The sequence below is a fragment of the Canis lupus genome, chromosome 13 (genome assembly GCF_003254725.2).
Source record: "Canis lupus dingo isolate Sandy chromosome 13, ASM325472v2, whole genome shotgun sequence".
NCBI classification, from domain to species: domain Eukaryota; kingdom Metazoa; phylum Chordata; class Mammalia; order Carnivora; family Canidae; genus Canis; species Canis lupus.
Genome location: NC_064255.1, coordinates 7,013,972 through 7,133,268, shown reverse-complemented (window position 1 = coordinate 7,133,268; position 119,297 = coordinate 7,013,972). Strand labels below are relative to the sequence as shown.

Below are 119,297 nucleotides of genomic sequence, written 5' to 3'. Positions count from 1 at the left end.
GCGGGAAAACAGAGAGGGTGACAAAACATGAGAGACTCCTAACTCTTAGAAATGAACAAAGGGTAGTGGAAGGGGAAGTGGGCAGGGGGATGGGGTGACTGGGTGACAGGCACTGGGGGGGCACTTGACTGGATGAGAACTGGGTGCTATGCTATATTTTGGCAAATCAAACTCCAATAAAAATATACACACAAAAAAAGAAAGTAGTGACTTGTATGATTGCTAATAGTAAGGAACAAATACAGAATAGTCCAACTGTTCTTTTATTATAATTTATCTAATGTATAGCTAAATGTGCAAATTATTTGATCTTAATATGGTCTAATTTTTATGGATTAATGCTATTTTTCACTTAAATTCACAAAACAGAAGCAAAAATAGCTCTGATTTACCTGCCAAATTAATACCCAATCAACCAAAGTGATAGATACAAAGCAATGTGTGATAGCTTTAGTTTGATAAGCTGTTGTTTCTAGCATGTGACAATTGAGAAAAATGTAAAATTATCATTTTTATTAATTAGTTATTTTAATTCTCTGGTTTATGAATCTTGATTTTAATCAGGAAAGAAAAAAGAAGGCATTGGTTTGGATGAAGGGAATCACATGAGCTTATACTGTGAGCTCTTTTATGTGTTGCTTTGGGAGACTATATATATGGCAAGGAACCTGGGTAATGAGAGATTGGATTAAAATAATTGCTAGTTTTTTTCTGAGGCTGTGAGCACCCAAACAGGATACATGGTAAAAAGAAAAACAAAAAACAAATAACTGAGTATTATTTTTTAAAAAGATATTTTAAAAAATTATTTATTTGAGAGAGAGCATGAGCAGGGAGGAGGAGTAGAGGAAAAGCAAGGAGTCTGATGTGGGACTGGATCCTAGGACTCTGGGATCATGGCCTGAGCCAAAGGCAGATGCTTAACCAACTGGCAACCCAGGTGCCCACAAGTAAGTAATTATCATCTGCAAAGACTGAATTGTGAAAAACAAATTTAAAAAACTGAACCCTGAAACTCTGAGGTTTCTTTACTAGAAACTCTTTGCTAAGATATTAAATTCTTTCCCAAACAGTGCTTATCACTTAACTAATGTAGTCAAACTGAAGAATCTGATGCTGTTATTTCAGTCACAGAAGATATTTTGTCTTAAACCAAGCATTCTGAACTATTCTACAAATTGGCTTAGCGAATACATAAACCTCCTAAAATTATTTATGCAACGGAATTTGGTGTTAATTTCCCTAGTGGCTTTGTTTGGGTTAAGAGCTCATTCTTTTTCATTAGTTTCCCATAGAAGAAGCTGACCCAAATGTATTAGGTGCCACAATTTTAATGGTCCAAAAGTCATCATCCCGATTTACTAGACTCTAGATTACTATTTAAATTTAAGTCCTCTAGGGCAGAATTTGTCTACATCTTTTATCTCATTTCCAAATTTAATAATATTTTAAATTAATGTAACAAACATACTATCGATAAACAAAATAAAAATAATAAATGTTGGAGCTAGTCCTTTCTTTGGCTCAATTTTGGTAGAGAAATGCTGAGGGTCAGTACATATTTACTCTGATAGGAGAGTGATTAACAAGTTCTGAGAACCTCCTTTTGTGGCTTTCTTCAAAAGGAAGATACAGCTGCAGATGTGACGTACTAGGAAAAGGAGGGAAAATATCCATGGGCCACTAAAGACAAGAAATAAGAAGGGTGTTAGAGACAGGAAGATGAAAACCCAAAAATATGGGTGATAAATCCCCAAGCCATCCATTTCCGTTCTTTTGACTTGCTGTTTTTAATCCTTTTTGTTGGTTACAGCTGTGTTCTTTCCACAGATGAGCAATTGCGTAGTGTTGTTAATTTTAATTTAACCTGTGAATCATGGTGATTAAGAGATCTATAATTCAGGCATGTTAATTAAGTGTCCTTTGTATGAGTTCTAGGAGTGGAGAAAGCCTTAGATATCTACCCATTAGCCAAGTTTTGTGAGCCTTTGGCCTCATCCAGCAATGATGACATTTCATTGGGTTTTACCTTTTAGGTTCAGTTTTACACCATGTCTCAGTCTATTGTAAGGCTTTTCAGAAACATCGACAATCGGAGAAAAATAGCTTATTTGCCCAACAAATAAGAGTGCCTGCAATACACAAGCCCACGCCCATTTATTTAAAGAGTTATCATTAATCCTGGTCAGAGACTCTAAGGACCAGAGAGCATTCCTGTCACTGTCTCATGCTCCTTGTGAGTATTTCCAAATGTTTAGAAGACTAGTCACAGTGAAACCTAGTGCAAGAGTAGGAAATATTTTTAATTTTCTAAAATTGTGGAGTTTTTTTGGTTTGCAAAGGAAATTTCTGTAAAGAGTTGAGCTATATAGATCATGAATTATGCTTAGAGACTTAGAGGTTTCTGATGTTTTAAAGTTTTTATTCTTTTTTTATATTCATGCCTCCTCCATCCCCCACACAGAGCAACTTGTGCAGAACTTATTCAAGGAGTAATTCACACTTGTTATTGACATGCTAGCTTTTTATTTAATTTTAATTTTTTGATTATTATAATTTTTTTCTTGTGATAAGAACATTAAAGATCTACTTTCTTAACAACGTTCAAATATACATTACAATGCTAGAATTTGGGGGATGCCTGGGTGGCTCAGTGGTTGAGCGTCTGCCATCAGCTCAGGGTGTGATCATGAGGTCCCGGGATAAAGCCCCACATCTGGCTCCCACAGGGAGACTAGACTGCTTCTCCCTCTGCCTAATGTTTCTGCCTCTCTCTCTCTCTGTGTCTCTCATGAATAAATAAATCCTTAAAAAATGCTAGAATTTGGGTTATTTTTTAAAGATTTATTTATTTTAGTGAGACAGAGTGAGAGAGAGTGAGTGGGGGAGTGGCAGAGAGAAAAAAATCTTCAAGCAGACCCCCTGCTGAGTACAGTCAGAAGCTAGGCTTTATCCTATGACCCATGAGATCATGACTTGAGCCAAAACTAAGAGTTGGACGGATGTTTAACCAATTGAGCCATTCAGGTGCCCCCAACAATGCAGGTATTTGAATCAACAAAATATACATCCATGTGCAAACACTACAAGGATATGACCCACAAATCACCAATTGGCATTGAATTATTGGTCAGAGGTTTTTCATAACCTCTGTTATGAAACAATAACCCCTGTTATGGCAACAGGGGTTGACAAACTAGAATCATTCTTTGAAGTTTTATTCCATATTCTTGGATATTTCTTATCTTTTTTTCAAATTTTCTTTTGAATCTTGTTTTAGTGATATTATTTTAAATGTTCAAGAGCTTTTAAAAAAAACTTCTCTTTTTCTTAGTATATTGTTCTTTATGGTGCAAAAATCTTTTTGAATCTCTGAGAATACACATTTTATTTCTTAAAGGTTATATATTTTCCCCTGGTTAAGGAAAAAATATATTTTTGTTTTACCTACATTTCTCTTTGTTTTGAAGGCTCTCTTGAAATATTTGGTGAAGACTGATAATTTATTTAACTTTAGGAAAGGAGATGAAGATGCTTATTGGACTCTTTGCATATGTGTGTAATACATCATCTGTCAATTTTGCTTTAGCGTTGGCAGGCAAGATCCAGACGTTATGGGGTAAGCCTTCTAAGTACCAGAAAGTCTGACTGGAACTGACTCTGGCATGTGAATAGCACAATAGTTTCCCTCATCCTCCCAGACAATTTTTCTACTTCACTAAAAAAATAAAATAAAATAAACATAAAATGATACCTATGCAGGCAAGATCCAGACGTTATGGGGTAAGCCTTCTAAGTACCAGAAAGTCTGACTGGAACTGACTCTGGCATGTGAATAGCACAATAGTTTCCCTCATCCTCCCAGACAATTTTTCTACTTCACTAAAAAAATAAAATAAAATAAACATAAAATGATACCTATAGTTTACTTGGCAGAGGGAGATAATCTAGGCCCACTAGGATTTACATTATAAATTATCTGAAATTTCAACAAAGCCAAAGAGTATACTCCAAGGATTTATATTTTATTGTCGGTGTTATTTTTATAATTCTTGGAACAGAGGTTATTTTTAAGTTTTTGTTTAGTACAGATGCAAATGATTTCTGTGAAGTAGAAAAGATAATCCTAGAGATTGTAGTTTACATCCTGGCTGGACATTAATTAGCTCTGTATCTAACTTAGCACTCCTACTCTGCTATATTTTTTTTATTACATTACCTCCCTATAACTTTATTGGTTCCTTCCTTAATTGAGTTAAAGATCTTTGATGGGTGTTCATTTTATATTTATATGGGAGTCATGGTTTTACTTCTTTGAATATTATACTTTAACAGCTATTAAAGTCTAATCAGCTACAGATGATCAAGAACAAGTCTATGGTCTGATAAAATAAGATTTGTTAATTCTTAACAAGGGAGTGCACTCCAGAGGAATTCTGCTGGACAAGAAGGAAGAGGAAAGTATCCTTTGTAAGGTTTGCTTTTTCACTGAAGGACTCTGAAGAGGACTAAGGGAGGCTACGCAGTTCTGGATTGGTTGCTCTTTCTGAGGCAGGATTGGAAGAAGTAGGATTAACCAGGCCAGGTAATGTTAAAGTGAAGGAGATTTAGCAAATCAGTAGCCCCAGTAATAAATGAAAATTGCAAAGTGGGTCAGGAGCATCATTGGTAAGAAAGCAGTGCTCAGTTAGAGAGAGAGAGAGAGTTGTTACATCATTTTACAATTGCTGTAATTTCTTGAAGAAAACAAAGTTTTCTATTAGCTTTGTAGCTGGCTTTATCTGTTTTGTTTTTAGGGCCTGAATAATGCCCAAGTGCTCTTTGCTTTTCCTGTTTGAACTGATTTTCACTTTCTCAGTCCTGGATAGATTTTTAGTCTTTCATGACATAAGAAGGGTGAGAGATGGAAAATGAGGTAGACATTTAACCCTCCACTACTTCCACCTAATCTTACTTTTAAATCTCAATTCTCAATCCGGTTCTGAATGCAAAATTCCATTCTTGAGTCTAGAGAAGGGGTCAGCAAACTTTTTCTGTAAAAGACCAGATAGGAAATATTTTGAAGGCCAAATGATCTTGGTCATAAGTACTTACCTGTGCCATCATAACATGAAAATACAAAAAAAAAAAATAGATGTAGATAAAACTTCATTTACAGAAATAGATGGTGGACTAGATCTGGCCCATGGGCTGTAGTTGCCAGTTCTGATCACAAGTTACTCTGTGTTTCTATCCAAGCGATCAGCTCCTTATTCTACCACAGTGTCCACAATATCTTTCTTAAGCTGTGACTTCCTTTACTGAGTCATCCTGCAACAGTCCTGTTTGATTTTGATGTTCTGGGAACTTGTTGAAATCTATCACTTACTCCTTTTTTCCACATAAAGTTTTTTATTACAACAAATGGCTCCTTTTTATTTCACCTCATTGTTACACTTTTTCAATTTCCTTTATCATCTCCTTAGTGAGGTCTCTTGTGGGATGAGAGAGAAATTCTTGTGCTCAATTTGTCATCTTGAACTGCAGACAGTACAAAAACTTTTAATAAAAATGAATAAAAATAAAGTTACTTGCATTGCCCAGTAGGTTATGCCTAGAATGACTATTTTATCATCTGTCAGCATTTCTTAAGGTTCCAAATTTGCATATCACTCTACTATTGAATAATGCAGGCATAGTTTCTCATCTAAAAGACCTTTGTACCCCCAAAAGCTGGAGCAATCTGCAGACCCGTATAATAGACTAAATATGTCAAACCATAACATTAATGAGTAACTATGTATTTAATCAATACCTGCAAAGTTAAAATGAGGTGATACCACCCAAGAGACTTGATTCTGAAAAACTAACTAGTTTATTATATATATAGAAAAAAATTAAAATAAAATATTTCTGTTTTGCTCTCAATTATCACTCTTTCTTTTCTTTAGGTTATTTCACAAAGGTATATATAGATACAAGATGCCAAATGGAGATCAATGTATGGATTTTGTAAATAGCAATCCATTAATTTTCTAAAGTATAGAGCTTTTTGAAAAACTCAGATTGAAAAGCATGTCTGGAATCTGAGGTCAAGGTGGAGACCTGCTACGACTTATTACAAATCTATTTTTGACATCTATATATGGGAAGAGCTGAGTTTTCAAATTAGACTACAAATATATTTACCTAGCTGGGTACATGGATTGTTTGTGAGCTTCCTCAGAAACCCAGTCACTATCAGAATAAGGTATATAAGAGAACATATTTGTGATGCTCTCGGCTTGCCTCCAGGAGGAGAAATGGAGAGGAAGCCTTGGCTTGTCATAACAATGCATAAGACAGGCAGTGCAAGAAACTGGTAAGTTCTTACTTTTAAAACACAACAATGTTACCTACTGCTGAAAGAATCTAATAGATACTAAGCCATTACCAGTTAGATTAGTTCTTCCAACATTTTGGTAAACAAGGGATGGAAAGAAAAACAAGAATTCTCTTCTATACGCTCCCTATCATGGAGAGAAATGGAGATCTCTTTGCTTATGGTAAAAGAAGGTGGAGCTCAAAAGAGAAGGGCTCCTCCATCCCCCCAAAATCATTTAAGTAAATCAGCTTATACTACTGAATGTGTAGCTTAATCTATAATATTGGTAAAATCATGTCAAAATATTTTTCACCTTAAGATATGTGAGGGATTTCACAAAGCAAATGAAATTTGAGGATTATAAGGAAGTCACTAATGTCCAGTGTAGTGAAATCAATCATCAACTAGTTAATGATGTGCATATCTTAATGCGATGAGGTCATAGAGCTCATCATTTTAGAACTAGAAAATGGCAGTCTCAAGTCACATATGCAGAACCTTCAAGATATCTTCTTCAATAGCACTTCAACACTAATTAGGTTCGGACTCCAGCAGCCTGCAGCTGAGGCTGTGTCAGATGGTGAAGGATGCTTACGCACCACAGCATGACTCACATAAGGTAAAAAGTAAAGTGAATCATCTTGGCTCCTTATTTTGAAAAAGAAAAAAATAGGAACAAGCTTCCACTTGAGGTAAAATTGAAAGGGAAGCACCCAAAGTCCTGTGATAAAATCAGCATCTTAAAGACTTTTAGCTTTGTGACTGAGGCCAAGATCTAATCCAAAATTACACAGACTTTATCAAGAGCCAATCAACCACTTAATTGCACTTTTCTTCACTGAATCAGCTCTGCATCATACAGCAACTCTGATATACATACAACGCATTACATTCCTCCAAGATATTCTTCTGAGTATACAAGTAAGCAAAGTGCAAAATAATTGAACTCTCTTTATTTGAACTGTAATTACTGAGGTAAAGTAAAAACCAAGTATGCCATTGCTTGGTGCAAACCATTTGATTCATCCTTCCTAGGATAGCAAGTCAACACTGAGTTGTTATCCAACATCCACAGCTCCCCTCCCTCACCATCACTGTTGTGTCAATTTAGATATGATCAAGAGGAAATAATTCAATGGATTAAAAAATAAGGTGTGCTATAAGAGAACTTTTTAAATTAACAGTAAAATCATGACTCATACAAATACAAAATGACTATGTTTCTGAGATTTTATTTAACTTGTTAATGAATGAGGGAATCAGCAAAGTATTGAAAACTGTTTCAAGGACAAGAGGAAGAGGTGACACATATAGGCAATGAAGCAATTCTGAAAGGATTTGTTAACAAAAACAAAACTGGCTTCTTCTTCAGTGGTTGGAAGAATTAATACATCTCCAGGGGAAAAAAATCATTTGCATATCTATGGACAGAAATGATTAATATGAGTTTTCTACAACTTACAGAATTCTAAAATAATTAATAAAATATTAAGATGATAATGAAATGTACAAACCACTTTAGATTCAGATAATCTGGAAAGGTGTGATAGATGGCACCTAGTTCCATAGAGCATGTAATCCTTTTTATTTCTTTTTATTCCCTAGTGGCACAAAACTAAATTTGGATTTCTGTCCAACAAAACCACTAAATGGAATATTGTGTATATATTTAACAGAATCAGACACATTTTATCTTATTCTACTTTGTGTGTGCAGAAGATACACCCAAAGTTAGCCAAGATAGTTTGCTTTGTAAATACCGAGGAAGGTGAAGTCTCCTTATCATTGAACTTCTTACTATTTCATGACTTCTTCTAAAACATTTAGTCATCCAGATCTGCTCCTATTGATTGATCTTTTCCAGTTCTCTTACACTTTACTATAATTTTTCATTCCCATTGCTACACCTTAGTCCAACCATTTAGGGAATAATTCACTATACTATTGGATTAGTGTACCAATGGGTCTCTCTTTTTGGAATCTCTTTTTGCTTTGGTGGGTACAATACTGCTAAATTGGCAAGACCATTTTCACATGACTATCCAATCCAAAACCTTTTAATGTCTCCAGACTTCTTACTTTTACATTCAAGGGTAATTGGTTATTGAACAAGCAACCTAAAGATGGAAAAGCCACTTTGAGTTCCTTTTTAAACAAACCAGTGGATAACTAAAGTAAGAGCAATAAAATCTGATTTATGATTAGTAACATGCAGATAGATAAGCTGGTTTATAAAACCACAATTCTTTTCCAAGAGAGCTTTAGAGGCTACTAGATCTAACTTTCCTTTTTCCTTTTTAAGAGAAAGGAGTGACTTTTGAAAGAGATTTCAAGATTCACTGATGTGCCAAAGTTCTTTGTCTTTGTCTTTACTGTGACAGGATGGTAGAACTTCAGAGTGACTTTCCTTGGACCTTCGATACATTTCTTATTAGCTGTGAGACTCTAATCAAAGTATTTAGCTATTTTGAGCTGCATTTCTTCTTTTGTAAGATGGAGATACATGAAAAAAAATCATCTACTTTATAGGCTTATTGTAATGATAGCTGCAGATTGTACATATCAGAATAATTAATAAAATATTATTCAAAAACTAATAGTACTAAGTGCAATAGTGCTGAATTTTTTCATCCCTCTTCCACATAATTTAGTTTTCACTGCACAGATTTTGCAATTACCAGTGATGGAAACTGGTAATAACAAGCCAGAAAGTACACAATTTAAATCCTTTCTGACATTTTCTTTCAAGAATGAACATAAAATTGTCTCCTCCTCCCAAAGGATAAAAATTACGTCAGTGAAAAGCCTGTGGTTCCGGTACAGGGTGTACCAGAGATAAAAAGTTGTTAATGTTTTCATCAGTTTCTTAAAATTCTACTAAAAGTTACGCTAGGTTTTGCATTCTTGAATTCATTTATAAAGATATTCCAACAGAAAGCACTTGGCAATAGTTGAAAGAAAATTATATGGGATGTAACAAGAGAAATTTTTTAAAAATTCATAAATTTAGGTCCATTAATTTATGGTCACAGCAATGAATATTCAAAAAGCAATATTTCAATTCAACTATATATCTTATTTAATCCAAGTGAATAAAGTGGTACCAAAAAGTGAACGAAGGCAATTAACATTTTGTTAAATATCTACTATGGGTCAGGCACAGTCTTGAATTTCCCTGTGTTGGTTAAACCTTGTGGAGATGCTTTACTAGGTTAATAAGAATTAGTATGAATGAGTACATTATTAATTGTCTTTATCTGGAGGTCTCACAAAGCACATTCTGACACAGAATTTGTGGGCAAGTATTTTGGAAACGAATCCAGCAAGCGCTCTGAGTGAGTAGATGTGAGACAAGAAAGGGAAGACAGGCAGTAAAGAGTGCCTAGTGAGCAGGTTTCTTTTGTGGGTAGCATAGGAAAAATTCCATTTGCAACCCTCTGAGAGATTGTATAAAACATGCTTTAGAATTTTTCCACTGAGAGATAAGCAGGAAAGGTAAGAGGAAGAAGGAGTATTTGTCCACTAACTTCTATCCCTCATTGGCTAAGGATTTCTACTGAGGTATTAACCCTTCAGAACTTCCAATCTGTCCTGCAGAAATGCTAAGCATGCTTGATGCCAGAGAACATCCTTAGGCAGAAAGTCACTGTCCTGTAAGGGAACCATCTGCAGAAGTAGATCATGGGGACATGGGTGGGACATTTTTGTATCTACTACATTAAATCAACAAAACATGTCATTATGCTGATCAGTGAGGGGACACTAAAGAAAAAGAAAGATTAATGCAATTTTTATGAGTTGAATCTATTTGTCACGTACAGACCTGGGTTCTAAGAGTACAATCATAAAATACAACCTGTTCCCATGAAGAATTTATATCAGCATTGGAAATATATCATTGCATTCTAATATAAAAGATGTAGAATGAAAGAGTTATAGGAATTTAGAGTAGATGGAGTCTTGAATGAGAGCCTCTTTAAAAAGGAAACATAAGTTGAAGTTAGCATCAAAGTATTTAATAATATTCAGATTAGAAGAAGGATTAAAAAAAGATAATTTGGGCAAATAATCTAAGCAGAGATATTAAAGTGAGGTTTTAAAGATGACTTTGTTGCAGGATTGAAGAGAAAAGACAGGAGACATGAGAACTGTTGTGTGTTGTTCAATCATCTGTTACTGATGTGTTGAAAGCCTGGATTAAGGTGGTAGTAATGGACTGAAGCCAAGGAGGTGTGCCACTTACTACCCAATAATTCACTTTCCACTTATTCAGTCCTCTGCCAGCATGACTTTCAAAAACAAAGGGGCCAGATACCTTAAAATCAAATTTAAGACTCTCTTCCAGTTAGAGTGCCAGATGTGATCTGGGTAGTTAATAAGGAGCATCCAAATATGGCTGATATTAAAGCTTACCTCCCCAGGAAATTATTCTTGGATTAATATCCACACTTATCCCATCATGCCTATAAGTTTTCGGGCCCTTTAGCTGGATTTACTTAACCCTTGGCTTCCTTCTCAGTAGGATGAATTTGGGAGTTCTAGACTAAGATCTTTGCTCCACATCTCTGGATATTAGTCATACTCTTTGGTTGTGGCCTATCTCTTGAAAAAAAAAAAATTATGACCAAGTCTCCACCTTATACTGCAATTCAAGTCCCTGTTCAGAGTTCACTTCTTAAGGGAATAAAGTAATGATTTGTTACAAAAGTTTTCCATGGGACATAATTTTAGTTCCTAAGTTGTATAATTGAATCTCTGTTGTCATGTTTCCTGTCTACCTTCCTGTACAACATTTTGGTGGGTGTCCACATTGATCCCCCTTGATAATATTGTACTGCCTACTGATTTAACTGGTTTTTGCATGATGCCAATACACCATGATCTCCAGCTGTTGTAGAGTGCTCTTGTCATTACAGCAGATAATGTTGGTATCTCACTCTGATTAACAAATAACAGAACACCCAATAAATTGGATTTTATACTCAATTTCCATCAACTATCTTTGTATCATATCCAACAGGTAAAAGGGGCTTTAAAACACCTTTTTTAGTTCACAGGCAGGAATACATATTCATATAGGTGTGCACTTATTCATTTAATTTACTCCTTTAAGCAGTTTTTGAGTGGTTTTTACAACCAAGGCACTGTGCACTGAAGTTCAGATGGTAGGCAACACCAGAAATCATCCCTCCTTACATGACATTACATTATAGCCCATGACAAAGGTAAAATGAGATGACACATCAGAAACACCAGCTTATACCTGGCCCTCAAGAAATGTCAGTTTCCTTTCTAATCTTCATCTTTCTCCACTCCTGCTCCATTTTGGGAGTTTCATTGCTGATCCCCCGGCTGCCAATGTCTTAGACTCTCCTCTTAGCATCCATCAGGATGATTCTCAGTTCTGACCCTTTGTTCCCCATTGAAGTCTTTGTAACTATCTCTGATGCAGAGACCTCATATTATTAATCTATTTTCTTCACAATTTCTTGCACCCTGCCTTGAAATACCTTTTTTTTTTTTTTTTTTAACACATCAGCATCTGTGGTGAGGGAATCTTTCACTAAGTCACTGAATTTATAGCTTTGGGAAAGTAATAATTTGTTCCATTTTGGAAAGATTGAGATTGATACTGCTCTCCTAAAATGCACTTCAAGCCTGATTGTACAGAGGTTATTAATATATGTCCAATTTTCAGAGGTTGTTTTTTCCTTCCTTTGTCGCTATTATAATTTTTCTACAGAAAAAAACACTAGCAAAATTAATTTTATTTAAATGAGGTAGGGAGAGGATGGAGCAAGATCTATAGCAAACGTAGATGTGCTAATTTTTCATTTGAGTTTTGGCTCGATTTAAGTCCTAATACTAGACTTCTATACCAATAAATATGCCAACAGGACAAAGGGAACCTGAAAAAGAATGTTATATATTTATAGAAAAAATATAGGACCAAACCATCCCTTTCTGCTTAAGGAAATTGAAGCCAGAGACTACTCATTTTAGGCCTCCAAAATATATGTATGGTATAGTGTATATATACAGTGTGTGTGTGTGTGTGTGTGTGTGTGTGTGTGGTATACTATTATATATATCATACATGCATTTTATATATACACTATTGTATATTGTATATATGTATATTGCATAGACATTGTATATGTATATATGTAGTATGTAATATATATATATATATTACAAAAAAATGTTAGAAATATATTCTAGATTCACCATAGTAAGTCCATCTTTCTAGGAGATAATTGTGTCTTTTTCTATAGAAATGATATGTTTTGAAACTTGAATAATATCCCACTGGGAGGCAAGGTGAGCAGAAATGAAAAAAGTACTGGGTAGTGCGTTAGAAGATAGTCTTTTAAATGTCCTAAGGAAAAAAAAATAAAAATAAATAAATAAATAAATAAATAAATAAATAAATAAATATCCTAAGGAGCAAAAAACAGCTAGAAGAGATATCTTAGCCAGGGAAGCACAAGTGAAGGGTGACACAAGCTTCAGCAACTATCACAAAGACATCAAAAATCATAATAATACTTGCCAATATTAAGTGATAATAAGGTCTTATAAGTGTGATTTAAAACTTCATAGTACAGTGGTTTTCTGCTCCAGGCTGCATCCTGGTCATTCCGATTCCAGCAACCTGAGAAAAGAACAGGGTACCAGTACTTTAGAAAGTCTCTTCACAACTCTAATATGTTACCATGTTTGGGAAATGTTGACATAATAGGCCCTGGTATGAGTGGGGTGAATAAATTTTAAAAGATTTAGAAAGGAGAACCTGCCATTTGCTACAACGACCATCATTCCATGTCTTGCCAGAGTGGACACTTTGTGTTTGTTAACCAGTTTTAAGTGTAAAGTTATAAGTGCAAAAAAGTGAGAGTTTCATTTGAGGCTTACACAGTGTCAGGAAATGTGCGTCTTTTCACTGTCCCTGAAAAAGAGTATGTATGTAATAGCTCTTTCTATGTAGCCTATTTTAAGCAATTAAATGTATATGTGTGTATGTGCATATATATATATATATATATATATATATGAACATTGTACTTTGAGAAGTTTGAGATCTGTTTTGATAGATCAATTTTAGTTTAAGGACATACATGTAAGACACCTCTGATCTGAAAATATGCTGATTTTTTCTTTTTTTTTTTTTACTTTTATTTAGTCACAAGTCAAACAGTGGAAAAGAACAGGCAATGCTTTGAGCATCCTGCTGAATTGCAGACTCTACTTTTTTATCCACTAGTTCTCACATTTGATGAAACGGTCTGCCAAATCATGCACAAGTATTTCAAGTGGTCACAGATTTGCAAAGGTGGCCAATGGAAAACCAGGGGTCTGGTACAGGAATTTCATTTGTTCTTTTTTTCTTGTCTCTAGTTCCTCTGTAAACAACACATTTTTATGTACTGATGTCAATCTAATTAATCATGTATATTTCCCTGAAGGTGACTTCATGTGCCCCAGGGGGATTATGGAGAATCTTTCTCAAGAATTAGGTCAAATTCTGCATGTGTCAGGGCAAGAAGTGAAGAAGAAGCTGGGAAGCTGATATAAGTCACAGCAAAATTTATATATTTTTATTTGTTTTGCTTTATTGATATTCTTTTTGGAGAAATGCATTGCATTTTTCCTCTGACTCTTCATTAGCTTTAGAGCAGAATACATATTATTTCTAATAACTATGTTCTGTTTGGGGCCATCTTTTTAATTAGTATGAACTGTATTTGATTATAATTTGCTTCAGGTTATTATTGGACCATCTTATTTTAGAACTCTGTTGTCTCTTTATTTTCTGTTTGTATCAAAGTCAGAACCATTCTTTCCTGAAAACACCTAAATCAAATTTGTTTGCTCCACTTGAGAAAGTTTAATTTCTGATGTTCTAGAACATTTCCCTTGTTAATTTTTTTAAAAGATTTTATTTATGTATTCATGAGAGAGACAGAGAGAGGCAGAGACACAGGCAGAGGGAAAAGCAGGCTCCCTGCAGGGAGCCTGACGTGGGAATAGATCCCTGTCTCCAGGATCACACCCTGGGCTGAAGGCGGCACTAAACCGTTGAGCCACTCGGGCTGCCCTGTTCAATTTTCCCAAAATATAAATTTATGGGTCACCATAATAGGAAATCTCAAATGCCCACCGTTTTTTGTCTCCATGAGAAAGCTTATCATAAAATGCTAATGTTTCTCTCCAGTACACCTTATTGCTATTTAGCACATATTAAGGTTTCTTCAGACAATTGTAATTCTGTGCAATCCACTCACTTAAAATTTTACTGATTCACCTAAGATACACCACTGTGATACTTTGTGAAAAATTATAGTAATTTTTGAAACTGACTACTGGGTTTAACTTTGCATACTTACATGATAGTTTCTATATTATTCTTTAGTAATTTTTTTTAATTCTCAGAATTTTGACTGCAGTATTCCTCATTTCCTTAAATAATTTCTATTCTTCTCAGTTCATTTTTTTTCCATCTGGATTTCAGGTTAGATCTTGCAAAGAAAGCACAAATATATTTAATATTTAGAGTACTTCTAACAGGAATAAACTTAATAGGCTTTACTTTGATCAACTGGGTAGTTTACCTCATAAATAATAGTGAGAAATCATCATGTATTTCTACTTTAGAGTCCATGTCCTCTCATAAAAGCCCGGAATGCAATACTCTGGGGATACCATTATCATTCTGCATAGTGAGCTTTGCTTCTGGGAATCTTTAAAGATAGCAACTTAGCATTTTAGAAATGGTATATGGTCAGGTTTAAAATACCAAAATACCAGGTTCCAAGCCCCAATATTTTCTCTCTGTGATCCTGATCTACAGATCAGTTGGATCTCTATTTTTGTACCCATACAATAGGGGAAACAGTGCCTACCTTGCAGATATGTTCTGTGGATTAAAATAGTGTCTGGCTTATAAAATTAACTCAAGTAATGATAGCCAATGCAGCGTGAGCTTCTTGATTCTGGAAATTTTACCTTCTTTTCCAGAATCAAGCATTAGGTTTTCCAGCATTAGGTTCTATTATGCTTGATCCATTCTTTTGGCTTGTTATAAAGAAAAATTTCCAACACTTACTCCTCAAAAAATTTTATGATATTTTCATAAATATTTTCTAAGGAAATTATTTTATCCAAGTTACTTTATGACTTTGAGGTATTTTCCTTGAATGTTGATGTATTTCAAATGAAGCAATTACTTGGTTTGTGAGCCTTTGGAATAAAATATTATTACCGAACCATGATATGGTAGGCCATTTTAAAAGCCCAGTATAGTTCTGGAGGTAATAGAATATGTTTAATTTTTCTTGCCATCTGGATTGTGAATGATGCCCTGAAATTATAAGGATAGTGGCTTCCAAGTATATAGGTTCAAGTGACCCTGCACCATCTGCATATGATGTTAAATTAGATGTAAATTTTATTCACTGTAATATCCATCTGTTTACTATAACAATTAGCCTAGCATATTACATGTGGTAAGTATATGGCAAATAGTTGCTGACTGACCTCTCTATTTATATATAAATTATCGAAGGAGTGAGCAAGTTAGCCATAGTTTTGCGCTATGAGTGTAACCTAAATCATTTTCATAGTGCTTCAATTATATGTTCACATGAGCCACTTCCAGCTCTGAAAAAAATATTATGAAATATAACAAAACAACACAGGAGAAATTTAGCCAAAGATAATTACATGTGGCATGAGATGAGTTTCTCCGATGCTCATGCTGGTCTCTGAGTGGTAACCTTCATTATGGTTCCATTTACAAATGGTCCCAGAGCACCAGGACAATGAAAAACTCACAGAAAAGAAATAGGCAAAAGCCAAGTCTGTGTACAAACTACAAGAGGGCAATGTATCCCTGTTTGAGAGGTAATTAAGACTGTACTTTCCAAGTGTTCAAGTCATTGTTATATGTACCGTGAAACAATGCTTAAAGCATTTGTATCTCAAAAAAAAAAAAAAAAAAAAAAAAGCATTTGTATCTCTAATGGACACCTGTTTGGGTTAACATTACCAGGTTTTAGTTGAAATGTTTTAGTTGAAAAACACATTTGTATATCAAAAAATTTAGAGAAGCATCTTTACCCTTGGATAGGTTACATGCTTAGTAAATTAAGCTGAAAGCTGATTTTTTCCCAAGTAACATTATTTACATAGATTTTTTTAGCAGAGTATTTTTGTCATAAAATCAGAACTGTATTTGAACAAATTGCTTTCTCAATATTGGTTCCATGTATAAGAAGTACATAATTACATAAACATTCAAGTTGAATCAGGAAAACAGTTTTCCAATTAACCTTGTGCTGAATGTAATTACAAGGTGAATATTCAAAACTAACTGAGATGGTCATTTACAAATTATAATTGCTTTTATCGTGAGACTAAAGAAGTTAAGTTTATACTATTTAATGTTATAGTAGCTTCCCAATGCTTTGAGGTTTAATCATAATGCTAAGAGTGAGCTTTAATTAAGTAGTAGTTTCACTTTCAACCATTTTCTTGTTAAGCACTTTTGATGAGATTTGAGAGTCTGGCCTTTCTCATATAAACTCTGCTATTGTCCATACTTTGATCAAAATTAGACTGATCAGAACCTGAATCTGTTGTTATAAAGCTCATTATGTTATGTATGATGATCTTACATATATGGTATTCTTTTCTGATCTTCTTGCAGATTCATACAGTTAATGCAAAACTATAATGCCTGCTATATTACATTCACAAATATAGAAATAATATTTTTCTGTAAATTATACTCAATACTTCTGGAGAAACAGTAAAGTGGAAGTTGTTTTTAGATCTTTTTTACAATTAGGAGATCATCTCAGAGAGGTAAAATGACCCAGGTAGAAAGTGGCAAAGCTGAAACTAAGAATTTCCTGAGTAAGGAACACTGAGAAGAGAGTGTTTCAAAGAGAGTAACCTAATGTATTAAAAGCATGGACGTGTTGGATAAGATAAGGCCAAGAAAGGCTTATTGGAACTGGTACAATGGAGGTGTGAGAACAGTTTCAGAAGGTTGACAAAAACTGGATTAAAATGAGTTGAAGAGAAAACAAAATCAAGTGCAAAAACATTTCAACAAATGTGACTAGCAAGTGTATGGTTCCTGAAATAAAGAACATCCAAAGGGAGCAACAGAGAAACCGTTTATTTGCAGTCTTCTGACAGTTAGCAAAAGTGTTGATATGTTCCAGGCATTTGGGTTGGTCCAAAATATGAAAGTATTAGGACAGGAGAATGTGATGTGTGGCAAAGTAAATATTCCTGTTTTCACTTCTCAGAAGTAGATGGCCTAAGGATAAGCGTCTATAAAAGTACATTCTGAGGGTCGGAGGTTAGCAAGGACAATGAACAATTTGGCCATCAGAGAGAGTACACTCTTACATTTCAGGTCAGTAATAAAAACCAAGGCTAGAGTCTTGCAGTCCTTAGTATTGGGGGGCACAAAAATATAAATGAAGCTATAGCTGAGGGACTTTTAAAGATGAGAACTATTAGAGCTAAAAGATATCCCAGAGAGAAAAAAATACACTGATGATACAGAGGGACCAGGGCTAAATAAGATGCAGAGAGGCACCTGGGTGGCTCAATGGTTGAGCGTCTACCTTTGGCTCTGGTCATGATCCCGGGGTCCTAGGATCAGGTCCTGTATCAGGCTCCCCACGGGGAAGCCTATTTTTCCCTCTGCCTTTCTCTGTGTCTCTCATGAATAAATAAATAAAATCTTTAAAAATAAATAAATAAATAAGGAGCAGAGACTCAGAGGTGTGAAGAGATGAAATTCAAACATTATGGGACAGCCCGGATGGCTCTGCAGTTTAGCGCCACCTTTGGTCCAGGGCCTGATCTTGGAGACTCAGGATTCAGTCCCAGGTCAGGCTTCCTGCATTGGAGCCTGCTTCTCCCTCTGCCTATGTCTCTGCCTTTCTCTCTCTGTGTCTCTCATGAATGAATAAATAAAATCTTTAAAAACAAACAAACAAAAAACCCAAAAACATTGTTCAGGGGCTAGCTTTGGCAGGAGGAGGCTCATGTTTTATATACATTAGGTATAAGACACAGGATAAGACAAAGGACCTATCAGGAACTAAAGTGGTTGTTGTTTTTTCTTTTTAATCTATAAGATCCAGAATTTGTTTTGTTTTGTTTTGTTTTTAATATTTAACTTATATATTCATGAGAGACAGAGAAAGAGAGAGAGAGAGGCAGAGATACAGGCAGAGGGAGAAGCAGGCTCCATTCAGGGAGCCTAATGTGGGACTCGATCCAGAGACTATGGGATCACGCCCTGAGCCAAAGGCAGACACTCAACCGCTGAGCCACCCAGGCATCCCAAGATCCAGAATTTGAATTCTTTTTTCTCAAGCCTCTTCAAGCTCCTATGGCTTATGATTCTATGCTAACAAATTGTCTTCTCAGAAATTGTTGTAAAACTTAACAGTCTTCTTTTATATGTTCTTAGCTATTTTTCAAGCCATACTTAAAAGCTCATGAAGTCTTTCTGAGTTCATAGTTGAAGGCTAATCTCAATCACTTCCTTTATAGCCTTCAGCAAATAAATATGCTCCAGTTTCCCTGTTAGTAGAACAAACACACCTCACAGGGTTGTTGTGATAGATCATTTTAAGATAATCTGCCTGCATGTGATCATGCCCAGCAGATAGTAAGTAAAATAAATGTTAGAGATGATTGCTATTTTTATTCCAACGTAAAGCCACATTAACCTAGGTAGGTTTCATATTGCTGACGGTGCACCTAGAACATTCCTTTGCCATGTGACAAATTGTTACTTTCCCAAAGTTATCAATTTAGTGATTTAGTGAAAGATCCCCTCGCCACAGATGCTGATGTATTTTTTAAAAAAGTATTTCAAGGCAGGCTGTGAGAAATGGTGGAGAAAGATTAATAAGACTAGGTCTCTGCATCAGAGATAGTTACAAAGACTTCAATGGGGAACAAAGGGTCAGAACTGAGAATCATCCTGATGGATACTAAGAGGAGAGTCTAAGACATTGGCAGCCGGTGGATCAGCAATGGAACTCCCAAAATGGAGCAGGAGTGGAGAAAGATGAAGATTAGAAAGGAAACTGACATTTCTTGAGGGCCAGGTATAAGCTGGTGTTTCTGATGTGTCATCTCATTTTACCTTTGTCATGGGCTATAATGTAATGTCATGTAAGGAGGGATGATTTCTGGTGTTGCCTACCATCTGAATTTCAGTGCACAGTGCCTTGGTTGTAACAACCACTCAAAAACTGCTTAAAGGAGTAAATTAAATGAATAAGTGCACACCTGTATGAATATATATTCCTGCCTGTGAACTAAAAAAGGTGTTTTAAAGCTCTTTTAACCTATTGGATATGTAAAAGATAGTTGATGGAATTGAATGTATTCATATATAAAACTGTGAGGTTTATGATTAAAAATAAATATAATTTGTATATATTTTGATGTCATTAAAACCATCTTATCACAGTATAAGTCAAAGGAAGTAAAACGTCAATTTCCTCATTTGTCAACTCTAATTTTAACAATTCCAACATCTTAGTATTTATTCTCAACTTTAGAGTTATCTCTAGAAACTTCTTCTCTTGTGATGAAGAATTGTATACAGGAAGTTAAACGTCCTTCAGTTTTACATCAGCTCTTTCTCTATTAACTTCATTAAGAGTTACATTTTTAAATGTATTTAAAATTGCATCTAACGTTGATCCCATTTTAAAGAAGTTAATTTTTCCTTATTTATTCTTTTATTTGTATGTGTATATAAATCCATTTCAGAAATACAATGGGGCACCGAGTGGCTCAGCCAGTTAAGCGTCTGCCATCTGCTTGGGTCGTGATCCTGGGGTTTTGGGAGAGCCCTGCATAGGGCTCTCTGCTCAGTGGGGAGCCTGCTTCTCCCTCTCTTTCTTCTGGCCACTCTTCCTGCTTGTGCCCTCTCTCTGTCAAATAAATCAATAAATAAAATCTTTAAAAAGAAATATATATGATTAATATAAAAATACATATGCATATGTATAAGACTATGTATATAAATACATGTTCTTTTTAATATACATGTTCACCTATATATAAAAAAGTTTTATGAATGGTGTACATGACATGTTTAAAATAGTTGTGGGGTTTTTTGTATGGTGTTATTTTAATTATTTCTTTGGACTTAGCTGTGTATTTTGGATTTTTAATAATGTAATTTCATGGACTCCTAACCTACCTAAAAGCATACTTTATATGAAATCTTTCATACAGTAAAGTGTCCAGAAGATATCTGTTCTTCCTTGAATACCATTCCCAGATTTAACTAATTCATCTTAATACAGAGTGAGCAACTAATAGGTCTAGTAGTACCTTTCCTGCTTAGAAATGTCAATAACTTTAACGTGGCCTAAACTTAATATGTGTCTAATGTTTGCTTTCATTTGAGAATTACAATGAAGAATAAAACTGAATCCCACTGAATCTTCAAAATCAAGCTGAAAGAAATTTTCATAAGCCAGCCTCTGGGAGAAAATCAGAAATTACAAATTTATTTTTTAACAAAGTGAAGAAAAGTATAACATAAGAATGTTTATACACCAGGACTTTAAATGACCTTTCAAAAGTCAATAAATTCAATAAGAGCTTTATTTGTTTTGTATGAGTGAGTTTTTAAAAAAAATTCCATGTAGCTCTGGACTTCTCTTGAGACACTTTTAGAATTATGTACTTGATATAATTCTCTGCAAACACCCAGTAGATTACATTAATCCTAAAATCAAGATATGTGTCATTCACTTCTGTGTTCTCACAATCATTGGGATACTACAAGTAAAATATGACTCTGTGTGTATGTGTGTGTATGCATATGAGAGAGAGAGAAAGAGAACTAGTTATGGTTAGTTCATTTGGTTTTGTTTAATACATGGATGGTTGGCTGAATGAGTAAAGTAATTTTATGTTGTCCCTCATTTTTGTCAAGACAATGAATTATGTGTGCTCCATTCTGATATTAATCATGTAGTATGACATTTTGTCTCCAAGTTTTTAGCTTCTTTGAGAGATAATTGAAAAATATAATTGTATACACTTTAAAGTGCACAATGTGCTGATTTGATATACATATACATTGTAGAATGTTTGCCGAGATTAAGGTAATTAACACATCCCCCACCTCATGTAATTAACATAATTAACTCTTTAGTGTGAGTGTAGTAAGAATGCCAAAGATCTACTCTCTGTAGCTTTCATGTATACAGCACAGTATTACTAACTACAGTCACCATGTTGTACATTAGGAATATATATTCATATATATTGATCTTATCCTCAGAATTTACTCTTCTTGGGCAGCCCAGGTGGCTCAGCGGTTTAACACCACATTTGGCCTGGAGCATGATCCTGGAGACCCCAGGTCAGGCTCCTTGCATGGAGGCTGCTTCTCCCTCTGCCTGTGTCTCTGCCTCTCTCTCTCTCTCTCTCCACCCATATCTCTCACGAATGAATAAATAAAATCTTAAAAAAAAAAACAATTTACTCTTCTTATAACTGAATTTTTCTACCCTTTGACCTACATCACCCCATATCTCCCTTCCCTCAGCCACTGGCAATCACTGTTATCTTCTGTTTCTATATAATCAGCTTTTGAAAAAAATTTTATATATAAGTAATACATACAGTACTTTTCTTTCTTTGTCTGGTTTATTTCACTTAGTATAATGACCTCCAGATTCATCCATGTTGTTGCAAATGGCAAGATTTTCTTCTTTTTTTTATGGATACTATTCCTATATATATATATATATATATATATATATATATATATATATATATATACATACATACACCCATTTTTTTATCCATTTATCTGTTGAAAGACATGTAAGTTGTTTCCATATCTTGGCTATTGTGAATAACGTTGCAATAAACATGTGTGTGCAGACATCTCTTTGAGATATTGATTTCAATTCCTCCAAATATATATTAAAGAATGGAATCTCTGGACTTGAATAAACATTGTCAAGCAATCAATGATTTCTGTTTTTAATGTTAGCATCCCTGGATGCTCAATGTCTATGACCATTAATTCATTAAGGGTAGCAAAATTGTGATATGCTAATTCTATCACTTTATTTTACTTGTTAGATAACAAATAATTGAATAAAGAATTGTTCCCTCTCATCTACTATTTGTTTACCCAATGGGATAGTTCATAATGTAAAAGTCAAAATAAATGTTGGTAATTTCCTTATAACTACTGTTTTAATCTAATCAATTGGTTTTAACTTCATCCTCAGAATGGAAACAATTAGATTTCCTTTTTTAATGAAAAAGTATTATTACAAACTCAAGAATGTAGAAATATTCCATAGGTTTATATCTACTGCAATTCTTACCAATTCTTGAACTTCATTAGAAGTTCAAATTATGTTATATTTGGTCAGTTGAAGCTTCTTCAAATTCTTTTGTCATATTCTAGTAACAGTCTTTCATAGCTATCTTGCTATTGGTATATTAAGATGTTCCAAATTCCTCTTGTACAGTTCAGTTCCAGACCTGGAATCAGCCAAAGAAGACCTGTTAATGGGAATGGTATTTTAGAAACAACTGGGCATTAGGGATGGGCATTGCTACCAAGTTGGTCATTACTTCACTACTGTTTTCCATTATTTCCTTGATTTTCTTTTTCAAGGAATCCTAAATCTATATGATAATTGCACTTCCTGTATTTGTTAATTTCTCTTCAATGGTTCTGTCTTTATTTCTTCAGATTTTTAAATCTTTCCTTTTAACCTTCTATTTAGTTTAGGGCTCTGACCTTTCAGACATTGGTCCTCCACCACCAGAGTGGGCCAAAGCCCTTCTTGTTCAGTTCCTGTGCTCAGATTGGCACTCCATGAAGTTTGCTACTCAGGAGCTCTCTTGTTCTCTGATCTTTTAGGCACTCTGTTGCTTTCCTCTGTTCTCACACACATTGATGGCCTTGGTCTTCTGGCTACTGGTGTTCCTTCCCCATCTTTTTATATTTTGGAGTGTGTGGCATACCTTGTCATTTTGTTTTGTTTTCCATGCTATCCATGTGATTTAGTTTCACTGTGGGGTTTTGCTCTCTGTTTTTATTTGGGATTTTTGAAAATCCAGACTCCATGCTAGCATTGCCACTGCCATTTTTTTAGATTCCCCCTTTGTAAGGGCACTTTTGTTTAAGGAACAGTACACATTTTCCTCAGTGTGGCTTCAAGTAACCTATTCTTCACTTACAGAGGAAGAACTCTTCCCCTTTGTTCATATTTAGATTAAGAAAAATACTTCTACTCACTAAGCTACAGAAATTTATTTTGGTTACTGTTATCATTTATGGTGCCAAGGATTTAAAATTAGTGTTATAATAATTGTTTGGGAAAAGATTCAAGCGAGAAGCTATTACTAGTCCTATATCTCCTCCAGATTGAACCAGCAAGTTGTCACTTCCTTTTTACAGTCTCTTCATGCTCCATATGTTATGCTATGTGAAACTGACAAGTGCTAATATGTCACAAGGTGCCTTGTTGCTATGAAAATAAATGACCCATGAACTAGAGCTCTCAAATAATTTTTTTTTCATTCTCAGAGAGGAAAATAAGGCAAATGACAAAAAAAAAAAAAAAAAAACAAGTGAATATTACTATTTAATCTCAGTTTCTCTGGGGAAATGTTTTAGGTTTAAGTTCCTTTGGGAAAATGTTCATTTTTAATTTCATTTATTTTTCATTCATTCCAGGTTTGGACTTTAAAAATATGTAATAAAAATTAATGATCTACGTATCAATTGGTTTGATCAATCCTTGATGATCAGAACATCAGTTTTTAAATCAGCAAAATGAGCTTATCCTATACTTTAGAAGCAATTTTAACAACAAAAGTTGAAATAGATTCAATCATTCAAATGATGATTACTCTTATTTCCTGCAACTAAGGATAATGATGAAGAGTTGGACACTCCCTGCTTTCACATTGTTCATGTCCAGTGATATAGAAATGGGCTTTTCTGTAAATCTAGTCTGTTGATTAACTGTGTGACTCTCAATGAGTCTTTGGCTCTTACTTTTTTAATCTGTCAAATGAGGATAAGGTTTATAATTGTCTGCATAGAAGCATGCTAGAGAGAGCAGTCTGAAAAGATAATGAATGTGCAAATGCTTAGCATATAAACTATAGTGCAGGGCTTCTCTTACTTGTTAAGCCTCTTCTTGTGGACTCAAGAAGTGGCTGAAACCTCTTGGAGTTTCCACGTGCAGAGTTACCTAATGAAGGAAAAAAAAAAGTGCCTAGATTCAGTAAAATAGAGATTTGAGGATCACCAGCACAGAGAAGCTGTTGGAAGCAATAGGATGAAATGAGATCAATTTGTCCAAGAGAAGAGACAGATAAAACAAAATGACTGGGCTATGGGATGCAACATTTAGATGTCAGATGGAGAAAAGTCAGGAAAGATGACAAAAGGAGAGAGGGGGAGAAACACAAGAATATGATGTCACCTAAGAGAAAAATATCTCAAGGAGGAGCGAGTGGTAAACCGTGTTGAAAGGAGCTAAGAGGTCTACTAAAATGAGATTAAAAAATTTTTAATTTTTACCCACTCTAATGGATTTGAAGTAATATCTCACTCTGGTTCTAATGTTCACTTTTCTAATGATTGATAATAGTATGTATGGGTCTTTTTGTATGTTTATTTGCTAACCTATATCTTCTTTGGTCAGTTGTCTATTCAAATTTTTGACCCATTTTTAAAAATAGATTGTTTCTTTTCTTATTACAGAGTTTAAGAATTCAATACTAATTTAGATACTAAATCTTTTCGCTGGTAGAGTTGCCATAACAAAATGCCACAGACTGGGTGACTTAAACAATAGAAATTTATTTTTTCACAGTTCTGGAGGCTGGAAGCCCAAGTTCAAGGAGGTGACAGGGTTAGTTTCTCCTGAGGCTTTCTTTTTGGCTTGCAGATGGCCATCTTCTTATTGTGTTCAAAGGTCTGTTCTTAGTGCACGCACATCCCTGATGTCTCTCCTTCTTATAAGGACACCTGTCATACTGGATTAGGGCTCCACACCTATGACCTCATTTAACCTCATTTAACCTTCATATGAATTTTGGGGAGACATAAGTCAGTCTATAATACTAGGCCTTTGTCAGATACTTTTTTCGGTGTGTGATTTTCTTAGTATTTGCTTGGGATTTCATTTACTCTATACATCAATTTAGAAAGAATTGGCATTTTAAGAACCTTGGGTCTTTTTCTATGTGAACCCTGAATTTTTTTATTTATTTAGGTCTTCTTAATTTCTCTTAACAATATTTTCTAGTTTTCAGTGTACAGGTCTTAAACATTTATATCATACTTACCTTAAGATATTTCATATTTTGATGCCATTGAAAATTATTAATTATTATTATTATTATTAATTATTTAACCTCAATTCCTTGTTCATTGCATTTGTTTTGTATATTGACTTTGTATCCTTAAATATGCTAAAACACTTAACAGCTCTAGCAAGTTATTGTAGATTCTTTTGGATTTTCTATATAAATGACCAGGCTGTCTTTGAATACTGGATAAATTAGTCCATTTTATCCAAGGAGTACATTTTCCTTTTCAACGAGATGTCTTTCATTTCTTTTTTTTAACTATTGCACTTGCTAGAATCTCCAAAACTGAATACAAGAGGTGGGAGTAGACATCTTGTCTCATTCCTGATCTTAAAGGGAGAGCATTCAGTCTTTCCTCATTAAATCTAATATTAGCTGTAGATATTCATAGGTTCCCTTTATAAAGTTAAGAAAATTCCTTTCTGTTCCTACCTTGCTAAGATTTTTTATCATGAATGGACGTTGAGTTTTGTCAAATGCTCTTTTCCTGCATCCATTGAGACAATTATATGGTTTTCTTTTTTACTTGGTCAACATAATTAATTTATTGATTGCTTTTCAAATGTTAAACCAACCAAGCACTTGGGATAAATACTTCTTCGGAATGATATGTATACTTTTAATATGTCTGGTTTTGATACAATAAAATTTTGTTTGAATATGTGCATCTATGTTCATATGGGTAATCAATCTATATTTGTTATTGTTTTTTCTTGTAATGTCCCTCTATAATATTGGTATAAGGGTAATCCTGGCCTCATGGAGTGCATTGAGTCAATCTACTCTGCTTTAATGTTTTAGATGAGCTTGTGTAGACTTGATATTATATTTTCTTTTAATTTTTGGTAGAATTTATCAGTGTAGCTATCTGGGCATAGCATCTTTGCTGAGGAGAAGTTTTCAACCACAAAATCCATTCTTTCAATAAATATAGGGCTATTCAGTTAGCCTATTGCTTCTTGAGTTAGCTTTGTAGTTTGTGCCTTTCAATGAATTTATCCATTTCACTGAGTTGTTAGATTTGTAGTTGTAAAGTTTTCATGATATTCCCTTATTATCCTGATAATATCTTTAGAATCTGTAATGATTCCTCCTATCATCTTTGATATTGCTAATCTACATTCTCTCTCTGAATAAAGCTTTATCAATTTCATTGATCTTCTCAAAGTATCAGTTTTAAGCATCATTTATTTGCTCTATTGATTTTCTGTTTCTATTTCATCGATTTCCACTGTGATCTTTATGCTACTTTGGAGTTCCTTTGGTCTTCTTTTCTTACTTTATTAAAGAAGAAGCTGACATTAAGATCTTTTCTTAAAGATCTCCCTTTTCAAAATGGGCATCTAGTGCCCCAATTCTCCTTCTAAGTATTGCCTTAGCAGCATCTCACACTTTTGATATGTTGTGTTTTCATTTTCATTCAGTTCAAAATACTTTCTATTTTCCTTTTATTTTTTTTCTTTGATCCTTTAGTAGGAATGGACCATTATTCTTGGTCCTACCTGAGCATCAGACCCTGTTAGTTTTAACCCATCAGATGGTTCTTTTCCCAAACTTGGGTGGTTTCCTTGCAGGCATGAACCAGTCAGTGCTCTACTGAATACTAAAAATGGACCTTCTGCAGATTTCTGGAGTTCTCTCTCTATGCAATTATCTTCTCTCTGTTACTACTGATTTCATTCCCTCACGTAAGGGAGTCTGTCTAGCTCCCCTGGGGCTCCCTTTTAGTGTCATGGACTGGAAACTCAAGACAGTAAGCTAGGAAACAGTAGAGCTTATCTCATTTGTTATTTCTCAAGGTTATTGTCGTCTATCGGCTGATGTCCTGTGTCTTAAAAACAACAATTGTTTCTAATATCTTCTTTTTCTTCTTTTTTTTGTTTAATCCAGTAAGAGGCTAGATCTGGTCATCACATTTTGTTATTCCATCTAGTCTCAATACATAATTTTGATCCTGGATTTATTTCCTAATCCATGTATCTTAAGAAGTAAGCTACTTTTCTAGATTACACTAAATCCAGCTGAAGCATCATTCAGCCCACTTGTCTACATTATGTTAAAATATTTCTGCCTACCACCTGACTCACCAAATATTTGTCAGTGAAATTCTATCACCTATGCAAGGAGGAAATATCTTCCATTTTTCTCAAATTCACTTACTTTTATTGATAACTTATGAGATATTTTTGCCTATCCTTATCCTTCTAAGAAGATAAAATTATAAAAGAATACTTATACAAATGGAACATATACAAAGAAAGAAAAAGATGACAATGTCTTTGAATTGATGTTTGTAGTACTGTATATGACAATAATTATAACTATAAAAAGTCAGAATTCAAATACTCTTTCTTTATGCACACTATTCATCAAAAATTCAAACTATAGAATGTTGAAAACTCCATATCTTAGGAAATAGTGCATTTATCCTCAGAAGACTGATTTCTTTGTGTGTGCTTATGCCTTCCCTTAAATCTGGGGTAGTAGGGGGGATTTCATTGTTCATTAACCACTTCTATGGTCAGTTTCAAAGTCACAGTGTCTATCATAAATTTTAGAAATATAAATCTCAAATGTTAAGAACTTCAATGAATATATTAGACTTTGTTTATAACACCTTCATATTGAATATTGAGAATCTGTCCTTGGCGGCCATCTTAAAATTGGTTTTCTTTCAGAAATTTCAGTCAGAAACAGAGAAGACTATATATAAATCAACACACTAACACAAAGTCTGGAATATTATATATGCCATATTGCTTCTGAGACTAATGTTGAGGGGGAGCCCAAGATAAACCTGTAATTTTTCTTCTGGAGTGTCACTATTATGAACATTGCAAGTGGTAAAAAAAAAAAAAAAAAAGGGCAGTGGAATTGTTTAGCATAGCATCTTGAGGACATCTGCCTCTAACACTTTATCACATCAGAAAAAGATGTACTAAAAATGTTCTATGTTGTGAAATGATAAATGCTTTATAAGAAGGCTCAGGAATGACCTTCCTTTTTCTATTTCTTTCCTGAAGCCTTCTCCTGTCAGTAATTACCCTAACAATGCTGTCCACATGCAGTAATTAACTCCTTCTTTTTTCTCCATGACACAATGCTCATTTCCTACTCCCAGCTTTCAAGGCTTAACCCATTTACAATTCATTCTATATATAACTTTAAAAGAGAGTACAACAGCAGCTATGTTAGATAGCTCGATTTGCAAAGTTCAACTGAATATTTAAAAAAATAATAAAAAGATGATCCTAGATGAACTAAGAGGCAATAAGGCCCCACCAGGGGAATTCTATTCCCAAATGATATTTTATACATAAGTTGTAAATTTTTCTTTTTCCAATGTTTGGTTCAAATGACAAAATAAATGACAGGGAAAATGGAAACCTAGATTTTAAATTAGAGATTGACTCGAGAGAACTATAACGCTAAAACTCTTTAAAAAAAAAAAGATTTTATTTATTTATTCATGAGAGACAACAGAAAGAGGCAGAGACACAGGCAGAGGGAAGAAGCAGCCTCCTCACAAGGAGCCTGATGTGGGGCTTGATCCCCAGACTGGGGTCATGCCCTGAGCCAAAGGCAGACACTCAACTGCTGAGCCACCCAGGTGTCTCAAATGCTAAAACTCTTATGCTTAAAATCCAGATTTGGCACACAAATCAGTCACCATTCACCATATACTCAAGAAGAGCCCAACTGAAATAACCAATATACCAAATTCTGTGATTGAATCTGTCTGATCATAGGGGATTCCCTATGAAAGACTGGAACAAATAGACATATTCTCCAAACACCTGCAAAGTTGGGAAACCTAGATTTACAGTAGCAGTTAGGATATAGAAAGATACAAAATACCTTTTCTTCCCACTGAAACAGTAAGAAATTACTGCATTAACAAGTTTCTATATTCTGAAAGAATATAGAATATATATTCTACATATGAATATTTATTCATATAAAGCTGAAACATTGTCTGAGTGGTGGTGGTGAGCATTGCCAATGTTATGTTTATTGCAGTTAAAAAAAACTAAAAGTATTTGAAAATGTGGATAGTCCATACTCCTAAATTTGTATGGGTGTATTAGGAGAAGTGACTTAGGGTCTTGTGAAAGAGGCTTTATGGGATGGGGTCTCATGGGCTTCTCCCAGTTTTCTTGCTAGCTGATTGGATATCTCCAATGGAAGTTTCTGTTTCTGCTTGGCAAAGTTTCATTGATTCATTCTGTTTTAGTGCATATTTCCTTATAAATTCAAACATTTCACTAAAAAAATACATATTTTCATTAAAGAGATGTGGACACAGAAATCTAAAACCTAAAATCAGATGAACTCAGAAAGATGAGCCCTTCTATAGTAACAAGGGAACAGAGGAAAGAAACTTTGTAACTTTTTATTTTTAGTATTTTATTTATTTATTCATGAGAGACACACACACACACAGAGAGAGAGAGAGGGAGAGGGAGAGACAGAGACACAGGCAGAGGAAGAAGCAGGCTCCATGCAGGGAGCCCGATGTGGGACTCAATCCCAGGACTTCAGAATCACTCTGGGCTGAAGGCAGGCACTAAATCACTGAGCCACCCAGGGATCCGGAAACTTTAATCCCTGAGACCCATGGTTGAAGTTGTGGTGAGGGTAGAGGACAGACTGATAACAAGCATCTATAAAATGAAATGTTTGACTTGCATTAAGGAGAAACTGACAAACTTCTGACCAACCTGCAAACCAGTGTGTCAGTATTTAATCTGGAAAAAGCCCAAACTCAAGGATAATGTTCTTTTGCTAAATAATACATTTATACAGAAGTTTTGTGGAGTTATCAGAGGTTAGGAATGATTAAAAAGCCAAAAAATCTCTCTGGTTTCAAAGAATCCCAAATCTGATGTCCAGATGTCTCTTGTTTATCATCTCACTGTCATGAGCCTTACAGAACCCAGCTCCAGAGTCTGTTGTCTTGCCATCACAGTGTCAAGACTTCATAGCATATGGCCTTGAAAATCCCATAGTTTGTGGTACAGAAATCTCATGGTTTGCAAAAACTTGCTCTAAGGATCTCTAGATCTCCCAAGTCATACAGATTTAAGGTCTATCTAGCAGGTTCAAGGTCATGCAGTTTTGAGGTCTAGCAATATTATAACGTTTAGTTCCAGTGACCTCCTGGAAGGATAGCCTGAATTTCCTTTCAAAATGTTTTAGAATTTGTTGTAACCAAATTTACAACAAATTTACAACCAAATTTATATTTGATTATAATATAATCAAAACAATCAGTCCCCTTGGTGGCATAGTGAAATGGGGATTGGGCTGAAAACCAGAAAGTCTTATACACCTGGTACTTACATTCCAAGAATATTTGACACAAGAGTAGGAAGACCAATGAACTTGAATGTAAGTCAATAGAATTCAAAATCATAGCATAGAAAGAGAAAAGACTGAAATAATGAACTTGGGGTAGGCAAAGATTTCTTAAACAGGACACAAAAAGCACTCATCATAAAAAATAGGTAAATTAGACTTGTTTAAAATTAAATAATTGTGCTTTTCAAAATACACTGTTAAAAAATAAGAAGTCAAGCCACAAAATGAGAGAAAACATTTGCAAACATTTATCTAACAAGAGACTCAAATTCAAATACACATGGCAACTCATATAAAGAAAAACAACTCAATAATAATGGCTAAAAGTTTCAAAAAACTTTATAAAAGGTATATATTTAAGTAGCCAATAAGTACACTGTAAGATACTCAACATTAGCCATCAACAAAATCAATAATGTGATATCACTTCATACCTATTTTTAAAAACTGACAAGACCAAATGCTGATAAAAATTTAAAGCAAATGGGCCATACCAACTTCTTGCTAGACATGTCTCCAGAGGCATGGAAACCAAAGCAAAAATGAACTATTGGGATTTCATCAGGATAAAATGCTTTTGCACAAGAAAGGAAACCAATCAACAAAATTAAAAGGCAACCTACAGAGTAGGAGAAGATATTTGCAACTGATATATCAGGTAAAGGTCTAGTAGCCAAAATCTATAAAGAACTCCTCAAACTTAACACCCAAAAAACAAGAAATCCAGTCAAGAAATGGGAGAAGACATGAACAGATATTTCTCCAAAGAAGACATACAAATGGCTAACAGACACAAGACAAAATGCTCAACGTCACTCATCACCAAGGAAATACAAATCAAAACCACAATAAGATACCACCTGACACCAGTCAGAATGGCTAATATTAACAACATAGGAAACAACAGGTGTTAGCCAGGATGCGGTGAAAGGGGAAACTTCTTCTATGATTGGTGGAAATGGAAACTGGTATAGCTACTCTGGAAAACAGTATGCAGGTTCCTCAAAAACTTAAAAATAGATCAACCCTATAACCCAGCAATTGAGCTACTAGGTATTTATCCTAAGAATACAAAAATAGTGATTCAAAGGGGCACATGCACCCCAATGTTTATAGCAGCAATGTCCGCAATAGCCAAAATATGGAGAGAGCCCAGATGTCCACTGACAGAAAAATGGATTAAAAAGATGTGGTATACACACACACACACACACACACACACACACACACACACAATGGAATATTACTCAGACATCAAAAAGAATGAAATCTTGCCATTTGCAACAACATGGATGGAACTAGGGGGTATTATGCTAAGCATAATAGAGAAAGAGAAATACCGTATGATTTCACTCATACATGGAATTTAAGAAACAAAACAGATGAACATAGGGGAAGGGAAGGAAAAATCCAATAGAATAAAAACAGAGAAGAAGGCAAACCTTGAGAAACTCTTTAACGATAGGGAACAAACTAAGGGTTGCTGGAGGGGAAGTGGGTGGAGAGATGGGGTATAATTGGGTGATAGGCATTTAAAAAAGAACATGCACACAGATATTTATTCCAGCTTTGTTCCTTTTTTAAAAAGGATTTATTTATTTATTCATTAGAGATACAGACCTAGAGAGAGAGGCAGAGACACAGGCAGAGGGAGAAGCAGGCTCCTCGCAGGGAGCCGGATGCAGGACTCGATCCCGGATGCGGGGATCACGACCTGAGCCTAAGGCAGGCGCCCAACCACTGAGCCACCCAGGCATCCCATGGGTGATGGGCATTAAGTAGGGAACTTGATATAATGAGCACTGAGTATTACATGTAACTGATGGAACACTAAATTCTACCCTGAAATTAATAGTACACATATGTAAACTAAATTGAATTTAAATAAAACTAAAAAAAAAAAAAAAGCAAATGGAACCATCATACATTGATGACAGTAATTAAATGATCCAATCATTTTGGAAAGCAGGCAATTTTTCATAAACTTAAAGATATTCCTACCCTATGGCCCAGCATTTCCACTCTTATTTACCCAAGAGAAGTGAAAACATGTGTCTATGGGATTTGTTTATCAATGTTCATGTTAGCGTTATTCGTTTTCCAAACAAGAAATCACCCAAACATTCATTAACATGGGAATATGTAAACAAACTGTGGAATATTCAGATAATAAGGGTTCCCCTGCAATAAAACTGAATAGACTACTGGCACACACAACATAAGTAAATCTCTAAATATTATACCAAGGGAAATAAGTCGATACAAAATGCAAATACAATACTCTCTCAATTATTTGAAATTCTGAAACTTCAAGTGGTGATAAGACTAGAATCAGTGGTTTGGAGATGGAGGATTGGCTGAAAAGGAGTGTGAAGAAACTTTCTCTGGTGATGGAAATTGTTTGTATCTATATGGGAGCCGTGGGAACCTGGTATGTATATTTGTCAAAGCTTATTGAACTGTTTACTTAAAATATGTATATTGTATGTGCATTAAGTAAATTCAACAAAGATGATTGAAAAACAAAAAGAAAAGAGAAACCACTTTAAACAGAGCAAGTGTGAAAATATTCTGAAGATATTTATATTCTTAGTGAAAGATTGATTATAACTGCCATTTATCAAATATTCACTACTGGGGGACCGAGATAAACATTTTCTACACACAATCTCATTCAAAACATCACAGTAAAACTAAAAGTTTCCATTAGCTCTAAATACCTAAATGCAATAATTTTTAGTCAATCAGGTGAAAAATATCATAAGATACATATAGAGAATTTTCCTCTGCAAAACACACTACTCAGATAATAGCATTTTTTGTCTGCCTCATGGATACTGCCCTTAACATATACTGCCAAGTCATCCTTACGTTAACTAATTTATGTCCTGAAACATACATTTCACCAACTCGGCGGCTGTCAGCAAAAACGCTCCTACCATACTATATTTTGCATTTTGTTTGATATCACATCACCTCAGCTTCCACAGCTGAGTGGGTCAGCATTCCTGTGTGACTGTATTGCCAAGGTATCTTCTAACAGGGTGATAAAGATAAATCAATGGATACCAGCTGTGAGGAAATCAACTATCAGCACAAGATTAAATCTTGTTTTGTCTTCTATCATTTTATAGCAAAGTGACTAAGAATAGTGTTGGATCAGTTTGTTTCCTTTGTTCTCATTCTTCATTCCAGTCTTCTGGAAAGCAGAGAGGACTTCTGGAAAGTCCTTCAGTCCTACAAAGTTCTAAAAAGTCTCAATTTGTCCTTAAACCAACATACCTTTAAACAGTTGATTTTAGATCACATATGTAGCCTTGAAATGTTATCAAATGTCACAATTCCTCTTCTAGATTTTAAGTACTATATTCTGTGTTGATGTTTTAATATTTAAAGCTATAAGCCTGAATACCAATACTCTGAAAGGAACTATTACAAGGCTACATCTGTATGCCTATTTCATCTCTCTGAGAAATGTAATTGATTGGTATGATGTTTTTATTCCCACAATCTCTTCCACATAGCATTAAAAATTCAATGTTATCTCTCAGAGGAGATCTCAAATCCTATTACACTACTATCTCCAAAATAAGAAAAACCTATTTAAAATGTGTAAGTCCTGCTTTTCCATCAAAACAATGTATGATGCATGATGATTCAAAGATACGCAACATCCTTCTTTTTTATATTGGGAATTAAGAATGGAATCTGTAACTTCATTTACATCCCCATTCTTGTGTTTTTAATAGCTTATAAAGGCCAAAACTCTTCATTGCTTATGTTATTTCCAAAGGTAGGCAGTAAATAATCCTCAGGTTTAGTGTTCTGTTTTTACATGATATCCTCCTAGCTAGGATTTCTGCAATAATATCCCCATCATTTTCACCATGAATTTCTTGTGTTCCAAATAACAAAATATACAGCGAGTATATAGGAGCAATTCATGCCAGGTAATGAAGGTATCCACCTAATAGCCACTTAACTTCTGTTTTTCACTAACATAACAAATTGTGTTCAGGATAGCAATGTACTTAGAGATAACAATTTAATATCTCAGCCTCAATTGCAGTTAAGAATAGTCATGTGTTATATTTCTCGATGATGGGATGTTAGAGATGGCTTTTTCTTATGAACAAAAAAAGAAGTCTTTCTGCCAGGAATATAAAATAATGGGCAAGAAGCTAGTGAACATGAGGAGAAAAGATTCATGTTAAGAACAGAAGTTATGGAAATTGGAAGGCCATTGAGTTTTTGATGGCATACCGGAGCAGATGCACCCAACCTAGACTACATAGTTTTCCAATTTCATGTTAAGCAAGAAAAACTAAGCCACATTTGGTTAGCTCCACTTTTTGTTCTTTAGTTATCTGTGCCAGACACAATTGTGACATGTTCCATTTAACTAGTTAAGGAATTGTAACTCTTCACTAAAATTTGCCAGCCCCTACCTTTTTAATCACTTCACCAATGTCCTTATCTTGACACTCAGCCTTTGCATGATTTCTGAGCCAAAAGCAAATAAAACCCGTAAGGATACTAGGCCATCATCTAGAAGGCCCTGCAATAAATCTTGCTGCTAAGAGACCAGGACTTAGCACCTGGGCATTCCTAGAGCCTGCAATACCAGATTAGTTTTATGAACTTGCCTTCTCTCCCTAGCACGGTAGCTTCTTCCAGGACTGAACTCTTCCTTAAAGTCTCAGTCTTTATGTATAAGAACCTGATATTCTGCATGGTCTTTGCTAGTGTCCTAGAGGAATAGATTCTTCTAGCTAATGAAGGTATGAGGGCATTTTCCAACCAATGACTGGAGTTACGCTGTGAATGAACAAATCACATTTTCTAATACTATCATTAATCTGTCTGGCTCCAAGAACCTCTATTTTCCTAGAGCTTCTTGTTGACTGCCTACTGGAGTAATCTCACTATTCTCACACATCTCGAAAAATTTACAGTTGTTGGGCCAGAGCTAAGCTTGCTCTACCGGTCAAATATTTTGTACTATGTTTTGGACTGGGCAAATGTCTTATTTGGGGTCAAATTTTATAGCTATTCATTTGTTCTAACATAAGGCCATCTGAATCACTAAGGTCCCCTTGAGCTTTAGGCCTGAAATCTCTCCCATTGTAACTGATCTGAGAAACTGGTACGACCTGTGACTTTATTATGCAATTTGAAATCAGAATTTCTTTAAAAATAAAAGTTTGATCTGGACATGGTTGGAAATTGCAAAGTCCATCAGAATTAATAGTTATTTTCAGCTTGACATTAAAATAATAGAAAGTGACTTCCCCTTGTTTTTGGACTTTAAAAATCTTGAAACTTTGGAGAAGACATTGAACTTTAGAGGTTCACCTGGGTGAACCCATCTAAAAGGTTTTTATTTGGGGCCAAAAAGATTCCTCAATGATTCAGAAGGCCTCCACCATTCAGTAGAGTTCAGTAAGCTCTCTGCCTACCATTGTCAACTGGGAAAGACTAGTCGTATTTCAGTTGTTAAGATTTCAACAAAAGTGAATTGCTGCTTTGAACATTTTGGTGAAAGCAATATGAATGCAAATGGTGTGTGTGTGTGTGTGTGTATGTGTTGATTGAATATATATAGAAATTGAACCTATGTATGTGTGTACATGTATATATATATATATATATATATATACTTACATGTATGTATTCAATTCTGTAAGAGCCATGGAATAATTAATATAATATTTATATTTTAAAATTCAATGCTGTGATTCTAGTGAGAATAAGGACAATCTACTTAAATACCATTTTGAAGAAGTATATGGAATATCTGTGCTATGATATTCAACATATCTGTGTTTCTTCAACAAAATAAATTAACAGAAGCTCCCAAAAAGGAAAGATCCTCCAACTATATGTGTAAAGCATGTAAACTTTATAGACTTCACCTAATTTATTTTGAATAAGGAAGTGTGATTGTATATACCAGTTCTTCTTTATTCATGTGTTGAGTTTCATAATACCTATTTACCTGTATGTAAGAAACTAACTGACAAATCTATTTCGAACATTGTAGTCAAATCATTCTACCTTTTAAAAGGGTTAATAGAGATACATACATACATTTATCAGGTAATATAAATGTTACTGCTCTTTTTATTACCCTATTTTTGAGCATGAGTGTTGAAAACCATAGAACTAAAGTCAATGCTTAGTTATGGCAACTATAAGATCCTTTTTTCTTTTCTTTTTTTTTTAATTAATTAATTTAGGGATCCCTGGGTGGCGCAGCGGTTTAGCGTCTGCCTTTGGCCCAGGGCGCGATCCTGGAGACCCGGGATCGAATCCCACATCGGGCTCCCGGTGCATGGAGCCTGCTTCTCCCTCTGCCTGTGTCTCTGTGCCTCTCTTTTTTTAATTAAAAAAATTAAAAATAATTTTAATTTTGGGATCCCTGCGCCACCCAGGGATCCCAAGATCCTTTTTTCTAAATACATTTATCTCCCTTCATTGTGGCCAAAGTCTATGTAGCTTTTGATTTATCTTCCTAATCTTAAAGCTTGTTATAAGTGGTATGTTTTTAAAATTTTAAGCCATGGGAAGTCTGGGTGGTTCAGTGGCTGAGTGTCTGTCTTTGGCTCAGGTCGTAATCTTGGGGTCCTGGGATCAAGTTCCACAACAGGCTCCCTCAAGGAGCCTACTTCTCTCTCTGCCAGTCTCTACCTCCCTCTTTGTGAATCTCATAAATAAATAAATCTTTAAAAAAATTAATAAGGGATCCCTGGGTGGCGCAGCGGTTTGGCGCCTGCCTTTGGCCTAGGGCGCGATCCTGGAGACCCGGGATCGATTCCCACGTCGGGCTCCCGGTGCATGGAGCCTGCTTCTCCTCTGCCTGTGTCTCTGCCTCTCTTTCTCTCTCTGTGACTATCATAAATAAATAAAAATTAAAAAAATATATATATTAAAAAAATTAATAAAATTTCAAGCCATTTTAATTTGTGAAGGATATAAGGGGCAAATCAAATAATACTTGCACTGATATAGTCAAAATAATCAGATGAAATATGAATATTTAAATAATCTGAATCTTAGTATAAATCTTGAAATAATAATAGCTAGATTATGTCATATAACTAGTTTGACAACTACCTAAAGTGGGTTGATTATTTATTCTTAAATTATTTACAAACAGGCTGAAGACATGGCTCCTCCAAGTTAATTAGCCAGTTAAGTAACATTGTTTGAACTGTCTCAGGGACAGTGAGAAATTATAGGGGAAGCATACAGCATAATTCTTTCTCTATGACTGACCCAGTAGCATTTGCAATTAATTTTGAAAATACAAGTGGTGTAACAAAATGAAATGGCTGAGTTACAGCAATCAATATATATGTATGAGAAATAATTGCTTGCCACAGTGGTACAGAAAAAAAATGTATAATTATTTTACATCATAGAAACAGGGTTCATGCAGAAGAGGTTTAGATTTTGGAAACTGGCATTACTACTATTGACATCATTTCATTTGGGTATAATGAAAAAGGAATATAAGATGACTGAAAAGTTTTTTGAAGGTGACATCCAAGAAAGTTTTTAACTTTCATGTTTGTGTTTCAGTCTGTCAAGCTGGCGGTCTCGAAGTCATTGCACGATGAGCTATTAATAAGTGCCAAAACATGACCATCTAAATACTATATGAATTTCCTTACTCTTATACTAAGTATTTCCCATTATTGCCTCTTCCCCTTAATGAAGTAACTTCAAATTCTTTAATTTCAGCATATTTCATATGTCTAACTAAAAAATTATATATTTACATAATACGTATATGTAAAATAGGTATACATCCACACACAATACCCAACAATACTTATGCGAATATTAGAGAAAAGTAGATTCTTTACAATATATTTTTTTAAAGGTTTTATTTATTTATTCATGAAAGACACAGAGAGAGAGAGGCAGAGACATAGGCAGACGGAGAAGCAGGCTCCCTGCAGGGAGCCGGAGCCAAGGCAGGCGCTAAACCGCTGAGCCACCCAGGGATTCCCTACAATACATTTTTAAATGCTAGGAAAAAGAGGCAGAGGCAATACAAGTAGCAGAGAAATATCCATTCAGTTTAAACAAAGGCAGAAAACAGACTACATATTTCATTGAATCTAAAAATAATTAGTTTAAGATTAACAATGATTTTTTGCACCACCGTGAGACATACAAACTGCTTTCAATTGCACTATGACACATCATTGATCTGAAGATTTATTTTGATTTTGGCAATAGTAGAATGTGAAAAAAGTTCGTCTTAGAATCAATGAAATGTATATATACGGTTTTCATCTTTCTTCTGCTTTGAGTGGTTTTAAAATACTCATTCTTAAGATTCATATTTTAGATTAACATTAAAGGTAAGTTTTACCTTCAAAGTTACTGAAATGGTAAATTAAAATGTTAATATGCTGCAAAACTTTCCTCTTCCCATGAGCTATCTTTGGAGTCTAAACTGTGTTTAGTGCCCATTCATAAAGAAAAGATCTCCCCTACAAATAAACAAGTTATAGATTTAACACAAATTAGTGTTCATTATTCGTGTCTGGAACATCATGGGCCTTGCCATCTGAGTTTATAATTAATGCAGATTTGGGAACATGCCTATTTTTTATTTCTTCTAGACTAATGTTTGAAGTGTAAATCTCCATTATTAGACTAATTCCCCTTTTTTAATTTAGAACTCTTCAACTAACTTGTTATTCAGTCTTCAAAACAAATGCATTTACCTTGCCCAAATTAATAGGACCCTTAGGCAGTTGAATATTCCTTCCAAATTCTTGTGGGTTTTTTCATTATCTATTACATAACAAAATAGTGCATCTGGCATCTCACTCTGGTACAGATAAATTTTAGGCCTTACTTATTCCTTTTCTAATCAATGATAAATATTAACCCTTTAAGAGATAAAATGGCCAAAGCCAATATAAGGCTCACTCTAATTTCATTAATAGCATGACAGCTTTGAATTTATTGATAGCTTTTAGTTTTACACCTAATTTTAAATTATAGAACAGATCTCGGTTATTAATACTTCTTTTAAACTATATGTAATAGATTTCTAGCAGAGTAGGAGTGGGTTCAAAAAGGTGAAAACCGAATTTTAGCTAGTGTAAAGCTAGAATAAGTCCTATGCATGTTGCTTCTTTACAATTTATATTTTATTTATTTTTTTTACAATTTATATTTCAGAACATGAAATAGCTATCTCATAAATCTGATCTATGTTGTCTGCTATATAGAGTTAACAGTAAGGCAAGCTCCCTCCTCCGAGCTAATGACATGGTATTATCCTGATGCTGATAGCTTGATTGAGACAGCTGCTATTTGAGGTACACTGTGTAAAGGGCATATAACCAGTAGCTATTCTGACCTTGACATCTTACCTGTTGGATGTTATGTGGCAAGAGAACAATGCATGTGAGCTGCATTATAACACATTATGATGTGTTAGTGGCTGCCATGGAAACCATTTACCTGAATTAAGATGTAATAATTTATTCAGGGATCTTATAGTAGAATAATTAAAAGACTTTCACCTAAAAATTAATTTTTACTTATTTATTTTTATATTTTTTAAAGATTTTATTTATTTATTCATGATAGTCACAGAGAGAGAGAGAGGCAGAGACACAGGCAGAGGGAGAAGCAGGCTCCATGCACCGGGAGCCCGATGTGGGATTCGATCCCGGGTCTCCAGGATCGCGCCCTGGGCCAAAGGCAGGCGCCAAACCGCTGCGCCACCCAGAGATCCCTAAAAATTAATTTTTAATTTAAAAAATCAGCAATCGATATTACTATGTGCTGTTTTACTCAATGCCACATCTGATCTCTATGCCTCGATTTCCTCATCCAAAGGGATGATAATGTATCAACCTAGTCCACTTCTGGTTCTTATAGCAAATGAAATTAGGTATTGGAAAGTACCTTACATTTCTGCCATAAAGCAATATGTAGGATACACATGATTAAACTGCATTAAAAAAAGAGTTGCATTTTTTTCAAGGTTAAGGAACTGACTGGGGTAAACTCAGCTCTCCTTCAAGAAATCACATTTCAATCAGTCCGTTTCCTGTTTATGATTTAGTGCCACCTCGTGGCAGTTCTTTTAGGTTAAATACCCATGGGAGCAATTCTGGGTTCCATGGTTGTTTGGAGACTCTTAAGACTACAGAAGGGATCCCAGAAATCTTCTGGTTGCTGAAGTGTGCTCCATATTGAGGCTATTGGGAACAGATAATAGTGGGAATAAGAGACTCAACTTACACTTTCTCCTTTACTACTGCTCTTTTACTATCCCATCCTATTCTTTCCCTTCTTCCCAACTCCCCTCCAGAAGATAAGATTATTTAACACAATCCCTCTTGGAGGACATATGGAAAGGAAGTAGACGACAGGTGCAACTGCAATGTCAACAATTAGATGTAAATCAGAATCATTAGAGAGGGTTTTTTTCCTTTTGATGTTTTTTAAGCTAACGAATAACACAGATAAAGTATTCTATCACTATCCAACAGTATCTAGACATTTCTACAATAATACATAATAACAACAAAGATGTGTGGAATTCTTATAACATACTAGAATTTTTAAATGTGCCTTAGCTGTCCAAAGCTGTGATATGTTTATTTATTCTGATAATTAAAAAAAATAAAGTTGAAATGAGGCATCATACAAAAATAAAAAGCTAAAACTGTTTTTTTTTTTTCAGTAAAAGCTTCTTTTGGCTCCTGTTAAAATACTTGCCACTTCATAAGAGTTTCATAACACAAAATCCTAAATTATGTCTCCTTGTCATTCTTACCACATGTAATACTTTTAAAAATGTAATACTCCATCTCATGCAAATACACTTTGAATTTTGTTAGTTCTCTGTTAAACAGAATTTTTGTTTATTCTCCCATTTCTCCTTATTCAATCTATAAGCCATTGTGTTTTGATCATTTAGTCAATCCATGACAGGATTTATCATGTATCCCACCCCCACACTGTGAACGTGTTGAAGACTTATTATACCACTGTCCTGCAAAGTAAGGCACATTGGCAGGCCAGGGTAAATACGGAGAATATCTTACTTGAATTGTTGCTCTTAAAGGCATAGCAATAGACTGGAGAAACTTGCCATTGCTTCAACTGAGTCATTGGTATAGTTTAGAACCAAACATGGAAAAGAAAAAATGGGCAGCTGCGTCAAGCAAAGAGCCTTCAAATCCCTCCTTGTTAACACATTATGATGGAGGACACAGAGTTAAAGTATCCTGACTGTGGCTGCTCAGAGTGTCACCCCACCTTCTCTCTCCAAATGATGGATGTGACACGAATACCAATATCCATGCCGCAAATTGTAACAGGAGAATTCAAATAGACCCCAAGGAAATAAGGCAGCTTGAGTATGTCCATTCTCAACATTTAAGAACAAAAAAGAGACCCAGGTAGATATAGTTACACTTGAAAATGGACAAAAGAAAAATAAGGTTTATATGCAATCAGTATGAAAAGGAAAGAAAGAATAAGCAAGCATAAAATAGTACGCTATGTTGATTGATAAAAAGTATATGTTCAAAGAAGATTTTTTTTCCCGGATAACAAAAGAGAGATTGAATAACGTCACCTTCTTAAAGGAAATTAAAATACCAACTCTATGAAATGAAAAAAAATAATAAAAAGATAAAGAAATAGGCTGGAACAAAGGGAAGTTAGCATGAAATAAATTAAGAGAGAAAATGACATTGATGATCTTAGAACTGAATTGGAAGCAGGGAAGAAAACTAACAATGTAAGAGCCTCTGAATGGAAGACAGATTCAAGAATATCACAGTTCAAAGAATGTGATTTAACAGATGGTAATTCAAATTGTACATAATAATGGAAATTTATCTTTGAGATAAGAATGGTTTTGTTTGAATACGGAACAAGAATATGTGCCACAGACAAAAAGTCAAAAATACAGTAAGGTAAACCACTGAATGAGGACCTGAAACTATAGATTAATAGGATTTATTACATGAAGAAAAATGTGTTAAATAACACTCAGAAGCATCTTAATGAATTTACTGATCTCTAAGAATAAGGAAAGAATTCTTCAAATATCTAGACCAGGAAGAGGTCACCTATAAGTTAAAAAGTTAATCTATCTTTAAATCATTAGCAATAATAACTGTTAGATAAAAGGGGAACAATTTGTACAGAATGTGCATATACTAGGGATCTATACAGTCTTATTGATGCAAAGAGAGAATGTCAATTATGTCAATATTCAGGAATATATAATCTATATATATTCTGACAAATCTACTTGAATATATAATTTAGTGCAATGAAAATAAAAATGTACACTTCATGAAAGTTCGGCTCTGTATATATTTGAACACAGAATTAAAGCTAAATAGTTATGATTATAAATTGTGTATATATGCATATATACACACACCTATATACATATGTATATATATAAACATGTATATAATACCTATCTCTCTATAAAACTTGTTTTATATATATATGTATGTATATATACATAAAGTACCTGTCTCTCTATGAAACTTCTTAAGAAGAAAACCTGCATTTGATAACAATACTAAAGAGAATAAAATCCTATAGTATAGGGTGACAAATCCCCCAGAAGGAAGTAGCTAAAAAGTGGTAAGATTAATATTCTACTTTCCTCATACCCCATTAGAGAGGTGATTCATTAGATATTGTGCAATTTAGAAAGAGTATAAATTTAAAATATTATTTAAAGTTATAATTATATACTTTCTAAATTACAAAGCAGAAAATTAAAAAAAATAATACAAAAAGTCATTTAATAATAACTTTTCTAGTAAAAGACTCCAATGATTAATATAAAAAGATGTCAAATTAGGGTACCTGAGTGGCTCAGGGGTGGAGCATCTGCCTTAGGCTCAGGGCGTGATTCCAGGTGCAGGGTTGGAGTCCTGCATTGGGCTTCCCCAGGGAGCCTGCTTCTCCCTCTGCCTATGTCTCTGCCTCTCTCATGAATAAATAAATAAAATCTTTTTTTTTTTCTTAAAGAAAGAAATACTAGGGAAATAGTAAGAAACAGTAATAGTTGATTACTTGTATTTAATTTTCTCAGTCTTTGACAGATCAAGTAGACAAAATATAAATAAGGGTACTAAGCCTACTTCTCTGTATATATTAAATAGAACACACTTTCTTTTTAGTAATCATTTTATGAAATTGATGTCTTATAAGGCAATAAGTAAATCTCAATCAGTTTAGATTTACTTATTGCCTTATATAGGATTCATATTTTAAATGAAATACATACAGTAAGACTAGAAATACATGACAAACAGGAAAAAAATCAAACCCAGACTATAATAAAGATTTCAAAAGTCTCTCAGAGTTCCAGTTCCAGCGTGGTGAAATAAGCCAATGCTCCTACTGATAATAAGTATAAAACTCTGACCAAAGCATGAAAAAAAAAAAAATAACAACAACAAAACCCCCACTATCTAATGACTCTGAAGAGGAAGTCAGAGCAAACAGATATGGGAAGGGAGTCTAACTTGGAAAAGTGGCAGGCACAAAGGTGATTTTTTTTTTTAACTGTTTATAGCTTTGACCTGAAAGCTGCTAAAACTCTGGGAGGCTAAAACTCTGGTAGAAAGATTACTATCCCTCTAGCCAGAGGAACGGGGGAAAAGGACTGCAGCAATCACTACCAACTGCCAAATTAGCAGGGAGGAAATTCTTGAGGGGAAAGAGCAGGAGGAAGTGTTCCCCTAATTCTGTGCATGAAGACTGCATTTGCCTTATGATGGCTCCTAAAACCCACATGCTTGAGACAAAGTAAGAATTTAAAGAGAGCCCAGACAGCAAGACTCCACATTTTCTCTCTACGTTGTACAGGCTCAGATACAGAGCAAGCAGTTAATTAGGCTGTAAGAGATCACGGCCATATACTGGGTGAACAAATGAACAGGAGAAGTATGTGAGACAGTGAAGTCTGACATGATTCCTGGGGTTTGTTTTGTGTGATCAGGTGGACAGTGGTATGGGGGGGGGGGCAGAAAGATTTCCTTTAGGAAGTGTTAGTTTTGGAATATCTGGATAATCCTGTTAAATGTATTTAACTTACCAGTATATATCACATGAAAAAGAGCCCTAGGAGTGTATATTTGGGAGCCACTAGAGTATATGGTATAATTGAAACTATAGAAAATCGAAAATTCCCCAGGAAGAGTGACCTATATTGATAAGCATCCCTACTGAAGCCCCAAGTATTGTTGGGGTATGCCCATTCATGCATGCGTGTATTTCCTCCTTCATTCACTCAAGCGCTTAGGCCCCACATGTTCTAAGCACTGCACTAGGTACTCTATACAACCATAAACTCTTAGCCAAATGTAATTTACTTTTCCCGAGTAAGTTTTAGAGATATTTAATTAACAAACAGATTTCTCCACTGCAGAACTGTTCAGTTCCTGTGTTCTTTTTTCATTGCTCTGTAATGAACTAATATAGATGTAGCTGTTTTAAAATAAAACACACCTTTACCATCTCACAATTTCTGTGGCTAAGGAGTGCAGCTACATTTCAGCTGATTCCTTCACTCAAGATTCTCACAAGGCTACTATCAAGATGCAGCCAGACTACATTCTTATGCTGAGGCTTGAATAGAGAAAAATCCACTCCCAAGTCACTTGGGTTATTGGCAGGATTAATTTCTTTGCAGTTGAAGTACTGAGGGTCTGCTTTCTTGCTGGCTCTGAGCTAGAGGCCACCCTCAGCTTCTAGAGGTTACAGGGCATTTCTAGGGGTTGCCTGCTATTCCTTGACAAGTGCCTTTCCCAACATGGCTATGTATTTATTCAAACTAGAATCACTCTAGATGATAGCAAGTAGAGTTTATATAATGTCACATAATCATGGAAGTAACTTGCTATCATTTTTTTGTCATATTCTATTGGTTAGAGTCAAGCCACAGGTGCTATCCTCAGCTGGAGGAGACACTGGGTGGGAACAGCAGGAGACAGATCCTGGGGCCAACTTAGATTTGGCCCACTTGAGTCCATTAGATGGCATATGTGTATATCCACATATCCAGTAAGTAAATGAATACAGCATTATGTCCCAACATTTTTGACTGGAAATATTGTTATTCCAGAAAACACATCTGGGAAATGCTAGCAAAGGAGGAAGTAAGCTCCACAAAACACGTTTAAATTCCTATTCATTTTCACTTACCTCTCCTCCCCACTTGCTATTTCTTCGCACACACAGAAACCTTATATATATATGACTTTATGAAAGTCATATGCGAGGCATATATCATTATAAAAAACTTGTTTTCCCAGCTGCTGAGTGGAATCATTGCTTGTTACCACTATAATTAGGCTTGTTCCAGGCTTTTTGTGTAAGTATTACATTAAGAAAAAGAACTCAAGTTGCATGGACTGGTGTCACCACATTATCATAATTTTTCATGAAGAATATTTCATTAGGAATCAGTGAGTCTCATATACCCAGAGGTATTTTTCCTTGGGTCTTCCCACAATTTCTCTCTAGAACTCAGGCAGACATCCTGGACCAGTCCAAGAGGTACTATGCTATTCTCTACTTTTCCCAGAACAAGGATCCCTATTCTTATTCCTCCCTTCCAATAAATCAATTTATATTAATACGTAGCATTAGGCCTCTGTCTCAACCTACTCAACAGACCCACTCAAAGAGTTTAAATACGACTTTGTAACACCTTTGACACCTTCAGTGTCTCAACTACAACCATTTCTTCTGTGGAGTTTCCATATTATGCCAGCATGGAAATCAAGTGAAAAAAAGAGACGGGAGGAATGTAATATCTCTAAGAAATGGCCTCAGATCCACAGGGTGGAAGATGCATAGGAAAGATCGCATCTGTAATAGAGCTGGCATCAGCCTAGGATGTAGAGTTGGGATGGCATCAGGAGAACTCCAAAAAAATCTCTCCTTTTTCATTTGAGGAAGCTGGAATTTGGCAGTTTCCAAATTATGCTCTGTGTTGTCCTAGGGTTTAGGAAATTTCCTCTGGGTTACTTCCTGGAACAATCTGGAGATTGAACTAGACCACCTCATTCTTATACAACCCAGAGCAGCACAAGATTATGTAAGATTTATAATGTTTGTTTGATGGTATTAAAACAGAGGTTGCACTGGGCAAAATTAAACTTTTTTCAGACTATTGCAATAGGAAAGAGAAATTGAACTCAACCCCACTAAAACAAAAAGCAGAAGGGTTTTTAAATGCTGTTATGAGCTAGTGGAAAAGTACTGAAGGACAACCAGTCCAGACATTGATCAATGGGACACTTTGAGCACACTGAGTTATTTCTGAGTTTGCAAATAAATATTTTCCTCTGTGTTTGCTATTAAGAGTGAGAGATAGGGGTGTAATCTCCTTTCATGTTTACATTTCAAAGGGATGGTTTCCAGATCCTTAAGAAAGACATTTCTGGGTTGTAAAACTGGCAAGAGGCTTTTTACATCTCAAAGGGACAGAAAAAGAATTTACAATTACAAGTTTTCTAAAGTAAATGCTCCAGAGAGAGAGAGAGAGAGAGAGAGAGAGAGAGGTGAGGGCAGAAAGAAGCCTGTCTAAAGTTTAGTCAAGCTGAAGGAAGTGTTAAAGCTGTCTCAGTCAAAGGTATATTGGCCAGGACCTTCAGGAAATCAAGGATCCAAATCAGAGAAACATGTTGCCATGTGTTCCTACAAGGAACAATCATAAAATAAAGCAAAACAGCTTAATTTTTAGCAGGCTCTTCCCCTAAATCATTATGCAGAACAGTGTGGGCTGGAGCAGTAGGCATTCCATCTTCCCTTTAGTCCAAATAAAGCTTTCCACACTCCAGCAAAGAGGAGAGGGACAGAAGCAAATGCCCAAGAGCTGGCCAAATGACTAGCAGTAGATACCTAGGATGAAGAAGAGAAAGAGAGCAAGCCACATGATTCTGCTCATTTAGCAAACACTAATCTGGCCACTTGCAGTAATAATCAGTCTTCCATAGAGGAGGCATGAAATGGGGTGGAAGGATGGGCATAAAGGAATCTTTAAGAACTTTCTATATGTAGGCCATGATTTTATTTAATAGAATATTTCTGCAGCTAAAAACAAATATTAGGAAACCTAAGACTACAAGTCCTCTAAGAACTTTTTTAGTTCAAGTATGTTATGTAATGTATATCTGTACCTAAAGCTGTATCTCTATCTCCTCCCATTGTGTTTGAATTGCATTCTGTTCAGTATTACTTAGAAGACATGACTCATGTTTTAGACACTATGGTTCACTGGAGTTTTGAGACTTTTCTGATTTTGTAGGAAAGGGAATTGATCAAAATCCTTCCAGAGCCTGACCAATCTGAAGATTACGGAAATGTAGGAGGAAACTGTTCTGACCCTTGAGAATCACAGAGATGTGGAGTAGCTGATACTGTCTATGAAGAAACAGCACTGAAATTCTGAATTAATATTTTTTCAATGAATTTTTTTCTACCCTGATTTTCCTCATTGAAACACTTGGCCATTGAAGTCACGACTGAATAGCAGCTGAGCATCTGGGCACGGTTTCCAGGATCCAGAGCAGCTGAATGAGATTGAGTTGTAATCAGGTTGGCTGCCGTGAGTCACCAATTTGAGGTTTGTAATATTTACAGCAAAAGACTTTGGTTGCAACAAAACTGGAGGCTGACATTGCTGTAATGATCAACTCTTGGATACTTTTCTGGGTAAATTTAACATGCTTTAACACTCAGGTTTCAAAATAGTCTTTAAAATGAATATGGTGTAAAAGAAAGATGGAAGCATTCAATTGTAGCTTGGGGATAAATATTAATTTCCCAATGCCAAAAAATATTTTTTGCCAAAATTTTCAGGCATGTTTGGAGGTGTGTTATTTTAATTTGGCTGAGTATATTCTGAATAATCCTAGGATATGAGATTAAGAGCATAGGTTATAAAGATAGTCTGCCTGGATTCTAATAGCAGTTTCTCCTATCCTACTGGAGTCTAGGGCAAACTACTTAATCTCTCAGAGTTTCATTTTCCTCTAACGTAAAAAATAGGAATGCAAGGCTATGGGAGAGAATTAGGCAAGATTAGCAGTTGAGTAGAGTGGAAATGCTAAATCATTATTTATTATTATTATTTACAGTCTGTAATTATACAAACTCCATAAATCCATTACCAAAATGATTATTTGATTTCATTTTAAAATGTTTGAATTCAATCTGGATAAACTAAGCAAAATGAGTTTTGAAACTTATAAAATGTGGCTTAGCTATAACATAGAGATAGACCATTCTGATCTGAATTGCCTAAATTCAAGTTTATCCTTGAAAAATATAATTTTTAATCCTTATTGAAATTTTCACAACTTTCAAAAATTTATCTGTTGACATAAAATAATTCTGCATTTGATGAAATAAAATCATAGTTTTGGCTTCATATCATAACTATTTATTTAGTTTTCTGGTAAGAGCATTTTCAAATTGAAATACATTTCTTGACATGTGTCTTGATCTATGACATGTCTAAAAGACAGAAGATTGAACAGAGTTGATTTATTTGAATATTAATAAAAGAAACAGGTTGACTCCCTAGGTTGCTTCCTATTTCTCACTGAGTTGTTTCACAATTTAGCTCCATTATTTATTTGAAGTAATATCCCAGAATACCATGAACAGACATATTTAATATAAGCATAAAAATATCCAAAGCCAAACAGAAAATATAACTTTTCCCCCCATTCTATAATAGAGTCTAAATCACCTTCTATTTTTCACTCACATCATTAGATGTTACTGCCCCTTTGTTGTTTTTTTGTTTTTTGGAGTTTTTTTTGTTGTTGCTGCTGTTGTTGTTTGAGGAGGGGCAAGTAGAAAGGGAGAGAGAGAAAAAAAAAAATCTTCAGAAGGCTCCATGCCCAGTGCAGAACCCAACATGGACTCAATCACATGACCCTGAGATCATGGCCTGAGCAAAATCGAGTCTGAAGCTAAACTAACTGAGTGACCCAAGCACCCCCTCCTCCACCTCGCTTTGTGTTTCATAGCTGTTTTACCCTGATTTTTTAACTCATTAATGGAAAATTTATTCTAATCTTTTTTTCCCTTGTTCTTTTATTCTGCAACCCTCTCTATAAAAACCTGCAATTTGGTATCAACTGTAAAAGTTAATAGGTGACCTCCTTCAGGTCATTAATAGAACATTAAATAGGAATGAGTCCAATAACCCAACACTGGACTGCTACCTGAAATCAAAAACACCTTAATTCAGTAACGGCACTAAGCCATGCTTGAGATGGCTACTGTGTTCCCAATCATTCCAGCTATTGATGGCAATGGGTATGAAACATAGGCTCCTGCTCTTATAACAGTATCACATGTCTCTGTCCTTTTGGCCATCCTGATTGACCCTAATTAGGCTGGAAATATTCCCTTTGTGAAAACTAGAAACCTAGCATAAAGGGATTCACGCACTGAAATCATTTAGAGTTGAGTCAATGTCAGAGCCGCAGAGGGAAGCATGAACTCCTATGCTACTATCTACCCTTGGTGCAAACTACTATGAGTATTATGATTTTTGTTCTTGATTTTATTTTTTAAAGGTTTTATTTATTTATTCATGAGAGACAGAGACAGAGACAAAGACAGAGAGAAAGAGAGAGAGGCAGAGACACAGGCAGAGGGAGAAGCAGGCTCCATGCAGGGAGTCCGATGTGGGACTCGATCCCGGGACTCCAGGATCACACCCTGGGCGGAAGGCAGGCACTAAACCGCTGAGCCACCCATGGTGGCTTTTAGAAAATCAAGATTTTCTAATCTTGATTGAGCACTAATAGGTTGGGATCCATGCTAGGTGATCACTGAACATTAGGTCATATAATCCTTTCAAAAGACCTATGAGGTAGGTGCACTCTGATATTATGTCTATGCATTACATGTATACATAATATATGTAGAGGTAGGCGAATGATAAAACAGGTTTTGTGAGGTTAGATGGTCACAGTATCCCATAGCTGGTGATAGAAACATTGTACAAATCCAGATCTTACTTCTACACTATTGAATTATGTGTTTTCCTTCAGCAAATGCTTATTGAGCAACTTCAAAGGTAGACTTATAAGAATGGAAACATGAACACCTGTATGCTTGAAAATATTTTCTAAAGCTCTAAATTTTCACTCAAAGCCACCCAGTTTTGAAAGGCAATCATGTAGATATTTAGGAAAAACATTAACTTTACTCATCTAAACCTCTGATTGCCCTATAATTTGTCTGGAAACTAGAAAAAAATTTTAAAGTATATTTTCTTTAATATACCTCTATACTCAGTGAAAGCTACTTTCCTAAATCCTAAACCACAGGACAGATTCCAAAAGAATACAAACCAATCTAAAAGGTGAATTTTAGAAATGTATTAGAAAGTTAGACATGTGTCCTTCAGGGAAAAGCAAAGCACTTTGAAAATTGCTGCAGCCCATCTCAGGTTGAAAAGTAACAAAGAAAGTGCTCTTATGAGATGTGTTAGTCTATATGCTAACTTTAGTTTGAGGCACTTATATGAGTTATTTAAAAATACATGCAATTAGCTGCAAAGTTAATGAATGTCTTAAGGCCAACAGAAAGCTAAAATTAAAGCTGAGAGCTGTTTCTTCAACATACTGGGACTTGAATACAAAAAAAGGAAAGGGACACAAAATGCTTTAACATTTGGCCACTGACATTCCCTAGCTATTGAAGCAAAATTGCTTGTGATGGATACTCTTAAATACAAATGATATCTGGTTACTGGGATAATTTTCATAGCTATTTATATTATCATTCCAACTTCAGCAATGGTTCCTAATACTTGAAACATTTAGACAAGAAAATTATAAGCTTTCTGAAAAGTATTAGAAAGTAACAGCAGAAGAGAATTAATGAGTTTTGAGCATTTGCTCATTCAGCAATTGCCAAGTAATTAGAAAGCCAACAAAGCAAGGCATGAAGCAGTTGTAGAGTTTATGCATGCATACTTTTTTAACACACATTATACATTAAATTGAGACTGACACACCAGCCATGCATCTGGTTCAAAAATCCACAGTGAGAAGCTAAATGTAATGCAGTTAAACTCATTTTTATAAAAATAAGCTATTATTTTATAAAAATAAGTAAATTACTATCTACCTATACAGAATTTATATTGCAAAGATCAAAGTACAAAACTTGGATTACAGCTCGACAGACTCCTTCCCTCCCCCAGGCCTGTCCCTGTGCTTTGTATTTCCCGGAACTGTCCTCTTCCCAGCTGTAAGCCTTCCATGAGATGCCAAGCTATCCCTCTGAAAATTCCAAAGCATCTCAGATCAACACGAAGGAAAAGGAAGGGAACCGAGGAAAGAAGGAAGAAGATTCTGCTTTCCTGGTATTCAGACCTTAAAAGGAACTAGAGCAGCTTTCTTTCCCTGCAGCAGAGAGGAACTATGACATTGGAGAGAGTTATGAGAGGCTGCACAGGAAGGATAAAACATAGGAACTGCAAGTTTTCTTTGAAATTGTCTAGAAACTAGAGGTCCAAAACTCCACCTGAGATTTAAAGAGAAATCGGCCAGAATGTTACAGAGAGAGGGGTTTTCACTTTGAGCAAGAATCACCTGGGGTGAAATTTACTTAGGTCGTGGTTGATATTCTTGACTCAGCCCACTCATACAGTCACTCTGCACTGGCCAAAATGACTAGAAGGAAGAATTCACCACAAAAGAAAGAACCGGAAACAATACTCTGTGCCACAGAGTTACAGAATTCAGATTTTAATACGAAGTCAGAAATTCAATTCAGAAGTACAATTATAAAACTACTGGTGATTCTGGAAAAAAAACATAAATGATACTAGAGACTTCATGACTGCAGAATTGAGATCTAAGGAGGCCAAAATTAAAAATCAATTAAATGAGATGCGATCCAAACTCGATGCCCTAATGACGAGGATTAATGAGGTGGAGGACAGAGTGAGTGACATAGAACAAACTGATGGCAAGGAAGGAAGCTGAGAAAAAAGAGAAAAACAAAAGACCATGAGGAAAGATTAAGGGAAATACATGATAGCTTGAGAAGGAAGACTATATGTCTCATCGGGATTCCAGAAGAGGCTGAGAGAGAGAGACGACCACAAAGTATATTTGAACAAATCATATCTGAGAACTTCCCAAACCTGGGGAAGGAAGCAGGCATTCATATCCAAGAGATAGAGAGCCCCACCCATCAATAAAAGCCATTCAACACCTCGACATTTAATAGTGAGACTTGCAATTTCCAAAAATAAAGAGAAAATTCTTAAAGTAGCATGAGACAAGAGATTCTTAACTTATGTGGATAGAAATATCAGGTTAACAGCAGACCTCCCCACAGAGACCTGGCAGGCCAGAAAGGGCTGGCAGGATATATTCAGGGTACTAAATGAGAAGAACATACAGCCAAGAATACTTTATCCAGCAAGGCTGTCGTTCAGAATAGAAGGAAACATAAAAAACTCCCAGGATAGACAGAAACTGAAAGAATATGGGACCACCAAACTGACTGTGCAAGAAATATTAAGGGAGGACCCTGAAAAGAAAGAGAAAGCCCAAATAAATATTCCACAAAAACAGGGACTGGATATGTATTACGATGACACTAAATTCATATCTTTCAACAGTTACTCTGAACATGAATGGGCTAAATAATCCCATCAAAAGATGCGGGGTTTCAGACTGGACAAAAAAGCAAGACCCATCTATTTTCTGTCTGCAAGAGATTCATTTTAGACCTAAGGACACCTCCAGCCCGAAAATGAAGGGGTAGAGAACCATTTACCATTCAAATGGTCCTCAAAAGAAAGCAGGGGTAGCAATCTTCATATCACATAAATTAAAGTTTATCCCAAAGACTGTAATAAGAGATGAAGAGGGACATTATATCATACTTAAGGGGTCTAGCCAACAAGAAGACCTAACAATCATGAATATTTATGCCCCTAATGTGGGAGCTGCCAAGTATATCAATCAATTAATAACCAAAGTAAAGAGATACTAATAAAACACTAATAGTAGGAGACTTCAACACAGCACTCTTAGTGATATATAAAGAACTTTCCATCTGAATTCAATTGAATACACATTCTTCTCAAGTGCATATGGAATTTTCTCCAGAATAGACCACAAATCAGGTCTCAACTGATACCAAAAGATTGGGATTGTTCCCGCATATTTTCAGACCACAATGCTTTGAAACTAGAACTCAATCACAAGAAGAAGTTTGGAAAAAACTCAAACACATGGGGGTTAAAGAGCTTCTTACTAAAAGATGAATGGGTCAACCAGGAAATTAGAGAAGAATTAAGAAGATTCATGGAAAGTAATGAAAATGAAGATATAACCATTCAAGTCTTTGGGATACAGCAAAAGCAGTCCTAAGAGGGAAATACATCACAATACAAGCTTCCCTCAAAAAATTGGAAAAAAAACTCAAATATACAAGCTAACCTCACACCTAAAGGAACTGGAGAAGGAACAGCAAATTAAGCCTACACCAAGCAGAAGAAGAGATATAATAAAGATTCGAGCAGAACTCAATGAAATGGAGACTAGAAGAACTGTAGAACAGATCAACAAACCAGGAGTTGGTTCTTTGAAAGAATTAATAAGATAGATAAACCCCTAGCCAGCCTTATTCAAAAGAAAAGAGACTCAAATTAATAAAATCATGAATGAAAGAGGAGAGATGACTACCAATACCAAGGAAATACAAATGAACTTAAAAACATATTATGAGCAGCTATATGCCAATAAAAAATTAGGCAATCTAGAAGAAATGGATGCATTTCTGGAAAACCACAAATTACCAAAACTGGAACAGGAAGAAATAGAAAACCTGAACAGGCCAATAACCAGGGAGGAAATTGAAGCAGTCATCAAAAACCTCCCAAGACACAAAAGTCCAGGGCCAGATGGCTTCCCAGGGGAATTCTATAAAATGCTTAGAGAAGAAATAATACCTATTCTACTAAAGCTGTTCTGAAGAATAGAAAGGGACGGAATACTTCCAAACTTGTTTTATGAGGCCAGCATTACCTTGATTCCCAAACCAGACAAAGACCTCAACAAAAAGGAGAATTATAGACCAATATCCCTGGTGAACACAGATGCAAAAATTCTCCACAAGATACTAGCCAATAGGATCCAACAATACATTAAAAAGATTATTCACCATGACCAAGTGGGATTTATCCCCGGGATGCAATGTTGGTTCAACACTCATAAAACAATCAATGTGATTCATCATATCAACAAGATAAAAAACAAGAACCATATGATTCTCTCAATAGATGCAGAGAAAGCATTTGACAAAATACAGCATCCATTCCTGATTAAAACTCTTCAAAGTGTAGGGATAGAGGGAATATTCCTCAGCATCTTAAAAGCCATGTATGAAAAGCCCACAGCAAATATCATTCTCAATGGGGAAACACAGGGAGCCTTTCCCCTAAGATCAGGAACATGACAGGGGTGTCCACTCTCACCACTGTTATTCAACATAGTACTAGAAGTCCTAGCCTCAGCAGTCCGACAACAAAAAGAAATAAAAGTCATTCAAATTGGCAAAGAAGAAGTCAAACTCTCCCTCTTTGCAGATGACATGATACTGTACATAGAAAACCCAAAAGACTCCACCCCAAGATTGCTAGAACACATACAGCAATTCGGCAGTGTGGCAGGATACAAAATCAATGCCCAGAAATCAGTGGCACTTCTATACACTAACAATGAGACTGAAGAAAGAGAAATTAAGGAATCAATCCCATTTACAATTGCACCCAAAAGCATAAGATACCTAGGAATAAACCTAACCAAAGAGATAAAGGATATATACCCTAAAAACTACAGAACACTTCTGAAAGAAATTGAGGAAGACACAAAGAGATGGAAAAATATTCCATGCTCATGGATTGGAAGAATTAATATTGTGAAAATGTCTATGCTACCCAGGGCAATTTACACGTTCAATGCAATTCCTATCAAAATACCGTGGACTTTCTTCAGAGAGTTGGAACAAATCATCCTAAGATTTGTATGGAATCAGAGAAGGCCCCGAATAGCCAGAGGAATATTGAAAAAGAAAAGCAATACCGGGGGCATCACAATGCCAGATTTCAAGTTGTACTACAAAGCTGTGATCATCAAGACAGTGTGTTATAAAAACAGACTGGCATAAAACAGACACATAGATCAATGGAACAGAATAGAGAACCCAGAAATGGGCTCTCAACTCTATGGTCAACTAACATTTAACAACGCAGGGAAGACTATCTACTGGAAAAAGGACAGTTTCTTCAATAAACAGTGCTGGGAACATTGGACAGCCACATGCAGAAGAATGAAAGTGGACCAATCTCTTACACCATACACAAAGATAAACTCAAAATGGATGAAAGGCCTAAACGTGAAACAGGAATCCATCAGAATCCTAGAGGAGAACCCAGGCAACACCCTTTTTGAACTTGGCCACAGCAACTTCCTGCAAGATACATCTATGAAGGCAAAGGAAACAAAAGCAAAAATGAACTATTGAGACTTCATCAAGATAAAAAGCTTCTGCACAGCAAAAGAAACAGTCAACAAAACCAAAAGACAACCTATAGAATGGGAGAAGGTATTTACAAATGACCTATCAGATAAAGAGCTAGTATCCAAGATCATAAAAAACTTATTAAACTCAACAGAAAAGAAACAAACAATCCAATCATGAAATGGGCAAAAGACATGAACAGAAATTTCACCAAAGAAGACATACAAAGAAGGTCAACAAGCACATGAGAAAATGCTCCACATCACTTGCCATCAGGGAAATGCAAATCAAAACCACAATGAGATACCACCTCACACCAGTGAGAATGAGGAAAATTAACAAGACAGGAAACAACAAATGTTGGAGAGGATGTGGAGAAAGGGGAACCCTCTTGCACTGTTGGTGGGAGTGTGAACTGGTAACAGCCACTCTGGAAAACTGTGTGGAGGTTCCTCAAAGGGTTAAAAATATAGCTACCCTATGATCCAGCAATTTCACTACTGGGGATTTACCCAAAGATACAGATGCAGTGAAAAGCCAGGATACCTGCACCTCAATCTTTATGGCAGCAATGTCCACAATAGCCAAACTATGGAAGGAGCCACGATGTTCTTTGACAGATGAATGGATAAAGGAAAAGTGGTTTATATATACAACGGAATATTAGTCATTAGAAACGATGAATACCCACCATTTGCTTCGATGTGGATGGAACTGGAGGGTATTATGCTGAGTGAAGTAAGTCAATTGGAGAAGGACAATCATCATATAGTTTCAATCATACGGGGAATATAAAAATTAATGAAAGGGATTATAGGGGAAAGGAGAGAAAATGAGTGGAAAAATTCAGCAAGGGTGACAAAACATGAAAGACTCCTAACTCTGGGAAACAAACAAGGGGTAGTGGAAGGGGAGGTGGGCGTGGTCCATCACTGGGTGACAGACATTGAGGAGGGCACTTGATGGCATGAGCCCTGGGTGTTATACTATATGTTGACAAATCGAACTCCAATAAAAAATATACATATAAAAAAATCAAAAATCAATAACAAAACTGGGATTATTTTTTTCATTTGGATAAAGTTAGTACTTTAAATACTAACTACTAACCACTAAGTACAACATCTTCCCAAATAAAATAAGTCATGCTACAGATATAATTGTCCCCATTTGGCAGATTGGACTCTTGCAATAAAATAAGATTACATGCCTTATCTCAGAATTCCTGACTCAATATTCTAAATAAGAAGAAAGAATCCAAAGATTCGATATTTCACATTGATTATTCCTCTTTGCTCACTCTCATTTATGTGTTTAGAACATAAATTTAAAGAAAAGTTATGAATTTTTAAAACAATTAATTCTGAATGCAGATAAAACATTTTATCATTACACTAACTGTGTATACAGTTATGTTAACTGTTACACAGTTCAATAAACTGTGACAATACAGTTTATTTAAGAGAAAAACAAAACAAAGAAAAAAGGATCTCATGATGATCCAGCCGTATTATCAAAGCATTCAGTGCAGAAGATACAAAGAAAGATGTGTGATTAACTGACCCCATTTCTTTGTACATCCTAGAATTAAGTTACTGCAGAGTATGGATGAATTTCTATCCCAGTAGCTCTCAGCATGGGAGGGCAAGAGGTGTCAAGAAAAATTAGTACCACCCTCTCCCAACAAGAATATTTGGAAATGTCTTAGGGTCATGTTGGTTGTCACAATGACAGGACCTTGCTAACTGAACTTAAGAGCCTGAAGACTAGAGATCCTATTCATTTATATGGGACATTCCTATATGATGGAGAAACATCTCACCTCAACTTCTATAACATCTCCATTAAGAGACAGTAGAGGAGTAACAATTCTATATCCCCCTGACATAAAAGTCTACTAGATATTTATAACCTAGGGTGATAACAGTAGTTAAGATAGTAAATTCCATATTTGTGTTCTTCACCTCTATCAAGCCAGGACCTGACCTAGAATAGTACACTATGTAGGCAGTGATTAGAGAAGTTTGCTAATAATGCTGTGCTAACAAAACAAAAGCAATGATGAGAGTGAAGTCAGCTTAATGTTAAGGTAGGTCTCAGAATATTGTTATTGTTAAATGGGGTCACTATGAATTAAGAATTCCTTGCTCAGATTTTCAAATTTAGCAACTTGTCACATCAATTCATTTAGAGATGGTAAAAAATTGTAGTACTGAACCACATGAAGCAAACATGAAACTGAAAGTCCTAGTAATTCTCAATCTGCCTTTAGGGGAGTTCCAAATGAGTACATAAGAAGCAGGGCTACATTGTAGGATGCGCAGCTTGTACGCAGAACTGATAGGGACTCCATTCAACTAGACTACAATGCAAATGATATCCTTAGAGTTGTGCAGCCTAATCACATGTAGCAACTCTGAAATATTGCTTGGTGGGCATAGAATTGAATCCCAAAGTTTATGGTCTTTTTAAAAAAGATTTATTTATTCATGAGAGACACACAGAGAGAGGCAGAGACATAGGCAGAGGGAGAAGCAGGCTCCATGCAGGGAGCCTGATGTGGGACTCGATTCCAGGACTACAGGATCTTGTCCTGAGCCAAAGGCAGACACTCAACTGCTGAGCCACCCAGGTGTCCCCTTAAGTTTATGTTCCTAAGAAAAATTGCAATCATTCTATGAGATCCTGATTGCCACCTATTGCCCTATGTAAATTTTTGTAGTCCATAGAAATCATTAAATATGCTCCTTCTTCTAGACTATGGTGGTAATCAAAATACCATTTCTCTCCTTAGAATCCAAGTAAAAATAACTTATGGTGATTATTGAAACTAAGTGCTAGGGATAATGTTTTATGATTAATCTTCCGAGTAACTTTATGAGGTAGTTATTGTCATTACTTTATAGATGAAGAAATGGAGGCACAAAAATATTAATCAATATATTCAACAAAATAGAAAGTGATAAAGGTAAGTGAATTATGCTTGGCACATGGTTAGTACTAAATATGGAGGTACCATGACTGCAGAGAACTAGCTTCGACGTTTTATATTGCTCCAGTATTCATTCCATCTTGAAGGGTAAACTGTTAGGTTTTCAAAATTCAGAAGTTTATCTTTAAATTCATAGCCAATTCCTTGTTTGGAATTTATAGGTCTTCACACATTAACAACAGTAAAACCTGGTGAATTCTAGAAGTCAGAAAAAATGCTTGATTTTTCATCTGTAAGCCTGGAAATTGCACCAAACAGAAAGGGTAGGATTTTTGTTCAAAATGTCACACATTGGCTATGGAAGCAGCTCTATCTGTCAAGTCATCCTAAATAGGAAGGGAAGATATAATTTTTAAAAGGACCTTTTTGACTTCTTTTCATGTTTGACCTTAAGATGTCTCCAGGCCTTTAGGAAGAACTGAATTTAATTTGGCAATTGTGATTTTCAATGAATTGTCTTCTCACACAGTGATTGCTTTCTTGCCCATAAACATTTTGGTTTTCAAGAAGAAGGGCAAGAACATGTGGATAAAGAAATAAAAGTAATGACAAATTAAATATACAGAAATAAACATTGAAAATGATCAATGGCTATTTCCTGGAATTAATACATAAAATATGTGAAATATTAAAGAAATAAAATATAAGCAGAGTAAGGCATTTTCTGGAAAAATTAAAAAGTTCTCTTTGTTAAAAAAAAATTGTTCCATTGACTGAACAGGGAAGATAGATTTTAAAATTCATTAGAGTTGCCTGCCTTAGGGAAGCTTCTATGTACAAATCAAATTGGATGTCAAGCTGGGCTCCTGGGGGATGCAATTAAAATTATAGGATCAGGGAGCATAACTATGTAAGGCCTTGGTATGTATTCCTTGGAGAATGTGATGGGGCTTAGCCTCAACTTGTATACAAATTGAAATCATCATGAGGTCTGTGGTCTTTGAAATACATGCAAAACTGTATAATAAACTGTGATATTTGCTGGAGTATCAACCCAAATGCAAAATGGATAACTCAAAAATCAAGTCGTAAGATTTCATTTGATGTGAATTATGTCCCCAGCATTATGCTAGAGAATTGGAATAAAACACAGTCTGTGATCTCAGAATCTAAAGCCTCGGGGAAGAGGCAAGTACACAGCTTATTGTTATTTAACTCTGTCTGCCTTTCCTGTACCAGTTCAACAATATCTGAACCAAATGAAGCCAAAGACACCACCTCACCACTGGACATAAATGATTGGTTCAATAATGAGTTCCTGACCCAAGCTGGGCCTATAGAGTTCTTCTGCATTAGCTAGCATTTCATCGTATGACCAGAGGTAGCTAATGTCTTTTGGGAGACTGAATCTATACTATATAAAATTCCAAAATTTGAGAGAAAACTAGCATTGGGATTCCAAATATTTACCTACCTGCGTTGGAAAATTGCCCTGATGGTGAGACAGATTCTTTCCAAGGTTTTCTGTTCCTCTTCTGTTCTTATGGTGAGGGGCAAATATCATGTTTTCCAGGTATGTATGAGGTCCTAGTTAGGTATTGTCCTACCATTCCATTGTTCTCAGGTCCTCACTTTGCTTGGATATGACTGGTTTCCATTGCATCACCTTTAGTATGAAATCTAAAGAATGTGATTTGCAGTGTACTGCCTGAACCTGTAGCTGTCCTAGCCTATTATCAAGTCTCCCCTCCAGACTTGAAAGGAACCCTTACAGGGATGTTTCTTTGTACTAGATGCTAAGCTCTGTGCCTGCAGGATTAAACTCATACATCAGGCTGACTATCTAAAGGATTCACTAGGCTGAGTGCATCATAATTTTGAGGTGGAAAGTTGTAGAAATGGGGAACATGAACCTACACCATCTGGTGTAAATTTTCCTTCTCTCATATTAAAAGTCTCCCTCCAACACCCAATAACTAGTAGTGCTGTTTCAGTCATCTGATGTTCAAGACCTGAGAGTGGGGAAAAACTGCCTTATACTTCCAGAGAGACGATAGCTCCCCAGAGTATGAGGGGCTAGGAGATTGTGGAGAGGCAGATCTTAAATCTAAATAACTCCAAGTACTGGGGGTTCTGTGGGGAGGATACTTGAGTGGGAGTCAGAAGATCTAGGTTATGATTTTTGATATGATACTTAATAGAGGTGCAACCGGTGTTCTGATATATAAAATGAGACAATCACATCAGCCATTGTTTCTTTCTATTTTTTTACATTTGTTTTTATTGGAGTTCGATTTGCCAACATATAGTATAACACCCAGGGCTCATGCCATCAAGTGCTCTCCTCAATGTCCATCACCCAGTGATGGACCCCGCCCACCTCCCCTTCCACCACCCCTAGTTCGTTTCCCAGAGTTAGGAGTCTCTCATGTTCTGTCTCCCTTTCTGATATTTCCCATTCATTTTTTCTCCTTTCCCCTTTATTTCCTTTCACTATTTTTTATATTCCCCAAATGAATGAGACCATATAATGTTTGTCCTTCTCTGATTGACTTACTTCACTCAGCATAATACCCTCCATTTCCATCCACATCGAAGCAAATGGTTGGTATTTGTCATTTCTAATGGCTGAGTAATAATTCCATTGTATACATAAACCACATCTTCTTTATCCATTCATCTTTTGATGGACCCCGAGGCTCCTTCCACAGTTTGGCTATTGTGGACAATGCTACTATAAACATCGGGGTGCAGGTGTCCCGGTGTTTCATTGCATCTGTATCTTTGGGGTAAATCCCCAGCAGTGCAATTGCTGGGTCGTAGGGCAGGTCTATTTTTAACTCTTTGAGGAACCTCCATACAGTTTTCCAGAGTGGCTGCACCAGTTCACATTCCCACCAACAGTGCAGGAGGGTTCCCCTTTCTCCACATCCGCTCCAACATTTGTGGTTTCCTGCTTTGTTAATTTTCCCCATTCTCACTGGTGTGAGGTGGTATCTCATTGTGGTTTTGATTTGTATTTCCCTGATGGCAAGTGATGCGTAATATTTTCTCATGTGCTTGTTGGCCATGTCTATGTCTTCCTCTGTGAGATTTCTGTTCATGTCTTTTGCACATTTCATGATTGGATTGTTTGTTTCTTTGCTTTTGAGTTTAATAAGTTCTTTATAGATCTTGGAAATTAGCCCTTTATCTGATATATCATTTGCAAATATCTTCTCCCATTCTGTAGGTTGTCTCTGAGTTTTGTTGACAGTATCTTTTGCTGTGCAAACACTTCTTATCTTGATGCAGTCCCCATAGTTCATTTTCCAGTTCTTTTTTTGTGGTGAATTCTTCCTTCTAGTCATTTTGGCCAGTGCAGAGTGGCTGTATGAGTGGGCTGAGTCAAGAATATCAACCACAACCTAAGTAAATTTCACCCCAGATGATTCTGAAGAGGTCAGAAACCAGAAAATTAAGAAAAAAGAGTAACAGAACAAAATAAAAGGACCACTAAGGTGAAAAACAAATTTTAAAACAAAGTAGTAAAAATGAAAAGCCAGAAACCAAAAATAAAGATGAATAAAAAAGAAAAAGAAAAGTAAAGAGAATTAAAGGGAAGGGAAATGGTGGTGGTGAGGAAGTGGTAGTGGAGGGAGAATGTAGTCTATCTGAGGGGTCCTAGATGATGATCCTCTTGGTTCTGAGTGTATTCTGTTCTGTATGTTAGAAGAAGCTCTATCCCAAATTTATATACCAGCAATACTTATATAAAGTCCTCACATTGTTCACAAAAACATAAGGAAGATAAAAGATGGGGGCAGAATGGGAAGGAAGAGAGATATAATCTCACAGAATGAACCAACATGGTGTACCACTTCGTTCTGGGTGTATTTTGGTTGTGTGTTAGAATGTACTAACTTCCACCATTGTAAAACACAAGGCAGAAAAAAACAAATACCCCTATCTCATTTATCTACCAAAATTAAATTGAATACATTGAAGGGAATCCAGAACTGAAAAATATATCTAAGACATGTAATTATAGAAATATGAAAGTCAAACAGGAAAAACTTAAAAATGAAGAGTTGTAAATTATTGTAGTTAAGGTGGGAAAAGAGAAAAAATATTGGCAATACTTAGTCTAATATAAAAACAGATTGTAATGGAAAAAGAAAAAAAAAAAAAAGGACCCTCTAGTTCTATATACTATTTTCCCTCAGCCCTGGAGCTTTCCAGCCCTGATTGGTCAAGAACTTGCTCTTCCCTGTTCTTCCAGCTGGTCTTCTGGGGGAGGAGACTGTTTTGCTGATTCTCAAGTGTGTGTACATGGGTGGAGATGTCCCACCCCCTGCCAAGGTGCTGGCTCAGTATGAGCTGTTTATCCTGTGAGGGCTTTGTTCCCTAGCGGCTCCACTTCTCCCAGCCACAAGGTGAAACTAAGAGGAAAAACAAGAATGGTGGCCGCTATATCTCCAGCTCTGGAGTTGAGCTCCCCTCAAGTAACTAACTGCAGTCTACCAGTCCTCTCTGGCCTAGATGCTCCTGGGGGCAGGTGGGGGTGAATTGATCTGCATAGCTTGGGAGCGCCCAGCGGCAGGAGAGTTCTCAATTTCCTGTGCCCTCCCTGCTTCTGCCTGTCTCAGGGGGAATGGAGGATTGCTCGCTTTGTCTGCTTGGGTGCCCTGGGATCTGGAAAGGAGTACAGGAGGAGCCAGGACACTAGCTCAGAAGACAGAAGCATGTAACAGAGCTCTGACAGCCCCAAGATATCTTCTAGGCTAGTGATTATGAAAGATCTTAGCAGTGGAACATGTTCAAATGAAATGTTAGAAGAACCCCCTCCCCCCCATATAAAATAGATTCAGGTGATATTTCTTTAATATATATTCAATTGTAAGTTCAAATTACTAACACTCATTTTTATTAAGATGTATAAGCAAAGAAAATAGTAAGCCTGTTTGAAGGAAAACACATTTGATATTGGGGATTATGGTTATAGTTTTAGGCATAAGTCAGGCTTTGTGTTTGTGAAAATTAAATTAAAGCTTCAACCATTTCTCAAAACATAGTTTAACAATTATACATCATGTCCAGCCTCTTCTACTTAGAGTTCATCACAGGTATACAATCAGAATAATTATCTCACTCTCATTGGCTTATGTACTTCCTACGATGTTACATGAATCTCAAGGGTAATAGTAAACTTTATAATAAAATTGATTCAATTAACATAAAATTTACTCAATATTTTATGAAGGAAACGAATGAGTTGAAAGTCTAAAGTTCTGATCAAGAATATATCAATCAGTATGTTTTAAAAGAACTTAATAAAATTCTAAGTCAATTCAGATTCACATTTTATGAAAAATGTTCATATATGTTCTTTGGTTCTGGTTGATTAAATCTGATTGAGCAATTTGGAATGAAATTATTTCTCCTCATATGACTGATAGCTTAGCTCACTATGATCAAAGTGAAACCACTTTAAAAGTTGAGCTCCCCTAAGAAGTCTTTGAACATGATTACAATACAACTTGATCCAACTCTAAGTGGAGAGGGTAACTACCAATTTAAAGTGATTTTCAAGGACACTATTTAAGGTTCTTCCTTAAAAGTAACTCATTTCAGTACTTTAGTTTCTTTCCCTTTATTTCTTTTCTTCTTTTTCTTTTCTTTTCTTTTCTTTTCTTTTTTTTTCTTTTCTTTTCTTTTCTTTTCCTTTCTTTCTTTCTTTCTTTCTTTCTTTCTTTCTTTCTTTCTTTCTTTCTTTCTTTCTTGTTTCTTTCTTTCTTTCTTTCTGCTTTCTTTCTTTCTCCTTCTCCCTTTTCTTTCTTTCTTTCTTTCTTTCTTTCTTTCTTTCTTTCTTTCTTTCTTTCTCTTTCTTTCTCTCTCTTTCCCTCTTTCTCCCTTTTTATCTCTCAAAGAGATTTTTTTTTCTTCCCACTTAATGGTAAAATTCCAAAGAAGATAGAAATTCTGTGCTTGAAAAAGAAAGTACACTAACTAGTAAAACTGTTCATTCACCAATACTTATTGAGCACTGGATTTGAAATGGATGCTCTAGGGCTGTGCTGTCCAATATCTTAGCTACTAGCTAGATAGAACTAGCTCAGTTAATTAAAAATAAATAAAATCAAAATACAGTCCCTCAGTTGCCCTAGCCACATTTTAAGCATTCAATAATCATGTATGGCTAGAAGTTATAGTACCGGACCATGCAGATATAGACATTTACAACATCAGGGAAGGCTCTACTGAACTGCACAGCCCTAGGAGATACTAAAAGTATGAATCTCAGTTCCTGCTTTTAAAGATTTCTTTGTTTGGTTGGGAGAATAAGACTAACGCCCATAAAGCATTAGGTCAGTAGTGAAGATATGTGGACGGTTACAGGTTAGGACATATGGAACTCACTCTAAGGGCTCTGGGAAATATGTCACAATTTCACAGGATAGCTCTTATAGAACGAAAATAAGCAAAGAAGTAAGTGAATGAACAAAACTGTCTACCCTCAAAGACATAGGAAGTTGGGTCTGCCTAAGAATCTGATTAAATGTCTATGAGCATAAAACTCAGTATTTCCATGGAACCTGTATGGAACTAAGAAAGGAAACATCAAAAAGATATATAGCTCAACAGTAGGAAGGTGCTTCTTACGCTAGGCAGCAGGCATTAGGTGGCAAAGTGGGAAAAAGGGAAGATGGCTGAACATAGTGCTGTTTCATATCCTTGAGCACAAACTCCATTGTAAAAAATATCACTCTGCAAACTAAGGGGCAGCTAAGAAAATGTTTCTTTACTTCTTTAGAAATTACTGTCTTAAAAAAAATTTAAAAAAAAGAAATTACTGTCTTTCGAGATTTAGAAATTTAGAAATTACTGTCTTTGAGAATCAACATTAAACCTTGGGAGATGTATGCATGCATGTAAGTGTATATATTTTGTGTCTAATTCAGTACGTGTCTGTGGAAAAACTAAAAGGCCAAATAAGTATTTCTAACTCCCATGGATTCAGAGTTGGAAAGATACTAAATCTGATAAGCCCATACCTTCCCTGGAATTTCATGCACAGAAAAGCATAGGCTACTAATAATGATCTTGCTGGAGGTTCCAGGGCACTATTTTAGATGAAATTATTCAGACATGGAAAAATATATTTTTGGACCAGTAGGGATAGATAAGAGCTCAAAATTAAACACAAGGGCTAGGATGTGGGATTTGTTTCTTCTTTGTTATTTTGTGATATTAAATAGCCCAAGTGGGGATTATAGTATAATCTCCAGGTCTGGCTAGAGCCAGTTTACCCAATGAATAAAAGCCAAACATAATTATAAGCAATTTTACTTATAAGTTTAGAATAAATATGTATGAGTGACTCATGTCTTAAAGTTAATTGGATCTAGAGTTATTTTCTGAGACAACCTTAGCACCTGAAGATTCTGATTCTCTGACCTTGAAACAATTTTAGCTTCCAAGTTGCTTGCTGAGTTACTGCTGAACTGCCAAGTTAAAGCTCAATGGATGTCAATGGAGTGTATAATTCGGTGTATTTTAAAAATAATTGCTATTGTCCCAGGGAAATTGTTCCAACATTACATTTGTGTCAATTGATGCATGTGAGTGGATATATGTTCAATAATGCAAATGTTCCCTGCATGTTAGTGGGCAGGTTTCATCGTTTGTCCTCCCTTCTTTAAAAGCAACTCTTTCTCCTAGGTTTCTGGTTTTTCCATGATCCATGCCATTGTATGATATTGTGTGTTTGCAGCAAATGTTCGGTGACTTCCTTATTCTAAACCCTTTTATTTAGCTCTTTAGAAGTTGAAAGTTTCAGGATGGTTTGAAATCCAGGATCAAATAAACTGGGTAATTTAGAGCAAAATCAACAGGTATCTAGAAAGGACTGGTCTCTGAACCATTTAGAATATTTAGAATATTCCCTATTATATTTGAATTGTGCTTTATAATTTTAAAACTCTTGTGTTATATGACTGGATTGTCCCAGGTACAAAGTTGGGGGTATGCATTAAAGTGGAAAGGACATGCGGGAAACCTGGATGGCTCAGTATGGTTAAGTAACCAAATCTTGAATTCAGCTCAGGTTATGATCTCAGGGTTGTGAAATGGAGCCGGACACTGGGCTATGGGCTCAGTGGGGAGTCTGTTTGAGATTCTCTCTCCTACTCCCTCTGTCCCTCCCCCTGCTCATGCTCTCCCCCTCTCTGTCTCTCTCTCCCAAATAAAAATAAATAAATCAAAAAAATTTTTTTGGAAAGAAAATGGACTTTGGAATGAGGCACAACTGGGGTAGAATCCAAACTTTGGAAATTAATAGATTTGTTACTTACTGAAGCTAAGTTTTCTCTCCTGTTTTAAACATTAAAAGTCGATTATGATACTCCATGTGTAAAGCTGCAAAGCCAAATGAGATACTGTATGGTAAAACAGGTGGTAACACAGTAGGAACTGCATTTATACATTCTATCTTACAGTTATCTCAGAGAATCAAGTTCATTTGATAATGTCACAAAATAGGAAAAATTTAATTCAGATTTTTCTTTTTAATTCTTTGGAATTCTTCTGGTTTTATGTTGATTACAAAATTAACCCCCACCATCTTCAGTTAAATCATGCAGTGTGGTAGTTTGGCATTGTGTAAAAACAGACTGAGTTCAAAATGTTTATTTTTAATTGGCAATGATTATGAGAAATAGACTCATATCTTTGGGAATAACCATTCATTTGACAGCCTGTCTGTGAAAGAGACTTAGAGTCTTTGGTGGCAGTGAAATAGGGCTGCAGTCCTGGTGGTCCTTGGCACTGGCCAGATGTCACAGGACTCTACTCTCACTTTTTGGTACACCTCATCCTGCTCAATGAATAGCCCTATATGCTTATGGCAATGGTTGAAATAATTGAGCCAGATGGCATTTAAGATAAAATTCCTGCATTACTTTTCAGAGATGATATTAGTTCCTCAAATATCATTAAACAAACAAAAAAACTTGACATGTGTAAAAACAAATCCACCAAATCCTCCCCAAAATTCTCTTTTCCTAACTGACTTTCCTGTTTCAAGAGCATATTTTGGGATCAGAGCTACTCATAACATTGACTAAAGAAGTCTAACTCCTCAATTTAGGAAAGTCCTCACATTTCAGCCATACTCAAAACTTTGGGAAAGTTGCACAATCTGGTGATGGAGAAAGGTAATCCTAACCTTGCTGGTCAGGTGCATGAAATGGAAACATCTGGCCAGTGCAATGAGGGATGAGCAGCACCTCATCACTTTCCATTGCCTTTTTTCCGTGAGAAGATATTGAAATCATTGAGGCTTAAAGACATGCATTCCATGCTTTCCCATCCTCACCACTTCATTCAGTCATTTTCAAAGACAAGTGGCTACTACTTCTCTGAAGTCCCAGGCTTCGATCCTAACTCTCTGCTCCATGTACACTGCCTGGGCTCACATCCTCATTACTGACAGAGCCTCTGGGCAGCAATTACTTTTCTCCTTTGGATCTAGCCTCAATAATCTGCTGGGCAATTTTCAAATAGATCAGATCCAGTCATTTCTCTACAGCATCCCACTCCTTCTCAGAAGCTTGTGCTGAGCCCCCATTACCTAAGGAATTGAGTACAATTTCTTCACCTTTGATCTCCCATAACATCCTGAGTGTTAATGTCTGACTTTCTCTTCCATAGTTCTACTTTACACTCTAGCCAATCTGGGTAGTTTCTTCTCCAATGCATCTCTTTCCTACCTCTATGTCGTAGGGGCTATTCTTCTTCTTCTTCTTCTTCTTCTTCTTCTTTCTTCTCTTCTTCTTCTTCTTCTTCTTCTTCTTCTTTCTTCTTCTTCTTCTTCTTCTTCTTTCTTCTTCTTCTCTTCTTCTTTCTTCTTCTTCTTCGTCTTCTCTTCTTCTTCCTTCTTCTTCTTCTTCTCTTCCTTCTTCTTCTTCTTCTTCTTCTTCTTCTTCTTCTTCTGTCTTCTTCTCTTCTTCGTTCTTCTTCTTCTGCTTCTTCTTTCTTCTCTTCTTCCTTCTTCTTTCTTCTCTTCTTCTTTCTTCTTCTTCTTCTCTTCTTTCTTCTTCTTCTTCCTCTTCTCTTCTTCTCTTATTTCTCTTTTCTTCTTCTTCTTCTTTTCTTTCTTCTTCTCTTCTGCTTTCTTCTTCTTCTTCTTCTTCTTCTTCTTCTTCTTCTTCTTCTCTTCTTCTTCCTTCTTCTTCCTTCTTCTTCTTCCTTCTTCTTCCTTCTTCTTTCTTCTTCTTCTTCCTTCTTCTTCTTCTTCTTCTTCTTCTTCTTCTTCTTCTTCTTCTTCTTCTTCTTCTTCTTCTTCTTCTTCTTCTTCTTCTTCTTCTTCTTCTTCTTCTTCTTCTTCTTCTTCTTCTTCTTCTTCTTCTTCTTCTTCTTCTTCTTCTTCTTCTTTTTTTGTTAGTTCCATGAGTAGAAATGCTATCTATCTTTGTAGATTCATCTTAAACTTCAACTCTATTAAGGAAGCTTTTCTTGATTGCTCAGACTGAATAAGATCTCTTCTTCATCTGAATCTCTAATCCCTCCCTCCATGCTATCACACTTGCTTCATAGCATTTTATAAAGCTGTAAAGCTATACAACTGTATACATTTTTATGGCATGTTATAAGGATTTGTTTTGTATCTAAATCCTTAACAACAGCTCTCTACCACATATGACTGACAATCATTTGTATATGTCCTATTGCTACTTAGTACAGTGCCTTGCATATAATAAAAGCTCCATAAAGATTTTTGTACTGGAAATATGAAATATCCTGCTGGTTCAAAGCAAATACAAACTGGATTTTCTTGTTTCCTAACCTTTAAGTTGCTATTGTTTGTGTCTCTTAGCATTAGTGTGCACATTTGTAGAGGACATACCTTTGATACCATCACACTTGAGATCATTGAGATCACTACACATCAATGAATGATCACTACACACCAGTGATATGTTATACAGAATAGGATGCTTTCACAGAATGGTACACCACATTATGTAGAGAGCAGAAATACTGACAAACAAGACATTCAAAGAAGATTAAGTTTTTCATATAAGAAAGTGATATGACTAATGTTTTGAGTGAGATCAAGAGCTAAAATATGTAGATTTTTGTTAGTTTACTGATCTTGCTTGATTAATTTGCTGATCTATCCAATGAAAGTAATTTTGGTGGTAGTATTTTTTTTTTGCACATTTTCCACAGATGCCCATATGGATTTTAAGGGCAAATATTCTAACATAGTAAAATACAAAGATAAGGTAACATTGCTATTATTTTCTAGCAAGGGTAATAGACTTACACAGTCTCCTTCAAGATTAAAATCTCATGTTTATCCAGTAGGCATACAAATATCAGTGATAACCATGAAAGAAAAATTTCCTGGTTTACAGGAATGAGAATCTGTGATCTTGCTATCAGGATTCTCTAACAAATCCATAAACTACCCATAATAAGTATCAACCATAGAGAATACTACCATGCATAAACTCAATAATACTATTATTTGAGAGCCTGTTGTGTTCTGAGCTCATTGCTAAGACATACTGATATAGATTATGTCTTTTATTCTTTTCAATCTCCCCAGGAACCAGGCATTATTAACCACACTCATGATGAGGCAAGGGAGGCTTAGCAATATACAATTTGCCTTAAGTGAGATACATGTTACATCAGACAACTAATATGATTTGCATCCAGATTTGTCTGATTCTGAACTTTAATCACTCTATAGTCTTCCAAACCTAGAAGCAAAAACCTGGGACGCCTGGGTGGCTCAGCAGTTGAGCATCTGCCTTTGGCTCAGGGCATGATTCCAGAGTCCTGGGATTGAGTCCCGTGTTGGGCTCCCTGCAAGGAGCTTGCTTCTCCCTCTGCCTGTGTCTCTGCCTCTCTCTCTCTTTGTCTCTCATGAACAAATAAATAAAAGATTTTTAAAAAAAGAAATGAAAATCTAAGGACCATGGAAATGATGCTCCAGTAACATGGGACTGCTGCTGTTCTCAGCATATGTCATGTTATATCTTGCCCCTAGCCTTCACATGTGTGGCTCCTATTCTGGCTCCCCTTCCGCTCCCACACTGCATAAACCAGAAAAAATGATCCTAGTCTTTGCCATCCTTTAAAACTCCATTCAAACCATCTCCACCTCCTGCAACCCTCATTGCAGCCTGGATAAAATGGGTCCCCTACATGCAGCCTCTGCCCTGATGCACACTTCTATCATGTCACTTCATGTGGAGAGTTGCACTTATATCTCTATGTTTTGGTCTCCTCCACAGAACTATGAGCAACCCGAATGTAACAATATCTCTGTGTGTTTTTACACTAGCCCAGTACAAGGCATCTGGGATAAGCCTAATAAATATTCATTGAATTGAACTAATTAAATGATCTAAACAAGCTTTAGTTTCTTTGCATTATATGTTGGTCTTAAGGGAGATGATATTAATTTAAATAATCAATAGAATAAATAGATATCAAGATTATACATTTTACTGAGCAGCATGAATAAAAAGAAGTACTGGCCATAACATTCTGTGTTAGGTTTTCAACAAGAGGAGCTTTCTAAGCTTAAATACAATTGAATTTGGTTGAAAATACATATTAATGCTAATAAAAACATACATATAAATCCTATATTGTATTTAACACCAAGGACAGGAGGAAAAAATTGTTTATGTGATTAAGAATTTGCTATATTTGCAAGTTACCAAAGATATCAAGAGGTTTTTGTTTTTAGAGAAAAGTATCCCCCAAATATCTGTGCACTTGGGATTTTCATTTGTGGGATTAAGTGAATTTTAAATCACTGATACAATAATAAAGGAATGTACATATTAATAAAAGCTTAGATCTGAATCTCATTTTCTTACTATTAAGAAAAAGTCTTTTCTATAACTGCATCCTATTTAAAACACTGTTTACTTTTTAATACACTTGCATTTTATTGTTTTTTAATATAGTTTAGCTTTCTGATAGTATAGTATGCACATTAATGCATTCTTTGAGAAGTGATATAAAAGAAATGGGATATAATGGTTTCTGGGCTATTGGAACAAAAAAATCCACTTAAATACAGGGACACAACTCGAAGTATAGAACAATAAATTATTATGGAATAAAAAGGTAAGGGGATCCCTGGGTGGCTCAGGGTTTGGCGCCTGCCTTCAGCCCAGGGTGTGATCCTGGAGTCCCGGTATCAAGTTCCGCATGGAGCCTGCTTCTCCCTTTGCCTCTCTTTCTCTCTCTCTCTCTCTCTTTCATGAATAAATAAATAAAATCTTTTAAAAAAAGATAAAAGTATTTCTTGGTTGAGTTAACAATAGGGAAAAAAAAGTACTAGAAATGTCAGATTCAAAATATTAATGGTATCAAAAGATTTGGTCTTCACCTGTTTGGGGGCCTAAATTTATACTTCTTATTTATATTGGTATTTTTTTAATTTATTTTGGTATTTTAGTAATTACTTTAGCCTTGATCTTATAAAGTTACTCATAAATTGTGATCCTTGGACTGTACTATTTAAGCTGAATATTTATGAGATGATAAGATCTATGCATTTTATTTCTAACATCAATTAAAACTTTGTTTTTGCTGTATAAAAAGTCCCACTTGTCTGGCTATCAGACCTCTGCCAAGCACAAGGATATGAGCATGGTTCCAACTAGAGACATTGAAAGAGTAGCCTTGGGTTAAAAGGAAATTAGCCACTATGAGCACTTTGCTCCACAGGAAAGGAAAACTCAGGTTAGAGCCTACTGATTTGTACAAGACATTATGTGACTATCTGGATGAGTTGCAACTTGTGCTGCCTCCCAATGTTAGCAATTAATTGCTTCCAATAACTAGAAAAAAATCAAACATATAGATGAGCTCCTGTGTGTCTGTATATACATGATATATAATCAATATATAATATTTAAACAATATGTAACAATAATGAAACATTTAAATCTGGTTTTGGAATGTACTAATATATAACTTTGTTAATATCTGCAAACATATAAAGTGCAAGCTCTCAAAACTCTAGGAAGGAAACTTCCTCCCTTTTATATCTTATCCATAATTCATCTTCCTTCAGCATCCATAGAGAAGTCCCAAAAATCCTCTGAAATAGTCTCTGAAAAGTATAGTCCATGTTACTCCCTCCTCAGCCTCAGGGACTTATTCTTTTCACAATTAAAACCTTCACATGATGGCCTCCTCTCCAGTGTTATTTAGTACTTATTTCTGTACATGAGGCTAGTTTAGTCCCTGATTCTTTTCTGTATTTCATGTTTCTTTTTCTTTTTTGTATTTCATGTTTCTATTCCAAAACTATACCCTATAATACTTTTAGGGCACTTGATAATTTTTGTGATGCTAGAATTATTAAAGGACAAAACAAGAAAGCATAGTCTTTATAATGTAGTTTATATTGTAGTAGTAGTATAGCTATACTGCCTATAAATATGATGTAATCTTTTGCATGGCTGAATCATGTTTGGATAAGTAAGATGCCTTTTGAAGTCCCCATCAAAATCTCTATGGATAAACTAAGTACATTTTCAAGGCAAGTCTTTAAAATATATGAACAATGCAATATAGTATTAGTTTAGAAATATTTATAACAAAATGATAAAATATAAAAAGCAGCTTTTTAAACATATTTTTATTCTGTCTTGTATAAGCTGTGAAATTCATGCTTTAAAATACCATGTTTTTATAATACTGGTTTTCATAAAATAACAGTACATTTTAAAGCCTAAAATAGATTCTTCTCAATAGGAAATCTTTCTCATTCCAAACACATTACAAAATCAGGGATTTTCATATCCTCTACCTTCTAGTTAAAACTCCACGTATCTTGAACTTAAATACTCTCAGAAGTGCAATGCCCACTGTAGGTCATTGTCACTTAACTTTTATTTAGGACAATAATCTGTGTGGTCAGGGAAGACATCTCTGAGAGGGTGACATTTGAACTGATAGTTGAATAATAACAAAGAGCCAGTTATATGGAGATCTTTGAAAAGATTGCACCAGAGCGGGGGGTTGGGGGGGGAGACAGTAAAGACAAAGGTCCTGTGGCAGGTAAAATTTAATATGTTCGTGGAACTGAACAGCCATCCATAGTGACTGAAGCTTAGTGGACACACATAGCCCACAGTGAAGCTGGACAGGTAAGTCAGGAAGAGATAATGTAGATTCTCTGTGGAGTTTTCAGCTTCCTGAATTAAGCGTATAACAAATGGTGCTCAAGCCTTTGGCAAGTTCAAGCTCACAAGGTGGATAGAGTGGTGTACTCTGTCCTGTGCTCAGTGCTCCTAAATACAAGATTGGAAGTTGCCTGGCACTAATAGGGGTGAAGCAGAATTGGTTATTTCATTATACTTACAAGAGATATTTGATAGATTCTCCCTGCTGGAATAGCATTTTTTATGTCAGTCTAAAAACTTAAATGAATTGAGATGTCAAAATCCATGATATAAAACTTCTTGTTTTCTAGAGTATCCCCTCTAAACTACATATTGCTTACACTTATTTTTTTAATCAGACATTGATTGCAATAAACCTTTATTTCTGATTGAGGAATAAGCTAGCAAGTATTTCTGTGGGATATCTTTTCTTTTTTTAAAAAAGATTTTATTTATTTATTCATGAGAGACACACAGAGAGAGAGGCAGAGACACAGGCAGAGGGAGAAGCAGGCTCCATGCAAGGAGCCCAACACGGGACTCAATCCCAGGCCTCCAGGATCACACCCTGGGCCGAAGGCAGAGCCAAACCGCTGAGCCACCAGGACTGCCCTGGGATATCTTTTCTTAAATAAATTTGTAGCAGGTTGTACTGAGTCGTACTCTATCTGCAAATACTCTTCTGCAAAGCTGCAAAGGTTGCAACAGAGTCTAATTTGATTTTTTTTTGTTTTATTTTAAAGAAGAAATCAATTCCTTTAGCCTGATATAGGACAGGATGTCATTTTGATTAGTGTCCCCATAGCTATGTTCAGGCTGTTTAATTTCAGTAAAGGATGGTCAGAATATATCTTCAGTTAGGAAATTTGACAGAACTCATAATGCTGTCATAGCAAAAGTAGCATTATTTTAAGGAGACTCTATCACCCTTTGACAACCTTACATTTCAATGTCTTAGCAAGACAGGCTGTTGGAAAATTGGGTAGATATACAACCAGGTTTAGGGGAATGGAAGCAAAAATGAGTCAGAAGGGTTAGTTTGGAAGGCAGGCTTTGTATCTTTTGATTGTATAAATAGGAACTAAGTATTGTATTAACTTCAGTTTTCTGACCTCAAAAATAGAGTTAATAGGGGTACCTGGGTGGCTCAGTTGCTTGAGCATCTGCCTCTTGGTTTTGGTTCAGGTTATGATCTCAGAGTCATGAGATGGAGCCTCGTGCTGGCCTCCACGCTCAGTGCAGAGTTGGCTTGGGGCTCTCTCTCCCTCTCTTTCTTCCCTCCCCCCATGCTTGCTCACTCTCTCTCCCTCAAATAAATAAATTGTAAAAATAGTTTTAATAAGGATAATTTAAATGTTGATGAACCATAAAAAACTACTTTAGTAATTCTATGCAAAATAAATTTGGAAGCAAGAGTAAAGGTAGAATTTTTCAGAAAAGTTTGAATTTAGCAAAAAGAGATTCTTAAGGAATCATAAGGTTTAAGTCTACTGATTGCCACACAAGATCAATTTTTCAGTGAGTACCCCACCAAAACACAATGTTCATATAGTTCCAAATAAAAATTTTATCAAACCTTCAAACAGCCAATAAATTGCAATCTTATTTAGATTGCTGCAAAGCATAATAAACAAACAAACAAATAAATAAATAAATAAATAAATAAATAAATAAATAAATACAAACAAAAACAACCTTCCAAAATATTTTTTAAAGTGAATATAACATTAATTAATCCCCAAGTGTGATAATGTTAGGTACAAAGAAATGGAAAAAAATCCTAAGTATAATACTAGAAAACAGAATATAACAGCACATCAAAAGAATAATACATCTTTTTTTAAAAAAGATTTTATTTATTTATTTATTCATGAGAGACACAGAGAGAGAGAGAGAGAGAGAGAGGCAGAGACACAGGCAGAGGGAGAAGCAGGTTCCATGCAGGGAGCCTGACATGAGACTCAATCCCAGGTCTCCAGGATCACACCCTGGGCTGAAGGCAGCACTAAACCACTGGGCCACCAGGGATGCCCAAAAGAATAATACATCTTGAAACAGTGAGGTTAATTCTAAAATGCGGGGATGGTTCAATATTAATCTATTAAATTAGTCATATTGCAGATGAAAAAGATAAAAATATCTTAATCATCTCAATAGATATCGTAAAGTCATTTGACAAAGTTTAATAAAAGTTCTTGATAAAATGCTTAATACACAAAGAAAATACTGACTCTTCCTTAACATGATCTCTCTCTCAATCCAAAGGCCAATATTTTTAATGGCAAATGCCAGAGATATTTCCACTAAAATCATTATCAAAACAAGATCACTCTGTATCAAAGGTATTATTCAACATTGTTCTGGGGTTACAAAATAATAAAATCAGACAAAAGTAAAGCACTACAGGTAAGGAAATCATAAATGAGAATTAAAACTCTCAGTGTAGGTAGATTGTAATACTTGAACAAAACACAAAAACAATTTTAAAACTGCTACATGAAGTAAGATACCTCAGTGAGGGGTGGTATATAGAACATACAAAGACAGACTAGAAATATCAGAAAGAGAAATTAAGACAACAATCCCACTTACAACTACATCAAAAAGAATAAAACACGTAGGAATAAATTCAATCAAGGAGATGAAAGACCTGTGCCATGAAAACTGTAAGACATTAATGAAAGAAACTGAAGATGATACAAATGGAAAGATAATCCATGCTCATGGAATCAATATTGTTAATATGTCCATACTACCCTTACAAATTCAATGCAATCTCTATCAAAATACCAATAGGGGCACCTGGGTGGCTCAGTCAGTTAAGCATCTGACTTCAGCTCAGGTCATGATCTCAGGGTCCTGGGATCATGCTCTGCATCAGGCTGCCTGCTCAGTAGAGAGTCTGCTTGCCCTCTCCTTGTGTCCCTCCCACCACTCCTGCTCTCTCTTTCTCTCAGATAAATAAATTAATATTTTTAAAATACCACATATACTTTTCACAGAACTAGAACAAATAATTCTAACATATGTATAGAACCAGAAAAGACCCCAAATGGCCAAAGAAATCTTGAGAAAGAAAAACAAAGAAAAGAAGGTATTCCGCTCCCAGATTTCAAATTATACTACAAAGCTATGGTAATCAAAAACAATATGGTGCTCGCACAAAAACTAACACATAGAGCAAAGGAACAGAATAGAAAGCCCAGAAATAAACCCATGCTTATCTGGTCAATTAATCTATAACAAAAGAGACAGGAATATATAGTGGTGAAAGACAGTCTCTTCAATCAACGGTGCTGAGAAAACTGAATAGCCACATACAAAAGAACGAAACTGAGTCACTTTTTATAGTATCTATAAAGACAAACTCAAAGACCTAAATGTTAGACGTAAAACTATAAAACTCGTAAAAGAAAACATAAGCAGTAATCTTGGGTACATTAGTCTTAGAATATTTTTTGGATATGTCTCCTCAGGCAAGGGAAATGAAACCAAAAATGAACAATTTGGACTACATCAAACTAAAAAGTTTTTGCACAGTAAAGGAACTTATCAGTAAAACAAAATGGCAACCTACTAAATAGTAGAACATTTTTGCAAATGGTATTTCTAAAAAGAGATTAATATCCAAAATATATAAAGAAGTCCTACAATTCAACACCAAACCATCTGATTAAAAATAGGTGCAGAGGACCTTAATAGATATTTTTGCAAGAAAGACATACAGATAGCCAACAGACACATGAAAAGATGCTCAATATCATTCATCATCAGGGAAATGCAAATCAAAATGGCGGTGAGGTGTCACCTCACACCTGTCAGAATGGCTAGTATCAAAAAGGCAAGAGAGAGCAAGTGTTGGTGAAGATGAGAAGGGAGAACCCTTGTGCGCTGTTGGTGGCAATGAAAATTGGCACAGCCACTATGAAAAATGTATGGAGGCTTCTCACAAAATTAAAAATTAAAAATTGAACAACCATTTGATCCAGCATTGCCGCTTTTGGATATTCAACTGAAGAAAATAAAAACACTAATTTGAAAAGATACTGGCAGCCTATGTTCATTGCAGCATTATTTATATTACCTTAGATGTAGAAATAACCTAAGTGTCCATCCATAGAAGAATGGATAAACATAAGCAGCATTTGTATATATGAGATATGTATATATAATGGAATATTACTCAGCCATAAAAAGAATGAAATCTTGCAGTTTGCAACAATGTGGATTGACCTAGAGGGTATTATGCTAAATGAAATAAGTCAGACAGAGAAAGAAAAATACTGTGAGATTTCACTTATGTGTAAAATCTAAAGAACAAAACACATTAACAAACAAAACAGAAGCATATTCATAAACACAGAATAAACTTGTAGAAAGGCGAAAGGGGTAGGGAGATGAGCAAAATAGGTAAATGCGATTAAAAGGCACAAATTTCCCATTATAAAATAAATAAGTCACAGGGATGTAAAGTAGAGTACAACATAGTCAATAATATTGTAATACTTTATGCTGAGTGAAGTAAGTCAATTGGAGAAGGACAAACATATAGTTTTACTCATATGGGGAATATAAAAAAATAGTGATAGGGATTATAAGGGAAAGGAGGAGGACTGAGTGGGAAAAATCAGACAGGGAGACAGAACATGAGAGACTCCTAACTCTGGGAAACGAACTAGGGGTGGTGGGAAGGGAGGTGGGGGTGGGGCGGTGACTGGATGACGGGCATTGAAGGGAGCACTTGACGGGATGAGCACTGGGTGATATGCTATATGTTGGCAAATCGAACTACAATAAAAAATATACAAAAAAATATTGTAATGCTTTTTTATGGTGACAGTACCTAGACTTATTGTGGGATCTCTTGGTAATATATATAAATGTTGAACCCTGAAATTAATATAATATTGTATGTCAACTTCAATTAAAAGAAAACAATTTCAACTATAGTATATAGCTGACCTGAAGGAATTAGTAAACCTGCATATGTCATCATTACTATTAATTTGAAGTTTTAAAGGATTTTTATACTACTGTAAAGCAGAGCTTCCTAAGCACTGTGCTGATGATGGGCTTTAGGTACATCAATTATTCATTCCCCTACCTCTCAAAAAGGTCAGGTAGAGACCTGGTTATATGCAGATGCCTGCCAGTTACTATTCTGCACAAATCTTACATTTACCCCAGGGTGCTACAGAAATACTCATTATTTTAATGTGTACCATGACATAAAAAAATATTGGTAAGATTTATACAAAAGCAGCATAGTAGAACAGTTAAAAGCAGACTCTGATGCTAGAATATCCAGCTCCGCCCTTAACTAGATATGTAGCCTGGGGAAAACGATTTAATCTCAGTGCCTCAGTGTAAAATAGGGATAATAAAATTGTTTACTTCATATGATTACAGGAGAATTAAATGGGTTATTCTGTGTAAAGCATCTAGTACAGTATCTGGCAGATAGAAAGTGCTCAATATTATTTTCCACTCAAATTTCAGCTGCCACAAATCTTGATGTTTCTGGAAACTTTTATTTCCAGATAATTTAAAAATACAAGTTAAATAACCTTTTCACAAATAAATTTGGCAATATATACTGGTAAAGACTTTTAAAATATTGTATTTTTAACTGACTTATAATTTCTTCTTTGGGAATTTATCCTAAATTCCTTATAAGCAGAAATGCTTACACGAAATTTGATACAAAGAAGTGAATTATAGCATTATTTGGAAAAGGAAAAGTTGGAAATGTGTGTGACCAAACCAATGTTTAAAAATATTCATGACAGAATTCTGGAAGCATTCAAAAATCATTTTTCAAAGAGCATTTAACTAGAGGCAATACTTAAGATATAAGGTTAACTATAAAAAGATAGACTCAAAGGGGTGCCTGGGTGCCTTAGTCCATCAAGCCTCTGCCTTGGGCTTAGGTCATGATCCCAGGGTCCTGGGATTTAGTCCTGTATTGGGATCGCTGCTCAGTGGGGCGTCTGCTTCTCCCTACTTTTCTTCTTTTCCCTCCCCCTTCCCCCTGCTCCTGGACTATCTCGCTCTCTCTCAAATCTTAAAAAAAAAAAAAAGACAGACAGATTTAAAATTGTAAATACATAAAATTCTAAGTAGAAAGATATGTGTATGTGAATAGAAAAAATAAAAGGACTAAAATAGAAATATTAACAGAGAAAAGTATGACTTTGATATATTAGTATGATTTTGATAATGATATTAAAAATCATTAGCGTAAACCAGTAGAAGATTTAATAGAAAAAAGAATCATATGCAAAAGCAACAGAAAATATTAAAATGTCTAGGGGCTCAGTTGGTTAAGCGGCAGCCTGCAGCTCAGGTCATGATCCTGGGGTCCTGAGATTGAGCCCCATGTCTGGCTCCCCGCTTAGCGGAGTGTCTGCTTCTCCCTCTGCTCCTCCCCTTGCTCCTGCTCTCTCTCTTCTCTCTCTTTCTGTCAAATAAATAAATAAAATCTTTAAAAAAAAAAAGATTAAAATGTCTAGAAACAAACCTAAAAAATATTGAAGACCTATAACTTTAAATCATTTCTGAATGATACAAAAGAACATTTGGATAAACTGGAATCAATATAATAAAAATGAGATCCCAGTATAAATATAATGTGATCTCAATAAATTCATAAAGTTTTTTTAACCAGACAAATTAACCCTAACTTTCTTTATATTGAAAGATAAACAAACATGAATAGGTAAGAAAAGTCTGAAAAAGGAAGGGCAATGAGAGAAACTAGTCATATCATATATCAAAACATAATAAGCTCTCCATATTTAATACAATGTGACACAAATAAAACAAAAAAATCAGAATATAAATCAAAATATATTCAGGAGTTCAGTATCTGATAAAAATGGCATCTCAAAGCAAGGAGGAAATAATGTTTTACCTGATAAATCATGTTAGCACAATTGGATAGTCTTCTAAAAATAAAAATTGAACCCATACTTCACATTATATACCAGAACAAATTCCAAATGGATTAATCACTTAAATGTAAAAAACAAAACCAGATGTTACTATGGATGAACTAATTTATATCCTCAGGATGGTGAATAAATTTCAAAATGAGACTCAAAGTCTAAATTTCACAAGAGACAAGATTTAAAGATTTGATACATAACAGCAACAAATTTCTGCATAGCAAAACATAAAAGTCAAAAGAGGAATCAGAAATAGGTTAAAAATTTGTAGTCCATATCCAGATAGTAGCTAGTTTCCCTAACATAGAAAGAACTCAGAAATTAAGTCATAGAAGATTAACAGACCAGTAGAAAAAAAGAACTTAAAAGATGAACAGAGATTTCATAAGAAAATACAAAGACAAAAAAAAAAAAAAAGGAAAATACAAAGACATAAAATATTTAAAATGTTCAATCTCACTTATCAGAAAAGAAATGCAAAAAAAACCCAAAACAAAACCCTATGCTATGGTGCTATTTTTCACCTGCTAAATAGGTAAAAATTCAAAAGTTTGCTGACACACTTCTATGAAAAGTCTGTGGGCTATAGATGCTTTAATACATTACTGGTGGGGGTACAAAGAAAATTTGGTAATATCTATCAAAACACAAATACATATTCCCTTTGATCTCGTAGTTCCATATGTGGAAATACATCTTACAAATATGCATATTTAAAGTGACTTAAGTCCACTGATATTCATTGTCCTATTGCTAATAATAGCAAAAGATAGAAAAAACACTAAATATCCATCAATCTTGAACATTGGAAATAGATCATGGTGAAATAATAATAATTTAAAAAAATCCCAGGGGCACCTGGTTGGCTCAGTTGGTTAAGCGTCTGCCTTTGGCTCAGGTCCTAGTCCCATGATCCTGGGATCAAGTCCTACCTCTGGCTCCCTGCTCAGCAGTGAGTCTGCTTCTCCCTCTCCCTCTGCCCCTCCCCCCAGTTGTGCATGTGCTCTCGTTCTCTCTCTCTTTTGCTCTCTCTCAAAAAAATAAATGAAATCTTTTTTAAAAATCTAATGCGGTTGAGCCTCAAATGAGACCTCATCGTCAATCACCTCCTTGGTGGAAGACCGAGCCATCCCATGGTTGGACTGCTGACCTACAGAAAACTGTGAAATGATGACAAATGTGGGTGGTTTAACCATACTATTGTCAGGCAGCAATAGAATCAAATATAGACAGGGAGCTTTACGAACCCAAAACTACAATCATTCCCCTTAACCATAATCTAGCATTTCACAGGCAAATGGCTCCTGAGCTTCCCTGATTTTACCTGGAGGGGACCTGGATCAGGGGTCTGAGCCAGGCATGTGTGAGAGAAACAAGAACACTTCCAACCGTCCCCTTTTTTTCCTATTATAAAACAAAACAGGGATCCCTGGGTGGCGCAGCGGTTTGGCGCCTGCCTTTGGCCCAGGGCGCGATCCTGGAGACCCAGGATCGAATCCCATGTCAGGCTCCCGGTGCATGGAGCCTGCTTCTCCCTCTGCCTGTGTCTCTGCCTCTCTCTCTCTCTCTCTCTCTCTCTGTATGACTATCATAAATAAAATTAAAAAAAAAAGGCTTTAAAAACAAAACAAAACAAAGCAAAATGATATTTTTTTACAAGCTTGACAGCTGCCTCCCCTCCCAGGTCAAATTTACTCCCCCCCCAACACACACACTAGCTAGAAGGAGCCTCTGTCCGCAGCTGTCACTCCAGCTTTCTTCATGTTCTCTCTCTAGTTCCTCTGGAAGTGATAAGGGGCAAAGGAACAAGCAGAGGAATCAGTTGACCATTTTAGGCTAAACTGGGACTTAGAAGCTCCATTCATATCACTTGTTCTTAGCCTGGAAATAACTTCACTTCATTCTTACTCTTGAATGATAGTTATACTGTTTAGAAAATTTTATATTGAGAGTTATTTCTGCCTCAGTATTTTGAAGATATTAACACACCATCTTTTGTCTGTTGAGAAATCAGTCATGTGGAAATTATCATTCTTTTATAGCTTTAGCACCACCCTCTTGCCAGATCCACCCCCCTCAGCCCACTTCAGCTACTTTTAAGATCTTCTTTTTGTCTTTGATGTTTAACAGTTGGAATATGACATGGCTAGTGTGGATTTCCTTTATTATAATGACTGGCAGTTGTTAACCTGTCTTAAGTCAGGAGAATGAGATTTTGCATGGATTCTAGAAAATTCTGAGCCACTAACTTTTCAAATATTTCTTCTTTGACATATCTCTCTCCTGAAACTATAATCAAAAGTATATCAGATCTTATTATTTTTTTATATTTCTATATTTTCCATTCATGTATCTCATCCCAACTAGTTTCTTGAGGTTAATCTTTTTAAAAAGAAAAAAATAGATTTTATTTATTTGAAAGAGAGCAAGGCAGCCAAAAAGAGCATGAGTAGAAGGGAGGGGCAAGAAGCAGGGGGAGAAGGAGACTCCCTGCTGAGTGGGGAGCCCAACCTGGAAAGATCCCAGGACCCCAAGATCTTGACCTGAGCCAAAGGTAACCACTTAACTGAGCCACTCAGGCACTCCTCTTTAGGTTTATCTTTAGTGTACAAATTTTTTTCTTCATCTCAGATTAATTTGCTAGGTAACTCATCTACTAAGTCTCCAATAGCAATTATTAATTTTTTTTCTTTTTCAGACTATTTTATTATTAAAGCTTCCTGGTTATTTGGCAGTCTTTTTTTTTTCATGTATCATGCTGTCAATTTCTAGTTTGATTTTTTAAGATAAAAAACACCACTATTTTATGTTACATATTGTTATTTTAATTTATATAACTGCAGTTTTTGTGAAATTAATTCCATTTTTAAAATCATGCAATCAAGCTCCTTAGAACACTATTTTGCTCTTTTTTATACTTGGGTTTAAGATACCTTCTCCCAGAAAGTATTTGCATTTGCTTTTGCCAGGCACCTAGGATCAAATTTAAACTACTAACTTATGATGACTTTCAAGTACAGACATATGTATTTTCTATTTCTTCTTCACCCAGAGTCAAAATAAAACAAGCAGGTAGTTTCACCGTCTTGTAATTTCCCCCTGTCCTCACTGAGGGGCATCGTGTGTGTGTGTGTGTGTGTGTGTGTGTGTGTGTGTGTGTGTTTTCAAGATTCTTTGATCTGAACTCCCAAGTTATAACAAATACAGTATATTGTGTTTTTCTTCCTTTGGAGCAAGGTTTGAATAATTACCAGCTCTGGACAACCGGGAATCTACAGGTGCTGCCAGGAGAGTAACACCTTCAGCTACCTCTTTCTCTCTGGATTTGATAAACTGAGGAATATTAAAATGTTTAAGACCTTATTTGAGCATGTATAGATTCTAATCAGGCAGTGCCAAACCAGAAATGGTTAGAGGTGCTATGCTGACAAAAGGTGGGGTGCATGTGTGTGGGGGAGACTTATATGGAAAAAAAAACACAGAAATAAAGAAAGGAAAATATTTGACTGTTTCAAGTTTAGTTGGCTATTTGTAACTGGTTATCCTTAGCGTTTTGATTTCATAACCTTGAGGCATTTACAGGCTTAGATTTTGGTTTTCTTACATAGGCCACCTCAGCATTAGAGATACCTCCATCTAATAGCTTGCTTAATTAAATTAGCAGTGCATATCATTAAATACCCGTGTTAACTGTTTCCTTACTTCATAAAATACTTGTTGAGAAGACACTATGTGCCAGATACTCTAATAGACCATAGACACATAGAGCCGCTGGAGACTCTGTGGAGCTTATTGTGCAGTGCGCAAGAAAGATAGGTTGGCAACAATAATAATTCAATGTGAGAAGTTAATAGGGTTTGGGCAGTACAGGATGCTCTAGGAGTATGTAAAAAGGGCATTGATCCATAACTCAAGAGTTGGTTAGAAAACTTTCCTGAGGAAATACATGTAACACAGGAACATTCAAGAAAGAGTGGTGGGGACGCCTGGGTGGCTCAGCAGTTGAGCATCTGCCTTCATCTCAGGGCGTGATCCCGGGGTCCTGGGCACCTTGGCTTATGTATGTCTCTGCCCCTCTCTCTTTGTCTCTCACGAATAAATAAATAAACTCTTAAAAAAAAAAAAAAAGAGCAGTGTTTTCACGGAGAAGAAAGGCATGAGGGAGACACTGGGTTAGGTGTTTGGAACAATGCATTTCCCTTAAAACTTTGTCTTCCATTTTTTAGCCTTCCTTGACTGCTATGCTCACAGAATGTCTCTTCTCACTTCGTACGATCCCTTTCTGAGATCTTCTATGTGTGACTTTCTCCTTGAGAAGGATAGGCAAGAAAATTAGAGGAAAAAAAACACAGCCTCTTGTTATTTAATAGCATTTGAGTTCATCTGTCCTAGTTTCTGCAGTCTTACTCGGCTTTGCCCACTGATGTGATCATACTGCTCTCTGGAGGAGCAAGTTAGCAACGGTTTTTAAGTATGTAAAAAAAAAAAAAAATTGAGACCTCAAAAAATAAGCAGTTATCAAGCGATGAAAAGACATGGAGGCACCTTAAATGCATAATTACTGAATGAAGTCAATCTGAAAAGGCTAAATACAATATGATTCCAATCCTACGACATTTTGAAAAAGACAAAACTATGGAGACTATAAAAGATCAGGGGCTGCCAGGGGTTGGAGCTGGGGGCTGGCGGAGACATAAGACCAGGCCAACCACAGAGGGTTTTTAAGACAGTGGAACCATTCTATGTGATATTATAAATATGATGGATATATGTCATTATCTATTTGTCCAAATCCATAGAATGTGAAACACCAAAAGTGAACCCTAAGATATACTATGGACTTTGAGTGATTATGATGTGTTAATATAGGTTCATCCTGGATGAAGAAAAAAAAAAGTACCATTCTGGTGAGGGTGGTGATGATGGGGGAAGCTAAACATATGTAGGGATGGGGGGCATATGGGAAATTTCTGCACCTCCCTCTTAGTTCTGTGAGGAGTCTACACAGCTCTTAAAAAAAAAAAAAAAAAAAAAACCCTCGGGATCCCTGGGTGGCGCAGCGGTTTGGCGCCTGCCTTTGGCCCAGGGCGCGATCCTGGAGACCCGGGATCGAATCCCACGTCGGGCTCCCGGTGCATGGAGCCTGCTTCTCCCTCTGCTTGTGTCTCTGCCTCTATCTCTGTGTGTGACTATCATAAATAAATTTTTTAAAAAAACCCTTAAATTGATTTATCTAAAATGTAAGTGGAGTTTGGATGCAGAGAAGAGAAGCATAATTGTATTAGGTCAAACATCATGATCTAATTAGCTATCCAAAATTGGATTCTGAGAAGTGTGAATACCTCACTTTTCCTGATATTAAGAAAAGTTGCCTTAATTTTTTTTTTTTTTTTTTTTTTTTTTTTTTAGATTTTTCATAGACCTTAAAGAGATAGCATTTGGAGGTATTGCAAGACTGGGTAGAAAAGGGAAATTTCTGACATACCCAAGTGTAGGGAAATTTTTTTTTTTATTTAAAGCTCATCAGGTCTTTTAATTTCTCTCATTTTCTAAACTTAATTTTTTTAGAGTATTTATTTATTTATTTATTTGAGAGAGAGAGAAAGCACAAGCTGGAGGACAGGCAGAGGGAGGAGAAGCTGACTCCCCACTGAGCAGGGAGCCTGATCTGGGATCATGACCTGAGCCGAAGGCAGACGATTAACAGACTGAGCCACCCAGGTACCCCTCATTTTCTAAACTTCTTTTAGAGTGAAGGTTAGAAAGGATGGGGTAAAATAAATTATTTCATTTTGAAGCTTGTAAATCTTATTATTTTGTGTTGAAGCCAAACTATATGTCCAAAATTTAATAAATATTCATTTTTTATTTTGTGTTGGCAAAAATAAAGAATTGAAGTAATATGTTTATAATTCATTCTTTCTCATTTTAAAACAAAGATTTTTAAGACTAAAAGAGCTAGCCTAAAAATATGAATTTTCAAGTTTTCAGCAAATAGCTGGTAATTGGAGAAGGCTAAGTAGCTCCAGATCCTAAATGATATTCACTGTATTAGATACAAGTAGTTTAGGTACCAGACTGCAAACAATAGGCAAAAAATAAAAGTCCAAAGATTATTTGATTAAAAGTTACAAAAACATTAATTTCTGAAGTGCCAGTGCACAGGAGAGTTAAATGCTCTTTGGTTCACTCCATAAATTTTATCTTCCGTGTGAAAGTTTATTACATTGAGGTTCTGTTCTTTTTTAATTACTAGAGAAACTATGTTTTTCTTTTAAAGATTTTGTATTTATTTGAGAGAGAGAGAAAAAGAAAGAGGGGCAGAGGAAGAGGAAGAAGCCGACTCTCTGTAGAGCAAGGAGCTTGATACAGGGCTCAATCCCAGGACCCTGAGATCGTGTCCTGAGTAGAAGGGAAACACTTAACTGACTGAGCCACCCAGGTGCCCTGAAACAAACTGTTTTACAGAAATTTTGCAACAGATGATGGTCCTAGAGCATTTGAGGACCAAAAATGAGATGAAATGGGGCAGTATTTTCACATAAATGGTCATATATCCTACTCATCTCTCCAGATGCATGATTCAAGTGTTGCTAAGAGGCATATCCAGTTATGAAGCACATGGTCAAAATGACAACGTATGCAAACTATCTGCTAGTATTAAGGAATAAACTAAGAAAGCTGAAGGGCAAATACAAAGTAGTGTATTCTTGGGATCAGATTATTTGTAGCTTTGATTATCACTTCTCTGTCAATAGATGAAGACTCTAAATATTCTTCAAGTTAAAGTAAATCATTTATATAAAGAGTTACAATGCCTCAAACTTTTAAGCCAAAAAGCAATCATTCAAGCTATCACAGTAGTGACTGCAAAATCTGTTTGAGTGATTCCATCCACCGTGTGCTCCCATTCCATCTGTGGTCAAAGTCCAGCTAATAACTGAAAAGGATTTTAAATATAAACAGAACACAAACTCTAAGTGCAGAAGCTTCATGGGTAGACTAATGATACATTTGTGATAGTTCTATGTGCTCAAACATCAAGGTATCCACATCTGAAAAAAAAAATGATTGGCAAAATAAAGTACTGCCGGAGGATAAAAGCCAGTATGGCAAAATATGAAGAAAATGTGTCGTAATAGGGCAGCCCTGGTGGATCAGCGGTTTAGCGCCGCCTTCAGCCCAGGGCCTGATCCTGGAGACCTGAGATTGAGTCCCATGTCGGGCTCCCTGCATGGAGCCTGCTTCTGCCTCTGTCTGTGTCTCTACCTCTTTCTCTCTCTCTCTGTCTCTCATGAATAAATAAATAAAATCTAAAAAAATAAAAAAATTAAATGTGTCGTAATAGGAAATAGATGAAGGAAGCAAAGGAAATTCATTCATTTAACAACATTCATTCAATTAATGCCCCAGACACTGGTCTAGGACTGGAGTTTATGGTTATAAATGAAACAAGTGAGAATTACTGTCCTCATGGAGTTTATATTCTACCAGAGAAAACAAATTACAAACATGATAAATGATTAAAATTTCCAGAAGACCCTTCTGTCCAAAAATTTCTCCATCTCTGAAATGCCATAGTATCCCAAATTTTGGCAGTGGGGAGGCTTGAGTTAAGTGCAGTATACGGTGAAAAAAAAAAAAAAAAAAAAAAGAGGAAAGGATTCTGGAAAAGGCAAGACTATGGAGACAGTAAAAAGACCAGTGGTTACCAGGGGTTAGAGGTGGGGGACAGGAAGGATGGGAGGGTGGAAAACAGAGCATTTTCAAGGCAGTGAAAAGTCTCTGTGTGAAACTCTGATAGTAGAGACATGTGATTATACATTTGTCCAAACCCATAGGATATACAACACCAAAAGTGAACCCTAAACTGTGGACTTTGGGTGATAATGATAGGTCGAAGTAGGTTCATCAATTATAACCAATGTATACTCTGGTGTGGGATGTCAATACAGAGGGAGACTATGCACGAGTGGAGGCAGGAAACCTCTGTATCCTTCACTCAATTCTTCTGTGACCCTAAAACTGCTATAAAAAAAACAGTTTCTAACAAAATAGCACTTAGAGGTAATTTTTTAAAATTACTGGATGTATCCAAAAAACAAACACAAAAGAGGAAGAGATAAAGCTAGGATAATGGGAAACTAGCTGGAAACAGGAGTTATTAACTGAATACTTGGTGGGCAACAAGATGTTGGAAAGAAATGTAGAAAGGCAAACTATCTAATTAGATTTTCCCCCGGGTTGTTGCAGGGCACAGAAAGTCATACTTAAATACAATAGAGCTTTATTATATGCAAGTTCAAGAAGCAGTATGGTATTACAAAGAATCAAATAGTACTTGTACAAAGTCCATGGGCATTGACATCATTCTAAAGAATTTAAATCCCACTTTGACATAAATAAATAAATAAATAAATAAATAAATAAATAAATAAATCCCACTTTGATCATTTACCACTTGGGTAAATTTTGGAAAAGGCAAACTTAAATTGTTTGGATGATAGTTCAATCATTTATAAAAATATGACTGCAATACTTAAGATTGTTGAGGCCATTAAAGGAAAAAAAAAATATATATATATATCTCGATTGGAATTTGAAAGCAATGACCATCAACTTCTCACATATGTTTCAACACTAGATTGTTGGTTTTTTGGATCTGTACAAATACCATTGAGTGTATCAATGTAGAGTCTATTGGATTCTATGTTCATAAAGTACTCACCCACTTAATGACATAATTCCCCTGTAGATTTTCATCATTGGAAACAATATATTTTGAGACTTAGAGAACTCAGCTCTGCTCTAACCACAAAAGCATTTTGAGGAAAGTGAAAGTCAACAAAAGAGAAGACAGGCAGTGACAAATGTATTCCTCAACAACAATAATTGAGTCTGTTCTTCAACTCCCCACAAATTAAGAGTCACCATTAAGTATAGAAATAAGGAGGAGGGGGGATCCCTGAGTGGCTCAGTGGTTTAGCGCCTGCCTTTGGCCCAGGGCGCGATCCTGGAATCCCAGGATCGAGTCCCGCGTCGGGCTCCAGACATGGGAGCCTGCTTCTCCCTCCTCCTGTGTCTCTGCTTCTCTCTGTGTCTCTGTCTCTGTCTCTCTCTCTCTCTCTCATGAATAAATAAATAAATCTTTAAAAAAAAAAGAAATGAGGAGGATAAAAAACCTCTCAGGCTGAATTTGGATTTATATTTTCATGTGTCATCTAAATAGAACTCTTCTTGTTTCCAATGGAATGAATTTAGCTTTGGATACTGTCATTCATTTCCAGTGAGGTATTACAAATACTTGAACCAGTAAGTTTGAATCCATTAAAAAGGATTAGCAATTTTTAAAGATTTTATTTATTTATTTATTTATTCATGAGAGACAGAGAGAGAGAGAGAGAGAAAAGCAGAGACACAGGCAGAGGGAGAAGCAGGCTCCATGCAGAGAGCCCGACGCGGGACTCAATCCCGGGACTCCAGGATCACGCCCTGGGTGGAAGGCAGGCGCCAAACCACTGAGCCACCCAGGGATCCCAAGGATTAGCATTTTTGTGCACTTTTATTAAAAAGTTATTTATCACTTACCTTTGATAACATCCACTTAGAAAAAAAATACTTATTTACATATTTGTTTTCATTAGGTAAAGAGTTCCTTCATCTCTTTTTTGTATTTCTTGTTAGCCACAGATTCACAATATGTTACATTTTCTCATTTGTTGCATCACTTATGAAAGAGAAGGTAAGGGATAAAGGAATTTGGTAGCTAAGTTGTGCTCTTTTGGCTTGCTCTAACTAGACATCCAAACTGTAGAAAAATGGGATCCCTGGGTGGCACAGCGGTTTGGCGCCTGCCTTTGGCCCAGGGCGTGATCCTGAAGAAACGGGATCGAGTCCCACGTCGGGCTCCCGGTGCATGGAGCCTGCTTCTCCCTCTGCCTGTGTCTCTGCCTCTCTCTCTCTCTCTCTCTCTCTGTATGACTATTATAAATAAATAAAAATTTTAAAAAAATAAAATCTTTAAAAAAAAAAACTGTAGAAAAATACAGCAGAGTCTTGCCTAAATTGTGTCTACATTGACATCATTTTTCTTCTCAAGGAGAAATTATTGTTAAAAATGAGAAATCAGACCTCTCAGTACATTCTGATAGTGTCTCACATATAAATAAACTTGGTAAACATTAGATTAATATAAACATGAATGAACCAGAAGGCTTAAATCTGTTAATTAAGATGGCACCTTTCTGCAAGAATTATTTCTATAAATCAGAAACCATTTAAAATTCAGAACCATGAGAAAATTGATATGTTTCATTAAGCTGAATTATCAAATAAATGAAGCTTACCACTTACAATCCTAAATGTTGTTTTAATGGGAACATTTCTAAAATGTACGCACACTACTCAAACTGAGATTCATCCCCTTGAACAGCAATGCCTGTCTTGTGCTATTATACAATGAAGCTCCCAGGGTGAATCCAACTGGCAGTATTTAAACGTCCATGTAGCATAGGATTTGAAGTTTCTTGCCACTAATTTTTAGATTTTATTTTTGTTTTCTCCCTCAGTCTCAGGTTGAAAGCACTTCCCTTTTGTTGCATCAAGATATCTATCTCTAGGACCTTTTGTTTGTTCTTTCATTCTTGATTGCATGTTACAGTTTTGGAGTTCATAAACCAGATCATTTAGTACTTCCGATTCACAGGGGCAATGTCATGGGGATTTCCATCAATGATGTGTATGAACTCTTAGGATATCACTTGGTGACTCCCAAGTCCTTTTGATCATTTTTTGAGTCCTTGGCCTATCTAGACAGTTGGACTGCCAAACTGACCACAATAATTTAGATATCACCCGAATCCTATCATGCAGCTGCTGCTAACAAGCAAGCCTTACTCATTGGCATCTCTTTTTTCCCCCTAAACCAGAACCCTCTGTTTCAATCAACAACAATCTTCTCTTCTAAGCCTATCTAAAACACATCTATCTGATCCTTCATAAAAAGTTCCTAACACACAGACTTCTCAAATATGTGTTCTAATGTGAGTTTGAGGCTCCTGGGTAAATATATAGTGCTCTAGAGAATATATCTTCGTAAAAAATAAAAACTAATGTAGTAATAGTTCCTAAAGCATTAATGCTTCCAACCACTCTGGAAAATGAGTTTATTTAGTGATATTTTATACATGAGGAAATTGAGAGTTGGAGAATTATAGGAAAGTATTTTGCCTGAAGTCATATGGCTAGAAAACAGTGAAGTAAGAGTAAAAATTTCATTTTGTCTCTCATAAGAGACCATGCCTTCTCTCGTGCTCCATAGTCTGTATTTTAATGCAAGTTTTACAAATATCTTTTAGTTATTTTAGTATATGATTTTCCCTAAAAGCATCTCAACAGAGGGTCATAAATGAAAAGTTTTAAAGTAGAAGCAACTCCAATGACAACCCAAGCGGACGTTATTTAAAGATGAAGACCCTATCTAAATAGAGAACCAGCAGAGGCTGAACCTACAACTGGCATTTCCTTAAGCCCATGCATGATGTGCCATGAGTAGTCCATTCCACAACATTTGAGAAAGTAAGAGACTTACTCTGGATCACACGTGAGACCTACACACCCAGTAGTTATCACTATGTACAAAAAAACAGCATGAACGATGATGTCCCTTACCTTGGCACTGAAACAGCTAAAATCCAAAAATTTTCACTTCCGGAAAATTTTGGCATTCCTGCGACAACAGTATCTTACTTCTCCAGGCAAGCTGAAAATGTTGAAGTGCTGTTACAGTTGTGCCATCTGCTGGTAATTATGTGGAATACACAAATCAGTTGACAACAGATTTTTCCAAGTGACCATTTTCTTTCTTTCTTTTTTAAGATTTTATTTATTTATGAGAGGCACAGACATAGGCAGAGGGAGAAGCAGGCTCCCTGCAGGGAGCCCAATGAAGGACTCCATCCTAGGACCCCAGGATCATTACCTGAACCAAAGTCAGATGCTCAACCACTGAGTCTCCCAGACATCCAATGACCATTTTCTTTACATTAACTTGGTAGATGGGCCTTATTTATAGGCTCCAAAGTGTACAGTAATATAAGCATGGATACCGACGATACAAAGAGTGAAATTGGGGGAATCAATGAGCTACTAAAAACTAGAAAGTATGCCTATTGGTTCAGGGCCAACTCACAAACTTCTGCAATGACATTTAAAAAATTCAATGAAGCCTAGGGCCCAAAAACATAAATAAATTTTTAAAAATGAATAACCATGTAAAAATGAAACTTCTGTATGACAGTTATTGATACAATACACAAATAGAACTCTATTAATCAGAATAGGCAGACAGTAGTTTACAGTTCACTACCACATCTCCAGTTTCCAATAATCCACTCATCCAATATTTACTTAAAAACTCATTCAACCAGTATCTATTGGGTACCTGCTTTGTTCTAGGACTTATTCTATGAACTGGAAATCCAGTTGTGAACAAAACAAGTTCTTTCCCTAAAAGAGCTCACATTCTAGATGGAGTGAGTGGGAGGAGGGGAGAGAAAAATCAAATGAGTAGATATGCTTCAGGTGGTGATAAGTGATATGAAGATGGACAAGCAGACAAGAGTGTAGAGTCAGGAGGACACAGAGAATCAGGAAAGTGCTATCTCGCAAGGGAGATAGTGTGGAGGTATACGAGGGAGCCATGCAGGAGGGGAAGAGTGTGCTAGGCAGAGAAAACAGCAAAAAACAAAGGCCTTGAAACAGGTGCAAGCTTGTCTATTTGAGGAACATTAAGTAAGGTTATGTCCATGTAGTGAATTGAATGAAAGAAATGGTGGTAGGGCATGAAGTGGCCTGACAGTGAGGACCCAGACTCCATGGGGTCTTTAGGTCATGGTAAGAAACTGGATTGTCCTCTGAATGAGAAAGAAAGCCATCAGAAGGCTTTGAGACAAAGAAGTGTGAGGGGGAGACAGCTATTAGCCATAGTGACAGCAGTTTTGTCACACAGGAATGTATTCAGGAATACCGTTAGGCAGAGGAACATCTCTTAAAACTGTCCTTCTAGATGTTGTGATCCTGAAGCTGGTAACTCATCCCAGCCATTTTTTTCCTGAATGTTCTTCCCCTTATTAGGCTTGGCTAGAAGGCTGCCCTGTTATGATTCATCTATAGATCTTAGGAAAGTTAACTTGGATCATTTCTTCATCACTATCTCAATATTATCAGACTTAGCATCTTGCTTTTCACAGGAATATACACTGATATTCTCATGCCTTGACCTTTAAAGCAAAATTAAAGTAATACAACATGAATTAATGTAGGTCGTAAGCCAGCATGACACATTGAAGATAAATGCTCAACAAAGAATGGAAAAAGAAAAGTTTGGTACAATCTGAACTATTATAAATTCCTGCAAAAATGCATGCCTCACAAGCATCATATAAATATAAATACATATACATATATTTAAATATTTTGCTTATTTATTTATTGAGAGAGAGAATATGTGTACAAGTGGGGGGAGGGACAGACGGAGAGAGAAAATCTCAAGCAGACTCCGTGCTGAGTACACCCAATACCAGGGTCCATGCCATGACCCTGAGATCATGACCTGAGCCTATATAAAGAGTGGGACTCTCAATCAACTGAGCCATCCAGGTGCCCCAGCATCTTATATTTTATATACCTAAAATTGAACTCATGTTATTGACTCCTAGCAACCAAACTTGCTCTTCTCACTATAATCTATTTTAGTAAATGACACCACCTCATACCCACTTGCATATGTCTGAAAACTTGGAGTCTTTCTTGACACCTACTTCTCTCATATCCTATATCCTTAATCAATCACCAAGTACTACTGATTCCATAAATTATTTCTATCTCCTCTGACCCTTTACCATAATCTGTATCCAAGCCACAATTATTGCTCATCTGAACACTATACTGATTCATATGTGATTTCCCCTTATTGTTCAGTCTATCCATACCCCATTCACTTGACTGTCTACCCACAGTCAAAATTCTCTATTAAAAAATTATGCTTCTTCTTCCCTGTTTAAAATTCTTAGTAGCTTCCCACTATCCTTAGAAAAACATTCAAAATTTCTTAGAATTGTCTCTTCCAAACTACACATCCATACACAGAGGATATTGGGTGATCCAGTGTGATCCAAGTGAGTACCCTCGACTCTGTGAAAAGGTACATGCCTGCTTATATGCTACAAAATCATACAGCCCATTAAATCTACAAACTCCTGTCCTAATAAATCTACACCTTCTCTTGATTTCCAAATTTTCTCAAACATTTAATTTTTTCAAAAATATCCTGAGAACGTCAACCAGTATCAATGGGAAATTATTTTAAATATAACATTGTTAAACAAAATACCTAGCTACTCAACCATTTTCTTTACAGCTTCCTTCCAAAGACTGTGGGCCCTAAATCTCTCACAGTGTACTTTTTCAAATGTGACCCAAGTACAACTAAATCTGAAGAGAGAGGCGGAGTCAGTTTTCATCAGTCCCTCACTGGCTTTTATGACAGCATCAAATTGATGAATTATAAGTAATCATAGCATGTGTTGAACACCACCCAGGTCATTAGTTTGCTATCTAGTTGTCAATAAAAATCATAAACCAAAGAAGGATAACTATTACAAAAGAAAAGGGAAAAGCTGTTAACATAAATAAATCTCCCACATAATCAAATATGAAAACAGATGTAGCTAAGGATCTTGAGTAGACTGATTACCATATGACTATAGGCAAGTTATTTAATCTCTCTGAAATTCAATATCTTTATTTAAAGGTAGGCCATTTATGCTGGGAAAATTGGACATCCACATGCAGAAGAATGAAACTAGACCATTCTCTTATACCATACACAAAGATAAATTCAAAATGGATGAAAGAACTAAATGTGAGACAAGATTCCATCAAAATCATACAGGAGAACACAGGCAACACCCTTTTTGAACTTGGCCACAGTAACTTCTTGCAAGATACATCCATGAAGGCAAGAGAAACAAAAGCAAAAATGAACTATTGGGACTTCATCAAGATAAGAAGCTTTTGCACAGCAAAGGATACAGTCAACGAAACTAAAAGACAACCTACAGAATGGGAGAAGATATTTGCAAATGACCTATCAGATAAAGGGTTGGTTTCCAAGCCCTATAAAGAACTTATTAAACTCAACAGCAAAGAAACAATCCAATCATGAAATGGGCAAAAGACATGAACAGAAATCTCACAGAGGAAGACATAGGCCAACAAGCCCATGAGAAAATGCTCTGCATCACTTGCCATCAGGGAAATACAAATCAAAACCACAATGAGATACCACCTCACACCAGTGAGAATGGGGAAAATTAACAAGGCAGGAAACAACAAATGTTGGAGAGGATGTGGAGAAAGGAGAACCCTCCTGCACTGTTGGTGGGAATGTGAACTGGTGCAGTCACTCTGGAAAACTGTGTGGAGGTTCTGCAAAGAGCTAAAAATAGATCTGCCCAACGACCCAGCAATTGCACTGCTGGGGATTTACCCCAAAGATACAGATGCAATGAAGGGCAGGACACCTGCACCCCGATGTTTCTAGCAGCAATGGCCACAATAGCCAAACTGTGGAAGGAGCCTCGGGGTCCATCGAAAGATGAATGGATGAAGAAGATGTGGTTTATGTATACAATGGAATATTCCTCAGCCATTAGAAACGACAAATACCCACCATTTGCTTCAACGTGGATGGAACTGGAGGGTATTATGCTGAGTGAAATAAGTCGATCGGAGAAGGACAAACATTGTATGGTCTCATTCATTTGAGGAATATAAAGGATAGTGAAAGGGAATAGAGGGGAAAGGAGAAAAGATGAGTGGGAAATATCAGAAAGGGAGACAGAACATGAGAGACTCCTAACTCTGGGAAACGAACTAGGGGTGGTGGAAGGGGAGGTGGGCAGGGGGTGGGGGTGACTGGGTGACGGGCACTGAGCGGGGCACTTGATGGGATGAGCACTGGGTGTTATTCTAGATGTTGACAAATTGAACACCAATAAAAAATAAATTTATAAAAAATAAGGCCATGTAGAAAGAAATAAAAACTCTATAGGATTAAAAAATAAGCAAACTATATACGTAAAGCAAATGAGAGGGATCCCTGGGTGGCGCAGCGGTTTGGCGCCTGCCTTTGGCACATGGTGCGATCCTGGAGACCTGGGATCGAATCCCACGTCGGGCTCCCGGTGCATGGAGCCTGCTTCTCCCTCTGCCTATGTCTCTGCCTCTCTCTCTCTCTCTCTCTCTCTGTGACTATCATAAATAAATAAAAATTTAAAAAAAATTTTTTAAAAAAAGCAAATGAGAATTGGCAAGAATTAAGCAAGTGTTAAACCTCATATCCAATCACATTTATATCTGACATAATAAAATCTTAGATTTTGCAAATTAATGACTTTCTTAAAAGAACAATACTATAAATTAAAGGCATTTTCCCCTTGTAATATTGAAAAACCACTGGCTTTAGAATAATTTTAGTAAGAACTGACCTAAAAGGAAATCTAGTGATTAACTGTGAATATCATTAGCTGAACTATTGCTGCTACTTCCTGGGTAGAGTCGATCACAGGAGCTTGTCTACACTGAAGGGGCTGTGGACCATGTAGAATTCACTGGGTAAGAAGAGAATTATGCACCATATGTGCACTGTACGATCAGCTGTTTTGTCCTGTCATTTGTCTCCAGCTGAGGACTCAGCCAATAGTCAGCAACAAGCATGAGATATCTGAATGCATATCCTTCCAAATGATTCTATTACCCAATCATTAAGAACCCCCAATTTCTTAGTCTTTGAAGATGAGGCCCTAGACATCATGAAGCAGAGAAGAGTCATCCCTCTATTCTTGTGCCCTGAATTCCTTTCCCACAGAATATGTGAATATAATAAAGCAGTTGTAAACCAGTAAAACAACTAGACCAATCTGCTTTAGGACACTTGTTAGGGAATAGTAAGTGGTAGAGAAACGTGGAGCCTGGAAGTAGGGAGCCTTCATGATAAAAACATGGCCTTAGCTTTAACACCAGGCTAGATGGGATCTGACTAGACCTTTAGGAGACCATTTGTAAAGCTGAAAATACCTCAGGGAGACAGTTAAAGGATGGGCAGACAGAAGAAAGTGTTATTGGACATTGGAGGAAAGAAGATGCTTGCTGTGAAGTGTTAGAGAGTTTAGCAAAACTGTCGCCTTTGGTAACATAGAAAATAGCAGAAAAAGTAACATTTGAATTAGAAGTCTGGGACATGTGGGTTATGCATATAGCAATGTACAATCACTTGTAAATAAATCATAATGACTCATAAAGACCTTTAATTACTGCCTGTGGGCTGTTTCTGAAGCCTTTCAGCTGTGAGTTTTTAAATATTTTATTTGAATTCAATTTGCCAACATATAGTATAACACCCAGTGCTCATCTCATCATGTGCTCTCCTTACTGACCGTCACCCAGCTACCTCATCCCCCCACCTTCCTCCCCTTTTGCAACCCTTTGTTACCCAGAGTTAGAAGTCTCTCATGATTTATCTTTCTCTCTAATTTTTCCCCACTCATCAACTGTGACTTTTGAGTTTAATCTTTTGAGGTCTTTTTTCTGTTTTTTTTTTTTTAAACATTTACTCATTTCAGAGAGAGAGTGCACATGTGCACATGAATAGAGAGAAGGGGCAGAGGGAGAAGGCTCCACACTCAGGGCAGAGCCCCCTACAGGGCTCAATCCCACAACCCTGAGATCATGACCTGAACCAAAATCAAGAGTTGGTTGTTTAACTGAATGAGCCACCCAGGGACCCCTGTCTTAAGATCTTTTCAATCTCTATTCCACTAAGTCTTACAGGCATTGTTAGTGGCATTTCATCTATGCATTGATATACCAAAGTTAATATTAATAAGAAATTGAAGAACATAATTTATTGGCATTTTTGTAGTAATCACAAGACCAAAGGAAGGACATACACAAATGTGTTCTTTGTTAAATAATGGTAACAAATAATGTTTATATAAGGCTTTAAATTGACAATAAGTATTGCCATATATAATCTCGCTTGGTTTTCTTCGTTACCCTGTTAAGTAGTTGTCATTCCATTTCTTTATGTGAAAATTATCCACAATAAGTTATTTGCCCAAATCTATAGTTAATAAGTGTCTGACCAAGGACTGTATGCCAGGTTCTCTAATTCAAAGACTTTTGTTCTTTTTGAGAAGAATTCTATGTATTTGTTACTTGTAAAGTTTTGGATTAGAGGTTCCTACATATTATGATAGTTGCAATTATTAGCTGTTAAAGGACAAAATTTCATCAAATTGAGAGTCCCATTATGTCCTCTACATGCCACTCTAAAAATAAGAGCTATACCATAGTCAAGTGTTTAAAAGAATAGGAGAAGGATGCCTGGGTGGCTCAGCGGTTGAGCATCTGCCTTTGGCTCAGGGCATGGTCCCAGAGACCCAGGATTGAGTCCTGCGTCGGGCTTCCTGCAGGGAGCCTGCTTCTCCCTCTGCCTCTGTCTCTGCCACTCTCTCTGTGTCTCTCATGAATAAATGAATAAAATCTTTAAAAAATAAAAAATAAAAGAATAGGAGAAAATATAGATTATTTCAAATAAATGTGAAGAAAAATATTAGAAAAAGTTATACTTTTCTAACCTGGTAATTATTCCCATTGCCAGGTACTTCATGTTCAGAAGGATTCACTGCAGGCTCCATTAAGTAATACTTCTTGATGAACTTTAATTTAATTTATTAGAATTTAATTTCCATAAAACTTAGTAGAAATATGGGCTGTCACAGAGTTTTTAAAAGGAGTCATCTAGTCTGACTATAGCTATTTTGTGAAGTAGAATAAAAGTGCCTTTATTATCTAACTCTTTAGTTCTAAATTATTAATAAAGCAATCTATATTTGTTCTTTGTTAGTATCCAAGGAAACTCTATGATTTAATTGATCTCAATAAGCATGTCTTGAGTATAACCATATGCAAGGTACATGCTGCAGACCTGGAAGCATATAATGGCAATAACCTATGGTCCCTGATCTCCAGTGAAAGCAGCCCACAAACACTTGCATTGACAGAGCAGACTTTGGCAAGTGCCATACATGGAGGGATTATATGTGGTAGAGGAACTGGAGAAGAGATTTAACCCAGACCCACACTGTGTGGGAAAGCTTTAATAAGAAAATATATAAATAAATAAATAAAAGAAAATATAAGTGCACTTAAAGCCTCCAAGACTTGGGGCACCTGGGTGGCCCAGCGGTTGAGCATCTGCCTTCAGCCGAGGGTGTGATCCTGGAGTCCTGGGATCAAGTCCCACATCAGGGTCCCTGCAGGGAGTCGTCTTCTCCCTCTGACTATGCCTTTGCCTCTCTCTCTGTGTCTCCCATGAATAAATAAAATCTTTTTTAAAAGCCTCCCAAATTTGAAGGATGATAAATACTCATATTTCCACTTCAGTTCTATTGAACTATTTTTAACATCCCTATTTGGTAGGCTTGGTTTTGTAAATCCAAGTTCTCAGCAACAACTTTGTATTTAATTCTATATGTATTGATTGTTCACAAAACTTTCATGTAAATTATGACCAATATATCATGGCCTGTAAGACATTTTTCAATAAATAGCATTCATCTTCTCCACTAGACAAGAGATAAATAAAACACATAGTAAAGATGGGCCCAAACTAACATCTGTACTGAGAAGCTTGTATAGGGAGAGAGGGAGATGGAGCAACGCGTGATCCAAATGCACCTGTTAAGCAAACCTTGCTTAATTTACTTGCCAGTCACAGCAAAGCCTGTGGATCAGCTTGCCAATCTATTCTCTGGAACTCTGGGCACTGCTGGAGACTGAGAGAAAGACCAAAGCTTGGTAAAGAGAGTTTTGATTTTTAAAAGAGAGAAGGAAAAGAAATTCCATAATCCAGGAATCTTGAATTTGACCTCAGGCAATATCTTGAACTAGGTTATTTAAAGGGGGATTTACTGCTGTGGTGGGTTTGTGTCTTCCCCAAAATTCATAGATTGAAGTCCTAACCACCAGTATCTCAGGATATGGCTATATTTGGAGATAGGGTCTTTAAAGAGGTGATTAAGTTAATATGAGGTCAGATGGTGGGCCCTAATCCAATATGACTGGTGTCCTACATTTGATCTCATCCAAACAGCCAAAAAACAATATGACTGGTGTCTTTTTTGGAAGAGGATGTTAGGACATAGATACACACAGAGGGATGACCATGTGAGGACACAGGGAGAAAGTGGCCATCTACCAGCTAAGGAGAGAAACCTCAAAAGACACCAGTCCAGGGCACCTGGGTGGCTCAGTGGTTGAGCATCTGCCTTCAGCTCAGGTCATGATCCCTGGGTCCTGGGATAAAGTCCTGCATCAAGGAGCCTGCTTCTCCCTCTGCCTATGTCTCTGCCTCTCTCTCTCTGTCTCTCATGAATAAATAAATAAAATCTTAAAAATGAAGAAGTAACTAATCCTGCTAACACCTTGATCTCAGAATTCTAGCCTTCAGAACTGTGAAAAAATAAATTTCTGTTACTTAAGCCACTCCTGTCTGTGGTATAAGTTGTGGCAGCCCTAGCAAGCTAATACACCTGCTAAGCTAAGTACTAATCACATGGCCACAACATAAAGACAATGACCTTTAATGACTGTTACCACAGTAAATGGGTGCCTAGGTGACTCAGTCGGTTTAATGTCTGCCTTCAGCTCAAGGGTCCTAAGATCAAGGTCCACACTGGGCTCCCTACTTGGCAGGGAGCCTACTTCTCCCTCTCCCCCTGCTTGTGCTTGTGTGCACTCTCTCTCTCTCTCTCTCTCCCCGTTAAATAAATAAAATCTTTTTTTAAAAAAAAAGTTACCACAATAAAAACTATGATTTTTAATGATTTTTATGATTTTTTTATGATTCTCTGTACTCATTATATCATTCAGAACCTGGTCACAAGAGATAAGTCACACCAGTTATTTTAACAGAAGTAATCCAAAAAATTGTTAATTGGAAAAAAAAAAAGTGTTAACTAGCTGTCTTAGTTTCCAGGGGCTGCCGTAACTTAGTACTACAGACTGGATGGTTTCAACACCCGAAGTTTATTGTCTCCTAGTTCTAGAGGCTAGAGGCCCGAGATTAAAGTATCAGGAGGATTGTTTCCTCCTGGGGGCTGTAAGGGAGCATCTGTGAGGGAGAATCCTGGTTTCTGGTGGTTTACTGGCCATCTTTAGCATGCCTTAGTTTGCTGTTGTTACAGCACGCTGGTGTCTGCCTGTCCACATGGCATGCTCTCTGTGGCCGTGTCTGTCTCTGTGACCACGCTTCTCCTTTCTATGAGGACACAGTTATATTGCATTAGGACCCACCCTAATGGTCTCATCTTAACTGGGTCATCTGTGAGGACCTGCAGAACCAACACTAAAATGGAGTCTCTTGTGTTGGGGCAGAAATGAAATTGGCCAATGCAGGTGCTCTAAAGAAAATAAAACTTGGGGCACCTGGGTGGCTCAGTGGTTGAGCCTCTGCCTTTGGCTCAAGGCATGATCCCAGGGTCCTGGGATCGAGTCCTGCATTTGGGTTCCCTGCAGGGAGCCTGCTTCTCCCTCTGCCTATGTCTCTGCTTCTCTCAGTGTGTCTCTCATGAATAAAAAAAGGTCTTAAAAAAAAAAAAAGAAAGAAAGAAATTTAACCTTACTTAGCAGAAGTTGTAAGAAATGACAGCTCTTCTCAGAAACTAGTAGCAGATGCCAGCCAATCCCCAAACACCAAGTCTATCCATGCCATCTCTGGACTTCTTGTTCCCTGACTCAACTACCCTGATCCAAGTAGGGAAAAAGGCCACTTTTTTCAGCTGAAAAAAGCCTAATAACTTCCACAGTTACCCCATAAAAATCCCTTGGTCTGTGAGCAACTCAAAACTCATTGCTCCTAGAGCTTTGAGTTTCCTGGCCTGCAGGTTGAAACCCTCACAATAAATTCTTCTTTCTCCTTTGTTTTACTGTTTCTGATAGACCCTATCCCCAAATGAGGGCATATTCACAGGTAGTAGGGGGTAAGGAACTTCACATCTTTTGAAGGGACACAATTCAATCCATAATATGAGGTAACCTAAAAAGCAAAGCATCTTCACAGAGGTAGCAACTGTAGGCAGAGCTAACACTCCTGAAGTTGGAGGAGCAAAGAAAAGGAGTTGATTATTACAATGTAAAAGCCTGGAGGAGGGGCCCCAAGAAGCTGAAGCTCAGTCACCTGAGGAAGAAGCACTTGCTCTCAGCTGGTGGCGGTGCCTCTGAGGCAGTGCACTGAGGCTGCTCCCGCAAGGACTGCAAACACTCAAATGTTGGGGAAGTTGGATTCAGCTGCTGTACATGAAGGCACTGCTTCCGAGTGAAGTGTCACCTGGAGGATGCCCCCCAAGAACTGCAGGGGAACTGCAAGAGAGGGGAAGAAGCCTCCTTCTTCCTCCTTCAGTCTCTAATGCCCCCTGTGGGCAGATCTCCGCAGGGAGCAGCTGACAAAGCAGAGCTGTGGTTTGCAGAGCTTCCAGCCCCAGCATCGCAAAGCAAAGCAAAGCAAAGCAAAGCAAAGCAAAGCAAAGCAAAGCAAAGCAAAACCAAGCAAAGCAAAGCAAGGATGGTTGGTAGCTGAGGAAAAAAAATCCATATCCAGCACATTTTTCATTGTTTAATTTGATTGAGTCAGGATCAGCAAATGACTCTGTGACTAACAGAGAAAAATGTCTGAGATTGTGGTCCTGCAAATTTGTTTTTTTTTAAGATTTATTTATTTTTAGAGAGATAGAAAGCATGGGGGAGGGGCAGAAGGAGAAGGAGAAAGAGAATCTCATGCAGACTCTGCACTGAGCGCATAGCCTGACTCAGGGCTCAATCCCACAAACCTGAGATCAGGACCTGAGCCGAAACCAAGAGTTGGACATTTAACTGACTGTACTACTGAAGTTTCCCTGTGGCCCTACAAATATTGACCTAAAGGTGTTGCAAAATTCCTGGATTTGTGGTTACTGGTATATATAAATTTTGCCTTAAATTTTTTGTCTATTAAATGGGTATGATAATATAAATATCTTGTAGGATTGTTAAAAGGATACATAAAAAGCACACAGAACACTAGATGACACAAAGAGTTCAGTACTCATTAAATAAATGCTAGCTAATATTTCATTACCATCATGTTTAAATAGATAATCAAAAACTAAAACATTAACCTGTTTTAGGGACGATATTTTCCTATACAGGGAATTAATGAAACTTAAGATACAGGCATTTGCTCATTGCCAATAAAACATCTGCAAATAAATGAAAACAATATGATTGTCTACTACTAATTGATAGTGGCTCCCTGGATTTGCTGCTCTGAGAATCTGAGGCGCCATCTGGGTTTGGAGGGAAAGAAGTTCAAAATTAGTTAGCGATCTCTACTAACTGCATGAGAGAAGTCATAGGTGGAACTCCTGTCTCCTCCACGATTTTATCAACATTGGTAAAATGGTATGGCTTTAGGGTCAAAACTTTATTCAAATTCTAGACTGAGAATGGAGATAACACCTTCTCCAATGGTAATTTTGAGGATTAAATGAAACAAAAAGAAAGAGAATTCTACCATCTTTATGGAACTCAGTATTAGTTGTTCTTTCTCCTATATGCAGTAGGACAACAATGCATAATAAACCTATAACTGTGTTTATACTTATTAAATTTCATAATGCTGTTATGATTTAATCAGCTATATAAAAAATAGTCATTATAAAATGCATTTTCTTATAAAATGGCTAACATATTCCAAATTTATTTATTCTATAGCAGGATACCTACAGTCACATCATTTATCCCTCAAACTTAAATGAAACTGTTTTTGGAGAATGACTAAGTATGGATAAAGTTTGGCCTCTCTATACATATAATTACTTCACCATCTACAGGTGATGCAGATTAAATGTGATTTGTTATCTTTCCTTATCTATTGCTGAATTAGGAGACAATTTTCTTTTACTTTTTTACTAATATGAAGGGCAATAAAATGCAATTTTTCATCATCTGAGAAACAAAAGGAACAATTTCATGGGTAAAAATAAGTAGCTTCCATGGAGGAAGATCTGGTTAGAATAGACCCTTGTTTTGTTGTGAAAAGGTTAGTGTCCATGTTTCAGTTTTGCCATTAAATGAATTTCATGAACTTCATGTAGTTCCGTGAAGTATCTGCTGCAGATAGTGCATTTTTCTAACATACTCTTTCAAAGGCGTCCCTTACAGAAATCAAAAGTACTCTATACTTGTCAAAAAAATCTGGTGAACATATAAATATTCATAAATAGCATCAGACAGACATGTTATTTCTCGGATCTTCAGTTTTCTTTCTACTTCATTGTTCAAATAGGCAGCACCACCTGGTGGCTAAATAAAATTATTGAAATTTTATTGCATCTTAAAAATGAAGAAAATGTAGTCAGCAGCAGAAAAATACCTAATTATTTTTTACATTAAGTTGGGGCTATTCCTTATGAATTTTTATGCTTACTGGTTTTCTCGTTTTAGTTATGTCTAGTTTTAAAAATACATACAACTAAACATGACAAGTTTTATCCATTGTTAAATATTCTTGTTTTCTGTATACTCTTTAGTGTTTATGAAAAGATATACTTGTATAATTTTAATGATGCTATTTTTAAAACTAAAATTTAAAATACTTTTGCAAAATTCATCCTCTTGAGACACTTTAATTCACTCACTAAAATTATCTTATTGCTCTTCTCTTGAAACTATTCTCATTTGTAAAGAACCCTAGTCACAGACATTTTAAAAATAACTTTACTTATAAAATACCATCAAAATTAATAGGAGTTATTTGGAGGAAGGCATGTAATTATTACATTGTAATTATGGCTTTAGACGCAGTATTGAGTTTCCAAAGATACACTGGATTTAAAAAGAAAAGAGAAAAAAAGTAGTGCTGCTGCCCTCTTGTGGTTTAAAGTGTGTATTTTTCTCTAGAAATAAAATCCTAGCATCTAAGAAATAATGCTTTTGATATTTAATGACAAAATTGAGTATGAGCTATGTTTTTACATTTGACAAAAGTAATATAATAAATAGTCCACTAAATACCATAGCTAGGAGTTGGAATGTTCTAGTTAATTCTATATCATTGATAATAGAAGCCTGGTGATTAACTTATTTTAATCTGTTTGGTAAAAAAAAAAAATTAACCATAAAAATCCCCTCTCATGTAACTTTTAGCATTCTTCACCCATTCCATGGAATATATTTTTGCAAATGGGTAAGGATAAGCCAGCACCCTCCAAATGAAACTGGAAACTAGTGTAATTTCCTACTTTCCTAGTGTTAACATAGTAGAATAAATTACCTTCAAACTACTTCAAAATTCACACAAAACCAAATACAAAACAAAAACCAAAACCAAAATCCTTTTTCATTTTGCTACTGTTTTAGCCTGGGATAAGTTCAGGAGTCTTTTCCAAGGTCCAGGACGTGCATTTACCTCACTGAAACACTCTGGCCCTTGCAATTATTGCACTGAAAGGAAAACAAGCTTTAGATGCACATTCCAAATGGAAGAGCCAAGCTTCCCTCGCATTGGCTCTGCTGTTCTGCTTCTAGAAATGAATAGTGCTTTTCAGATTTCTCCATATGAACAGGACTAATTCTCTAAGAGCCTGCTCCGTGTTTACATCTCTCACCTCCCAAGCGCGTTATTGTGGATTAAAGGCAAACAAGACCGAAACAAAGGGATGATTCTGCCCAGGGCCTTAAACCCCAGGCACTGTTTTCCAACTCTCTCTGAAATTTCCTCTGACCACCCCTTCTCTATAATATCCTACAATGCTATCCTATTGAGAAAATAGGATTTTGTGATTACTGAGGAGGGAATATAAAGCAATCGTTTTTATTCTGCCCTTATTTGCTTAGTTCCAGAGGAAACAAGCAGTTGCTAGCAAAAATGGGAGGTATGGCTTGGGGCACCACTGTCCCACGGAGCCTGGCATTCTGGTGCCTCTTGTGGTCTTCATGTGCTACTTTTCCCCTGGGGACTTGGGCTTTTTAACATCACTTCATCTGAGTGGTTTTATTTGAGGAAGGGATATTTCCTTTTTCTCTTTCTTATCTTTTCTTAAGTAGCCTCTAGATTGACCCAGAATACCATTAGCAGAAGAAGAGTGAGAGCAAGGGGAGCGGGCCTGTGGCACTCACCATGCTCAGGGCTGTTCGTACAAGATCAGCGCTGCTGATTCCTATCTATTTAACGGAAAAAACAGGATCTGTAGGGGGCAGAGAGAGGCTGGGTTGTCCAGCTTAGAACGAGACCTGAGTTTTGCATGTCCCAACCATGCACTGAAGAAGTTCCCACCTGATCCTCTGTTCTTTGCTTCCCCAATCAGCTGCAAACACTCATTCTGATCCACAGATCTATTCTATGCTGTCTGACCCTTGAACACGAGAGATCGGGGATATGGTGAAGGAGAAGCAGAGAAAACTGAGAAGCTCACAATGTGGGTACCTTCCTGTCAGGCAGCAACTTCTCTACCCAGATGCAGCCCTGCCACATGCCCCGACCGTGGTGAGCTCTAGCTGTCCCAGAACTCACTGAATCCTTTCCTCTGATTTCCCCAGAAGGGACTCGTAAACCTTCAGTGAGATGAAGGGACGCTCTGTTCAGCATATCTTCTCCTTTAAGAGTCTTGATTACAGTGCCAACATTGCCCTTGCCTCATGCAGCTAGGATGGCTGATGCTACTCATTTGAGAGAGGGAGGGCGAAAGAAGAACTCACTGAGAATCTCTAAGATCCTGGTAAAAATCTGTCTTAGATACCTGTGGGAGAACATATGTTTTTAATTTGATGATTTTCCTTTAAATTTATGTATGCACTTGGCACATTCTCCTGTACACATGTGACATAGATAAGCAACCTTAAAATTTATGTAACAGAAACCATTAGTTGACATAGTACTGGGTGAAACAAATCAGATTTGGAAGAGGGCATACTCTCTCTATAAAAAAACAAAACTAGAGCAATGGTTATCCTTATGGGGATGGTAACTGATATGAAGCACACGGGGGCTTTGGGGATGCTGCTAATATTCTGTTTCTTGATCTGTGTGCTGATTAAACGGGTATATTCACATTATGACAATTAACTACCTTTCCAAACCCATGGGAAGGATTGATTCTAAAGTGTTCTTATTATCCCATTCACCTTGAATTAGACACCCAAAACCCAAAGGCAAGAGGCAGAAGCTCATTTAATTCAAGTTTAGTGAACAAACACAAAAGTAGTATCACTTATCTCTCATCTGCCTCGTCTGGTCTATATATCAAATTAGAGACACTCAGAGCCCAGAGCTTCTCACAGCAGTGGATGTGATGGGAGCCACCATTCTCCTACTACACTTGACTGCTTCTGGCCCATGCCTGAGGTAGGTATTGAGGGATGGCAAGGAGATGAGCCAACTCTCAAAGCATCTTCTGATCAAGCAGAATGTGCACAGATATTCACCTCCTTTGACCATGCTTCAGCCTCTCACAGTACTCTCTCTACTTGCCACTGTCACTTGGTTAAGTCTTGCTTGCCCTTGTATTGACATCACCAAGTTTCCTCTCAGTGAAATGGGGCTTTATCTGTTGGTGGTTCAGGTATCCATCTTTCTTAGAAAAGCAAATATTAACAAAATTAAAATGTGGCACTTTTAGATAGAAAATGTGATAGTGGAAATGACAAATAAATACTTGCATTTTTAGAAAAGTTGCATCTTCCAAGGCAAGAACATTCAAACAACTTTTTAAGAAAAGTCTCTATACACTCCCACTGTTGATAGAAGTACTATTCCGTGGAAATTTCAATGATGGTGGAAATGTTCTATCCTCTAAACACTAGCCAATGTGGCTAAAGGCTCTTGAAATATGGCTGGTGTGACTGAGGAGCTAAAATGTTAACTTAATTGTAATTTAATTAAACACATGTATCAGACAGTGCAGCTCTATAGGAATACAAGTTCCTTTGCCGCTGTGATCCTGACAGTGTTCTCTTTTATAAACTCCACTACTGAACCGCTGGTGTTTTGCCCTTTATGCTTCAACCACCTTGATTTACTTAAGGTAATTCACATGCCATTTCTCTCCACCATCTCCTTCTTCATCCTGTCCCTTCTGCGCAGAGAGCCCTTCTTTCTCATTCTTCCACGTTTTACATCTTTCCACTTCCAGCCTCTTTATCTTCTAACATTCTTGGTCCATTAGGGAAGCATCCTTGACCTACTAATTCTTAGTTAAGTACCCACTTTGTTTCCTTTCCAAAGTATATTGTGCTTCTTTATCATAAAACTCCACTGAAATATAATGATCTCATATGCATCTTCTTTTTCACTGTCTTCTAAGTTCCTTGAGGGTCTTATACATTGTTGTGTTTCCAAGTATTAAGGCAAATAGAATGCATTAAGTAAGGGTTCCATGAATTAATGAATGAATTATAAGGAAAGTAGCAGTCTATCCAAGAGTCTGTAGTGTTATATTTCCAAGTATTAAGGCAATTAGGTTGTATTCAACTAGGGTTTCATGAATGAATGAATGAATTATAAAGAAAGTAGCAGTCTATCCAAGAGTCCATAGCCCAGAGATCTGGGAAGTTAAGGAGTTTGTGGAAGGGGGCAAATACGTCTTGAGGGAATCCCCTGGAAAAAAAACCCAAAAGTGGTCTACAAATTAATTATAACATACTTATTAAAATTATACTGATCACTTTTAGTGTATTGTGCTATTTTGAGGGCTTTATTTTTGTAAACATAAAGAAGGTTTAAATTCATTCTCAGCCCTGGTTCCTCTAAATTAAGTTTCTGTTGTACGTGGGAGTTCTCAGAACCTCACCTGCAGACCCGTGACTAAAGTCCCTGCCATGTCCTGTGTCTCTGCCCCTGGGAGTCCTGGTCACCCACATATTTGCTCAGAGTTGCTTTGTTCCTCATGGAAGCACACTTGACTGCAGCTGTTTCTCAAACATCCATGCTTAGGGCTCAATGCTGGATGAATTATCCAGAGGATCCTTTGTAATTTTTAATCACTGTTTTAAAAATGTAAAATTAACATAACAGCAATGTTAAAGCCCATTTTTTAAAAAATGTACTATTACAGAAACTTAATTTAGAGGAACCAAGGCCAAGAATGAATTTAAACCTTCTTTATGTTTACAAAAATAAGGCCCTCAAAATAGCACAATACACTAAAAGTGATCAGTATAATTGTAATAAGTATGTTATAATTAATTTCCACTTACGACCTCTTACTAGCTTTTAAATGTGTTGTTGCTGTCAGAGATAAGATGTGTAAGAAGAGAATAGCAACATTGTAATATTTAGGCCTGGTCCAGTATGCAAAATCCTGCTGCCTTTCTGGTCTTACACCTTGGAATGGGCAGCAATGTGAATATCTCGTAGAGAACAGACGAGAACGGGCATAGAGCCATCTTGGGAAGGAGCCCTCCATGAGGGATCGTTTCCTGCCAGGAGCAAATCCACATTAGCCCAAAGAGACTAGCGATGAACTGTCAGATGTAGCCACCGAGAGGAGCGGCCATCAGTGATTATCTGGGGCTTACATCTACCCATGCCAGAAAATGAGTTTGTGTTCCCCAGCAAGGATTTTTGCACAAAAGCAAGCAAGGATGAGAAAAAGAAGTAGTCTTTGGATAGCATTTGCTGTACCCAGGTGGTTTTAAAGCCATAGATTGCATACCTGTCAAGTTATGCTATGCTTTGCTGAGTCTTCCCTCTTGCCTCCTCCCAGTTCTCACTCTGAAGATGCCAAAGGCTGCATAGTGAAAGGGTGCCAAGAGGTGTAAAATTACATGAAAGATTGAAGTTTCAATATTAGATCAGACTAGACTTTTTTTTAATTTTGAAAGAATTTAAGGCTTACAGAAAAGTTGCAAAAATAGCACAGAGTTCCCATATAATTTCACCCAGCTTCCCCTCAGGTTAGCATCTTATATAACCATAGTACAATTATATAAAGGAATTCATATTGAGTAGAATACTATTACCTGAGCTACAGAACGCAACTGGATTTCACCAGCTATTCCAGTGATGTCCTTTTAATGTTCCAGGATCCAGCCCACATGGTATTTAATTTTTATGTTTCCCTAGTCTCCTCTTTGGTTCTTTCTTGTCTTTTATGACCTTGAAGGAGTCCTGTTGGTTATTTTGTAGATTATCTCTCAGTTTGAGGTTGTTGATGTGTCCTTTCATGATTGGATGAAGGTCATGTATTTTAGCAAGAATACCACAGAACTGATGCACCCTTCTTGATGCAGAACATCAGAGGATATATGATACTAATAAGATAAATTGCGTGTATCTATTGCTAACAGTGCTAACTGGGCGGAGGTGGTGTCAGCCGTTTACCCACTCTAAGGTTGGTAGTCTTCCCTTTTCAACTAATAAAGATCTTGGGGGAAGCTCTTAAAGGCAATGAAAATTCCCTGTTTCTTCTCAAACTTTTGCCTACTAATTTTAGCATCATGCCTATTCTATTTCCCTCATTCTTCTGCATTTAGCAGTTGGAATTATTTTATAAAGGAAGAGTTGTTCTTTCCCTCACATTTATTTACTTTTTCAGTTATTTAGATTTATCAGTATGAACTCAGAGATATTTACTTAATTCTATGGGTTATAAGACAGTATTATCACTATTTTACTGCTCAAAAAGTTCAGCTGTGGCTACTAGGAACTCTTTCAGGTTGGTTCCTATGCCCTTTTGACATGTTCTCACCCTTTTTGGAGTATTTCCTTATTTTTGGCACCAAAAGATAATCCAGGTTGATCTTGTGTTTTCCCTGACCAAAAGCCAGGAACCAACTGCTTCTCCAAGGAGGTTTTTTTGAACCAGGATCCAAGCCAGAATCACACATTTCATTGAATTTTCATGTCTAAACCTAGTTTGATTCCTTGATTCTGTTTTTTTTTTTCTTTGAAAACCATATTTAGGAACTATCGTGGGGATGTACTAGATGAATTATTACTAAGATTTCATTATTTCTAGACATGCTCAGGAGAAAGTTTGGATGTGTGTGCATATACACACACACACATATATACATTTAGATGTATATGTGTATATATATACATAAACATACCTATATTTCTATATCCATATAAAGCCACATACAACACACGTATATAACAAAAACATTAATCCATATTGATACTTAAGATTCCAATCAAATGTCTCTTGGCTTATTCTAGCTCTCCCCACCCCCTGCATTATTTATAATTTCTTTGTCTAACACTGAAAAAACTAGCTTTCCTTATCTGTAATAGTTAAATTTCAAAGCTGTAAAAATAGCTTTAGAATTGGTAAGCTACAGATCTAGGAGAAACAAATATCCTAACTAGAATAAAATGTTTGTGTATGTTTCTTTTTTCTTTTGTCTTACATTAGCCAGTCAAAATACGATTTCCGTTTTATGTGGTAACGTTTTCATGTTTAATATGATTAGGTCCCTTTATTATAGGTCATATTTACTGTGATTTCCCCATACATTGTTGATTTGTAAAAAAAAATTACATGCAATAAAATTTGCTCTTTGTGGTGGACAGTCCTAAGGGATTCGACATATGCAGAGTTGTGTATCTACCATAAAAGTCATGATAAGAAGCAATTCCATTAACCTAAAAATTCCCTCATGTTCCTCTTTGTAGTCAGACAATCCTTTCACGCTATCCCTGTTAACCATTGGTTCATTTTTCTTCCAATTGTTCTGCCTTTTCTAGAATGACATATAAATCCTATCATGTAACATGTAGCCTTTTGGATCTGGTTACTTATGGTTAGCAAATGCAATTAAAACTCACGCATTTTGTTTTTTATGGATGTGCCAGTTTGTTTATGCATTCACCAATTGAATAACATCCAGGTTGTTTCTAAATTTGGGCGAGTGTGAATAATCTGCTCTCAACATTCACATACAGATTTGCGTGTAAGATTTTCACTGCACATTTATAAATATCCAGAAAGAGAATTATTGGGTCATTTCATAGCAGTATGTTTAAATTCATAGCAAAATAAAAATTTAAAACCTCTTACAGTGTACTCCACAATATCTACTATTTTGTGTTCCTACTAAGAATGTAGTGACTTCTAGTCACTATACATCTTTGTCAGCATTTGGTACTTAATTATTCAGCCATTCTAAAAATGTGCAGTGGTATCTCTTTGTGGTTTTAATTTGTGTTTTCCTAATGACAAATGATATTGAGTATCTTTTCATATTCCTACTTGCGTTCTGTTCTTTTTTTTTTTTCCTTCGGTGAAATGTATATTCAGTTCTTTTATTCTAAAATTGAATTATTGTCTAATTGCTGAGTTTTCAGAGATTTTAATATATTTTAAATAAAAGCCCTTTGTCAGAAATTCAATTTGCAAATACTCTTCCAGTCTGTAGCTTTTCCTATCATTCTCTCAATAGTGAGTTTTGTAGAACAAACATTTTTAATCTTGATAAACTCCAATTTAATTTGTTTTCCTTTATGGATCATGTTCTTGATGTCATATCAAAAAATCAAAGTAATAAAGATTTTCTCCTTCATTGTGTTCTAGGAGGTTACAGTTTTAGGTGTTATATTTAGATCTATAACCCATTTGAAGTTTAATTTTGTATATGCCTATTTCTAGGCCTTCTGTCTTGTTTAATTGATTAACATGTCTATTCTTTTACCATACCATGCTATCTTGATTACAGTAGCTTTGAATTCTGGGCTTTGCACCTTTTGGTTTTGTGATCTTGGAATTTTTAAAAACTTCTTTAGGTCTCAGCTTCCTACCTCTAAAGTGGAGATAAACAAACCTGCTCCATTGGGTTGCCATAAAGGTTAAATGAGATAATACATGTGAAGCGCTCAGCATTGTGCTTAGCATGTAGTAAAAAGGTTTTGGTATCCATATGCATAGTTGAAATCATATTACATTTGACCGTTGAACAATACTGGGGTTACAGGTACTAACCCCTTGTGCAGTCAAGGACTCATATATAACTTTTCACTCCCCGCAAACCTAATTACTAATGATCTACTACTTACTGGAAGCCTTACTGATAACAAGCAGTTGATTAACACATGTTTTGTATATTGCTTGTATTATATACTGTATTCTTACAATAAAGCTAGAAAAATATTAAGATAAATCAAAGAAAACACATTTATAGTAAAAATAATCCATGTATAAGTGAATCTGCACAGTTGAAATCCACGTTGTTCAAGGATCAGCTGTATATTAATATTGCAGGGAGCTCATGGTACTTACAGTTTTGCTTAGCTGGCATTCTTATTTTTAGAAAGCTAATATTGTAATGTAAAGTAATATAATCTATTTATACTCTCTTTGAGATAATTTTTGTTTAGCAAATTCATCTGAGACAACTTTCACCATTAAAGGAAATTTAACATGTGAACTGATTTTATTATAAAGTTTATTTTTTGCTTCTGTCTCTTAAAAATATTCCGGGGTGCCTGAGTGCTCAGTGAATTATAGTCATTTTCCACCACATATTCTGAGGGCCTACCATGTGCACTCTTCGACATAAAAGTGACATTTTATGTCTGACAGAAGTAACATGAGACCCATTTAATAGTCCACTGAGAATGATGAAATGATATTGATCATGATTTCTTCCACTGATTCAAGAATGTATTATTTGTAGACAGAACTTAGAACACACATGCTAGGATGTTTACATAGTTTATTTGTTGCTTCCCAGAATGTTTTATTTCTCCTTTTTATAGGGAAAACAGTCTTGAGGAGTTTTCATTTGGTGTTCTCTGGTGCACTTTGCATTTCCAAGGAGGGCATGGGTGGGTGGGTGGGGCTAGTAAAATCTGGGGTGTCTACAGGGTTTGCAACATAGGGAGTACTGATATGCACTGGCACACAGCAGCTACATTCTTTGCTGGTTGCTGGCTCCTCTGTTTGTGTCCATATTGATGGAGGTAATAGCCCTCTTGGTCATATTGTTCCCTCTACAGTTTGAAACCACAGGGCCTTTAAATTTGGCCTCAGAAGCCAGTCCTCCTCTCTGCTATGATGCTCCACTAGCCTGTCAAAGGGGGCTGTTGAGAGCCCTGTGAATCTGCATTTGTCCAGTGGTTGTCTTTTCTTCATGCTTTCCCACTGTTTACAAAAGGCTTTGTGAAGGAAAGGAATGCAAAGGATTTTGATTTTTTTGCTGCCTGATTCAGCTACAGAGTGACACAAGGGTCTGTTCAAAAGGAACACGTGTTTTTCTAGTCCTCATCAACCTGTGAGTATAAATAGGTTTGCATTAAAAACAAATAAGTTTTTTTACTCTTTCCTCTACTTGCTTATGCAGTACTTCAAACTCCTGAAAATCTCCCTTTTCCCAAGAATTAGATTATCTCACATCATCACTTTTGCTCAGCAACTTTGCTGCAACTACTGTAGCTCCACCTGACATTGTTGCTTCTTCTGCCGTGTCATGTGACCCTGGGCTCCACCGGGGTCTTAGCTGGGGGTTACTGCACCTTCCAGGTGGCACTGGCCCTTTTTCTGGGGACCAGGTGGACACTGCCTCTGTTACTTGCTAATGACAGTAACCAAAGTCTCCTATGGGCCCATTGCTCGTGCACTGAGACCTCCAAGGGTAAAACTCAAAGACCGTATCTAAAACCAAGGGGAGAAAGTTACCTTTCTTCTTACAAAGAGGTCTTTGATGACCCTACCCCATGAGTTTTGCAGATATTTTCTGATGTTTCATAATTCCAGGTTAGGTCAATTTTATACCCTCTACTCCAAAACTCTACTTTTAAATTGGTAGAGATTACCTAGGATATACTTTGTTATATACAAAGAAGTCTGCTTTTATAAAAAGATTCATTTTTTAGCTGGAACAGAGATGGAAAGTCAGGGAATAGAGGTTGTTGAGTGGAAAACAAAAACAAACAAACAACCATCAAAAGGAAGCAGCCATTTCTCCTCATTTAGAAAATGATGAATTCGCATGGGGATGTCTCTTTTGCTCCATCAGTGACTCATCCCTGCTGCCCAGTATGGGATCCAGAAAGACCCATGAGAGAGGACTGCCTGGCTTATACACTAAGTTAGGTACTTACTTTATGACTCAGTGATTCTTTCTCATGCCACAGCTCAAGGGCTCAGAGATCAAAGAGTAAACCTCTCTCCCTTGATACCAGCTCTACAAGGGTTCAGCCCAGTGAAGTTGCTTTTTAATTCCTTCCTGCTCCCATTGTCACACACAAATCCTCCCCAGGGGCCAGGTGTGGGGCAAGCTGACCTAAGCTATCCCCCTTGAGCTAGTCTCCAAAGCAGGCATGCTGAGGTCACCCTTCACCCCTGCTTCCCACACAATCATTCAGAGCTCTCCGAGAGAGCAAAAGGAAACAGCTATAGTTAGATTTTTCATTTAAAATTTGGCACTGCCTGAAGTCATTCCCATTCCTTCCAACGACTGTTGCCATTATATTAAAAAGAGTAAATTTGCTGCTGCATTACTTACTGCCCAGAAAATCCAGCTGAAACCTGCTACTGCCAAATCTGCAGTTTCAATGCAAGGCCAGAGCCTTTAAATAGCTCCTGCTAGTGAGGATTTTCTGCTCTCTAGAAAAAAAATTTTTTTGATAAAGCCTCAGTTTGAAGGATTGGACATGGACCATTAGAAACAGAAAATGGTTGTCCCTGTCTCTCTCAAGTTCTGACTGCCCCATTTGCCTAATTTTTAAAGGTAAAGTCTCCTCAGAGCAGTGGTGCTTGGCATCTTTGATCAGAGTGACGAAATTTTTCCTTACTTACATTTTGCCAAAGTCCCTCAAATCTTTCTTTAGAGGCCCATTCTCCACACCTGAAATTTTATATTTACAGGCTCACCAGGATAAAAAACTTTCTTCTTAAAAATAAATAGAGGAAAAAGAGCATAAAAGAATGAAAGTTCTTTCCCAGGTCTTCAGATTGGGTCATGGCCTCCTTCTCATGAGACTGAATTTGATTCCATTACTTATTTCATATCACAGCAAACAACAAAGCGAGATGATATACAGTGGGTTTTTAAAATTTTTTTTTATTCTTCTAGCCTCACAATATTTGGACCTAAACTGTGCCAGAAGATAGAACATGTGATACACAGTGTTGCAGAGAAAATAATTAATAAGAGAATGCCTTATTTTAATAAATGTGCAAGTTTGGGGGAAGAAAGTTTACTATTTTGTGGTCAACAGGATATTTTCCCTCTCCATAAATTATATTCAGAAAATCAAACCTGACAACTTGAATGTCTAGTTTGCTCAGAATTTGGGAGCTTTGAAAACCACATCTTAACTCACTACTATATTGATAGGATGACCCCAAATATCACAGAATACAAAGATGCTCCCCTCACTGACAGAGGCTGTGGCATCTATAGGGAACTCTGAAAATGTTCAGAGAATCTCTAATCTTTTAGAGGTTCCTTCCATCTAGAAGCTTTAGTTTTATATCTGGAGACCATACAGACACATTCAACCCCAATAGTGTCTGCAAGACACTATTTGAAGGTATTTGTCCCTCCCTGAGAATATTGTAGCATCGTGCACAAATATTCTATAGCTCAATCAGTCATATATCATAGTTTATGTATCTACTGTGGTGTGTCCCTTCCCTGCCTTTGTTGTGCTTTGCTTGGTCTGTTTCTTAGAGGACTGTCCTTGGCCTGCTGGAGATTCTTTTGTGGGTCAGTAGAGAAGCAGTGTGTCTGGGAATTTACTGCCCATTGCCAGGACCTTTGGCCAACAGCTCAAAGTTCAGGAAACTTGAATGCCTAGTCCCTACTCCCAGTTTTGGGTAACTTTGAGGTCTCTTTTTCATTTGAGAGCATCTCTGTAGAATTAAGTTGAAGTGGGACTTAAATTATCCTCTGCTTAGCTTCTTCCCCTCCCGCATCCTGCTGCCAGAAAATCTCCCTCATCAGTATTCCTCAGAACACTTCTTTAATAAACCACTTTCACATAAGTCCTCATTTCAGAATCTGCTTCTTGGTAACTTGACTTAAGACAGTGTATCTTCCTTGTAATAAATAGCAATCAAAACAAACATTACTTTATGAGTGGTCTAATCAGTAAACAGTAAAATAGAACTAACTGCCTGTTTATTCTAGGCACTGTGTTTCCACTATCACAGCCCATGTTTGCATTCCACATTTAGACAACCATATCACCCCACGGATTGCTATCACTGCCAATCAAGCCTCTAATAGGCCTTTCTGTATGAGCTATTAAAAAACAGAATCTCTTCTGAGGGTCTGAAGTAATGGAAAATTTAGTACTTATGTTTTGTTCATGTTTTCTTTGCTGCAAAGAATATTAAAGAGATACACAACATCATCATGGCAGAAGAAGAGTTTCCTACAATATTTCCCCT

General features: G+C 36.3%; 1 long non-coding RNA gene across 6 annotated transcripts; it reads right to left on the bottom strand.

Annotated features, from left to right (window-relative positions):
* Window positions 1–12,899: 12,899 nt before the first annotated feature.
* Window positions 12,900–111,942, bottom strand: LOC112662432 (uncharacterized). Of its 6 annotated transcripts, none has more exons than XR_004814634.2 (5): window positions 111,922–111,942; window positions 24,574–24,642; window positions 22,756–22,915; window positions 14,731–14,862; window positions 12,900–12,998 (listed from the first exon to the last, which is right to left on the bottom strand). It is a non-coding gene; the product is annotated as an uncharacterized LOC112662432 (long non-coding RNA). The 6 variants fall into 6 exon arrangements; XR_007401875.1 differs by having other exon boundaries at window positions 22,756–22,936; window positions 111,922–111,939; XR_003138523.3 differs by lacking the exon at window positions 111,922–111,942 and adding an exon at window positions 93,472–93,564 and having other exon boundaries at window positions 22,756–22,936.
* Window positions 111,943–119,297: the final 7,355 nt, after the last annotated feature.